This window comes from Hyperolius riggenbachi, chromosome 5 (genome assembly GCF_040937935.1).
Source record: "Hyperolius riggenbachi isolate aHypRig1 chromosome 5, aHypRig1.pri, whole genome shotgun sequence".
In the NCBI taxonomy this organism is placed as follows: Eukaryota; Metazoa; Chordata; class Amphibia; order Anura; family Hyperoliidae; genus Hyperolius; species Hyperolius riggenbachi.
In genome coordinates, this window is record NC_090650.1 from 129,541,635 (window position 1) to 129,685,813 (window position 144,179).

The 144,179-nt window shown below is 45.0% G+C and overlaps 1 protein-coding gene across 3 annotated transcripts; it reads right to left on the reverse strand.

The window, feature by feature from the left end:
* Positions 1 to 1,120: 1,120 nt before the first annotated feature.
* Positions 1,121 to 103,344, reverse strand: NOD1 (nucleotide binding oligomerization domain containing 1). 3 transcript variants are annotated; one of them, XM_068236252.1, is made up of 12 exons: positions 103,155 to 103,344; positions 76,715 to 76,942; positions 60,297 to 60,471; positions 53,133 to 54,918; positions 47,854 to 47,937; positions 41,138 to 41,221; positions 22,110 to 22,193; positions 18,140 to 18,223; positions 17,103 to 17,186; positions 13,424 to 13,507; positions 12,484 to 12,567; positions 1,121 to 1,520 (listed from the first exon to the last, which is right to left on the reverse strand). In XM_068236252.1, exons 2-12 carry the CDS (start codon positions 76,889 to 76,891, stop codon positions 1,451 to 1,453), a joined length of 2,796 nt encoding a protein of 931 aa, XP_068092353.1. In that variant the 5' UTR covers positions 76,892 to 76,942; positions 103,155 to 103,344; the 3' UTR covers positions 1,121 to 1,450. The 3 variants fall into 3 exon arrangements, with proteins under 3 accessions (XP_068092353.1, XP_068092355.1, XP_068092356.1); XM_068236254.1 differs by lacking the exon at positions 41,138 to 41,221; XM_068236255.1 differs by lacking the exon at positions 13,424 to 13,507.
* Positions 103,345 to 144,179: the final 40,835 nt, after the last annotated feature.

A 144,179-nucleotide genomic window follows, 5' to 3' on the forward strand; every position in this document is an offset into this window, starting at 1 on the left:
GCCCACACTTTCAACTACACACCTCCATGTAATATGAGGGTGTACATGTACTGATACAATCTGCTCAATAGTGTTCAATATCTGTTGGCCCTCATACTATATGGAGGTGATGAAATTGGTCAGCGATTGGCCAATCAAGAAAGTGTAGACCAGGCTTAGTGCTATGTTGTAGAGCGTTATTTTTAGTCCATTCTATTGGCTTCTGTCAACATTGCTATGGCCAAGACAAATAGGAGGGGAAAAAGAGGGAACCCCATATTGCCCCTGTGGAGTTTTAGATAATAGCGGAAATATATCCTACAGCTAAAAAATTGGTAATTTACCGAACAAACATGCCTCAATTCACTAATGGCTCAGCCACACTATAAGCACTTTTCTGAGCGCTTGTGATTGATTAGCGCTTTTTAAAAATTGCTCCCATTCACTTTAATTAAAATCACAATAAAAATTGCTGCGATTTTTACAAGATTTTTACCGCGATTTCAATGAAAGTGAATGGGAGGGATCAATCACAAGCGCTCAGAAAATCCCTTTAGATGTGCTGCAGCCACCAGGGGGAGCTCTTCTGTATGCTACAATACAAATATGCACATCTAAAGGGATGCAGGGATGCCCACAGAGTTGTCAGTTTCCTCTGATTTGATACAGTGAAAGACCCACCTGATACCCCATTGCATCAAATCAGCTGAGCAGCAGGGCTGTGTGGCTCTCCCTATTGGCTGCCTGGCTCTCCCCAAAGGCTGTCTGTCAAATCTACCGCACAGAGACAGCAGGGGGAGAGCCAGTTATCGGCTGCTGTGATCTGGAGATAAAAATCGAACACTTTTGTTGGTCGGTAAATTAAATGCGGAAATCTTTGTGAATTGACATTTCTTGACATTTCACAAGGTAATTACCGCACAAGTCGGTAAGTTAACTCACTAGTCGGGAACTGTGATTTTCTGTGCGGAGATAGGTTTAGTGAATTGCAACTTGGGAAGGTGATCGGTAAAATCAGCTGTTTTCAGCATTACCGAATGCAGTAATGCTTTGTAAATAGAGCCCTGAGAAGTTTTCAGTGTGAAAGAAATGTACAGAGGTGCAACGTGTGATAAGCAAAGACAAACCACGTAATGGCTGAGAACTTTTTTATTCCAGTATCTAGTGGAAAGCAATGGTGTTGTACTGGTCAAAACGTAATGCAAACAAAGATACAGTTTATGCAAATATGTCATGGAACAGGGGTTGTAACATCGAAGAAAACACTGCAGCTCTGTTATTCCTTGGTTTGTCACTCTCCACCTAAATCTGTATCCCTTTTCCACAAAGCAGACACTATGGCTGCATTCATGACATGCCAATTATCCTCTGTATGTAAAGTGATGAACATGTAACAGACAGTCCTGTGGTCAGAGGCTCTCATCTCCCTGCACTCGAGGCTTATATTCCTGACTTCTTCCCAGGGAGCTGGTCAGGTGTGTATCCTTCCATTTCTTACAAAAGGTTCATCCTCTCCAGGTGTCACTGGGTTGCCTTGTAAACTGAAACAACACCAAAAAAGAAAACATTAAGGGCTTGTTTCCACTGTTGCGACGCGATTTCGGCCGCATTCCGACGCTTGTAAAAACGCATGCGGATGCGTTTCCACATGCGTTTTTACCCGCGATTTCGCCTGCGATTTCGCATGGCAGGGTGCCATGCGAAATTAACCATGACACTGCCAGGGCTAAATAAAATTGAAAAAGGTGCGAAATTGCACGCGAAATCGCGGGTAAAAACGCATGTAACAAACGCATGCGTTTTTACTATTAAATACATTAGCGGCGATTCGCACGGATTCCCGACGCAGGCGAAATCGTTGGCTCTTTTGTGCGTTTTTTTCACGCTGAAAAAAACGCACCTCAACAACGCTACAGTGGAAACAGGCCCATCCACTTGTATTACATGTGCGGATCTGCATGCGTTGGACGCATGCAGATTCGCGATAGTGGGAACGAGCCCTAAAAGCCAAAAAATAAAGTTTTGTTCTTCAGGTAACTGGATATTTCATCTGAAAACACTGGCCATGATTCAGTAAAGATTTCTCCTTAGTTTTCACACAAGAGACCAGGCCAAATGCAATTCAGTTTTTCTCCTGAACTTTCTCCTAGGTGATATTTTCAAACTTGTCAATAAATTGCCTTTTAAATCACCAGCAAGCAAACACATACTCAAAATAATTTTGACAGTACTTTTTCACCTATTTGTTGGTACTTTTTTCCATTGCAAAGTGCTAAAAAGTTATTTTGAATAGAAGATGAAAAATTATCTCCTAAGAGAAAATTTAGAAGAGGCTCATATGTAATTCATTTTTTTTCCTAGGTGATATTTCCAAACTTGTCAATAAAATGCATTTTAACCACTTTACCCCCGCGCGTACGCATTTCTCCGTCCCTTTTTCCATCCTTTAACCCCCAGGGACGGAGAAATACGTACTTTCCGCGCTCCCGCCGCTGCCCGCGCTCCCGCTCGTAAACACGCCGCCCGCCGCTAGTAAACACGCCGCCGCCCGCTCGCCCGGAGATCAATGAACGGGAAAATCCATTCCCGTTCGTTGATCTAAGCCCCGCAATGATCCGCTGCCGCTCGGCTGAGCAGCGCGACCATTGTGGGAAAAAAAAAAAGTTCTTTCTACTTCCTGCAAGCGTCCGGAAGGCAGGTCGCATAAACAAAATGTTACTGTGGCCATCTTGTGGCCAAATAGCAAAACTACATCCAAAGCATTTTTCACATAGAAATAAATTAGTTTAACACACAAAATTAACCCTTTTACCTCCCACACTCCCCAATTTTTTTTTTCTTGTAATTTAAAAAAAAAAAATTACAATTAAAAAAAAAATACATAAATAGTTACCTTAGGGACTGAACTTTTTAAATATTTATGTCAAGAGGGTATAACACTGTTACTTTATAAACTATGGGCTTGTAATTAGGGATGGACGCAAAACTGAAAAAAATGCATCTTTATTTCCAATTAAAATATTGGCGCCAAACATTGTGATAGGGACATAATTTAAATGGTTTTATAACCGGGACAAAAGGGCAAATACGTTTCATGGGTTTTAAATACAGTAGCATGCATTATTTAAAAACTATAAAGGCCAAAAACTGAAAAACAATTTTTTTCCCACGTTTTTCCTATTTTCCCATTAAAACACATTTAGAATAAAATAATTCTTGGCATAATGTCCCACCTAAAGAAAGCCTAATTGGTGGCGAAAAAAACAAGATATAGTTCATTTCATTGCGATAAGTAATGATAAAGTTATAGACGAATGAATGGAAGGAGCGCTGAAAGGTGAAAATTGCTCTGGTGGTCAGGGGGTAAAACCCCTCAGTTGGGAAGTGGTTAAACCATCAGCAAGCAAGAAAATACTAAACATAATATTGATATTACTGTTTCATCTACTTTTTGGTACTTTTTAAATTGCAAAGTGCTGAAAAGTTATTTTAAATAGAAGATGAAACATTGGGCTCAATTCTGGTAGTGTTTAGTAAATAATTACCTCATGGAATTGGGTTTACCTCATGTGAGAATCTGCTCAGCTGCCTGTGCAGACAGGCAGCGTTTTGATCACTGTTCACGTCTGCATTCTGCAGGTCTCTTTAAGAGAGACATTTTGTTAGTTCTGCACCTTGCTGCTGAGGAATTTGCATACATTCGTTATGCAAATCCCCTACCTGCCTCCTGTGATGACTGGCAGTATAAAGGTCGGGATTACCCACAGTACTTTGCTGGTCATTCCTTCAGGGTTTGTAGTACACACTCCTAGAGAGTGTCAGCCATGCTCTTGGTTTGAAGATCAGCTTAGAGTAATTCCTGGAAACTGTGCTAGGCAGATTCCCTAAGTGCAGTTAGGATTGTTTATCTGTTTGTTTGTTTGTTCTGTTGCTGTTGTCCTGTCCCAGCGGTGGTCGACAGGAAATGGTTCTGATCTCTGTTCTTGGAGTATAGCTGGTGCAGCGGTTGCTACCAGCTATCTCTTCTGTTCTGTCTCCTGGGATCGCGCTAGCCACTTTTCGCTAGCGCTGTGGATCCTTCTGTTCTGTCTCCTGGGATCACGCTAGCCACTTTTCGCTAGCGCTGTGGATCCTTCTGTTCTGTCTCCTGGGATCACGCTAGCCACTTTTCACTAGCGCTGTGGATCCTTCTGTTCTGTCTCCTGGGATCGCGCTAGCCACTTTTCGCTAGCGCTGTGGATCCTTCTGTTCTGTCTCCTGGGATCGCGCTAGCCACTTTTCGCTAGCGCTGTGGATCCTTCTGTTTTGTCTCCTGGGATCGCGCTAGCCACTTTTCGCTAGCGCTGTGGATCCTTCTGTTCTGTCTCCTGGGATCGCGCTAGACACTTTTCGCTGGCGCTGTGGATCCTTCTGTTCTGTCTCCTGGGATCGCGCTGGCCACTTTTCGCTAGTGCTGTGGATCCTTCTGTTCTGCTACTCTGTACCTGAATCGCACTCGCTTCTCGCTAGTGCTGTGGATCCTATCTCTCGCTTGTCCCTGTTTTCGTGTGTCTGTCTTATCTGCTACGACCGCTTGCTGGAGGCTCGGTGAGGTAACCGTTAAGCAAGCGTTCGCGTCCTCTGTTTCATGTTTGTCTGTCGATGGTTAGTTAGGCGTGCTTGTCTCTATTGTGCTTATCACGTGGAGACCGCGCATAACCGCGTGCACTGTTGCGAATGAGTGCGGTGTTCGCGGTTAGCTAGCGTTTGTTGTTTTCCGTATCTCCTCATTGTATTATTTGCTGTGCCTTTGCTACTCTCGTGCTCCGCCTTGCGTCACGTCTGGCGATCGCACCTCTCGCGATCGCGTTCCTGCTTCGTATCTGCTGTGGTGTGTGCACAGTCGCGGGTTGGCGACTAGTTTTATGCACACACACACAATCTGTCTCTGTGCTCACTCTCAATCGCTTCTCTTGCGATTACAGTTCTTCCCTTTGTACAATTCCTGTCTGGCGTGTGTGGTAGAGCAGAGGAACTGTTCCTCTGCACTCCACAGCTCCACCTGCCGTCAGGAATTTCCCTCTGCAGGTGCATTGCACCTACTGCTGGGTTCCTGCAAATGTATACGTTTGTGGAGGAAATCCGCCGTGTCAGCGCACGTCTGGTGCGCTGACCACGGAGACTATTCCACATTCGTTACACCTCATGAGGGAAATCAACTTTTGAATTCTGGTAGTTTAAGTAAAGTTTTACCTCATGTAATTTCATGAGGTAATTCATGTGGTAATGTTCTACTATAAATGTGTGGTATTTAGTAGTGAAATACCTCACACTTGAATTCTGAAGTAAAATAAGGTGCGTGTTTGCATGTCTTGTACCTCACATAATTAGACCTACCTCTACCACACGATAAATGCAGTGCTGTGACAGAATTGTGATATCTGTCACATAACATGGAGCCTTTTCAGCTTGTTCTGTGTTCAGGGCCCCCATATTTTGCTGAAATAAGTAAAAGTGATCTGACCACCAAATCCCCCCCCCCCCCCCAGCTTCCATTTTGTTTTAAAAAAGAAAAAGTGCTCCAAACCCTGTACAATCCTTCATCTGCCGCCCCCCCTTAACATTGCCATTCCCCATTCCATTCCTTGGGGGAAAAAGTAAAAATGCTCCAACCCACAGCCTCTATTTTTAAAAAAATCAAGTAAAACTGCGTCAAACACCGATTTCCCCCCCACCTCCTCTGGTTAAAAGTGCTCCGAGCCCCCCCCCCCCCCTCCAGCAGCCTCTAAAAGTAAAAGTGCTGTAACCCCCCCCCCCTCCAGACCCCCAGCCTCTAAAAGTAAAAGTGCTCACACCCCCAGTCTCTAAAAGTGCTGACCCCTCCCGCAGCCTCATAAAAGTTCTCCGACTCCCAGCCTCTAAAAGTGCTCCTACCCCCCTCCCTTCCTTCCCCCAGCCTCTAAAGGTAAATGAGCTGGATTTTTTTTTTATAATGGATGCCTATAAAGTTACTTTTCATAGGTTGCTACATAATCAAATACACCTTCCCTCCTCAAAAAAAAAAAAACATCTTCCAAAGACTATCCTAACTTATGGAAGACAATTAAAGACTATGGCCTCGATTCATAAATCATTCCCGCATTCGGAAATGCTGAAAACTGCTCACTTTACCGACCACACAGCAAAATCTGTATTCATAAAGGCTTTTTCCGCATGAAAAGCCGACATTCGCGAGCAGAGTGATCAATCACCGCCTTGCGCGGTGATTATCATAGCAAAAGTAACAAATGTCAATTCATAAAGATTAGAGGTAGCGGTATGCGGACGGGTATTACCGCTACCTCTGATGTGGCGAGAAGCGTGCGGAATACATTGCAGTGAATGGGACAGACCTCCCAAGCAGCTGCAGAGAGAACACCGCACAGAGGGATTCCGCCTGCTTCTCCTGTTTCCGCATGTCTCCCGACAGCCTAACGCCTGCCTACAGCGGAATATCTCCGCACGTCTGTCACAACTAGCAAAATTTTTATGAATTACCACCCTGAAGGCGGAAATACCGACAGCGGTGTTTCCCCGCTCGACGTTACCTTCCCGACAGCACTTTTATGAATAGAGGCCTATTACTTATTTGCTGCAGGCTTACCACTGAAATACCTCATGTTTTACCTCACTCTATGCATTTACCTCATGTTTTACCTCATGTTTTACCTCATGTTCGGAAATGGAGAAAAATCTTTCAGAATTGATAAAAGAAGAGGAAAATACCTCATGAGGAATTTTACCTACAAAACAATATTTACCTCACATAGCTACCAGAATTGAGCCCATTATCTCCTAGGAGAAAACTCAGGTGAAAAAAGTGAATTGCATATGGGCCCTGGGCGTTTTCTCCTAGGAGATAATGTTTCAACTTCTTTTTAAAATAACTTTTCAGCATTCAGTAATCAAAAACGTTAAGTAAAAAAGATTAACCTCCCTGGCGTTCTGATTCCCGCAGGAGGGTTGTTTTGACCCAATTTTTTTCCCATGTAGCTAGCCTATCGCTAGCTACATGCTTCCCCCTCCCTGCTCCATCCCTCCCACCCTTCCGATCACCCCCGGCGTGAAGACCCGTCCGGAAATCCCGTTCTGAACAGGATTTCCTTTAGGACTTCCCCCATCGCCAAGGCGACGATCGGACTGACGTCATTGACGTCGTGACGTCAGACAAAGTCCCGATCCTCCCCTCAGCGCTGCCTGGCACTGATTGGCCAGGCTGCGCACGAGTCTGTGGGAGGGGCCCTCTTTCGTGTCGGGTAGCGGCGGATCGGGGGCGAGCAGAGAAACACGCAGCTAGCAAAGTGCTAGCTGCGTGTTTCAAAAAAAAATTATTCAAATCGCCCCACCAGGGCCTGAGCGGTGACATCCAGTGTCTCTGGACGAGCTCAACTCGTCCAGAACGCTAGGGAGGTTAGGTAAAAAAAGTACTATCAAAATTATATTGTGTATTTTCTTGCTTGATGGTGGCTTGAAAGGAATTTTATGACAAAGTGTAAAAAATATTACCTAGGAGAAAACTCAGGAGGACAGTGATATTTTTAAACGTGGCAATAAAATGCCTTTTAATCCACCAGCCAGCAAGAAAATACTCATAATACTTTTGATAGTACTTTTTAACCTACTTTTTTATACTTTTTTAGTTGAAAAGTGCTGAAAAGTTATTTTAACCTCCTTAGCGGTATGCCTGACACTGTGTCAGGCATACCGCTATCTGTCCTCCTGAGTACCGCCCGCTGAATAAATGTGCTGTACCTGCAAAACCTTCTGCTAGCACTAGTCTAGCTAGTAAATGTGTCCTGCACCCTCCACTCCCCTGCGATCCCCCCGTTTATACATTACCCCCCTGGATCCAGCGATCGCGCAGCCTCCCGGCAAAGCTCCGGTCTCTCTATGGGGAGGATCGGATTTGCGCATGACGTCATGACGTTGGCGATGTCATGTGAGATCCTCCCCATAGTAAAGACCAGAGCTGTCCGGGGAGGCTACGCCGATCGCTGGATCCAGGCGGGGTAATGTATAAATGGGGGAGCGGCGGGGATCAGAGGGTGCAGGACTCATTTACTAGCTAGCCTAGTGCTAGCAGAAGGTTTTGCAGGTATTACAGCACATTTATTCAGCGGGGGCACAAAGTTGCATCACCTCCTGAGCGGCGTAACGCTCAGGAGGTTAAATTGAAGATGAAAACTTATCTTCTGGGAGAACACTCAGGTAAAAAAGTGAATTGCATAGATATGGCCCCTGGTCTCTGATTTGAGTTGCACTTTAACAGATAAGGGTGAGAAAATAATCAAAACACACAATAAATAAATTAAGAATGACTATTGAATGACACACAAGTGTGTCAGCAATTCAGAATGAGTATTTCAGGCAGGGCAATGCATGCACACTCAAATTCCATAGCACTCCCACCTGTACTTGGGCAGAAGCACTTGCACAGGTATGAGTGTAAGAGTGTATGCATGGGAATTTACCTGTGAGCAGCCATTGCCAGCAGCAGGAGGGGTAACATTGCCCTCTCTTTAGGGGCAGCCTTTTGATATCCCTTGAAACTGCTTTCTCTGGATGATACCAGGGAAATGCCCTGACCAAATTAAGAGTGTTAACATTAGAGGAAAGCTCATAGGAATTATTTTCAGGTTCATATCCTTTGCACGTTTAAAGGAAGAAACATGATGAGGACCTTTAGAGAGCTAGGTAACCTGAGGTGTTTATTTCAGTTTTTTAGTAAGGCAAAATAGCTTGAGGTTGTTAATGAACAGCCACGTAAGAGCTCCTGTTTTAAAGTTTGTGGTTTTTCTTCTAAGTTTGTCAGTGGATATTTTGACTCATTGCTGGCCTTGGGAAAATAACACCTTTAACTGCTTGGTGAGAATGAAGTTGTAAATCTGGGACATGTAAATCCAGAAATATGTTGGGTAAACATACAGGGTTATACCAATAGTTAACAAAAAAGGAGTCTGTTTGGCCCAATGGTAGAAGTTTCTTTAAGAAATTTCCATTGTAAGGAAATTGATAGGTTATGCACTCTCATGATGTCTGCAAATAAATGCTTCTGCAGTGGTCACATCAAGGGTAAGGCCTGGTGCACACCAGAGGAGTTTTTCTGAGCGTTTTGAGTTTTTAAATCTGCTGCTAATGTTATCCTATGTGTCTGTGCACACTGGAGCAATGAGGTTTTGTAAAAAAAACCCATAGCATTACATTGGGAAGAGCTTTTGAAACCTCTAAAAGCTCTTCCCAATGTAATGCTATGGGGTTATTTACAAAACCTCATTGCTCCAGTGTGCACAGACACATAGGATAACATTAGCAGCAGATTTAAAAACTCAAAATGCTCAGAAAAACTCCTCTGGTGTGCACCTGGCCTAAGTGTCCATCTTAGGGCTGGTGCACACCAGAGCGGTTTTGGAGCGTTTTTAAACAGCTTACATGGGGAAAACTGCTTGGCCAATGAAAGTGAATGGGCTGGTGCATACCAAAGCGGTTTGTTTTTTCCACAAACGCAAACTCGGGAGCATTTTTTAGATTTCTGAGGCGTTTCTGCCTCAATGTTAAAGTATAGGAAAGTGGAAAACAGCTCTGAAAAACGCTAGATCAGAGCGGTTTTCCAGGCGTTTTTGTTACAGAAGCTGTTCAGTAACAGCTTTACTGTTACAATATTTGAAATCTGTTACACAAAAACGCTCCAAAAAATGCTAGGCATGTCTGAAAACCTCTCTAAACATGCCTAGAATTGCTCTGAAATCTGCTTCAAAAATTTCTAGCGTTAGCAGATCTGCTAAAGGTTTTTGGTGTGCACTGGGCCTATGACAGTCAAGTGACATCCACCACAATGAATTCCCTGAATTGGACTAGCCCACAATGAATGGTATTTTCAGCAGGGGACAGGGCTACATGCCGAAAGCCGACAGACACGGAGCCCCTGGACTCATTAACAAGAAGTCAGATAACTATAACTTTACAAGAGCAAAGGACTTACTGAATATGTAATGTACACTGGAGATCGTCTTTAATTTTTTCGCACAAGATTATATAGAAGTCAAACCCAGAGATGGACAACATCCATCTGGTGGACCAAAGTCCGGGAAACCAGGTTCAGTTCATTTGCACCCTGACAAATAACTTTATTCCTCTCAGGCTAACGTCATGGAAAGACGTTTTATATCTCTGATATGATTGTTCTGGAAAAAAGTTTACAGGGGGCAGATACTTAGGACAAACTAAGGATTTTGAGCCAGATTCATAGGACTGAACTGCCCCACTAGCCTTTTCAGAGGCATCCCCCACAAGTGCAAATAGTAATGTAGAGTCTGGATACGTCAGAACAGTGGCAGATAAGAAAAGAGATTTCAATGTTTCCAATTGATTTCAGTACTATTTTCCAACCTACTGGAGGGAATGTGGACTCTTGTGAGCAAAGTGGTAGGAGGAATCATACCCACTTGAAGTGCAATTAACAATGTAGGGTCTGGATTAGTTAAAACAGTGGCAGATTGAGTTTTTGAATTGATTTCTGGGCTTTTTTCAAACCAACTGAAAGGATTGTGGACTCTTGAGCAAGGTGGTAGGAGCAATGATGAAATTCTTAAAAAAAACTAAAAAACTGTAAAACCAATTAAACTTTGCAGCTTTATTCAATTGGTACACAGCAGCTGGTTCAGGATTGTGGTTACCATTTTGAAGTTCATGGCTATACCTTTTGCAGAAATGATTAGATGTAGAAATTACACAGGAAAATTATTAAAATCACATTTTTCATGATTAACTCATAGACCACTAGTAGCTCTAAGCCCGTTTAAAGAGGGCTCTAGGTCTGTCATCGCCACCACATACCAGCACGCATGCGCCCGCACACCCACCCACCTGGCCGGCCCCCTGGCCTGTCCTGCTCCTGTCCCAATGGCTGTCCGTGCAGGACATGCCCAGTAGCGCAAATGCACTGACACACACACACACACACACACACACACACACACACACACACACAGGGACAGGACGCAGAGACAATTAGGTATTATTGTATTGGATGGACCACACTTATAGATCACGCTTATTGAAGCACACATTCAAAGTCAAGTTGGTGTTTTCCTGTGTGTTTGAAAGAATTAAGTTGTTGTCTAGATATACCAGATCAAAACAGGTCGGTGAAATGTTGAAAGATGTCATTAATAAGTGCTGAAAAATAACTAGTGCTTTAAGTAAGATGCAGAGCCCGAGTCCTCATCAGTGTCCCCGCTGGCCACCTGTCGGCGGGGCTGGCTCTTCTGCGCCTGTGCCTGCGTGCCCACATTATCTGGCGCATACCGCGCCTGACCAGTAGTTGTGTGCAGGTGCAGTATGCGCCAAATTATGTCGATGCGTGGACACGATGCAAGTGCAGAAGAGCCGACCCTGCCGGCAGGTCGCCATCATTGTGAGCGGCCAGCGGGGACACCAAAGAAGACGGCGCTGCGGCGAGGGACTGAGACTGCTGCTCAGGGCTGGAAGAAGCCCCAGGTGAGTAAAAAATAGATTTTTTTTGAAGTTCGTCTTGGAAGTCCTCTAAAATTTAGCCATAAGTTTAGATCCTGTACAGTGCATAACATGTTGGCTTCCTCATTGTGGCCTTTAAATGAGATGCATGCTGTGGAACTCACTATGTAATGCTTCGGTTACATGGATGATTTCTCACTTAGCTACAGATGGACAACAAGGAATAGTCCCTAATGAACTTACATTTGTTAGCTCGTTATTACTAGTAAAGGAGTCTTGTGCTGCTCTGCGGCTAGCCAAAAACGGTTAACTAATAGAGCAGCACATAACTCAGCTGCTACCAAAGATATACTAACAAATGGAGGTTAATTCAGACTGAGCATAGTGTCATCCTTGTGACACCGACTCAAAATAAACAGAGCTCATGTGAATAGGATGCAGGTGTCTAGATGGGCCTATACTTCCTTTTATGCAGTTATGGCATGACCTCTGTTCACGCACTGTATGTGGAAATGTACTGCTATCACGGCAATTACCGTACTACAATTTGTTTGTCCAGCATTAAAGATGCAATACCCATCATTGTTATCTTATTACTTTCTGCTTAGTACCCAGAACAAAAAAAATATTTTACTGTTATTAAGTAGGGATGTTCAATGGGATGCAAATAACTTCAAGATTCCAAGTTGATGTAGAATTATACAAAGTTTGTACCCAAATTTGTGCAGCTGGAAAATGTACCACCTTGGCAAGATTCGATTAGTCCATGTTCAAGCTGCCTATATTTGCATAATCCTGCAGCAGCTCAGAGATATTTGCATGTTATTGACCATCCCTATTACTAAGTACAGTAGGAGCTCCTGGAGGTACTACCTGTTACTATTTAATGGGATTAATCATGTAAGATGTCAACACCTACAATATATGGCTACCTGTCAATGATGATGTTATGTCATATCAAACACAAGTATTAGTACACTATCTCCATTACACATGCAGTGGCCTCAGGCTTACCAAATCTCCTGTAAAATGGTATTCTCTTCCAGAGCTTCAGCTAACACATTGGCTCCATGATTTGTGATATTGTTGTTTAGCAGCCTGCACAAAGTGGAAATGCAGAAAATGTGTCATTTAAATAATATAAAAATAGCACCTAGAACCCTCTTTTATAAAGAACAGCAAAGTATAGTGGATATTTGGCTTATTCTGTCCTAAGCAATAGTAGCAGTTAGGGACCCAAAACAACAAATCAGACATTTATTTCAGCAGATAGTGCTACAACTACAGTAAATCAGCTGTGGGGTTGCTGCATGTTAAGGAGGTGGAAACTGGCACTCAATGCTAGTTACCACTCCAGAGTCTCCAGGGCCCATAAGCAATTACAATTTTCCCTTGAGTTTTCCCTAAGGATATAATTTTTCATCTTCGATTTAGAATAACTTTTCAGACATTTGCAATCAACAAAGTACCAGAAGTAGGTGGCAAGGTACTATCAAAACTATTTTAAGGTTTTCTTGCTTGCTGGTGATTTAAAAGGCATTTTATTGACAAGTATGAAAATACCACTTAGGAGAAAACTCAGGAGAAAAAGTGAATTGCATAAGGGTCCAAAGGTCTTTAAAAAACAACAACCTTCAGACACCAACTATTTGCAATGAGTTTCACATTCACGAAGGGAAATATGCTTCTTTTTCACCATAAGGACCCATATGTAATTCACTTTTTCTCCTGAGTTGTCTCCTAGGAGATAATTTTTCATCTCCTATTTAGAATAACTTTTCAGTACTTTGCAATTGAAAAAATACCAAAAAGTGATTTGCATATGGGCCCAGCTGTGCAAATTCCTGTTTCAAACAGTAAACCTATCTTGACATCTGTAGTAAAACAATGAAATGCCCCTTATTTTATATGCTTTTTTCTTTCACAATTACGCTATCGGTTCCTGGTGTCTTACCACAAATGTCGAAGGGTCTGATTAACTTTCAGCATTTCAGCAAAGCTTTCCGCTACCACATCTGTGAATGTGTTCTGTTGTAACCTAAAAGGAAGGCGATATTTTAAGCACAACCTAGAAATGTAATAGAAAGTACAACATCTCTGCATGATATATAGACACACAGAGTTCACACTGAATCAGACACTATGCCAGTTCAGAGTGACTGTGTTGTGTCCATTGCTATAATGCATGACATTGTCCTGCTTCCTTCCGGTGTGCACCCTGCGTATGATGGCATAGTAGCAGCTAATGGCTGCTGTTGGCATAGTGGCAGCTGCTAATGAGTGGCTGCTGCTGCATAATGTCACATGCTTACAATACACAGGATTTTTGTATTGCTGCACCGATGCACCACCATGGTTCTACAGATTTAAAAATGTAATTTTTCACTTCTTTAAACACATGTGAGTGATTGTTTACATTTTTCCTGGTTTGGTGTGGCCTGATAATCTCTACAAGTAGAGTGACCTATCATTTTTAGGGGGTGTGGTTGAGAAATATGTCTATGACAGTGGCACACTGTTCCCTATCAGGTCCGGGGACCTGTAAGTATGTATGCAACACAACATGCCGCACTTCCAGGTTTCACTCCTCGACTTGGATTGGTTGACATTTTGTGATTGTTCCCCTCATGATTGGTTGGCGTTTTTCTTAAACACAAGATTGCTGTGGTTATGAGGCCTGCAGTTCCCTATCAGGTACACACTATGCTGTGAGTGAACTCTGCACACACATTGTGGCTCTGTTCACCATTGGTCTGTTGTCTGTGAGACTTGATTCAAAGGCAGAACAGGCTTGATAAAGAGAGGATGCACCCCTCATATCCTTGCATTGTTGTTTAGCCAATATGTATATCAGCAACTAAACTATGAATGTTTGGAATGACAGTTGAAAACTGACTTCAAGATGGTGATGGGTCTCTTCTGTGGTGCTGATACTTCATTCTGCTTTTGGGAAAGAGGTTTATGACCAAAAGCACGTTGACCTTTGACTGATGGGTGCTGCCCTGTCTATTGCTGTTGCTGAGTGGCTGCTGCTGGGATAGTCGTAACTGCTAATGAGTGGCTGCTACTGCTGCTGTCTTATCCTCCTCGATCAGTTTGTAGCTGCTGCTGGCACAGTGGTGGATATTCCCTACCTGCCCACACTTCACTAACTAAGTCCATGTTTTGTTCTGTCTCTCCCTCTGCTCCTCCTCCTCCACGATAGGAACATCTGTGGCCATTTACCATAGTCCCATTACTATAGGACTACAAAGGAATGGTCGCATTTGCAAATGTGTTTACCAGTCCCAAAATCTTCTTCAAAATAATAAGTAAAAAATTACATATATATACAATGGGATGAGAAAGTTTGGGCCACCTTGTTAATCATCATGATTTTCCTGTATAAATCGTTGGTTATTACGATAAAAAATGTCAGTTAAATATATCATATAGGAGACACACACAGTGATATTTGAGAAGTGAAATTAAGTTTATTGGATTTACAGAAAGTGTGCAATAACTGTTTAAACAAAATTAGGCAGGTGGATAAATTTGGGCACCACAAAAAAGAAATGAAATCAATATTTAGTTCATCCTCCTTTTTGCAGAAATTACAGCCTCTAAATGTTTCCTGTAGGTTTCAATGAGAGTCTGGATTCTGGTTGAAGGTATTTTGGACCATTCCTCTTTGTTAGAATGTAAGTATACGGTACTTGAATTCTAGGCCTCAGGTACTAAAATCTAGTAAAGACTTGAGATGCAGGGTCACTTTAAGCATAGTTTCTCGGAGAGAAATTATACAGTCATTTACAAGAACATGGTCCTCTAGAAGGACACATAATGGGTTATCAGGTCTAACTGTACCGACAGTTAGACTAAAAAACGGTAAACAAAGCCGATATTTGGAAAACATTGCATTCCTTGCAATAGGTTATAAAGCACTGGTGTGATGATGATGTGGGTCACATGCATATGCCCGCCAATTGTAGGCTTGGGGGTATGGCTCGGGTGGTGTCAGAATTTAACTCTTTGATGTTCATATAAAGAGGGAGACAGGATGGCAGAACTTTACTTTACTTCATCTTCTGCATGCTATCCTGCTCTCTACGCTTCCTAGTTAGAACACTAGCTTCATGTCTGTATGCTGTAAATATATGTGATGTGCATAGGACATTGGAAAGACTGTTTATACTCTGAAGAAATCAACATGTAACAAAAGATGCCTGATTGCTGAATAAACCCTTTAAAGGTGAAGGTGGCTGTCTCCGCTCTATCTCCTGTATGCTGTGGCTGTGAGTTGCAGCTCTAATGAGTTGCTGGTCCCGGAGTAAAAGGAGTGTTGTGCTGTTGCCAATGCCAATAGCAACCAATGTATAGATTCTTACACTCTTTACAAAACATCTCTAGTTAATTCAGGTTTGATGGCTTCTGAGCATGTACAGCTCTCTTTAACTCACACCACAGATTTTCAATTATATTCTGCTCTGGGGACTGAGGTGGCCATTCCAGAACGCTGTACTTGTTTCTCTGCATGAATGCCTTAGTGGATTTTGAGCAGTGTTTAGGGTCGTTGTCTTGTTGAAAGATCCAGCCCCGGCGTATCTTCAGCTTTGTCACTGATTCCCGGACATTGGTCTCCAGAATCTGCTGCGTTCCTCAACTTTGACAAGATCCCCAGTCCCTGCACTGGCTACACAGCCCCACAGCATGATGGAACCACCACCATATTTTACTGTAGGTAGCAGCTGTTTTTTTTTTAAATGCTGTGTTCTTTTTCCTCCATGCATAACGCCCCTTGTTAAGCCCAAGCAACTCAATTTTAGTTTCATCAATCCACAGCATCTTATTCCAAAATGAAGCCAGCTTGTCCAAATGTGCTTTAGCATACCTTAAGCGGCATCACTCTCGCATACAGCATCTCCTTGTGTAAAGTTTGCTGAATGGTTGAACGATGCACAGTGACTCCATCTGCAGCAAGATGATGTTGTAGGTCTTTGGTGCTGGTCTGTGGGTTGACTGTTCTCACCATTCGTTGCTTCTGTTTATCCGAGATTTTTCTTGGTTTGCCACTTCGAGCCTTAACTTGAACTGAGCCTGTGGTCTTCCATTTCCTCAATATGTTCCTAACTATGGAAACAGACAGCTGAAATCTCTGAGATGGCTTTTAGTATCCTTCCCCTAAACCATGATGGTAAACAATCTTTGTCTTCAGGTCATTTGAGAGATGTTTTGAGACCTCCATGTTGCTACTTTTCAGAGAAAGTTAAAAGAGGAGGGAAACTTACAAATGACCCCCTTAAATACTCTTTCTCATTATTGTATTCACCTGTGTATGTAGGTCAGTGGTCACTGAGCTTACCAAGCCAATTTGAGTTCCAATAATTAGTTCTAAAGGTTTAAGAGTCAATAAAATGACAACAGTGCCTAAATTTATGCACCTGCCTAATTGTATTTAAACAATTATTGCACACTTTCTGTAAATCCAATAAACTTCATTTCACTTCTCAAATATCACTGTGTGTGTCTCCTTTATGATATATTTAACTGACATTTTTTGTCGTAACAACCAACGATTTATACAAGAAAATCATGACGATTAACAAGGTTGCCCAAACTTTTGCATCCCACTGTAAATAACATTCTATAGTTACCAGAATACTTTAACAGATTTGTTTTCTTGTAAAGCGTCAGCAATGCTTTTCCCTCCAGCAACAGAGATTTCGTTAAAAGCCAGACTGCAAATAACAAGTAAAAAAAAGTACATTAATGAGGATAGATAATGTTTAAGTACATAGAGTTTCTGCAATCAAGTTCTGGCAAGTCTTAAAACATATCCCAAAGATCACTGCTTTGAAAATTAAGACTCCAGGGAAGAAAGATAAAGCTTTGAGGGTCCCCAGCTGAATATAACCTAGAGCATACATGTCAAACTCCGGCCCATGAGCCAAATTTGGCCGCCAGAGCCATTAAATTTGGCCCTCAAGTGGTTTCCCCATTTTGCATTATGTTTGGCCCACTCTAGACCGCCAGGGAAGCTATATTGGAGGTGAAGCTCTAGAACACCAGGGAAGAGATATGGGGAGGTAGGGGGAAAGCACTTAACACTAGGGAACTGTATAGGGGAGGGTGGGGGGGTCTCTAGACACCAGGGAACAGTATAGGGGAGGAAGGACCACTAGACACCAGAGAACTTTATAAGGGAGGAAGGTGGTCAGTAGACATTGAGGTTGGCCCTCGATTTGGTCCCAGTGTACAATTTCGGCCCACTTTGTATTTGAGTTTGACACCCCTGAAAACCTAGAGTATCACTAGCAAGAAACATAAGAAGAAAGGGACCTAACCAATCACCTGGTCTCTTCTTGCTGGCTTTCAGACACTATGCCTGGATTTGGGAGTCAGTAGAGATCAGGAGGGTGATCAGACACAATCAAAAATTTTGAAGAAATAAATTGCTTTCCTGAATGCCAAACTCACAATGACCACTACACAACATATTTGACTCCTTGGAAACCTCCTACTTTCACGTTTACATTGAAAGAACTGTGTTTTATGTAAACAACTCTAAATTCATTTTCATGCCCTCTCCCCCCCCCCAAAAAAAAAGTGTATAGATACATCTAGGCACAGAAGGATGCAAAGGAGATTGAACAATACCCAAAATTCAATAACTAAAGAGACATAAATAAACCTTATATCTGTCAGACCGGTATGATTCCGTATAGCGTCTGCAAATGCTTGTGCCCCTTCATCTCCAATACGATTCCCCCACATTCTGCAAAGAGAGCAATCAGTACTGTTTAAGAAAATAAAATAAGAGCCACTATCTTAATTTTACTCTTTTTGTCATTAAATGTTTGCTTCCATTTCCTGAAAGAGAAATCTTAACTGTTGTGGAAACAAATCCTCTCCAGGACAACTGCAATAACTTCAATTATCATCACTCTCTTCCTTGTTTTATGGAGGAGAAAGAATTGCCTAAGCACTGATGAGAGACTCAAGTGATGTGACTGAACACCTGAAGAGTGGTAACTTGGTGTGTCTACAGATTTATTGCATAGATTATTTGTATAGAAGAGGTTGGGTGTGATGTTCGGCACAGGCTAGTACACTCCTGTCATGCATGGGTGGTGCTACACTGGGGCACTGGCCCCCTCTAAGAATCACTGTTCCCCCTCTGCTCAGTAACATACAGTTAACGGTTTCCAGGCTCCAGCAGCATACAGTGAACAGGATAGGGTCTGTAAAAAAAAAACTCTCCATGTCAGCCTGAGTCTATGTAGGTGTTAAGTAAATTAAGGATCTTATCTATTTGCCATAAATACTTCACAATCCTTGCAAGATCCCTTGTAATTGATATATCTAGATGACACTTACATTTGCAAAATAATCTCTCTACCTCCTTCTGATTGTATGTTCTAACATTGTCAGTCAACAGGAATAGAGTCTGAAGAAGACTCACTAGCTGAAAGCTTACAGTTTTTCTTTTAAATTAGCCAATAAACTAGAGCTTGTATTTTAAAGACAGGAAGTTTTGAATCAGGATAATAATCCTCATTCTCCAGCAATGCTTAACTACTAAGATAAGGAAATACACACACAGTGTTTCTCTCCTTCCAGCAAAAAAGTCTAAATTTAAAGTATCGCGAGTTATTCCAGATGCAGAAATCATGTATTTAGACACCTTGTAAGCATTTTGAAGAGCTTCACATTTTCTACCTAATATTCATCTGGTGTGTACAGAAGAAGCTATTCTACTGCAGTGTGCATAGACTTCCCTCAGACTTAATCTGTGGGCAAGTTCCTATCAGGAAGGAGTCTTCAGCTCCAGATAGAAAAAATCATCAACCCTACCAGGATCTACAAAAGGAATCAAGGGGTGAATTAGTCTTGCAAGTAAAAGCAAGAAGTTTTAAATCAGGATGATACCATTTATTGGCTAACCTAAAAGAATAAGAGTAAGCTTTCTGCTGTGCTTCCTTCTACAGACTGTAATCCTGTTTGCTTACAAGATGTTGGAACAGACAGCTATTTACTTGCAACATCAAAAGGGGATACAACGTTTTTTGGAAGCATAAATACATGCTATTAAGATGCCTTAAATGAAGCAGAACATTTAAATGGGGTGAGAGGATGCTGGCTAATTTATGACTAATAGATAAGACCCCTTGTTTACTCAGACCTCATACAATTAGGATTCAGACGATCACAGAGGCATTGTAAATTTCGAGTTCACAAGTTTTAGCTACAGGCAGAATGGAAGCAATATTTGTCTAGGCTGAGAAAGAGTTATGGCAATAAACATTATCAACATCATACCAATATACATTTTGTGTCTTTATTCAAGCCTTTGTCCACAGCTTTGAATTAATGTATAATAATAATAATAAATGTTGTCTCTGCTATTAATCAATCTTCTAGCAATTTCAAATAGTTGGCTGTCCATCCTCAGCCCTCGTGGGCCATATCCATGCCAGTGTTTAGGATGGACAGAGAAATAGAGAAATATGTTCTACTTGATGAATCTCACCTTTCCTGATTTAGGGCTGGTGCACACCGAGCGGCTTTTTCAGCGTTTCTGCAGCTGCTTGCGGCTGCGGATCCGCTTGGTCAATGTATCTCAATGGGGTGGTGCACACCAGAGCGGGAGGTGTTTTGCAGAAACGAAAAATGCCGGGGTGAGGCATTTTTTGGATTTCGGATGCGTTTCTGCCTCAATGTTAAGTATAGGAAAAACGCAAACCGCTCTGAAAAACGCCTGTTCAGAGCGGTTTTGCCGGCGTTTTTGTTACAGAAGCTGTTGAGTAACAGCTTTACTGTAACAATATATGAAATGTACTATACTGAAATCCGCTGCAGCAATCGCAAAACGCTAGCAAAACGCCATAGAAAAATAAGAAAAAGCGTTTCAAAATCTGCTAGCATTTTGCGGATCTGCTAGCGGGTCTTGGTGTGCACCAGGCCAGAGTCCCTTCAATTAATTTGAGCTGTGCTGAGGTTATACAGTCCTGGTCTAGATGGTATTTCCCTATATTAATTTGCTCATTTTTTTGTTTTTGAAGAAGGCGAAAGGACTTGAATGACCTATGATATCCTGGGAAATGTATTCATCTTTATGGATTTCACACGACCAAACAAGGAAATTTGTGGTTTCTGACACCAATGTTCTAAGTCTTTGTTTATTATGTCACTGAACTAGAGGACATTTTCTTCACCTATATCTTCTAATATGAGTTTAGTCCCAGGAATTTAATGGAAATCCATACCCAGTGAAGGAAAACATCTCCCTTACATTGTACATTTTTATATCTACAATAAGTGACAAAATATGACAATTTTGTACACTGTTTGGTCTTGGGGAATAATCCTTGTATGAGCTTCCATTAGCTATGGGAAAGGAGTTGCTCCTTGGCAATTCTTTAGAAAAATAAAAGACGAGTATGTCTTCAAACATACTGTATGCTAATATTGTGAAGTCAAGTTGCCAGGCCCAGGACTTTTTCATGATTTCACATTTTCACTAAGACTCCTATATTGTGACCTTTTCTTCTAGTTTTTCTTTTCCTACTCTTCTAATCTAGGGAGGCCACTGGAAAGTCTCAATCTGGCGTTGTCTATTGCTCACTGTTGTAGGAGGTTTGCTATTACCAATACCAGTTACATTGTATAGGCTATTGTAGAATTTATGGAACATAGCAGCTATATCTGCCATTACTAATATTTTAGTGACATCTGGTTTCACCAATTCCTTCACTCTTGTTTCTGCTCTTTTTGCTCTTTGTGACCTGTTTCCTGCTTTTATCCCACATTTCCTGATTTTATCATTATTTTTATTTATAAAGCACCAACATATTTCATATACCCTATGCAAAACATACAACAATGGGGAGCAGCGATACATAAACAGTTCAGAATAGAGATACGTACAATTGATGTGTAGTTTGGGCAGACAAATGACAGCACTCAAGGCTGCACCTGAAATGGAAACCAACAGAGGCATGCAGAGCCGCTCTGGGGCTAAATACATGCCTTGAATGCAAAACAGATGCAATTATGTACTAATTCTAATCTAAAATATGTTGAATACAGATTCAAGCAATTAATGCAGCTAGCCACAGGTATACTTACGTTCAATTTATACAGCAGGAGACATGGCAGCGCTTTCATACAGAGGCTGTACCCAAATGATTTATCTGCATGGATGTGCAGAGCTCCAGAAACTGGACAACATTACACAACTAGCACTCAAACTGGTATAACAAAGGAGGGCAGCCCCCTGCCTCCCTGCATGCTCGATGAGAGAATCAATCTCTCCTTCCAGCATCGTGACCCAGAGGTCACGAAAGTGAAAGTGGGCCAGTGCGGCCCACAGGAGCGGCGGGGAGCTGAGGTTTTTTTCGGCTACCTGCTCTGCTCAGCCCCCCGGATCAGGTAGCCTAAATTTTTTTTAAATCCATGAGCCCACCTCGGGATATTCATGATCCCTTATGCTTTTGATTCCATTTAAACCTTATTTTTGTCTGGTCCTTTGTGATGTGTTCCCGTTAGTCAGAAATGCTTCCCTTCATTCTGCTGTAAGACCTTATGCAGAGCATAAAAGGCCGAGCGCCATGTAGCAATAACCATCTGTACTATATTATATATAAGTATTGTCCACTTACCCAATTTCACAAATACTGTTGTTTCTTTGTAAGGCGCGTGCAATAAGTGTACCACCAACAGCTGTAAACTGATTGTATCCCAGTCTATAATACAAATTAAACATATATGTGAAATGTTTTAAAGCAGTAACAGTAAATTCAGACTATATTCATGCTGTTTGCTCTATCATTTTATTATCTTGCCTATGAGTTTGACAGGTATCTTCTAAGTATGCTGAGCCTGTTACAAATAGCAAATACTCATAAAGCTGTCATAGATTAAAGGTCCTCATATAAGACAGTACAGTAGTCAGTAAGGGGAGGATTCAGCCTTACTGTAAACCCATCTACCACACAGGGACTGAAGACTGAAAGTAGGGAAAATAAAAGTTTTATACATACCTGGGGCTTCCTCCAGCCCCCTCAGCGCAGATTGCTCCCTCGCCTCCTAGATCCTCCTGTAGCTTCCTAAAGCCTCCTAGATCCTCCTGTAGCAGCCCCTTTCTCCACTGCCAGTCGGGCATACTGTGCATGCACAGCTCGGCCACCCGCACCCGCCCCGCCGTGCACCCGTCACTGGGAGCGTTCTGCGCCTGTGCAGTACTACTCCGCCGACTGGCCGAGGAGAACGGGGCTCCTGCGGGCGTATCTAGGAGGCTTTAGAGGGACGTGAGGGACTGATCTGCGCTGGAGGAAGCCCCAGGTATGTATAAAACATTTATGTCCCTTCGTCTCAGGTACACTTTCAATAAAAAATACTATTAAACAGTACACACAGTTCTGGATTCCTAAAACTTACTGTCAGTTTCTGAGCGGATGTTCAATTCAAGCCAGGACCAGATTTACCATAAAGCACTGTAGGCATGTGTCTACAGGCACAACTCATCCACCTCTCCTCCTGCTTCTCCAGCGCTATCCCACTCTGTCAGTCCCTTCACTGGCTGCCAGTTACACAACAGATACAATTTAAAATCCTTACCCTCGCCTACAAAGCCCTCCACAACCTGGAACACTCTCTCTCAACACATCCACCACTCACTGTAACGATCGGTGGGCGCAGAGAGTATCTGATTACCGGTGATCTGCAGTATCACCGGAAATACAGATATATACCAGATTATAAGTGATCTGCAGTCTCACCGATAATCCGATATACAAACTAACCTCTGTTCGCCTGAGTAGAGTGTAGTGTTTTGGTGTAACAGTAACACTAGGAGGCCTAGGCCTCAGTGCAGCAAGGAGAACTGCACGGATTCCTTCCGCAGACCTGAGCTCTCCAAGACGGGAGGAGTCAGACTGACAGTAGGAAGGAAAGTCCGAGAGTGACACTCAGGAAGAAGTGTCACTAACAGGACTGGGAACCGCCTCCAATCGTGAGGTCGGTTCTCGAGGTCGGACAAGCCAGGTCGTACACACACGGACAGATAAAGTACAAATACAGTAGGCAAAGGCGGAGTCAAAGTACAGGCAGGGTTCGGCAACGGGGTATCAGATATATCGGGGTACAAAATCAGGAGGCAGAAACAGAGTCTAGGAACGAGCCGAGGTTCGGCAACAGAGTATCAGAAATATCGAGGTACAAGGTCAGAGTTCAGGAGGATAGTCGAGGCAGGCAAAAGTCATAACAGATAATCACAATCAAACTAGTACTTTAGCTATCAATAATCTAGCTAAGTGTAGGATTACAGCTCCAGCTGGTCCCGGCACACTTAAGGATCTGACTACGGATCTGGGTGCTCCCACATATGTGATCGCACGCCAGACAAAGAGCAAGTGAACAGCCAGCAGTATATATACTCTAGGACCTTTCCAGGACCTCCCTAATTGCTGGTCCAATGAGAGCAGTGGAATTTGTCAGCTGACCCAGCTGGTCAGCCGACACCCTTCTAACTGCTATTTAAACTCTGCCTCTCTGCTCGCGCGCGTGTAAGTCTGAATCTTGGTGGACTATCAGTCCCAGCCACACCAGTACTGTCATGCAATGTATCTAATGCGGGGGCCGCCTCTGATGCGGATTCCGCCGTTCCCAATGCGGATTCCGCCGCACTGCCTATGCGGCATGCAGCGTTTTTTCCGCGTTGTGACGCCATGCTGGACGCGGAAACAGCCGCCTCACCTTGAGAGACGGCGGCATTTCCGCGTTTCCTTACAGTACCCCCCCCCCCCCCCCCGAGGAGTGGACTCCGGACAACTCCTACCAGGTTTCTCGGGATGTAAGGCATGAAACTCCCTCCTTAACTCGTCTGCATGCATGCGTGAACCCGGTACCCACTGTCTCTCCTCAATGCCGTACCCTTTCCAATGTACGAGGTACTGTACCGAATTCTGTACCATGCGTGAATCCAATATCTTTTCTGCCTCGTACTCAGGTTGGTCGTCCACCACCACAGGAGGAGGAGGAGTGGGACCCACATGGACTGCTGGTTTAAGCAGGGATACGTGGAAGGACTTTACCCCACGCATGCTGGCGGGAAGATCAACGGAATACGTAACGTTGTTGATCTTCTTGGCCACTGAAAATGGACCCACAAACCTGGGGCCCAGTTTATCTGAGGGCTGTCTCAGGGTTAAGTGACGTGTGGACACCCAGACCAAGTCTCCTGGCTGGAACTTCCACTCCAATGAGCGTCTTTTGTCAGCCTGACCCTTTTGACTCTGGAATGCCCTTTCCAGATTACTCTTCACCTTCCCCCAGATGACTTTAAATGCCCTGTGCCAGGCTTCCAGGGTTGGAAATGGAGAGGAGGCAACTGGCAAGGGGGAAAACTTGGGCGATCTCCCCGTTACCACCTGAAAAGGCGAAAATCCGGAGGAGGAATTTCTCAAGTTATTTTGAGCAAATTCTGCGAAGGGCAAAAATCTGACCCAGTCGTCTTGTGCCTCCGCAACATAACATCTCAAAAATTGTTCTAGAGACTGATTTATCCTTTCAGTCTGGCCATTAGTCTGTGGGTGGTAGCCGGACGAGAAAGACAGCTTCATGCCCATTTGGTGGCAAAATGCCCTCCAGAATCTAGAAATGAATTGGACTCCCCTATCCGACACTATGTTTTCCGGAATGCCATGCAGCCGGAAAATGTGGATGATGAATAGGTCGGCCAATTCCTGAGCCGAGGGGAGTCCTTTCAAGGGCACGAAATGGGCCATCTTGCTGAAGCGGTCGACTACCACCCAAATGACCGACATGCCTTCAGACCTGGGGAGCTCACCCACGAAATCCATGGACAAGTGGGTCCATGGCTCACTCGGGGCGGGCAAAGGCTGTAAGGTACCGACAGGTGCCAGCCGGGAGGGTTTACTCTTAGCACATACTGCGCATTCCCTAACAAATTCCCTGCAATCAACAGACAGGGAAGGCCACCAGGCACACCTGGCTACAAGATCCTGTGTTCTGGCAACTCCAGGATGTCCAGCATTTTTATGTGCGTGGAACATTTCAAGGATCTGAAGACGAAAGGGCAAGGGAATAAACATGACCCCTTCAGGCTTCCCTTCCGGGATGTCCTGCTGGAAGGGGCTCAACGTCTCCTTCCAGTCTTCCCAAGTCTCAATTGCAGCCAGCACCAATTTTCGCGGAACAATTGTCTCCGGGACGGAGGCCTGTGCTGTTTCTGGCTCAAAGCACCTGGATAGCGCATCTGCCTTAGTATTCTTACTGCCCGGGGTGTACGTAATCACGAATGTGAACCTTGAAAAAAACAGGGACCATCGAGCCTGACGAGGGCTTAACCTCTTAGCCCCCTCGATGTATTCCAGATTCTTGTGGTCGGTAAAAACCGTGATAGTATGCTCCGCTCCTTCTAACCAATGACGCCATTCTTCAAAGGCTAGTTTAATGGCTAAGAGTTCCCTGTTGCCTATATCGTAGTTTCTCTCTGCTGGAGAGAATCTCCGAGAAAAATAGGCACATGGGTGCAATCTACCCTGTAAGCCTGAACGTTGAGACAGCACAGCCCCCACCCCGACTTCTGAGGCGTCTACCTCAACAATAAAAGGGAAGGAAGTGTCTACGTGTCTTAGTATGGGTGCTGTGCAGAACAGCTCCTTCAAGGTCGAAAATGCCTGTAGGGCCTCAGGTGACCAGTGAGTAGTATCCGCCCCTTTCCTAGTGAGACTGGTGAGAGGTGCAATAACGGTGGAGTACCCCTTTATGAACCTCCTATAATAGTTTGCAAAACCCAGAAAACGTTGCAACGACTTTAACCCCACCGGCTGAGGCCACTCCAGAACAGCGGATACCTTGGCAGGGTCCATAGACAGGCCCGAGGTGGAGATTATGTACCCCAGAAAGGCGACAGATGTAACTTCAAAAATACATTTTTCCAACTTGGCGTACAGCAGATTTTGTCTCAACTTGTTTAGCACAAATCTGACATGGACCCTGTGCTTGGAGAGGTTGTTGGAGTAAATTAGTATATCGTCAAGGTATACAAGCACAAACCTACCCAACACCTCCCTGAATACCTCGTTAATCAATTCCTGGAAGACGGCTGGCGCATTGCACAACCCGAAGGGCATCACTAAGTACTCGTAATGCCCATCGGGTGTGTTGAAGGCCGTCTTCCATTCATCGCCCTCTCTAATGCGGATCAGGTTGTATGCACCCCTCAGATCCAATTTTGAAAAGATCTTAGCGTCTGTGACCTGCGTGAATAAATCGTCTATTAATGGCAACGGATAACGATTCTTCACCGTGATTTTATTTAGGCCCCGATAATCGATGCAAGGTCGAAGACCTCCATCTTTTTTCTTAACAAAAAAGAAACCGGCCCCTGCAGGCGAGCGGGAGGGGCGAATGAACCCCTTGGCCAGATTGTCACGGATGTACTCCTGCATAGCCACCTTCTCTGGTCCAGACAAATTATACAGGTGACCCCTAGGGGGCATACAACCGGCACGGAGATCGATGGGGCAATCGAAAGGGCGATGAGGAGGTAACCTATCAGCAGCCTTGGGACAGAATACATCCGAGAACTCGGAGTATTGCTCGGGAACACCCTCCACATGTACCTTGGTCTGACCTAATACCACTTTTCCTAGGCACTGTTGGGAACAGAAGTCTGACCAACTGGTTAATTGTCCTGTCGCCCAATTAATCTGTGGCGAATGAAGCTGCAGCCAAGGCATACCTAGGACAATGGTGGAGGTGGTCATATGTAACACAAAAAAACGTAAACTCTCCCTATGCAGTACCCCAGTAATGACTTCCACCTCTGGTGTCTGGGACAGCGGACGGTCCCTTTGTAACGGGGAGTCGTCCACGGCAGTAACCTGGATAGGTGGTTTTACTGGGGTGAGAGGAATGTCCAACTTCTCTGCAAATTCGGAACTCATGAAGTTAGCCGCGGAGCCTGAATCAATAAAGGCCTCCGTGGCTTCAGATTTGTCCCCCCATGTAATCGTACAGGGGAGGAGCAATCGTCTTTCTTTCAGGGGTGCGAGCTGGGCGCCTAGGGTGTCACCCCTTATCACTCCTAGGCGGTAGCGTTTCCCGGCTTATCCTTATTAGGCTTAATGAGACAGTCTCGTACCCTATGCCCCCCTTCACCACAGTATAAACATAGTTGTTCCGACAATCTCCGTCTTCTCTCCACTTGGGTCAACTTAGACCGACCGATCTGCATCGGCTCAGGTGGAGGCAAGACCGGAGATGATGAGACAGAAGGAGACGGAGTTACTAGGGGTGCAGCGGGAGGCACTGTGTAAGAGGTCGGCCTAAGCCGATGACTGCCCCTAGTCTGTCTCTGATGGCGTAGCCTACGGTCGATTCGAATGGCCGATGAGATGGCCTCGTCGACTGTTTTGGGTTCGGGTTGGCTTAACATTAGGTCGGAGACCTCATCCGACAACCCAGACAGGAAGTAATCTAACAGGGCATAAGTGCCAAACCTGGCCGTAACTGACCACCTACGAAATTCGGCCGCGTAATCCTCGACTGGACCCCTGCCTTGCCGTAAAAGTTTGAGCTTCCGCTCAGAGGATGCAGCAAGGTCAGGGTCGTCGTAGATTACGGCCATGGCCTTAAAAAATTCCTCTACCGAGGTCAGAGCAGTATCGGTAGAAGGCAGGTTGTATGCCCATGACTGGGAGTCACCAGACAGCAAAGTTTTAATAAAGGTGACCCGTTGGGTCTCAGTACCCGAGGATCGGGGTCTCAACTCGAAATACGATAACACTCTACTCCTGAAATTCCGGAAGTCAGACTTGTGGCCGGAAAATTTATCAGGTACAGGCATACGTATGTCAGTACTAGGAGAGGATCGCACTGAATCAACTGACGTCTGGAGGGTTTGCACAGAGCCTGACAGGACATCAATCATAGTCTTGTGGCTACCCAGCACTTGGTTGATGTTTTCCACCGAAGTGGCAAGTGCGCCCAGACGGTCAGTATGTGCGTCCATTTGCATTTTTTGGGTCTGGCGTTCTGTAACGATCGGTGGGCGCAGAGAGTATCTGATTACCGGTGATCTGCAGTATCACCGGAAATACAGATATATACCAGATTATAAGTGATCTGCAGTCTCACCGATAATCCGATATACAAACTAACCTCTGTTCGCCTGAGTAGAGTGTAGTGTTTTGGTGTAACAGTAACACTAGGAGGCCTAGGCCTCAGTGCAGCAAGGAGAACTGCACGGATTCCTTCCGCAGACCTGAGCTCTCCAAGACGGGAGGAGTCAGACTGACAGTAGGAAGGAAAGTCCGAGAGTGACACTCAGGAAGAAGTGTCACTAACAGGACTGGGAACCGCCTCCAATCGTGAGGTCGGTTCTCGAGGTCGGACAAGCCAGGTCGTACACACACGGACAGTTAAAGTACAAATACAGTAGGCAAAGGCGGAGTCAAAGTACAGGCAGGGTTCGGCAACGGGGTATCAGATATATCGGGGTACAAAATCAGGAGGCAGAAACAGAGTCTAGGAACGAGCCGAGGTTCGGCAACAGAGTATCAGAAATATCGAGGTACAAGGTCAGAGTTCAGGAGGATAGTCGAGGCAGGCAAAAGTCATAACAGATAATCACAATCAAACTAGTACTTTAGCTATCAATAATATAGCTAAGTGTAGGATTACAGCTCCAGCTGGTCCCGGCACACTTAAGGATCTGACTACGGATCTGGGTGCTTCCACATATGTGATCGCACGCCAGACAAAGAGCAAGTGAACAGCCAGCAGTATATATACTCTAGGACCTTTCCAGGACCTCCCTAATTGCTGGTCCAATGAGAGCAGTGGAATTTGTCAGCTGACCCAGCTGGTCAGCCGACACCCTTCTAACTGCTATTTAAACTCTGCCTCTCTGCTCGCGCGCGTGTAAGTCTGAATCTTGGTGGACTATCAGTCCCAGCCACACCAGTACTGTCATGCAATGTATCTAGTGCGGGGGCCGCCTCTGATGCGGATTCCGCCGTTCCCAATGCGGATTCCGCCGCACTGCCTATGCGGCATGCAGCGTTTTTTCCGCGTTGTGACGCCATGCTGGACGCGGAAACAGCCGCCTCACCTTGAGAGACAGCGGCATTTCCGCGTTTCCTTACACTCACCCACACTTACTATTTTTAGGCATTCTGAAAACTCACCTATTCATGACAAGCATACTCTCCTACCTAGGACACTTCAGCTACTGACCCCCATTTTTACCATCTCATACACAGCTTCCCTTTACCTACTCTCTTATACCTTAAACTTAGAGACTGTAAGGCCTTTTGGCCAGTGCTCTCTTCCCCTTTTGTCTCTCAATGCTGTGTAATGTGTGTGCATACCTCCCACCCCTGTGTAAAAATCTGTAGTTTATTGTTCACAGCATCAGCAGTAATCCACCATTGTCTTGTATTAACTGTTGTATTGTTTATTTTGTATCATTCTACCCTGTATGCTTTGTACAGCGCCATGGAAGATGCTGGCGCTATATAAATCAAAAATAATAATAATAAAATGTATCTGCTTGTCTTGAAAAATCCTACAGGTATGGACCTTGCATTCTGTAAACTGCCATGTGTGAATGGATCCTATTAATAACATAAGTTTTTGTGTTGGGTCCAAAACAAACAAAAAATGTTCAATGTATGTTCTGATGTTGTGAACCAAGCCTAAAAAAACCTTGGGATTTGCAGTTGGGTATTTTTTTCCCCCAGTAAACTAAATGCCTGTGAGGAGGATAAGATGCCTTGATCCTACTGTGTTTCCTTTATCTTTATATGTGTATCAATAGTAAGTGTCTCCCTTTATATATGTATTTTTTCAATCCTGGCAATCTCCTCATGATATTTCAAAATGCTTTCCATTTTTTCTTGTCTCTTTTTGACAAAACAATTATCACTAATAACACACCAACAACTTGTCGTGACATCTCCTTTAGCATGTCCCATCGGTTGCAGCTAAACTGCAGCCAGCCTGAGTTCTCTGCATGCATTCAGTTGCATAGTTTTGCTAGCATTCACCAAAGTGTCATTTTGAGGCCTTTAACTTTAGAATTCTGGAGTTGTTTTAAGGATTGAAGAGTTAACTTAAAGACAGAAGAGTTAACTTTAGGTTTGCCTGAGGTAAAATGTTTCCTGAATACGACATGCCTCATTACCATGGTGATCACTCTAGAAATGTTATTAAAGACAGGAGATAAGCTTTGACAGGCCATTGACAGACTGTTAATTAACTGCGTGTGAAAATAACTACAGAGGAGGTAACTTAACTATAGAGGCGGTAACTTAACTACAGAGGAGGTAACTTAAAGGACAACTGAAGTGAGAGGGATATGGAGGCTGCCATATTTATTTCCATCTACAGATTAGATAGGTAGGTACTCTGCAGTATAGATTATAGGTGCCTGCACGACAGATTAGATAGGTAGGTGCCCCACAGGCCACAGTATAGATTAGATAGGTGCCTGCAGTATAGATTAGATAGGTAGGTGCCCTGCAGTATAGATTAGATAGGTGCCTGCAGTATAGTTTAGATAAGTGCATGCAGTATAGATTAAATAGGTGCCTGCAGTATAGATTAGATAAGTGCCAGCAGTATAGATTAGATAGGTAGGTGCCCTGCAGTATAGATTAGATAGATAGGTGCCTGCAGTTTAGATTAGATAGGTGCCTGCAGTATAGATTAGATAGGTGCCTGCAGTATAGATTAGATAGGTGCCTGCAGTATAGATTAGATAGATAGGTGCCCGCAGTTTAGATTAGATAGGTGCCTGCAGTATAGATTAGATAGGTGCCTGCAGTATAGGTTAGATAGGTAGGTGCCCTGCAGTATAGATTAGATAGATAGGTGCCTGCAGTTTAGATTAGATAGGTGCCTGCAGTATAGATTAGATAGGTGCCTGCAGTATAGATTAGATAGGTGCCTGCAGTATAGATTAGATAGATAGGTGCCCGCAGTTTAGATTAGATAGGTGCCTGCAGTATAGATTAGATAGGTGCCTGCAGTATAGATTAGATAGGTGCCTGCAATATATATTAGATAGGTTGGTGCCCTGTAGTACAGATTAGATAGGTGCCTGCAGTATAGATTAGATAGGTGCCTGCAGTATAGATTAGATAGATAGGTGCCCGCAGTTTAGATTAGATAGGTGCCTGCAGTATAGATTAGATAGGTGCCTGCAGTATAGATTAGATAGATAGGTGCCCGCAGTTTAGATTAGATAGGTGCCTGCAGTATAGATTAGATAGGTGCCTGCAGTATAGATTAGATAGGTGCCTGCAATATATATTAGATAGGTTGGTGCCCTGTAGTACAGATTAGATAGGTGCCTGCAGTATAGATTAGATAGGTGCCTGCAGTATAGATTAGATAGATAGGTGCCCGCAGTTTAGATTAGATAGGTGCCTGCAGTATAGATTAGATAGGTGCCTGCAGTATAGGTTAGATAGGTAGGTGCCCTGCAGTATAGATTAGATAGATAGGTGCCTGCAGTTTAGATTAGATAGGTGCCTGCAGTATAGATTAGATAGGTGCCTGCAGTATAGATTAGATAGGTGCCTGCAGTATAGATTAGATAGATAGGTGCCCGCAGTTTAGATTAGATAGGTGCCTGCAGTATAGATTAGATAGGTGCCTGCAGTATAGATTAGATAGGTGCCTGCAATATATATTAGATAGGTTGGTGCCCTGTAGAACAGATTAGATAGGTGCCTGCAGTATAGATTAGATAGGTGCCTGCAGTATAGATTAGATAGATAGGTGCCTGCAGTATAGATTAGATAGGTAGATGCCCTGCAGTACAGGTTATATAGGTGCCTGCAGTATAGATTAGATAGGTGCCTGCAGTATAGATTAGATAGGTGCCTGCAATATAGATTAGATAGGTAGATGCCCTGCAGTACAGGTTAGATAGGTATGTTCCTTGAGTAAAGGTTACATTGGTGAGTGGCTGCAGCAGTGGGGAGAGCGGGCATTGAAGTTAAAACTCACATTTCTTCTGCCGATCATCGCAGCTTCCATCTTCTTCCTGTCCCGGCATCTGTGTATTGGTAACAGCGCCCCCTGTGGTGACATGCGGTCACGTCATCACAGGGGGCGCTGTTACCATTACGTCAGATGCTGGGAGAGGAGGAGATGGAAGCTGCGATGAGCAGCAGAAGAAATGTGAGTTTTAGTAACTATGCCCGCTCTCCCCACCGCCGCAGAGGGTGCGGGGCCTCTTCAGGCGCGGGGCCTGGGGCGATTGCCCCACTTGCCACCCCCAAAGGCCGGCTCTGCATCTAAGCAATGCCAGTTGCCAGGCCCTCCTGCTGATCCTCCCGCCTCTAATACTGAAAAAGCATGCAGCAGATCAAGTGTTTCTGACATGAATGTCAGATCTGACAAGACTAGCTGCATGCTTGTTTCTGGTGTTATTCAGATACTACTGCAGAGAAATAGACCAGCAGGGCTGCCAGGCAACTGGTATTGATTAAATAGGCTGACCAGATGTCTTTTTTTTCACTGGACAGGTCCTCACAGGTTTTTGAAATTTCCCGGGTGAAGAGAGCCGAACACAGAGCGAGTCAGAAGAGCCGATTGAAGAGACAGAGAGCCGAACAGCCAAGACTCAGTCCAGTGTTTTCCCCAGAGCCTATCAGCTGGGCAGTAGTGTTGTCCGGATCATGAACGATTCGGATCTTTGATCCGGATCTTTTTTGTGAGTCGAATCATCCGGATCATTACAATGAACAAATGATCCGGATGATTTGACTCACAAAAAAGATTCGGATCCGAATTGTTCATGATCCGGACAACACTACTGCGCAGCTGATAGGCTCTGGGGAAAACACTGGACTGAGTCTTGGCTGTTCGGCTCTCTGTCTCTTCAATCGGCTCTTCTGACTTGCTCTGTGTTCGGCTCTCTTCACCAGAGACATTTCAAAAACCTGGGAGGACCTGTCCGGGGAAAAGAGGACATCTGGTCAGCCTAGATTAAAAGGAAATAAATATGGCAACCTCCATATACCTCTTACTTCATTTCCCCTTTAAGGAATGAAGAGATAAGATAACTCTCTCTCTGTGTGGTGGCAAGTTTTCTCTTGCCTTATTATCTCTAGCATGATCTTAGTGAATTGAGGCCATTGTCATCTGCATCCACTCTGCAGTTCAGAGCAGCTCAGGGTGCTGTCATGAATCCACCTATGGCTTGTTTCAGCTGAGCTGCAGCCAGACATTGCTGAATTCCCTGCATGCATGTTGCTGCAAAATGTTGCATGCATTTGTAGTGTCCTATCCATCTGCAATCAGCCTGCAGTCTTTAAAAGGAACCTTAACTGAGAGGGATATGAATGTTTCCTTTTCAACAATACCAGTTGCTTGGCAGTCCTGCGGATCTCTTTAGCTGCAGTAGTGGCTGAATCACACACCTGAAACAAGCATGCAGCTAATCCAGTCTGACTTCAGTCAGATCACCTGATCTGCATGCTTGTTGAGGGGCTGTGGCTATAAGTATTAAAGACACTGGATCAGCAGGAGAGTCAGGCAACTAGTATTATTTTAAAAGGAAAAATCCATATCCTTCTCAGTTTAGGTTCCCTTTAACCTCTTAAGGACCACGGGCTTAAACCCTCCTAAAGACCAGGCCATTTTTAACAAAAGGCCTTACTGCAGGGCCGTACAACTCGGCACACAAGTGATTCCCCCCCCCCCCCCCCCTTTTCTTCAACAGAGCTCTCTGTTGGTGGGGTCTGATCACTTCCCTTATTTGTTTTTTTATAAATATTTTCCCTTTATTTTTCTAATACATTTCTTTTTTCTTTTTTTCATTTACAAATCCCTTCCTCCCCTAGCCAGCCTATGACAGCGATCAGCTGTCATAGGCTTCAGCCAATGAGAGCTGATTGCTGTTTTGCCACCCAGGGGTACAGCCGTGTCACACGGCTGTCCCCAGTACATCGCAGCCGTAGATCGCAGCGCTGTACAGACTAAATAGATGACTAACAGTCTAACAGTCTCCTAGCAGTGATCGGCGCTGGGAGGCTGATGGCAGAGTAGAGCTCCGTCATCCAAGCATAGATGTGCACGCATCAGCGCGCATGATCGCCTGCAAATCCCTGACCAAGGACTTTACGCCGATCAGCGTTAGGGGGTCCTGGGGCTGCCGCGGCCACGCCCATCGGTGTGACGCGGTCGGCAACCAGTTAACCTTCCTGGCGGTGCATTTCTGTCTGGAATTAGGAGTAAAAAAACGGTACATTTTTTTTTCAAGAATTTTAGGCATCCAATTCTTAAGTCATAATAAAAGAATAAAAGTCTAGTAGACATTCTGCATATAAATAAAAGACTAGAACACAAATTTGTTGAATTAAATTTATGAATAAACGTAGAAAATAGTGAAACTGTACAAATAAGGCAGACAGAGAGTTGTCAAAATCCAGGGAGAGGTCGTGGCAGGCGGCAGTCAGAGAGTAGTCAAAATCCCGGCAAAAGTCGGTGCAGGCTGCACGCAGAGAGTAGTCAAAATCCAGACAGAGGTCGGTGCAGGCGGCAGGCAGAGAGTAGTCAAAATCCAGGCAGAGGTTAGTTCAGGCAGCAGGCAGAATGTAGTGAAAATCCAGGCAGAGGTCGGTGCAGGCGGCAGGCAGAGAGTAGTCAAAATCCAGGCAGAAATCGGTGCAGGCGGCACGCAGAGAGTAGTCAAAATCCAGACAGCGGCCAGGGCAGGCGGCAGGCAGAGAGTAGGGTTGCAACGGTATGAAAATTCACGGTATGATAACCGTAAAAAAAAATACCACGGTATGACGGTATTACGGTATACGGTATTACGCAATTATTCTCATTCCAATCTACCTATAAAAATGTCAAAAAAACAACAATCCCAAACAGTACCAAAAGTAAATCTCATTCTCCCCGTGTCACATGACTGCCTATGGCAGACAGGGCAGATAATAGGGCCATTTGAAAGCACAGAAGGTTAATATGTCGGCTTCCATGAATCAGGAAGTAGAAACTGTGCAGATTTATTTTAGGATTTGTATCAGCTGTAACAAAGAAAGAAATTGCTGTTGCATATCTTTTTGAGCAGAGAGGATGTTTTGAGTTCAGGTCCACTTTAAAAATGCTGGTGGTAAACTTTACTATACACCTTAGTGTACCAGAGATGAAGCATTGTGAAAGTTTTATATATACCTGCGGCTTCCTCCAGCCCCATCATGCGCACGGATCCCTCCCACGCCGCCATCCTCAGCCTTTTCTATCGCTGGTATTGAGTCCGGTAACTTGAGCCAGTTGCGGCCAGTCTGAGCATGCGCAGTGCGTTCTCTGCAGCGGAGAATAATACTACGTAGGCATAGTAATATTTTCTGCCAGAGACAGAGGGAGCGCACTGCGCATGCGTCAAACTGGCAGCGACTGGCCAAAGTTACGGGACTCAGTAACAGCGATAGAAAAGGCTGAGGATGGCGGCGTGGGAGGGATCTGTGCGCATGATCGGGCTGGAGGAAGCCGCAGTTACCTATAAAACTTTCACTATGCTGCGTCTCTGGTTTCCTTTAAAGGATACCAGAGCTGAAAAATAAAATGCAAATGGGTGGAGCGGACATGAATTAGGTGAAGTCCTGTGCTAAGCCACTGCGGACGATTTCTTTTAAAAGTAGGGGGACAGAGTAGAACAGGGGGGAGCGGTGGGCATGAGGACACATGACATCACACAAACACACGTACATCAGGCAGACGCACACACACACTCACACACTGTACACACACACACACACACACACACACACTGTACACACACACACACACACACACACACACACACACACACACACACACACACTGTACACACACACACACACACACACACACACACACACACACACACACACACACACACACACACTCACTCACACACATATACATCAGGCAGACATTCATCCATCAGGCAGACATAGCTCAGGCATCACACACACATGCCATACATTACACACTGGCTGCATTCAAACACAGCACCTCTCACACAGCAACATTGCTTATCTTGTGTCATAAGCTTCAGCTTGTCCACGTGCAGTGTGTCTCTCGCTCCTTCTCCCGGGCGGGCGGGCGGCATACTCATTTTCATGGGGGAGGAGAGCTGGACATTCCTTTGAACACTGATCTGTATCAGTGTTTATGTCAGCTCTGCAGTCGGGGGAGGCAGGGGGCTGCATACATCTAGCAGGAGGGAGAACGGGCTGTTGCTTTCTCTCATTTCCCGTATTTATTTAGGTAGGAATGACCTGGTGACTCCCCCTCTGCCTTTGTGGTACAGTCCACAATAAAAAACCACAAGCGGAAACATTGCGGGCGGGCGGGGGAAGGAAAGATCTCTGTGTGCTCTCCAGCCGTGGCCGCCCGCATCATCACAGGACGCGTATCACCACCCAGCTCCTGCACTCATGTCGGCAAGCCTCCCGCAATCAGGAACTAGCTTTGGGAGCTTGCCTTCCTAACGGAGGGAGACGGAGAGCAGGACAATGCCGGAGCGGTGGCGGGGGAAACGGAAATGCAGCCTAAACCGGTATTTCCTAAAAGTGCTTACCGTGATTACCGTACATTGTAAAACCATGGTATACCGCGATACCGGTAAATCGCGGCAACCCTAGCAGAGAGTAGTCAAAATCCAGGCAGAGGTCGGTGCAGGTGGCAGGCAGAGAGTAGTCAAAATCCAGGCAGAGGTCGGTGCAGGTGGCAGGCAGAGAATAGTCAAAATCCAGGCAGGTCGGTGTAGGCCGCGACCAAACAGGTGTACTGTTATACACCCTTTGCCTGCTGTACCAAATGTAGCAGGAATTGCATAAATTAGCATTCAGGTGGAAAGCTTCAGTTGGATGCAATCATAGATTGCATCGTTTTACAGGGACGCCCCGTGTAGGCACATCTCCCACACGGTCCCCTCCCTAACTACTCACCTGTCAACCGCATCCTGGAAGCTGCAAAAAAATAAATTTAAAATCACAAACACTGGTCCGTACGACAGCCGGGGGCCCCAGGTCTCTCTCACTGGCTGGGGCCCCCAAACCACCATGCGATACCTAGAGGGAAGTGTGGGCAAGTCCTGGACCTCTCACCTCCAAAGAGCTCATCCCCACAGCCTCTAAACTGAATGCTAACTGCAACAAACACAATTGCTAACTCCCAGCTAGAGCAATCTCCTGCCTCTATCTGGTCAGCAGACGCCAGTCAGCCAATCAGGTGTACTGTTATACACCCTTTGCCTGCTGTACCAAATCTAGCAGGAATTGCATAAATTAGCATTCAGGTGGGAGGCTTCGGTTGGATGCAATTGTAGATTGCATCGTTTTACAGGGATGCCCCGTGTAGGCACATCTCCAACACGGTCCCCTCCCTAACTACTCACCTGTCAACCACATCCTGGAAGCTGCAAAAAAGAAATGTGTGTATGTATGGTACAGCTAAGAAATAGAGCATGAGTAGCAAAGCAACAAGTTTCATATTGTTTCCAGCATAGGAAGAGTTAAAGAGAAACCGTGACCAAGAATTGAAATTCATCCCAATCAGTAGCTGATACCCCCTTTTACATGAGAAATCTATTCCTTTTCACAAATGGATCATCAGGGGGCTCTGTATGGCTGATATTGTGGTGAAGCCCCTCCCACAGGAGACTGTGAGGACCATTTTCCTGGCAGTTTCCTGTCTGTGAACCTCGTTGCATTGTGGGAAATAGCTGTTTGCAAACACTGACTAAATCATTTATACATAATTATTGTAAAAATGAAGCACTTTTTTATTACATAATTATCCCTGGAGTTCCTCTTTAAAAAACTTCCGTTATCTATCTGTTATCAGTTATTATCTGCAAAAGAGCTTCTCTGAGCTCTCTGATCCAACTTGGGTCTGAGACAGTCCTATTTTCTGAAGCACTTATACATCAATGAAACAGTCAGAGACAGATTTAGATAAGGTTTTACTGCAGAAGAGTTCAAAGGGTAATTAGTTCTGCTCTGTTTCATAGTTTTAAAATACAGAGTGCGGTTTGTAATTGCAAATATGAGAGAATCATGCAATGTTATTTTTTTTTAAAAAGCAATGCTATTTTCTGAAGTACTTATACATCAAAGAAAGGGTGAAAGACAACTTCATATACGATTTTAGTCATTAGTTCTGCTCTGTTTCATAGTTTATAAACTGCAAATATGACAGAATGATGCAGTGTTGTTATTAAAAATAAAACTATATAACTGAAAATAAAAATATGAGACTATTTTCTTTGCTACTAATGTTCTGTTACGTATCTGTACTACACATACAATTCATTATATCATATATATTTTTTCGCTTCTGTGTCACTTTAACCACTTCACCCCAAGGCGGTTTTTACCCTAACGGACAAGAGCGATTTTCACCTTTCAGTGCTCTTCCCTTTCATTTGCCAATAGCTTAATCACTACTAATCACAACAAAATGATCTATATCTTATTTTTTTCACCACTGATTAGGCTTTTTGGGGTTGATATTTGTTTTCAGTAATTACTTCATTTTCTATGCATTTTACAGGGAAAAACAAGGAAAAAATGAAATATTTCTCCAATTTCATCCCCTATTGTTTTAATATAAACACTGCTACTGTACATAACACCCACACATTTTATCTGCCTATTTGTCCTGGTTATCACAACATTTGAATTATGTCCCTAGTACAATGTATGGTGACTATATATTATTCTGAAATAAAGGTGTATTTTTTCTATGTTGTGTTTCTTGTTTTACTGATATCCGCAAGGAATGCACGTACACACGCAGGAGCACGCACGCACAGGAGCGCGCGCACGTGCACACCTACAGCGGCAGCAACGCTGTTTAACTTATAAAAACGTCCTGGAGCAGGACGGTTTAATACTCCTGTTTGTCCTTAACGAGGAAGTGTCACGAAAATCTTAAAATTTTAAACACATACAAATAAGTAGTACATTTGTCCCAGAGTAAAATGAGCCATAAATTACTTCTCTCCTATGTTGCTGTCACTTACAGTAGGTAGTAAAAATCTGACATTACCGACAGGTTTTGGGCTAGTCCAACTCTCCACAGGGGATTCTCAGCATGGCCTTTATTCTTTATAAAGACATTCCCTGAACAAGATTTACATAAAGATGCTGGCCAGCCTCCCTGCTCACTGTACAATATTTTGGCAGTTGGACGGAGCAACTGCCATTCACTAAGTGCTTTTAAAAATAAAGAAATCCCTGAGAACCCCCCTATGAGAAGATGGGCTAGTGCAAAATCTGTCGGTAATGTCAGATTTCTTCTACTTACTGTAAGTGACAGGAACATAAGAGAAAAGTAATTTATGGCTCATTTTACTCTGGAAAAACGTACTTCTTATTTGTATGTGTTTTAAATTTTAAGATTTTCGTGACACTTCCTCTTTAAGTGGTTAAGTAAACCAAGGGTCTTATCTATTTACCATAAATACCTCACAAACCTTATAAGATCCCTTGTAATTAATGTAGCTGGATTACACTTATGTTTTCAAAAAAATATTTCTACCTCCTTCCGATTGTATGCTTTAACATTGTCGGTCAACAGGAATAGGAGTATCTACTTATCTAATCTATACTGGGGGCATCTACCTATCTAACCTATACTGCGTGCACCTACCTACCTAATCTATACTGTGGGCATCTACCTATCTAATCTATACAAAGGGGTACCTACCTATCTAATTCACACTGGGGGCATCTACCTATCTAACCTATACTGTGTGCACCTATCCAACTAACCTATACTGGGGCACCTACCTATCTAGCTACCTATCTAACCTATACTTCGGGCAACTACCTATCTAACCTATACTGTGGGCACTTTCCTATCTAGCCTATACTGCGGGCACCTACCTATCTAACTTATACTGGGGGCACCTACCTATCTAGCCTATACTGCGGCACCTACCTATCTAACTTATACTGGGGGCACCTACCTATCTAGCCTATACTGCGGCACCTACCTCTCTAACCTATACTGAGGGCACCTATACCTGTCTACACGTGGGGGGAGGGGGCGTATTTTACGCCCTCGTCCTGGGTGCAGTTTAGCCTAGAAACTGCTAGTATTTGGCTCCTCCCACATCACATTTTGACCACGTCCATCTCTCACTTTGTTATGAGGTGGGGCTGCCCATTTTTTTGCCTTGTTTCATGGATGGGGGCCTCAAGTTATGGGCTGCTTGGGGCCACCAAAACCTTAGCTGCACCCCTGAATAGATTTTATGCAGAAATCTATTGGAAACCTGTGTGCGGTTTGTAACAAGTAGATAGATCCCCCTCTGATCAGATGGTTGATTCTGCTGCCCATTTGCTAAGGAATGGGTACCTTGAGCCAACTGCATGCAGGATTGACTATGAAGCTCCTTGTAAAGTAATTTGTTTATCTTTTAATCCTTGTTCATTTATCTCTTTCTCCTTGTATATCTACATAAAATACTGAATTGTAATTGGATTAGTGGGGTTTTCAGGAAGAATATGGTCAGGATTATGAAAAGTGTGATTTGTAATACTGAATAACACAACAATGAAATCAAGGAAACATTTATTAGGATCAAAACAATTCTGTGCTTCACAAAAGATATTTTTGTTTTTTCTTATTGTGTACCTACTTGACATATTCTAAACTGGGGCATTCTTCCATAATTTTTGCCACATATCGAGCTCCAAAATCGGTGATGAGATTTTTGTATAAACTGCACAAAAACAAAGAAAGGTGTTACTCAGCATTTCTCTGCTAGTTTTCAATGTCTACAGCTGGAGACATGGCAGCGCTTTCAAACAGAAGCTATACCTGAATGATCTATCTGCAGGGATGTGCAGAGCTCCAGGAACTGGACAATATTACACACCTAGCACTCAAAACAGGCAAAGGAGGGTGTTAGCTTCAGTATCGGACAGGTTGAATATTATCAATCGAGCCATCAGCGGCTCGATTGATAGTATAAAACTTACCGTGTATGCCCAGCATAACACTAGTCTAGCAATAAAAACATAATATTCCTTGTGCTGCTAATCATAAATGGTATACACATTTCATCGAGCAGGCAGACAGACAAATGACAGCGCCCAAGGCTGCATCTGAAATGAAAACTAACAGAGGCATGCAGAGACACACTGGGGCTAAATACATGCCTTGAATGCAAAACATTCAAGGCATGTCTGTTCAAACATTCAACTGGCATGTCTGTCTGCAAGTTTTTAATGTCTACTGTATAGTGTAATAAGAGGTTAATTTGGAAAGTTACAATTATTTTTAATTAATCAATTAAGAAAACATTTTATTTATTTTATTTTGGATTAGGAAAACATTTTATTTATTTATTTTGGACACACTGGGCCTAATGCAATTTGAGGTGATGAGAAACTCACCTGAGTGATGCCCCTGTCACCTGAGCGATGGGGAGCGAGGTATTTGTAGTGTGGACAGGGCCGGATTTGTACTCTTTACCGCCCAAGGCCACTGTCACCAACCGTCCCCCTCCAGTATAGGTAGTGAGAAGACCCGCCCCCATTCCCTCCAGTATAGGTAGCCAGATGACCCCTCCCTCCAGTATAGGTAGCCAGATGACCCCTCCCTCCAGTATAGGTACCCAGATGACCGCTCCATCCTTTCCCTCAAGTATAGGTAGCCAGATCACTCCTTCAATCCCTCCTTTTCCCACCCCCCTTTCAGTATAGGTAGCCAGCTCACCTTCCCACTACAGCAGCCATCAGTTTCACTCATTGCTCGTCTCCGGTGCAGAAGCTTTCTCTTCCTTTCCGTCTCCAATGCTGCCCAAGTCCATAGCCGCCGGCCACAATACAAACGTGCACAGAGAGCAAGGTGGCTACTGCACAGGCGGCTAACAGTGCTAGCTTGATCTCCCTGCATTGCAGCATTTGCAAGCTTGCAATTGCTGCACCAGTTTAGCCTGCTGCTTTGGTTCCCTTGCTCTTGTGGTGCCCTAGGCCATGGCCTAGGTGGCCTTGGCCTAAATCCGGCCCTGAGTGTGGAGCTGTACCACTACACTTCTGCCTCACTCCCCTAGGAAATGTGCTCACACCTGTTGCTGTTACCCACCGCATGTCACTAGGGGCAGCAGGCTCTAAGTACTTACCCAGCATCCATGCTGTATGCCAGTCACTGCTGTCATGTGGTCCACAATCTCTTTGCACCACCCAGGTTACACACAATGATTGCTGCCATTCTCTTCTTCGTCTTCCCAGAGCCCTTGCAGAAGCATCTTTGAAAGCTTCCACTGGTGCTCCCTAATCGTCCACTAAGTAGACCAATGAGAATAATCCTGATTTTCTCTGGACCAATGAGATTTAGGATGATTCACATCGATCCACCTAGTACCAGCAGTGCCTGTCATACAGCGCAGACGTAGGGTGAGCAGTGAGCGATAAGGACCGATGGTCAGAGGACCCTTCAATCAAGATTTAAAAGGAGAAGAAGGAAGAAAGAAGTAAAAGAATAAAGAAGTGACAGATAAAATACAGAAAAAGAGTCCCCCCATGGACTTTATTACTCTATTGATTTACATTAAATAGGTATAGGGTCTAAAGTGACCCTCTATACCTATTTACCTGGAAAACATCTAGGGGTCCCCTGATTAAAGGGGGCTCCTAGAATATACCATAAGCCCCCCAGGACATGCACCCCACCTCCTCCTAGGCACTGGAGAGGGGGAAGAGATGTCACCCCTCTTGTACAGTACAGTCTCTTGATCAATTTAGAGGACTCAGGGAGGACTGTCATTGGTTAAACATTAAGACCAATGGGGACCCTCAGCAGGAGGCTCAAAGATGCTTTTTAAGATGCTTTTCCCGGGAGTTAACAAACAGTGTAACCAGAGAGCCAGTAGACGGGCAAACGAAGGAGCCAGACGAGTGGTCCCATTGGCCAGTGACAGAAAGTCATGGCAAGCGATGTTGAGAATTTTTTTAAACAGATGATAGTAATCAAATATGACTCCCTTCACCTATTTAAAATACTCAATGGTAAAGAAGGCTCCAAGATCCTAGTGAAGCCGGTGGGAAATAGGCAAAAGAGGCTTTTCACCTTCTCTGAGCAGGTGAAAATCTCTTTTCAATCGCTGATTGGTTGATTTTGACAACTAAATAGGTGAAAAATAACTTGTGGGGCTTTACAGTATATCGTCCAAGTGAGTTCCTGTCTGGGAGGAGTGCTACATTGGATTATGGTCCCGCGTCTAATTTTAGAACCCACCAGTACTTGTTGCTGGAGGGTTTGTAAATTGCATAGGGTCCACTGTACCTTCTGATTATTTTTTCACATAGCCACATCCTTTATTTAAGCACTTATATATTTTTTACAAGCTTTTCAATTCCTTTATTGTGGTAGCATCCCACTTCTCATCTATGGGTTGGAGGAATTGGGTGGGTGGGGGGGGGGGGGGGGGGGGGTTAGCACGTTTTAAATGTATGTACAAAATAAGGGAAGAAAATCTACCTCTCAAACAGGTAATAACAGCTATAAACACCGTTTACACGTGTCTAAATGGTAGCTAAGCATAACGTCAGGATATCATGAAGAAACAGCGCCAATTATGCTGTTTGTGACGTCATTTTGTTTTGGCATCCACAGTGTTACACCTTAATCAAATTTAAAAGAAAGACCATGAAGTAACAGAGAAACTAGCACCACATGGTGCTGTATGTGACATCATTACACCGTGATACATACAGAGTCCTGTCTTAGATAGGAATAAGGCATCAAAGAGAAATGCATAGTAATACTAGCAGCTGTGCTCTAGTAGTAGCTATTGCAGTGGCCATGTTCTTGGGGCTCAAGTCATTCTGGCAAACATACATTCAATGGTGGTTATTTTATGAAGTAGCAAGCCCTTCCTCATTCATTTATTTATTTTGATCACGCTGTAACACTGTAAAAGCCACAACAAAATGACATCACAAACAGTGTTCCTTAACTATTATCGATGTCCACAATTTATGGTAGTTACTGTTACCTGTCTTTTTACAATTATTGTCTGTGTGTATATGAATAGCAGAGATAATGTCATTAGCTAGTACTAAAATATTGGGGATCATTATACCCACATATTATGTTCATGTATTTTTAGATATTTATATTTCATGAGCTATGAATAATCTTATTTAATTTTAAGCCACATATAATTGACGTGAAGAATCGGTGATCATACCATTAAACGCATCGTCTATCTTGTGCATTCTGAAATAAAACTTTGAACCTAAAAACCTGGTACGATAAACACTAACCTTCCTTTTAAACTTTTTTTTTCTTTTCTTTTTTCTTTTCTTTTTGGTGGTGGTGGTGGTGTGGGGTATCACCTCTAACTGCTGTTGTTCAGTTCTTCACCTCGGTTGTGAGGTTTATATTGTATGGTGATTTGATCATAAAGTATCTGTTTTTGGAACACCCATCACCTGAATCTAAGCCTGAGTGGGTACGGTACTTTCCCACATGCCTTTACAATGGTTGCTTTGATTGTGCAATCCTGTTTTGTGAGTATCCATTTATTTGCGTATTGCTCTCCCACCTTTGAATATCGATCTATGACACCAAATTGGGCCCCCATTGTTCCTATTCTTTTTTCCCTCCTTTTTGTCCAAAGTCTAGGCTGTCGGTTGTTCTTTTATCACTGAATGCAGAAAAGACTTAGAGAGACTCAGAGACGAGTCAAGTGGCCGTTTTTTTTACTTACCCAGGGCTTCCACCAGCCCCATAAGCATGGACGTGTTCCTCGCCGTTCTCCCGAGTGCCTCCGCTAAGCCACAGTCTTCTCCGATATTCGGTTCAGTGACTTCAGCTGGTGGGGCCTCCTGCGCATGTGCGGACTTTCTACGCAAGCACAGAAGACCCCGGCTGACGTCACTCAGTCAGGCTGAGCCCGACTGAGTCGAGTACTGGTGGTTGATTGCGACTGAACCGAGGATTCCGTGAGGACTGCTGTTACTGTAATTGTTACTGTAGGCTGTTGCAAGACTTCTTGCTGTTAAGCCTCATACTCACGAGGCACAAATATAGCTAGTCGCCCCCCCCCCCCCCCAAAAAAAAAAGCAGCCAGGTCCCTCTTTGCAACTGCCGTACACACGGCGCACAGAGGGACAGAGATTCGGCGGAAGCTGTCGCCGAACGTTCCTCCCCCCGCCGGAAGCTCCGCTCACTGCGTGTGTGTTGCTGTCGCTAGTCCGCATACACACGGCGGACTAGTGACAGTTGCGGCGAAGTTGCGGCGACTGCTGTTGCCGGCGATTGACTATGTCAATCGCCTGGCGACAGCTCTTAGTAGCGACAGTTCGGGGCGCGCGCCTAATACACACGGGCGACATGTCGCCGCAACACGGCCACGTGGTTGCGGCGACAATTGTGGCCCGTGTGTATGAGGCTTTACTGTAATTGTTGCTGTAGGTTGTTGCAAGACTTATTGTTGTTACTATAGCTCTTGCTGTAGGCTGTTGCATGACTTCTTGTTGTTAGTATAGTTCTTGCTGTAGACTGTTGCAAGACTTATTGTTGTTACTATAGTTGTTGCTGTAGGCTGTTGCACGACTTCTTGCTGTTACTGTATGTGTTGCTTAAGGCAGTTGGAAGCCTTATTGTTGTTACTCTGTTTGTTGCTGTAGGCTGTTGCAAGCCTTCTTGTTGTTACTGTATTTGATGCAACAAGTGCTTGCAATCCTCCACATTGCTATTTGCTATTGCTAGCAGCATTTTGTAAAATCTATAGAATCCTATAGCTCAACAATAATTAAGAATTCATTAAATTAAAGTACTTCTGAACTGATATTAAAATTGTACAATAAAACCCACGTTGGGCTAGATGACTTGTTAGTGAATGTGCTGTCACTGCTCGTTGTCGTCGGGCCCCCCTCTTCCCACCCGATCCCCAGTCCTCTTCTTCTTTGACAGGATCCTCAGTCGAAGAACCATCTTCCGTTCAGCCCTGCATGCTAGGGAACTGTGCAGGCGCAGATCCGAATCGCTCCAGCACAGTGAAAGCAAAGTGCTTGTGTACAAGCAATTTCTTTCATTGTGCAGGCGCAGTTCCGAACTCGCACCTGCGCAGGTCACTCATTCATCTGCACCACTCGGAGGAACTTCCGAGAGGCTGCAGAGGATTGGGGATAGGGCACAGCAGCGGCAGTATGTTCACTATCAGGCAATCTAGACCACCATGGGATTTATTGCACAGTTTGTAAGCCAGTTCAGGAGAACTTTAAAGACTGCCATTTTTATGCAACTGCTTTATGCTTTATTAGACTTAATGATATATATATATATATATATATATATATATATATATATATATATATATAGCGTGAAATAAAAACTACAAGAAGAAAGCACATCATGCAGCATTTGTTGCTGCTTTTGATTATAGTGAAGACAATTTTTACTGAATCCTGTATATGTATGAGGGCATGTATAACTTAAAGAGAAACTCCAACCTAGAATTGAACTTTATCCCAATCAGTAGCTGATACCCCCTTTTACATGAGAAATAGATTGATTTTCACAAACAGACCATCAGGGGCGCTGTATGACTGATTTTGTGCTGAAACCCCTCCCACAAGAAGCTCTGAGTACCGCGGTACTCTGGGCAAACTGCCACAATGTAACAATGTTCACAGACAGGAATTAGCTGTTTACAGCTGTCTCTAACAGCCAAAACAGCTAGGAGCAGCTACATAACCTGCCCACAGTAAAAATGTCACCATGTAATAAATGTCAGAATGTAAATCGGGGAGAGGAAAGATTTTACAATGAGCAAACACTGACTAAATCATTTATACATAATTATGGTAAAAAATTGAGCACTTTTTTTACTACATTATTTTCACTGGAGTTCCTCTTTAAAGGAAACCATAGACGAAGACTAGTGTAATGTATAAGTTTTATACATACCTGGGGCTTCCTCCAGCCTCATGCGCACAGATCGCTCCCACGCCGCCATCCTCAGCCTTTTCTATTGCCGGCAACTTCAGCCAGTCGCTACCAGTTTTAGGCATGTGCAGTGCGCTCCCTCCGTTTCTCCGGAAGAGAATAGTACTGCGCCTACGCAGTACTATTTTCTGCCGGATAGAGACGGAGGGAGCGCACTGCGCTTGCTCAGACTGGCTGTGACTGGCCGAAGTTATGGGACCCGGTACCGGCAATAGAGAAGGCTAAGGACAGCGGCATGGGAGCCATCCGTGTGGATGGGGCTGGAGGAAGCCCCAGGTATGTATACAACTTTCACTAGTCTTCATCTCTGGTACACACTTAAAGACTTTGCCAGATTGTACAAAATGTTGGTGCTATATGCGCATAAAAAAATTAAAATAAGATATTACTCACCCAAGAAACGTGATGATCTTATACTTGGTTAACTCTTCAGCCAACACTTTCACGCCCTCATCACCAATCTGATTGACACTCAACCTGAGACAGAAAGAAACATTAATGTATCTTAGTATTCCTTGATGATTTTTTAAATGTTACAAATTAGCTCACAGTAACCAGAAATTAAAATGATGGTGAAGAGAGTATCCAAAGAGAGGCCAGATCATAATGCCTCCCCTTTTAAAGTGAAGCCGAGGTGAAAATAAACTGATGAGATTTTTTTCCTCCTACTACGAAAAATGACTTTTTTTTAGATATCCCATGGTTTTATTTTATACGTCTATTGTCTTTTATTGTCTTTGCCGTTTTATTGTCGTTGCCATTATTAAGTGTCCCTAAATACATAAACTATTGACCTTTTTCTATCTCTCCCCTGCCCTCAGAAGTTCTATTCTACCAGGAAACATTTTATGGCTGTAATTTCCTTATCAGTGAGATTTACTATATTCCCGTCAAGGTACCGACAAGACAGAAGCGATGACTTGCATGCCTGAAAATTAACTTTTTCAGGCAGCAAAATAAAACATGTAAAACAGCCTGTTTATTTATGTTTGACACTGTACATGCACATGTTTATACGTTTCTTCCAGATTAAAATGAGCCATACATTACTTTTCTCCTATGTTACTGTCACTTACAGTAAGTAATAGAAATCTAACATTACTGACAAATTTTGGACTAGCCATCTTCTCATGGGGGGGGTTCTCAGGGTTTTCTTTATTTTTAAAAGCACTCAATGAATGGCAGTTGCTCCGTCCTACTGCCAAAAAAGTGTACGTTGAGCAGGGAGGCTGGCCAGCATCTTTGTATAAATATTATTCAAGGAATATTTTTATAAAGAATAAAGGCCATGCTGAGAATCCCCCGTGTAGAGATGGACTAGCCCAAAACCTGTTGCTTCTGTCAGATTTCTACTACCTACTGTAAGTGATAGCAACATAGGAGAAAAGTAATTCATGACTCATTACTCTGGAAGAAATGTACTTCTTATGTATGTATTTTAAATTGTAAGGTTTTTGCAACAGTTCCTCTTTAAGCAAAGCTCCTCTGTGAATGAAGTCTACCTCTAGCATGGCAACTCTGGTAACATACCCTCTTGTGGCAAGATACAGGGGTTGGACAAAATAATGGAAACACCTAACATTTTGGCATCATAATCTTTAAACATGTTTTAAGCAATCAAAACTTGACATATGTCAATTTTGTTTATTACTTTTGTTATTTATTTATTTTTTATTTATTCAAGTATTTATATAGCGCCAACATATTACGCAGCACTTTACAGAGTTTATTGTCTTGTCACTAACTGTCCCTCAGAGGGGCTCACAATCTAGTCCCTACCATAGTCATATGTCTAAATCCTGTAGTGTATGTATCATAGTCTAGGGCCAATTTAGGGGGAAGCCAATTAACTTATCTGTATGTTTTTTTGGGGTGTGGGAGGAAACCAGAGTGCCCGGAGGAAACCCATGCAGACACGGGGAGAACATACAAACTCCTTACAGATAATGACCTGCCTGGGATTCGAACCGGGGACCCAGCGCTGCAAGGCAAGAGCGCTAACCACTATGCCACCGTGCTGCCCTTGTTATTTGATATGTTTAATTAAAATAATCGTTTTTTACAGATATTTAAACAAAAGTTGGTTATAATTTATAAAAATGGCAGATCTCTAAGACTTTCAAAGAGGCCAAATTGTTGGTGCTCGTATGGCAGGCACTACTGTAACAGAAACTGCCCGAATGCTTGGCATTTCAAGAGGTACGGGGCCATATGCAATTCTTTTTTTCACCTGAGTTTTCACCTGGGAGATAATTTTTCATCTTTGATTTTAAATAACTTTCCAGTACTTTTCAACTAAAAAAGTACCAAAAAGTTGTTGAAAAAGTACTATCAAAATTATTTTATTAATTTTCTTGCCTTCTGGGGGCTTAAAAGGCATTTTATTGACACGTTTAAAAATATCACCTAGGAGAAAACACAGGTGAAAAAGTGAATTGCATATGGCCCACTGTCTCAAAAGTAATGACTGCCTTTGAAAGAGAAGGAAAAACGTCCTCAGCAGAGCACAGTTGTGGCCGAAAGTCAAAGTTGTCTGAGAGAGACCGTCGGACTCAAAATCGAATTGTTAGAAAAGCTCGCAAGACCACGGCTCCTAAAATCACAGCAGAGCTGAATAAACACCAACAGAACCCAGTTTCCACAAAAACGGTTCGTCGGAAGCTGCACAAATCTGGATTCCACAGAAGAACTGCAATTAGAAAATCTCTGCTCTCAAAGACAAATGTTTCAAAGCTTTTATAGTGTAGAAACCACCAGAATTGGTCCCTCCAGCAGTGGAAAAATTTGATTTTCTCTGACAAATCATCGTTTACCTTATTTCTGACCTCCGGGTGAGTATACGTTTGGAGACAGCCGAAAGAAGCATTTCATTCAGACTGCCTTCTCCCAACTGTAAAACATGGTGGGGGTTCTGTGATGATCTGGGGTGCTATTTCTTGGGAATCCGCCAGGCCAATGATTTCCCTTCATGGAAGAATTAACAGCCGAGACTATTTAGGAATTTTGGGCGACCAAGTTCATCCGATGGTTCAAGAACTGCTTCCGGAGGGGAATGCCATCTTTCAAGATGATAATGCCCCAATCCATACAGCTAGAATTGTTAAAGAATGGCATGAGGAACATTCAAATGAAGTTGAGCATCTCATCTGGCCACCACAATCCCCAGACATCAACATTATTGAGCATTTATGGTCGTTATTAGAGATTCAAGTAAGAAGTCGATTTCCGCCGCCATCATCTCTAAAAGAACTGGAGGGCGTTTTAGCTGAAGAATGGGCTAAAATTCCTTTAGAAACAATTCACAATTTGTATGAATCAATACCTCGGAGAAATGAGGCTTTAATTGCTGCAAAAGGTGGACCTACACCATATTAAAATATATTTTGTTGATTTTCAAAGTGTTTCCATTATTTTGTCCAACCCCTGTACATCCACTAGCATCTTTTAGTGACACCAGTGCCGGCGGCGGGGAACAGCGCATCGGAAGAGGATGGTGCGGGACATTCCAGCTGCAGGGGGCTGAGAGAAGCCCCATGTAAGTGGCAGTTTTTGTTTTTTAAAAGGACAACAGAACCCCTTTAATGTTAAATATTAACATTACTGTATCAGACAAACTTAAAGAAGAGCTGAATAAAATTGCTTATTTTTTACAATATCCATTTATAGATTATTTAGTCAGAGTTTGACCTTTGTAAAATCTTTCCTCTCTCTGATTTACATCCTGATATTTATCACAGGTGGTGACATCTTTAATTCTGCCAGGCGATTTGAAGGAATTTACATTACTGAGAGTACTGTGCACAGAGGGGGATATTGCTTGCTTAGCAGTTGGAAAAAGCCGTTATTTGCCACAATGCAACAAGGTTCATAGACATCAAGGACCCTGGTGCTGATATCACACTGTGGTAGAGGTTTCACTACAATAACAGCCATACAGACCCCATGATGATCTATTTTAGAACAGGTAAAGATTTTTTGTGGGAAAGGGAGTATCAGCTACTGATTGGAATGAAGTTCAATCCTTGGTTGCAGTTATCTTTAAAATCACATTTATTACAAATACCCTACTAAAGAAACGTTAATTACTCATAAAATAACACATCAGGAGGCCTGCAAAATCAATTTATACTGTCTACTTTTATTATCTCTCTATAATGAGGGAAGCCATATTGGCTTGGAAAAACATATTGCACCTGGTTATACCTGCAATGTTGCTATGCCTCCTGACTCCACCTGAATTGCTTACACACTGACACCAATTAACCACAATGCCCCTGTAAGCCATACCTTGAATCTTCTTTCAAAAGGAAAAGTCCGTAATGAAATCTCTAAAAAATGTTGCTAATAAAAAAAAATGTTGTGGCAAAGAGATGTAGTTAATAAATACTGTGATATGAAAATACATTTTATAAGGAGGAAAATAGTTGATAGGTTTGCTTTAAAGGTTGTTGGGCCAGAAGTATTTTTCAGTATTCTGTACAAATAGCCCCATTTCACCAGGGCCAGTTCTAGTAACAACGGGGCCCCTGAGCAAAATTAACCCGGGGCCCCCCAACAGACCCCCTCCGACCAAAAAGCTGCTTTACTGCTGTTAAATTCCCCCCCAGAGCCTCTAAGCAGGCTGCTGACCCCCCATCACCCCCTCTGCCAGTACATGACTCCATGCACTCCCCAACTTCATCCACGCAAGTGCGTCTCTCCTTCGTGACCCAGCGCATGTTATTATGTAATATCATGCCAAGGGCCACAGAGAAGATGCGGCAGCGGTGGAAGATGGGAATGCATGGAGTCACAGCAGAGTGCACCCGCTGGGACAGGTGAGAAGCTGCTTTGCTAAAGACTCTGCAGAGGCCCCCAGGGAGCAACAGTGAAGTTGGGGTGGGAGACCCCTCGGGGGCCCCTACAGGCTCTGGGGCAATTGCCCCTTTTGCCTCTATAGTAGTGCCGGCCCTGCATTTTACACAAGACAGTTTTTGTTTTTGAACAAATCTCAGCTCATTAACCCCTTCTGAACCGGCTGCCTACCCCACCTTAAGGACCAGGTATTTTACATGCGGGGGGGAGCGCATTTGAGGGGGTCAAGCAGCCGGATCCCTACTGTGGGCACTTTGGTATGGTCCCCCCTGAGTTGCCAGGTGTCCTCCATATTTATGGCAGCCTTAACTCACCTCCCAGGCTCCAGCGATGAGCAGCTGTGGACACCTCCGCTCTCGCTGGCTTCCCGGCTCGTACTGACGCTAAGTCCCGGGTCGCGGCTTGACGACGTCATCAAGCCGGAACCCGACACTTAGTGTCAATATAGCAGGAATGCCGGCCAGAGCGGAGGTTAGCACCGATCGTTGAGGGAACGGCAGGAAGGTGAGTGGATCCTCTTCGTCGTCCCCCCCCCCCCCCCCCGTGCAGCTCTGTAAGTGATCGCTATGATCCGCCGGCAATCATAGTGATCACGTGATCAGCAGCCATACGCGATGGCTGCTGATCACTGAGGGGAGATGTCAGCAGTCATATGACAGCTTAATCTCCCCTCTCCGGTGCACACAATCGCGTCGGGATGGTTCTTTAGCACGGACGCTGAATCAACGTCCAGTCAGGGCGGCAGCACCACCTGCTGGACGTAGCTTCAACTTATGTCGGTCCCCAAAAGGTTAATATATGATAATAAGGCTGCTCACCTAACAACAAGAAGTTTACTAAAGCATGGCATAAGTTCTTTCACTCCATAGTCATTTATATTGTTATTGTCCAGATCCAAACCAAACTGTTTCCTGTAATGATTCAGCACAAAGGCAATGGCTCCACAATCAGATGAACAAGCATCACAAAAACTGAGTTTAATGTAATCTGCACATATTCCTTTGGCTGCAAGTTTCCCCACTTTCTCATTCTGGGTTTCACTTATGAACCGCACCATCCAGATGAAGTCTGTCAGTGCATGAACTTGATTAAACTCCAAAAATGGCGATCTGGGCAGCTTTTTTAGGTGCAATTTGACACTTTTGAAAAGATGCTGTTTCAAAGCTTTTCTCTTCAGTTTTAAGGTAGAAGCTGGTGTTAAGTTTTTTAGTAGACCCTGTTTTGGTTTTGAAAGCAGTCCACACAGAAAAAGATTCACAAACTGTAAATGATCCCTATTTTTAAATGGATCAGACCAGCTTTGCCTCCTGGCACAAACACAAGCCAACAGAGAAGGGATTTGTTCTTCATATTGCGCATGGTTACACTGACTAAAATATTTCAGAAGCTCTTCAGTACTAGCGTGATTATAAATAACAAGATACAAGGCAGTAAAAAATGACTGTAGGGTTGTATGAAAAAATTCAAAGGAATTGGGTCCACATCCACTGTGGTTTGTAAAAGGTCTGAGGAAGCCCACTTGTAGATCCTTGTCAGGAATGTGATGGGATGAGATGCAATGTTCATCAAAAACAAAAAGTGAATTCTCCATTCCATAGTAAGCAAGACTCCCTATAGACAATAAAGTGTCGCTTCCATTTCTAAAGGCTTCACATTGGCTTCTTGCATTACCTCTGCTAGATATATTCAGATAAACTTCAGTTATCAGCAGGAAAATGTCTGTAAGAGTTACAGAACTCCTTGAAAACTCATGATCCTCATTCATGGAATGAAAATGTTCATAAGACTTAAATATTATCCAGCAAAATAAGGGTATTGAACATAAGCTACTGAAGTTATGGTTGGCCTCGAGATGCCTTAGTACATTCTGCTGAACACTGACTTCTTTAAAGAATAATTTAGTGTACTCCACTAGATTATTTGGGGAAAAGCCACGCAACATGATTTTCTTACGGATGAAGTTTGCAGAGACCTCACATCCAGTTCTTGCTGTTAGGACCTTCTTAGATCCTTTTAACAACTTTCCACTTAGTAAGTGCAAGAGCAATGCTGCAGGATGGGTAGCATCAGTAGGTGAGGAAACCTCGGGAACCTTGTTCACATCAAAACTGGAATGTATCTCATCATAGCCATCAAAAGTGAACAGGACAGTCTCTGGAAATGCAAGAATATATTGATACACCTCTTCTGGGTCATGTTCTGGCCTGCAACAATACTGGAAGATCAAGTTCTTCAGACAGAGTTCAGTGTTGGGGTTAAAAAATACAAAGGTCCGACATCGAAACCTAAAAAAAAATTTTATGTCACAAAAAGATTGTCCCTTGGCCCACATATTTTGCATTTTTTCAATCAACAGGGTCTTTCCCATGCCAGCATCACCAAAGATAAAAACTGTTTCGCCAAGTTCATTGATCACCCCAGTGTCATCAAACAAAGAATCCAGACCTCCTGCATGGCCGATGGTTTCATTATTTGCATTGATCAGCTCCATGACTGCATTAACGTAAGTCTCCTGAAGCTTCATCTCTTCTTTCTGAGTGTAGGATTTTATGAAGTTAGAATCACAGCATAATTCTTGTTTAAGTTTCCTGCTATACAAAGACACTGTAAGAAAACCAAAACAATCATAATTAGGTCTATAAAATATATATTTTATATAAAATAGTATACACACATTTCAGTTAAGATAATTTCAGTAATTAAATCAATTAGGAAGGAGTGACAGAGAATCTCATTCACTGTATGATCTCCACTGCCAAGCCAAATTTAAACTTTAAGTTGAGCTATTTTTTTCAACAATCTAAGTTAATTTACTGTGTCTTCATAAATAATTAAAACCTATTTTAGTATGTCACGCCCTTATGCCAAATACTAATTATTTTCTCATTATCAGGCAGCTCATTATCAGGCATCAAGCACATCCTATAATAAAATGTGAAGTCTGAATTTTAGAACTTTTGGATTAAAAGAAAAAAAAATATATTATCTTAACACTTGTGATATTTACCTGATCTGTACCTCTGTCACAGAGGCGCTTAGTGTTAAGCTCAACACACACCATACAATCTTGGTTGTACAGATTTACCAAATCTATGTAGAATAAGGGCCAACAGATTGAAAATACCTTGAATGATTAATTGGATAAGCTCTTATACTACATGAAAGTGGTGAGATTGAACAACCAAGATTGTATGGTGTGTGTTGAGCCTTACACTGATCTGCAGCTGTTGTATACTCCGTTTATTACTGCCTGATGAAGCAGGGCTACACCTGTGAAACGCATTGTACAATCTCTTGGAGTGTATAAATAAAACTTGTCACTGTTGAAATCGAGAGTTTGTTTGTCTGCTTGAGGAGGTCAAGTCCACCACTACCTCCTCTTTATTTATGTTTTTAAAACATTTGTAGTGAATTTTATTCATTTGGCGCCTCTGTTCCCTTTATACAATATCTGAGTCTACCCTTGGTGGAGGGGTGTTACCTCTTTCTTTCCTGATCTACTTAGAGCAACTTCTTAATCCTGAGTGGGGACAGGTTTAATCTCCCCACCTGCTGTTACAGTGGTTACCTTTGTGGTGACCCTGCTTTGTGAGTATACTGCACTTACTCTAAACATTTATAATTTGTTAAGAACTATATTTGGCTCTTGGTGTCCTGTTTTTTACATACTGATCTGTACACTGCATCGGGTCTCCTCTCCCTCCCAAGAGCTGTGCTATATGATGACATCATCCTCCGACTCCCAATCACGTCATGTCTTGTGATCAGGGCCGGCCCTAGGTTTCACGACGCCCTGAGCGAAAACTGATTTTGGTGCTCCCCCCTACACCCTCTTCGCACATGCACAGGCCCATATGCAATTCACCTTTTCTCCTGCGTTACCTCCTAGGACAGTGGTTTCCAACCTTTTTGAAGTCGTGCATCACACCAAACGCTCAGATCTCCATGACACATCACATATGTATAATAGAAAAATACTAATAACCCCAAAATGGATGGAAAGAGTGCATGATTCTGAATACACTTAAAAATCAAGGCTAGAAATTTTCAGGAATATTCACAAAATCAGTGGGTCAGTCAGGCACCAACCCCCCCCCCCCCCCCACAATTTGGAATGACAGCACAGCGCCACCAATTTTCAACCACGTGTTATAGCGGCAGTGCATTTCCCCCCCAAAAAGCGCCCTCAGGCTCCGTATAGGTAGGTAGCCAGGTATAGGTGCCCCCAGTATAGGATCTCATGTGTAGGTGCCCTAAATTTAGGTAGCCAAGTATAGGTGTAGGTCTCCCCCCATAGGTAGCCAGGTGTCAGTGCCTCCAGTATAGGTAGCCAGGTTTTGGTGCCCTCAGAATAGGTAGCCATGAGTAGGTGTCCTCCCTCCATTAGAAAGCCAGCTCTAGGTGCCCCCTTGGAAGCCGGCACCCTGAGCGACCGCTCGGGTCGCTCAGGTCAAAGGCCGGCTATGCTTGTGATTGGAAGTCAGAGTATGAGATCACCATACAGTGCAGCTCCCGGGAGGAAGAGGAGACCAGATGCAGTGTACAGATCAGGTTAATATAACATTCCCTGCGCTATTCTGCACATATGGGGGCAGGACAAGTAGAGCCTATTGCGGCGCCGCTGCGCTGAGTTATCTCAGATAAGATAAATTGTGCACAGCGGCTAAAAATGTTAAATAATGTCAGGGACAGCTTTACATATGCTAGATTCTCATTCCAAGTTACGAAGACTATTTGAACAATCACCTGCTAAGAGTAAGTGATAATTAAATCCATAGGAAATGTGTAATATTTAACACCAACAAGTAGTTGCAGGGATGCGTACCAGATGTTGGAGCTATATTTACCAATTCTGGCCACGGTTGCATGCTGTAGTACACGTGCAGCCCACATCATTGAGGGCGCACTGATGCCCGACCAAGCCAACCGGAACACTGGGCCTGAGAACAATTACAGGTACCAGAGGGGACAGAAAGCAGAACGGGGGGAGCGGTGGGCATCAGGGCAGCTCACCATACATGTCTGCTCCCCCATTTCTCATCTTCATTTGGGCTCTGGTGTCCTTTACCTCCCTAGCATTTCATTTCTGCAGGATTTATATCTTTATATCATAAGAATTTTTGCGAGCTGTCTGCAAGCATGCATGCATTGCAATATAAAAAAAATCACTTAAATATATATATATATATATATATATATATATATATATACTTACTGTAATAATTACTGCTACATGCAGTATTGCTGCCCATAGCATTTTTTCTTTTTCACTTAGATTTTTTATATTGGATCCAATACAGATGTTGTATTGAATCCACTACAAAAACTTGATCTTATTGCCAGATGTGATGACTCTGCGTGTTTCTGACACCAGGGGGCGCATGCATCATCATCACGTGGGCTTGCCAGGGGACATGTCATTGCCGAGGGACAATAGTGGAAGAAGGGAGATTGCCGCAGGAGGACAAGCAGAAGATGCCAGGGAAGAAGTCGGGAGGTCCGCAACTGAGATCATTCACGCCAGTGATACCGCTGGTATGTATAGGGAATTACTGGAGGAGCCTGACTCATCCATACCGATAGCAGCATGTATTTTTATGGCCAAGTTAGGCTCATCCATACTGCCCAGGGAGTTAAAATTATGTACATAAAAAGAGAGGCATACGTATACACTATGTTCAAAAACCAGGAGTTGTGCACCATAAGAGCATTGAGATGTTATATGCATTACCGGTCATCTTTATTGTTGGACAATTTAATTGCATCTGCCTTGTTGTATGATAATTGAATATTGTTGTTATGTTATTAGGCTTATTGATGCAACATGGAAAAATATACATTTCCCCCCAAAAAAATGTATATAGAATTACATCATGGGAATAAAAACATGGTATAACTTGCTAGGTCAGAGCAACGCATGATGTTTCGAACCAAGTCCTTTTGAACTTACCCGGGGCTTCTAATGGTCCCCCGCAGGCATCCTGTGCCCGCGCAGCCACTCACCGTTGCTCCAGCCCCGCCTCCAGTTCACTTCTGGAATTTAAGACTTTAAAGTCTGAAAACCACTGCGCCTGCGTTGCCATGTCCTCGATCCCGCTGATGGTATGGTCTGTGTCTGCGCAGTATGCTCCTGGTGACATCAGCGGGATCGAGGACATGGCAACGCAGGCGCAGTGGTTTTCAGACTTTAAAGTCTTAAATTCCAGAAGTGAACTGGAGGCGGGGCTGGAGCAACGGTGAGTGGCTCCCCGGGCATAGGATGTCTGCGGGGGACCGTTAGAAGCCCCGGGTAAGTTCAACTCATTTTCCCCTGACCCCCTACAGCATCCCTTTAAGCTCTGGACATTCTGCATACTGTCTTTAGTCCTATAAGGTCTATCTTTTTACCTGGTTTTAAAGTGATCCCGAGCCCAATCTCGGGATTAATATCAGATACATTGCTGAGGCTTCCCGCGCTGATCTGAAACCTCTCGGTAACTGAGCGCTACCCCCCTCCACATCGAGGCCGCGCAGCTCTTCTGGCTAGGTCGTCTATTGCGCAGCCACACTGGAGGAAGAAGAGCTGTGTGGCCCCAATATGATTAGCGACAATGCATTGTCACTAATCTTCTGGGGGGGCACACTCAGCGACAGGGGACATCAGAGCAGGGAGGGAAGCCTCAATAGGATCCTGAAGCTTCTCTTTAGGTAAGTATCTAATATTGTACCCAAGCTTCAGCTCAGGTACTCTTTAACCACTTGAGGACCCACCCTTTACCCCCCCTTAAGGACCAGCATTGAATTATGTGATCTGTGCTGGGTGGGCTCTACAGCCCCTAGCACAGATCAGGGTGCAGGCAGAGAGATCAGATCACCCCCCTTTTTTCCCCACTAGGGGGATGATGTGCTGGGGGGGTCCGATCTCTCCTGCCTGCATGTGGCTGGCGGGGGGGGCACCTCAAAGCCCCCCTCCGCGGCGACATTCACCCCCCTCCCTCTCCTACCTGTCCCACCGGTGATCGGGGCTGCACAGGACGCTATCCGTCCTGTGCAGCCTGTGACAGGACGTCCCCTGTCACATGGCGGCGATCCCCGGCCGCTGATTGGCCGGGGATCGCCGATCTGCCTTACGGCGCTGCTGCGCAGCAGCGCCGTACAATGTAAACAAAGCGGATTAATTCCGCTTGTGTTTACATTTAGCCTGCAAGCCGCCATCGGCGGCCCACAGGCTATTCACGGAGCCCCCCGCCGTGATTTGACAGGAAGCAGCCGCTCGCGCGAGCGGCTGCTTCCTGATTAATCAGCCTGCAGCTGGTCCTGCAGCTGCCACTTTGCCGACGCACGGTATAAGCGTGCGGTCGGCAAGTGGTTAAGAAGACTAGTTGGATAGTGCACTGGTTAAGGGCTCTGCCACAGGAGACCAGGGTTTGAATCTCGGCTCTTCCTGTTCAGTAGGCCAGCACCTTTTCAGTAAGGAGTCCTTGGGCAAGACTCCCTAATACTACTACTGTCTACTGAGCACACGCTAGTGGCTGCAGTTCTGGCACTTTGAGTCTGCCAGGATAAAAGCATGTTATAAATGTTCTGTGTGTTTAATAAAGTATTTAATTTTATGATGGTGCGGGTCTCTGCTACTACTTGAATGTGACTAGTCCCTGTGACTCCAGGGGTTGATTTGGCCCGTCGTGCACACCATTGATGCTGATCCAATACAATTTCAGTAATGTTTAATACCATACATTACATGCAGTTAGCAGTTATGCAGTGTTCTCCCCAGAATTTTTTCCAGCCGTGTGGCATGAAATAGTAGCCGGGTGGCATGAAAAAGTAGAAGGTTGGGGCAAGATGAGAGAATGCAGGGCCGGTGCTTCTGTGAGCAACTATGCTGAAGACAGCCGGGTGCTCACCAAAACTAGCCGGGTGGAGCACCCGGCTAAAAAAGCCTGAGGAGAACACTGAGTTATGTCATATATACATTACATGCACAGGGAAAAAATGAATACCGGGGTCATTGTTTGTAATGCATAAAATCTTAGTGTCATCCGAAGTCTGAAAATCAATTTCTTTTAACCAAGGACTTAGGTGATAGTAAGCCTCTGGGACTTTCTGTAGGATGTATATGAAACACTCTGCTGTTTCCTCTCCTTTTTCTTCCACCAGATCAAGAATCTGTCGCGTCTGTAGAAATGAGAAAGCTTGTTATTACAAAAGCCTTTCTGAGGTATGTTCTGCATGTACAAAAGTCCTCAACCTGCAGTTTGTAAGCCACACAATGGCTTTAATTTCAGCTTGCTGTAGTGTGTGGCAACCACTCTGCAATTGCAATCGCTTGGTACTTGTGTGACAAGTATTTCCTTTATCACTGGCTTCCCACATACATATAAAGAGCAGTGGCGTAGCAATAGGGGGTGCAGAAGTAGCAACCGCATCGGGGTCCATCTTATTAGCTTTTGATTGGGGCTATGCTGGTAATGAACATTTTTATATGTGCACTGCATAGTGGTAATCCTTAAACTGTTTCCCCACTCTAAATACACCTCTCTGACACTGCAGTTTTCCTCCGTGTCAGTTAAAAATGGCGCACAGCGCCAGGGGAATAAGAAGGGCGCCCCATAGACTTACATTATATAACGCTATTTAGCGTTATAAGTGTTAAAAAATGGCGCAGGCAGTGTGCCTTACACTTATAACGCTAAATAGCGTTATAAGTGTTTGAAAATGCAGCGGGGTCAGGGGAGGAGAGAGGCAGCGGGACACTGGAGGGCATAGGCGTCGGGGGAGGAAGCATACGTTACCTTGTCCTGGGCCGCCGATCGCTCCTTCCCTCCGCTCCTTCACTTCTTCCATTCGTTTACTGTAGTCCTGCAGCCGGCCAATCACCATGTGGCTTCAGTCTCCACATGGTGATTGGCCGGCTGCAGGATTACAGCAAACTAATAGAAGGAGCGGAGGGAAGGAGCGATCGCCGGCCCAGGACAAGGTAATGTATGCATACATCCGCTGCCTATGCCCACTAGTGTCCCGCAGCCTCTCTCCCCCAGCCCCCGCTGCCTATGCCCGCTAGTGTCCCGCAGCCTTTCTCCCCAGCCCCCGCTGCCTATGCCCGCTAGTGTCCCGCAGCCTCTCTCCCCAGCCCCCGCTGCCTATGCCCGCTAGTGTCCCGCTGCATCTCTCCCACAGCCCCCGCTGCCTACACTAGCAGCCCCCTGCATGTTTATCATGGCGCACCGCTCCGCAATCAATGTAGCATAAAACGAAATTTACCATTTTATTGCATTTACATTAAAACAGTAAATAGCGTTTTATGCTACATTTATCGACAGAGCGGTGCGCCATTTTTCTCCCTGCGCCTTTTTCAGATGGACCCGTTTTCCTTGGAGTGTGTTGGTGCTCCATATCAATAGTATGCTTGGGTCTCCATGTAAAACTCGCATCGGGACCCCAAGCTCCCTAGTTAGGCCACTGATAAAGAGCGTCTGTGTGTAAGCTTGTGCACAGTGTGCAGTATGTGTGTGTGTAAGCTTGTGTACAGTGTGTGTATGAGCCGTGTGTGTGTGTGTGTGTGTGTACACATACAGCAAGTGTGTGTAGAGGATAAGGACAATGACAAAGATCAAGCAGAGTATGATATGGTGGCTTTTTATGTAGACTTGTGCATATGTTGGCTGTAATATTGTTTGTGGATAGGGATGAGCAGGAACTTTGGATGGAACAGCAATTTTTCGGCAAAACAGTTTTGCAAATTGCATTGAAGTCAATGGCGCCGAGTTTAAAGGACTACTTTTGCAAAAAATGTAAAATTTAAAATACATGAAAACACAAACAAATAAGAAGTATGTTTCTTCCAGAGTAAAAGGAACTATAAATTACTTTTCTCCTATGTTGCATGTCACTTGCAGTTGTTAGTAGAAATTTTATGAAACCGACAGGTTTTTGACTAGTCCATCTCCTAATGGGGGTTTCTCTGTATGTAATTTATTCTTTACAAAAGCAGTCCCTGAAAAGGACATAAACAAAAATGCCAGCTGCCCCACTACATGTTTTTACACTAGTCTGGCAGTGCTATTGAAAAGAAAGGAAACCCTGAGAATCTCCCATGAGGAGATGGGCTGGTCAAACCTGTCAGTTTTGTCAGATTTGTACTACCAACTGTAGGTGACAGTAACATAGGAGAAAAAGAACCACTTCAGGGTCCCTAGTACGCATATCTACGCCCTTGTATACTTCACGTGCGGATCAGGGGCGTAGATATACGTACTGTTACCTTACCGCCGCGTTCACGATCCCCATGCCATTTTCATTCACTTCACCGTCGCAGCCCCGTCCATCTGTGATCGGGATATGAGAATCATCTATTCTCAATCCAGATCACTGTGCCTGTGTCTTCCAAGAGCTTGGTAATGTGACGCAAGCTCTCGGACGCAACACTTCCGTGTTCTGTTAATAGAAACACTGTCTCAGTAGCACCGTCTTGTGGTCAAAAAGAAAAGATACACCTAATTATACCATTATATTATTTTACATAGAAAATGTATTATTGCTTTTTTTTTTTAATTATTATTTTTAACCCCTTCCATCCCTGCCCCACTGTTACAGAAATAAAACACTAGTTAAAAAATGAAAAAAATTACATCACTTAACCTCTTGAGGACTGCAGGGCTACCCCCCCCCCCCCCCCTAGTGACCAGGCCATTTTTAGTCAAATTGGCCACTGCAGCTTTAAGGCCAAGCTGCAGGGCCGCACAACATAGCACACAAGTGATTCCCCCCCCCCTTTTCTCCCCACCAACAGAGCTCTCTGTTGGTGGGGTCTGATCGCTCCCCCCATGTTTATTTTATTTTTTATATAAATATTAGTGTTGCCTTTTTTTTAAAAAAAACAAACCGTGTTTCTTTAAATCGCCTCCCTCCCTGCCCCCAGCCAGCCAATCATAGCGTTCAGCTCTCATAGGCTTCACCCTATGAGAGCCGATCGCTCTCTTGTCCCCCAGGGGGACAGCCGTGTCACACGGCTGTCCCTATTGCAGCGCTGATGCTGATCGCAGCGCTGCACCATGTAAATAGACGGCGATCACGCCATCTAACAGTCTCCTGAGCGGAAATAGCCGCTCGGAGACTGAAGGCGGGGCGGAGCTCCGCCCCCCAAGCAGGAGATGCGTGCGCAGCCTGAGCGCGATCTCCTGCAAAACAGAGCCCCAGGACTTTACGCCAATCGGCGTTAGGCGGTCCTGGGGCTGTCGCCGCGGCCACGCCCATCGGCGTGACGCGGTCGGCAAGAGGTTAAATTTTTTTTTACATAAATAGTTACCTTAGGGACTTTTCTAATATGTATGTCAAGAGAGTATATTACTGTTACTTTTGCAAAAAAAGGTCTTGTAATAAGTGAAATAATAATTAAAAAAACCCTAAACGGAAAAAATGCTCTTTTATTTCCAGATAAAATATTATCATCATACATTGTACTAGGGACACAATTTAAACGTTGTAATATCTGGGACAGATGGGCAAATAAAACGTGTAGGTTTTATGTATTGAAGAACATTTTATTTTAAAACTATGATGGATGAAAACTGAGAAATAATGATTTTTTTCTTTTTTTTCTTATTATTCCCTTTACAATGCATATACAATAAACAAATTCATAGCAAAAACTACTACCCAAAGAAAACCTAATTTCTGGGGGAAAAAACCAAAACAATATATAGATAATTTCAGTGTGATAAGTAACAATAAATGTATCGCTGAAGTTATAGGAGGAGCTCTGAAATGTGAAAATTGTTTTGGTTTTTAAGGGAAAAAAACTGTGATCCTGAAGTGGTTAATTTATGGCACATTTTACAGTCGGAGAAATTTACTTTTTATTTATGCATTTTCATGTATTTTACATTTTACAATTTTTCATGATAGTGGTTCTTTATAGCAAAACCTCCATACAGGCTAAAATCACCACATTTACAAGGTATGTTAAAGGGAAAAAAGTTTCAAAAAGAACTTGTAGTTTTTTTTTTTTTTTTTAATTCTTTATTTTTGAGATATAGAGTTATAAAACAGAGCATACAGTAACATAACTATTAGGTACATTCTTGTGTGGGCACGTATATAACAATAAACACATGAAGTTACAGCAAGCCAGCGCTGTTTGAGATTAGGGTATATATGGCCATCTTGTATGAATGGAGGAGCTGGAGTCGGTCATGGACTGTCTATTGCCCAAACGGACTGTGGGTTGTCGGGTAGAGAGGAACAAACTCCTCGCTCTCGACAAAAGGTATATAATGTGAGTGAGAGTTGCCGCCAGGTCCATAAGGGGAATTTAGGGGCTGTGGTGACCCAGGAGCCCAGTGGGATCATACATCCCAGGACACCATATATGAAAGACCAACATTTGGACCAAGGGGGCTACAGTCCGGCAACCTGGAGAGGTGAGTATATATATATTGAGCGGCAGAAACCGTGACCGACCCAGTGCACCATAACAAATCAACTGATTACCTAGATCAAAAGGTTATAGAAGAGAATATATAGAAAAGGTAGCAGGAAAGAAGAAAAAGAAAATGGAGAGGAATTAGGACACACTAACCCTTGCGCTGTGAAACCATTGTGCCTTATCCAGAATTAGAAAGGTTGTCATGCCAGGAGATATAGGATTATATTTATGTTTAGTTACGAGTCAGCTCCAGCCAGCAGAGATCTGAAGCTATTTGATTCAAGGAATTCATGCCAGGGCATCCAGGTGCGAGAGTGTTGCTCATCAGTTCGATGAATTGCTGCAGTAAGAGATTCCATCTCGCATATGAATTTGAGTTCAGAAATCCACTCAAAGATGGAAGGTGGTTTAGTATCCTTCCAATGTCTGGCGATCAAAACTCTCGCAGCCTGTAGAAGATGTTTCATCAGAGACTTTTTTATTTTTTTGAGCGGTTTGTCAGTGTGGTATAAAAGATAGAAGGCAGGATCTGGTACTGGGTCTGCACCCGTAAGTTCTTTTATACAGATTTGGACTTCCGACCAGAAGCTCCTAATTAGTGGGCAGTGCCAGAAGATGTGTAGCAGGGTACCATTATGTTGCTGACATCTCCAACATTTCTGATCAGCAGTGGGATAAATTTTGTGTAGTCTGGTGGGCGTCAAATACCACCGAGTCAGGATTTTGTAATTTGATTCTTGAATTCTCGAGGATATAGCAGATGTGTGGTTGATTAAGATTATTTTATCCCACTGCTTATCTGTGAAAGACCTCTGGAGATCTGATTCCCATTTCTCTTTCAAAGATTTGGACCAGGCCCCATCTGAGGACAAAAGTTGGTAAATTGCAGATAGAGTTTTTCTAATTGGGCCTGAGCCCATGCAGAGAGACTCAAAGGGGGTGAGGGATCTGGAAAAGGCTTCCCGGGATCCAGTCGAGCTTAAGAAGTGAGTGAACTGGAGTAAGCTCCAGGGGTCTAAGAAGGGACAGCTACGAGATTCTTGGATCTGCTGTAACGTGTACCAAGTCTGTTCCCCGATGAGGTCTCTGGCCCTGAGGTGAGAGCCCATTCTCCACTCAATATATGCATTACTGTGGCAGCCTGGTTTGAATAACTGATTGTCTAGAATTGGCATTAGAGGAGATGGCCAAGGGGAAAGGTCTGCGCTAGAGCGAAATTTGACCAGGGCACTGAGAGACGCCTTAACCGCTACTGAGGATGAAGGAGGGACTTGAGTAAACCAGGGCAGTAAGCTAAGGTCATTTGATGTCAGGGCTGATTCCACCTGAACCCATCTCTTCTGAGCAGAATGCCTGTGCCAGTCTACAACACGCGTTAGAGCAGCTGCTGCATGGTATTTTCTTGCATCTGGAACTGCAAGGCCTCCTTGCTCTTTTGATAAGGTAATAGCAGCGTATTTAATCCTAGAGGGTTTCTTGCGCCAAATGAAATTCAGGAATAGCCTTTTAATTTGTTTGAAGTGTTCAGGGGGAGGCGTGATAGGAAGAGCCTGATATAAATATAAAAGTCGGGGCATTATGTTCATTTTAATGATGTTTATTCGGCCAAACCAGGTAAAATGAGGCCTGTTCCAGTCCTGGAGATCGAGTGAGAGTTTACGTAAGAGTGGAGGGAAGTTCAACTGATATGTGTAACTAAGGTCAGAAGGTATTTGAACACCTAGATAGGCAAGTGCCGAGGATGCCCATTTAAATGGAAAATTAGACCGTAATTGGTTGGCAAGAGATGAAGGTAGGGAAATTCCCATGGCCTGACACTTGTCAAGGTTGATTTTATAATTAGAAAGCATTTTGTAATTTTTTAGTTCGCCTAGTAAATTAGGTAGTGAGATGATCGGGCTTGTGAGATAGAATAAAAGGTCATCAGCATAGGCCGCCACCTTGTGCTCATCCCTAGAGATTGTAACCCCCCTAACGTCTCCGTTCTTGCGAATAGAGCATAAAAAGGGCTCAATGGTGAGGGCAAAAATTAAGGGAGAGAAGGGACAGCCCTGCCTGGTACCATTAGATATCGAGAAAGGGCCCGAGACAACACCATTTGCCTTCACGTGAGCGGATGGGCCTCTATAAAGGGCTAGGATACGGGCCAGCATATTATGTCTTAAACCAATGTGTTTAAGTGTTTCTTCCAGGAATCCCCAGTCCACCCGGTCAAAAGCTTTTTCAGCATCTGTAGACAGGAGTAGAGCTGGGGATCCCTTGCGTTGAAGCCACTCAATGGTATCTAGAGTGCGTATGGTGTTGTCTCGTGCCTCTCGCCCAGCAATGAAACCTACCTGATCAAAGTGAATCAGGGATGGCATATAAGGGGACAGGCGATTGGCTAAAACTTTTGCCATGATTTTTAGATCTACATTTAAGAGCGAGATTGGGCGATAGCTAGAGCACAAGGTGGCGTCCTTTCCTGCTTTTGGGATGACTGTAATATGGGCTGATAACATGTCTCTGGGAAGACTGGATGGTTCTCCTTCTTCAGGTGTAATACTATTGAAAACCTTGACAAGGTAAGGGCAGAGGATTTGTTTAAATGACTTATAATAGTCTACAGGAAGGCCATCAGGGCCGGGGGCTTTACCCGTTGGGGTCTCTTTAATAGCCTGTCTGATCTCATCTTCAGTAATAGGGTTTTCTAATTCAGAGGTTATATCTTCTGAGAGAGAGGGCATTCCTGATTTGAGTAGATATTGGATAATATCGTTTTTATGGGAGGGAGCTATATTGGTGGAGAGGTTGTCCTTTAAGTTATATAAAGTATGGTAAAAAGTGCAGAAGGCCTCAGCAATCTCTTCATTTTTGACACATTTACGACCCTTAGAATCAGTAATGCTGGAAATATTGGAATAAGAGTATTGCGTTTTGAGAGCTTTAGCCAAGTATCTGCCACACTTGTTACCACACTCGTAGAACACCCGTCTACATTTGGTAGCAATCAGTTTTTCCTTAAAGAGGAGCAGGCCCTTAAGTTTGTCTCTTTCTGACTCTAAAGTAGCTAGTTCGGTCCCTGATAGGGAGTTTTTATGTTTCGTCTCCAGATCTCTAATCAGGTTTAAACTTTTGGCAATTGCTTCATCCCTTTCCCTCTTCAGACGACTGGCTTCCTGAATAAAATGACCCCTAATTACGCATTTGTGGGCTTCCCACAATGTGGGGAGAGACACCTCTTCATTGTCATTAATAGAAAAGTATCTCTCTAATGCGGAAGAAATCCTTTGTTTGATTTCAGGTTGTTGTAATAAGGAGATATTAAGGCGCCAGGTATGTGGTAGGTGTGTTTTGGGCCTAATTCCTATGGAAAGCGTAACTGGGGCATGGTCCGAGAGAACCGATTGCCCTATATCGGTCGACATCTGCTCAGAGAGAAGGCTCTGGGAAATTAATATAAAATCAATTCTAGTGTAAACATTGTGCAATTTAGAAAAAAATGAATAATCTCTCGAGGTGGGATGCTGGGTCCGCCATACATCAATTAGCTGTCTTTTAGACAATTGGGTCTTGCATTGCCTAAGGGCCTTGATTGAGAGAGAGCTCCGACCTGCAGAATTATCCAAAGTGGGATCCAGCACAATGTTGAAGTCTCCCCCCAGGATAACGCTGCCCTCCGAGAAAGAGTCTAGTGCCTCCAGTGCCCTGGTCAAAAAGGCCGGTTGACCGCTATTGGGGGCATATAAAGTCCCAAAGGTAAATCTACGTTGTAGAAGAGTACCCTTGATGAATAAGAATCTTCCAGCTGAGTCGTGGCACTCCTGCAGTTGAGACAATTCAATGGTTTTAGCTAAAAGGATAGCAACCCCTTTGGTTTTAGAGTCAGGGGAAGAACTAAAATATGCTTTTGTGAAATACTTATCTGTTAGTTTAGGAGGGGTTGGGCCCTTGAAATGCGTCTCCTGCAGGAATGCCACTTGAACTCGCTGTTTATGTAAAGAGCGTAACAGTGCTCTGCGCTTCTCTGGGATATTTAAACCCCTGGCATTGACAGATTGTACCTTAATGAACATCAAAACATAGGATGCAATTTAACTCCAAGGGAAGTGTGTCTTTTGAAGGAGAGAAAAAGACAAAAGAGAGAGAGAGTAAAGACGATGAAGAAAGAGAGGAGGTATATAAGATGAAGATGTTGGCAATCATTGCCAACCACTGTATGAGCCCTATATAGGCTAAATAACACATATTTTTAGCAGTAGGTGTTTTAGTCGCCCTAAGGGCGTCCATGTGAGGGTAACGGGGTGAACACAACGGGTTAGCCAGAGACTCCGGGCACTCAGAATGCAAAATAACATGAGGGCCCCAAGAGAATCCAGCCAGCCAACACCATATCATGAGAGCACATTAATACAGCAGTGCAAAATGCATTATAACATCAGGCAAAAATGTAAAAAAGTGGCAAAGCATTTCAACGAAATGAGTATAAACAAGCTACGAAACAGAAACTTGAGACTGCAGCAGGGTTAACATACGTCACAAATAATGAGCTCCTTATCCAAGATACGTATATATCCAGAACTTCAAAAAGATAAGCACAATTAAAGGGAGACCACAAAACAAAAATCTGGAAAACTGCTCCCAGTAAGTTCCGAGATCTGGGAAATATGAGATGGGGAACAACCGATTGCCGATGTCCCATGATAAGTTCTGTGGTTGCAGGAGCAATTTGAGTTTGTGCGATAGTTCACAGTTAAGTCTTTTGAACTGAGACCTAAAGTAGACCATGTCATCTCGGAGGGCCCCTATGCTGTGAGGCCTAAGTGAAGCATGTCCTCCTTAAAGGGCCTACACCTGTATTAAGACTTTTTATAGAATAGATGGCCATCGCCAGATAGCATATCCTTAAAGAGCAACATATCTTATGGCAAGTGGGAGCACAGCATGTTCAGCAGAGATCATGGGGCAATGAAGGTGACAATACTTAACATGTGTACGGGTTGCATTAGAAGCTTCTTATTCCATTCTCTCAGGGGAAGGAGCCAGGTTGTAGACTCTAGCTCATGGGGAGAGCAGATATGGGTACTGACATTACAAGGAAAAATCTTGTATAAGTCAGAGCAAAAACAGCAACAACAAAAAAAAAACCCCTCAGCAGTCAATGAGAGAGACAGTGACAACTTTACATTGATAGTGAGTGCAACACATACTCACGACATCGGGTTGTTTCTCCTTGCAGACTTAGCTGGTTTCGGGGGGCCACTTAAAAGCAAAGTGTCTGGGTCCCAAAGCGGGAGGGCTACCTCAGGGATCCCCAGCGTTTTGCAGAAATCTGCCAGCTCAGAAGGTGCTCGTAGGGTTGCGAAACAGGAGTCCTTTTTTGCAAACAAGTGGAACGGAAAGCCCCAGCTATATGTGAATTCATGCTCTTTCAGGGCTTGCAGAAGGGGGTGCATTGCTCTTCTCTGCGCCAGTGTAAAGGGTGCCAGGTCCTGATATAGAGTAATAGATGCTCCGTCAAAATCGACCGGCCCATGTTTGCGGGCAGCCGCCATTATTTCATTCTTTACATCGAAGTAGTGTATTCTGCAGATTACATCGCGTGGTGGTGCCGAGCCTTGTGGTGTCGGGCGGAGGGCTCTGTGGACTCTATCCACCCTAATCGGAGTAGGCTGAGGGCGTTCCAGCAAGCACTCAAAGATCGCTCTAACCGTATGGATCAGGTCTTCGGATCTAGTGGCTTCCGGTAGGCCTCTCAAGCGGATATTATTCCGTCTGCTACGGTTTTGTAAATCCTCTATTTGGGATCTAAAGAGAGTCTGTAGGCTTGTCTGCTTTTCCTGGGCTTCTTTCAGCTTGCGGAGCTCCGACTGAAGGTCTGTGATGTCTTTTTCAGTGCCTGTCACTCTGTCAGATATGGCGGCGAGGTCAGTGCGCAGATTCGCTATTTCAGACTTGGTCGTATGTTGGAGCTGTTCCGTTTGTCTTTCCATGTCTTGTTTTGTAGGGAGGCTTCTGAGGAATTCCCAAATCTCCTCTAGATTTTTAGAGCTACCAGCTTCTGTCTGTTTGGGAGTCTGTTTCAATAAGGAAGAGGCCTCCGCCATCTTGTCCGTCATGTGTCTCGTGGTTGGACCTGTGAAGTACTTTGCCACTGAAGTAGTGGGATTTGCCGGGGTTGCCGAGGCTTGTTTGTTTGCTCGTCTGTTCCCCTTCGTATTAGGTGTTTCAGTGTTGGCCAGCTGGTCGGCAGGAGCCTCCATACCAGGTTAAAAGGAGCGATTTGCCCGGAGCTCTGTGCAGAGACGTCTTCACCGCGCCATGTCCGGCTCCGCCCCCTTTATGTCATATTTATATTAATTTACAAATATTCATCTGTTCCTCCAATGTCTCCCAAATGCTGCTGCAGATTTATTGAAGTTGAATGTTTAGGGAGACTGGGAAGGTGTTTGGAAGATTTCAGGCTTCCAAGGAGGCTTGAATGCAGTTTTTTATTGAGTGAGGCCTGGAGTAGTAGGTACAACTAGAGCTTCAGATAGTTAGTACTTCCCTCTACTCTAATAACGTTTCTAAGTCCTTGGGGAGAGAATAAAGGCTGCTGGTATGTCAGGGACACTCCAAAGACTCTATCTGCAAGTTTTTGGATTTTGAGGCCTAGTCTGCCTGTTGAAGCCTGGGCCTCAATTTGTGAGTGTGGCCGACCGGAAGTGCAGGTCTGGCGCGGTAGTCCGGCGCTGGGCTCCCCTGGGAGTTTTAAAGCCCTGTTGTGGAAGGGGGGTGTGTTGGGCACCCTTTGGGCTATGATTCAAGAGAGGATGGAGCCCAGGGAGAGCGGTATTGAGCCTGATTCGTGGCCGATCTGGCCTACCTTGTTGCAGGGCTGCTTGATGGAGCTGCTGTTTTTGGTGCCCAGATCTGGCTGGAAGAGATATCCGAAGCCTCAGGGGAAGCAGAAGGGGATCTAGGCCGGTGTTTGCCCAATTAGGAGCCTGGGTAAGGGAAGATTTCCTGCCTGATGAGTGGAGCTCTCAGCAAACACGTCCTGCCACCATGCCTCCAAGAACTTGTAGTTTTTGAGAAAATCTATCCATTAGTAGTGAAAATTTACATATATCAAGAGAAAGAGCAGTGAATTTCCTGACAATATTACATGATGGTGGTCAGTATGCAACGCATAATTACCACTTAGAAACCCTGGAGCAAGTTGCACTGCTTTTGCCAGGGATCGCTGTACAGCCACAATACTGCTGTAAAATGCAGGCATATGGCACATGTACTTATTGTTTGCACTAATAAAACCGCATTGGGTTCAACACTCTGAGCTACCAGCTCACAAGGTCCATGATATGGGGGGCTCTGCCTGCGACGTGTGCGGCATTGTTTGTCGGAGATCTTCAATCAGGATAACAACAGGACACAGAAGAGGAGAAAGAGATTGATATGCAGACTACGAAGGAGGTAAGTATGACAATGTGTATGTTTATTTTGACTTAATTTTTTATTTCAGGTTTGCTTTAATGCTTCTTGTTTCTGTGGTGTTTATTTAACCAAATAAATAGGTACAGTGCTGCCCATAATTATTCAGACCCCTGGAAAATATTGACTTAAAGTTACTTTTATTCAACCAGCAAGTCATTTTTGGATGGGAAATGCCATAGGTGTCTCCCAAAAGATCATAAGACGATGCACAAGAGGCATTATTGTGGAAAAAAAGTGTCCAGTCCAAAATTATTCATACTCTTCACAAACTGTCACAGTCTTTGGGAAAATCCAAAGTTATTTACCATAACAGTCCAAGCTGTTCTAAAGCATCCTAATTACCCTGATTAATTGGGGACAGCTATTTTAATCAACTCAACAGGTGAAAAACAGAAGCTCTCTGCAGTTCCTTTGTGGACAGTCATGGCTAATGGCCCATACTCACGAGGGACTTTTGTCGCCTCAACACGTGGCGCGCGCGTGTTGCGGCGACAGGTCGCCCGTGAGTATGGGCCGTCGCACACGCGCGCACCCCGAACTGTCGCCCGCCGCTCATGTCGCCATGCGATTGAAACTTTCAATCGCATGGCGACAGTCGCCGCTGCCCCCCCGCCGCAACTGTCGCTAGTCCGCGTGAGTACGCGGACTAGCGACAGCAACCTCCATGTAGGTACATGGAGCTTCCGGCGGGGGGAGGAGGAACGTCAGCGACAGCTTCCGCCTTGCCGCTGGTCCCTCTTCCGCGTGTGTACGCGGAGGGACCTGGCGAGAAGCTGTCGCCGGCCTGTCGCCCACACGCTCACGTGTGCTGGCGACAGGCCACATTTCTCGCCCGTGAGTATGGGCCATAAGACAAAGGAGCTCAGTGAGGACCTGCGGCTAAACAATGTGGCTGCTCGCAAGTCAGGAAAGGGATACAAGGCCATTTCTAAATGTTTTCAAGTTCCAGTGGCTACAGTGCAAAGTATTATTAAAAAATACAAGATGTTCCGCACTGTGCAAATTCTCAGAGGACGTGTTCGGAAGCCAAAAGTGACACCTATGCTGGCCAGGAAGATAATGAGAGAGGTGACAAAGAATCCAAGTATCACCACCAAGGCCATCCTAGTGAATCTGGGCTCTGCTGGTGACAATCTCTCAAGGCAGACAATCCAACGGACACTGCACACTGCTGGGCTCCATGGATGCAGACCAAGGAGGACACCACTTCTCCAGATAAGGCACACAAAAGCTCGCTTGGCCTTTGCAAATGCTCATCTGGACAAAAGAAGAAGACTTCTAATCTTCTGTGTTATGATCACATGAAACAAAAATTGAATTGTTTGGACACAATGATGTTTCCTTCATTTGGCATAAAAAAGGAGAAGCTTTAACCCAAAGAACACCATCTCCTCTGTCAAACATGGTGGTAGGAACCTAATGCTTTGGGGGTGTTTTTCAGCCAATGGACCAGGGAACCTTATTACAGTAAACGGCACCATGAAAAAAGAACAATACATGAGGATTCTCGACGACAACATTAGGTAGTCTGCAGAGAAACTTGGCCTCGGACACCAGTAGACATTTCAGCATGACAATGACCCAAAACACACAGCAAAAGTGGTGAAGAAATGATTGGCAGAAAACAACATTAACGTTTTGGAGTGGCCTAGCCAGTGTCCTGATTTGAATCCAATTGAGAATCTGTGAAGGGAGCTAAAGATCAGGCTAATAGCAAGAAGACCTTCCAACCTGAAAAATTTAGAACTCATTGCTAAAGATAAATGGGCAAAAATACCTGTGGAGACATGCAAAAAGCTGGTCTGCAAATATAGGAAGCGTTTGATTGTTGTAATAGCTAATGAAGGCTTTTCTATTGATTATTGAGAAGGGTATGGATAATTTTGGACTGGGCACTTTTTGCTCAAATGTAAATAAAAGCTGAGAAATGTTTTGTTTTGTTTTCACAATAATGCCTCTTGTACATCGGCTTATCTTTTGGGAGATCCCTATGACATTTCCCATCAAAAAATAACTTTACTAATAATCCGAACATTTGTATAGCGCTTTTCTCCTTTCGGACTCAAAGCGTTCAAGAACTGCAGCCACTGGGACGCGCTCAGGAGGCCACCCTGCAGTGTTAGGGAGTCTTGCATTGAACTCTTTACTGATAGGTACTTGACCTAGCCAGGATTTGAACCCTGGTCTCTCATGTCACAGGCAGAGCCCTTAACCAGTACACTATCAGCCACTTTAAGGCAAAATTTTCCAGGGGTATGAATAATTATAGGCAGCACTGTACCTGTATTGTTGGATTTTGTCATATCATGCATAAAATATGTAACTATTCCATTCCTGTGTAGCTGGATGTTCCAATTGCATTGTGTGTGAACTATTTATGTATTTATAGTCCCCACTACTTTCTAGATTGCACTCTGTACTCTGTTCTATTAGACACTTGGGAATATAAGACACAGTAGGTTTAGAAGGCAAAAACCAGGGAAACAAAAAAAAACAAACAAACCTGGTGTGTCCATGTTGCGTCATGTACATGTTCTCTCCCAAATGGTATCCTCTTGTGTCCCCATGTCTCCCCATGTGTCCTCTTGTGTCTCCTTTTGTCCCAGTCTGTGTCCCTTTCTGTCCGCGTTGTGCCCGCTCCCCCGCGTGCCTCCGCTTTCTCCCCCATGTCTCCCACGTGCGTGCAGCAACAGCTGGCTTACCTTACCTAATCCATGACGCCCGCAGGGATTGCAAACCTCCTTCTCCTTTGCGTGGCTCCCCCTAGTGAATAGCTTGTGCTGATCGTGCCATCAGCACAAGCCATTACTAGAGTGAGCCGCGTGGAGAAGGAGGTCTGCAATCACTGTGGGCGCCGTGGATTAGGTAAGCCAGCTGCCACTATACACACGGGGGAGCAGTAGACATGGGGAGGGAGCGGAGGTACGCGGACAGAGTGGGGACACACATGTAGGGAATCCCCGATGTGGCGACGGGTCAGCAGTTCGTATTGGCGGACGTTCGTAAGTCGGGGATTCCCTGCATTCACCGTATAAGACGCAGGGACTTTTTCTGCCCACTTAGTGGGAAGAAAAAGTGTGTCTTATAGAGTGAAAAATACCGTTATGACAGTGCTGGCTATGTATGTGTGGTGGTACCATTTAACATGACTGTTAATTTCTGTAGAATACCCCATGGGGATTATTCCTAATACACTACAGTATGTTTCTTTGTTGTGTTTTTTCCCAATAAAAATCTTTCAAACTATATATGTGTGGTGGTGTCTGTTGGGTGCACCCAGCATAATGTCTCCCACCCATAAATGTTCAGCATAATTTCTCCCACCCAGAAGCACCTAGCATAATTTTTCCCAACCACAAGTACCCAGCATAATTTCTCCCACCCATAAATGTTCAGCATAATTTCTCCCACTCAGAAGCACCTAGCATAATTTTTCCCACTCAGAAGTACCCAGCATAATTTCTCCCACCCAGAAGTACCCAGCATAATTTCTCCCACACAGAAGCACCCAGCATAATTTCTCCCACCCAGAAGCACCCAGCATATTTTTTCCCACCCAGAAGTACCCAGCATAATTTCTCCCACCCAGAAGCACCCAGCATAATTTCTCCCACCCATTTGGTATGTTTGTATTATGTTACTACTTTTTTGATTACTCAATAAAAGATTTAATTGAGAAAAAAAAAATTCTCCCACCCAGAAGCACCCAGCATAATTTTTACCACCCAGAAGTACCTAGCATAATTTCTCCCACCTAGAAGTACCCAGCATAATTTCTTCCAGCATAATTTCTCCCACCCAGAAGCACTCAGCATAGTTTCTCCCACCCAGAAGCACTCAGCATAATTTTTCCCACCCAGAAGCACTCAGCATGATTTCTCTTACCCAGAAGCACCCAGCATAATTTCTCCCACCCAGAAGTACCCAGCATAATTTCTCCCACCCAGAAGCACCCAGCATAATTTCTCCCACCCAGAAACACCTCCCAATCGGCAGGGCACGCATACTCTGCATGGGTCCTGGGTAGCACTATCAATGGGGGGGTGGGAGCCCGTCTGGGGCTCTAGGCACCTGCCCAATTTGCTCTTATGGAATTGCCAACCATGTATTTCTCTCTCACGCCCCACTTGGCTACTTTTTCATGCCCCCTGGCTGAAAAAGATTTCTGAAGAGAACACGGCACTATCCATTGGGCACTACATATCACAGATAATATATGGGCCCATATGCAATTCACTTTTTCACCTGCGTTTTCTCCTTGGTGATATTTTTTCATCTTTTTTTTTTAAATAACTTTTCAGCATTTTACAATTGAAATAGTACCAAAAGTAGTAGTAAAAGTACTATCAAAATGATTTTGTGTATTTTTTTGCTTGCTGGGTTGTTAAAAAGGCATTTTATTGACAAAGTGTGAAAATATCAACTTAGGGAAAACTAAGGAGGAAAAGTGAACTGCATATGGGTCCATTGTCTTTTATGTGAGGTTTACTAGCAAGAAAGTTTAATTAATTGTTACTTTTTTCCCTGGAAACTTACCTTATCTGCCCGTGTTTTACACTGTAAGACAATGTCAGCATCTTCTTCTGAAAAGTAGCCATTGTTTTTTAAATTTTCAAGCAGGCACTTGATGTTTCCAATTTGAGTAACCAATGTTTCCCGACCCTGTCTAATTAACTGCACATAAGACATGCACTGGCACTCTCCGCTTTCCATAATATGATGTAACTTCACAATAACTGCATGATAAAATCTGATGAAGTATCTCTGAAAAGAAACATAAAACAAGGAACTGTATCAATACAACAAGTAGACAGAAAACCATCAAGGCATAATACAGTAGAATTTTTTTAATGTCGTGATAGGACTGCTCACTCTTTATTGTTAGAGACCTGATGACTGTGCTTCGGGTATGTAAGAAAATCAGCACAGAGAGGAATCCCACATAACACAGGGATACCATACAAACTCCATTCAGATAATGTCATGCCAGGGATTTGAGCCTAAATCTATGCACATGGAATATTGTAGCTCGTATGGGCAAACTCTAGTTTCGCTACAGGTATCCCATGAGGTCACGCAGTGATCCATTTAATTACCAATACAAAAAACAAAACAAAACACTAGTTTAACATGTTCCAGTCATCCACCTCCCTCACCACAGAACAGAACTAGCTACCTGACTGGAGCTGAACAGCGTGTTGGTACAGCAATCATTCCAGGTACCAGTAATTGAATGTCTGTACAGGCCTTTATCGTTTAGTCCTGCAAAGCTTGCGTGCTAAGCAATTGTGATTATTATCACACTTTTATTTCTCACATATTCAACACTACTAGCCATCCAAACACTACTACATCACTGTTTGCTCTTATTACCAACCATTATAAACTGGCAAAGGTCTACTGTAATTGTTATGTAGGGGAGAAAATGCTCAAATAGTTCCCATTCACACCAGGGAATAGCTTTCTGTCTAAACAGGAAACCTGCTTCAATGCAGAGCTCTTCCGGTAAATGAAAATATCTGATACATAAGCCAAAATTCCTCTAATTCTTTGCAGCATAATGAAGGGTGTGGCCCTGCGGAGAACTGGTTTGTTCTAAAATCTGGCCAACAATTTAACAGAAAAAGTATGGTTTACTCTATAGACACGAAGTAACTCACTAGTCTTCTCTTGTTGTTGTATGGTGTATACTGACACAGACCAGTTGTTGTTGTATGGTGTATACTGACACAGATCAGTTCCATTTCTGTGAGAGCTGCACAAGTAGAAATAAAGCTGTCATAGAACCTGTTACACAAGTGCCTTACAAGATGTGTCATGCTATAGTGTTTCGTGGCTAAAACATTTCTGAAAAGCTTTCAGCATGTACTACATGTATAGAGAAGAAAGAAAGAGGAAGTAAATATTCAATGTGACTGCTGTTACAGTAAGCTACTGTAAATATACAGCTTTTAATGGCTGCTGCCTACCTCTAATATCAGGGACCAGCAAGCAATAACCAATAAATGTGTTGTGCAAATATTTTGTGGGTACTTAGGGAGGGAGGGAGGTCAGTTTCCAATATAATAACGATGGCTATCCTAAGGAAAAAGAGCGTTTGTCAAACACTGAAGTCCTGATCATCAACTACCTGGCCAAGGGTCATAGCATTACTCAGCCCACACTGTCCCAGCTGTCCCTTTTTTGGAGGGACAGTCTCTCTTTGGGAACCAAATCCCTTTTTTATTTGTCCTTATGTACAGATCTATGTAAAATATATGTATTTTTCTACTGAAAAATGTATTCAACTGTACACTTTGTTCCCATCCTAAATTGATACATTTCTTTTTTTTTTCAAAATTAAAATGAATATGAAGGAAAAGGAATGCTGTTAGAAAGGGAATCGGGAAATCTGGGTGCCTTCCTATGGCTGGAAGTTTGGGCACCACATGGACCGCAATTTCTCCACTATGAGTGAGCGACAAGTAGTGGCATACATAGCGGTGGGGAGTGCAAACAGAATTAAAGGAGGCTTAAATAGTGCCAGTTTCCACAGGTTTGTCTATCAGATGGCAGCAGAACCCCGGATATTGGTCTATGGATTGAGAAAGCGGTGCATGGACTTTAGCTTCTATGTAGCCGTATATATATACAAGGAGGTAAGTGATAGGGCGCCCAGAGTTCAGCTATTATGTTGCCAAACCTTGCTTCCATTAGCTATTATTGTTGGGGGGTTGGGGATTAGGGTTAGGAGTCAGTAGGGGGGAGGGTTAGTGTGAGAGGTAGGTTAGGGAAAGCAATTCGAAGTTTGGTTATAATACCGATATGCTTCTATCAATAAAATCAATGAAGACTTCAGGCACAGTGTTCCTTTACCACTATGTTTCTGGATACAGACAAGTTATCCTGTCACCACAGACCAATACCACTTCTTACCCTAAAGGTGCCCATACATGGTAAAAAAAAACATCCGATTTTCCCGTTCATTTGATCTAAACAATCGAATCAAATGAGAGTCGAAAATAATCTTTTTTTTTTTATCAATAAATTTGAATGATTATCCCGTTTTGTCGAGAAAAATCTGATCGGACATGTTGGAAACATTTTGATGATTGTGTGTTGTATTTGTATCATGTATGTTAAATTGTATGAAAAAATCTTTTAGATCCTAATTGTAAGAATATTTCAAAGACTGTAATCTTTATTTGTATTGTCTTCATAACAAGATTAAATATTGAAGTATGTGTAGGATTATTATCATTTTATTATAGTTATATTTTTTTTTAACTAAAGTAAAGTAAGTTTGTCCTCATCAAGGAGAGTCCACAGGTACAATGCAAATGCAATTTTGGCCTTCTTCCTGTTAGTTAATAGAGACATTTGTAATCGCTCAGTGGTAAAAATTCCCTCAGCACGAAAAAACCCCCAACACTGTGAGGTAAAACACACCTATATAGTTGCTCTGAGGTAATAAATAAACAATAAATAAATTGAACCACTCAAGAGGAAAAATACAGCTCAATAGATGCTTTGAGCTACAACTGCCGTCTGTGTTAACTATCTGAGGTAAAATACAGCTCGAGCTGAAAAAAAAAAGATTCCAGTTGAAAAAAAGGTCACTTCCGATCGAATAAACCATTAAAACGAATACCAAAAATGTGTCTACACGCGCTTAAAGTTCAAATCTAATTTTTCTTTTTATTGGATAAAACTCCTCAATATAAGCCTCAATTACTTATACCAAATATTGCACTTTAAATAGTCACTCATTCAACCTGCACCACTCTTTCATGCACATACTAGAAGGGCCCTTCTAAAAAAAGTCCGATGAACTCTTTAAAAATCAAAGTCAAATTGGTCAAAAAAATTAAAAGTGAAAAAAGATCAAAGAGATATCAGATAATGTATGGAGAACAAAAATGTTGCTTTCTCATGTAAAAGATATTGCTCAGTGTTGTCCTAGAGTAGTTCCCCTATGAAGTGTCCTATGTACATCAGGTTTCCATCACTGCATAGGTTTGTTCTTCATTCAATATGGGTTACTCGTCCTAGTTCAATCTGTAAAAACAGAGGTGCCACACTCACAGTTTGGTCCGCTGATGTCCTCAGGTATTTGCAAGGTACCCTCAATGGCTCTCTCCGCCGTTGCAAGACCGAGACCGTCTGTTGTCAGACTACTCACGTTAGTGCTGGTCTCCAAGTGCCCGCCTACGTCACTTCCGTGTGGTAGACACAGTTGTCCGCTCGCCGCACTTCCAGCCGCTTCTCACTCGTATTGGATATGTTCGGGTGACGTCACCACCATAGAGTCCGCTGGAGCTTAATGCACAGGATACCGCTGCGCGCTTCTGCGGATAATCCAAGTTCCAGCAAGCTCCTTAATCTTAGAGAGTGTATATATTTTTAAAAGTCTAAAACCTCAATGCATTTCAGCCACTTAGTGGTGGCCTTCCTCAGGAGGATTTTGTGAGTCTAAGGTCCCGATTCTCCCTGCTTCTTAAATATCAACTCGCAGATAGTCCAACCCCCTTATTTATGGGGTCATAGGTCACAGTGGGCTGAGCAATTTTCTCCGATATTATCCCTATTATAAAAAATAAAATAAAAATGAAAATAAAATAAAAACAAGCTAAAAACTCCGCTAGAGAGTGATCTGTATATAGACAAATTGCGTGCAAATACGTCATACAAAATTAGGCAAAAAGTACCAGATCATCAATTAGGCAAAAAGTACCAGATCATCATTCCACTCACATACCCGTAAGCTTACATCCATCTACCCCAACCTCAGACATTAGTCTCCCAGTTCCCAACACCTTCCCCTCTATTTATATCGACAGGGTGTGTTCTATATTAGTCACTACCACCCTGAGTTTGCTGTTCCTACTCAAAAAAAAGCAAAGAATTCCATTTCGCTATTCAGACCCTTGGGAATGATGGTGTAAAAATTCTTCAATAAAAAACTATTGAAACCGGGAATGATGGTGTCTAGCTGAAAGATCCACCTGGATTCATATTTATGGGCCACAGGGCCCCGGTGCGGACCTGGTCCTTTGGCGCCGTTTCATCGACGACGTGTTGATGATATGGAGGGGGGATCTCCCAACGTTGCACAGATTTATTGGAGATATTAATAGCAATGATCGGATGATACGATTTACTGCAGACATTAGTGCACAGACTGTAAATTTTCTGGATTTGGAACTGTGTGTAGAAGGAAATCTTTTGAAAACCAAAACATTCCATAAACCTGTGGATGTTAACAGCTATATATTATACACTAGCTGCCATCTACCACGATGGTTAAATAATATCCCCACGGGACAGTTCACAAGACTCCGCAGGAATTGTATAAACATTACAGATTATGATCAGGAGGCGGAGGAACTACAGAACTGTCTCTTGGAAAGTATTGAGAGTATTGAAAAGGCTAAGATAGCCATCAGAGAAAGGGATCGAGAAGATCTGTTGGGTCCCAGATTGGAGCAGAATTGGGAACATAATGACTTTAGTATAGTCCTGCAATATACATCGCAGTCAAATAAAATCACGAACCTAATCCGCAAACATTGGGATGTGTTGAGGGAGGACAAGGTTATTGGTGACCGATTACCACCTGTTCCCGAGGTGGTATTCAAAAGGGCTCCCAATTTGGGATTATCTATTGCAACTGCAGCCAATGAAAACAAGGGGAGGGAGGATAGTGGGAGGGGGAGGGGTAGAGCAGGGTTCATGAGATGTGGGTTGTGCCTAAATTGCAAGAGGACCAACAATCCGGGTAGAATAGTGGAGGTAGAAACTATGGACTCAGTAAAATATAAGATTAGGGATCCCATTACCTGCACTACTTGTGGGGTGATTTATTGTATCCAATGTCCCTGCAATAAAAGATATATTGGGAGAACTAAGAGGTCATTGCAGAGTAGGGTAGGGGAACATTTTAACAATATTCTTAAAAGGAGTGAGGGACACCCGCTCTCTAAACATTATAAGGAACAACATGGGGGTATCTTAAGGGGTACCATATTTTTCGGCCTTGAGATTGTAGAACGCAGTGGGAGGGGAGGGGACTATATAAAGAAAATGTCACGGAATGAATCCAGGTGGATCTTTCAGCTAGACACCATCATTCCCAAGGGTCTGAATAGCGAAATGGAATTCTTTGTTTTTTTTTGAGTAGGAACAGCAAACTCAGGTTGGTAGTGACTAATATAGAACACACCCTGTGGATATAAATAGAGGGGAAGGTGTTGGGAACTGGGAGACTAATGTCTGAGGTTGGGGTAGATATGTGTGTATATGGATGTAAGCTTAAGGGTATGTGAGTGGAATGATGATCTGGTACTTTTTGCCTAATTGATGATCTGGTTCCTTTTTGCCTAATTTTGTATGACGTATTTGCACGCAATTTGTCTATATACAGATCGCTCTCTAGCGGAGTTTTTAGCTTGTTTTTATTTTATTTTCATATTCATTTTCATTTTTATTTTATTTTTTATAATAGGGATAATATCAGAGAAAATTGCTCAGCCCACTGTGACCTATGACCCCATGAATAAGGGGGTTGGACGATCTGCGAGTTGATATTTAAGAACCACGAGAATCGGGACCTTAGACTCACAAAATCCTCCTGAGGAAGGCCACCGCTAAGTGGCTGAAATGCATTGAGGTTTTAGACTCTTAAAAATATATACACTCTCTAAGCTTAAGGAGCTTGCTGGAACTTGGATTATCCGCAGAAGCGCGCAGCGGTATCCTGTGCATTAAGCTCCAGCGGACTCTATGGTGGTGACGTCACCCGAACATATCCAATACGAGTGAGAAGCGGCTGGAAGTGCGGCGAGCGGACAACTGTGTCTACCACACGGAAGTGACGTAGGCGGGCACTTGGAGACCAGCGCTAACGTGAGTAGTCTGACAACAGACGGTCTCGGTCTTGCAACGGCGGAGAGAGCCATTGAGGGTACCTTGCAAATACCTGAGGACATCAGCGGACCAAACTGTGAGTGTGGCACCTCTGTTTTTACAGATTGAACTAGGACGAGTAACCCATATTGAATGAAGAACAAACCTATGCGGTGATGGAAACCTGATGTACAATAGGACACTTCATAGGGGAACTACTCTAGGACAACACTGAGCAATATCTTTTACATGAGAAAGCAACATTTTTGTCCTCCATACATTATCTGATATCTCTTTGATCTTTTTTCACTTTTAATTTTTTTGACCAATTTGACTTTGATTTTTAAAGAGTTCATCGGACTTTTTTTTAGAAGGGCCCTTCTAGTATGTGCATGAAAGAGTGGTGCAGGTTGAATGAGTGACTATTTAAAGTGCAATATTTGGTATAAGTAATTGAGGTTTTTATTGAGGAGTTTTATCCAATAAAAAGAAAAATTAGATTTGAACTTTAAGCGCGTGTAGACACGTTTTTTGTATTCTCTGGCTGTTTATGAGGTTTTAAGGGACCCCTCAGTACTACACGCTGCTCGTAGTAATAGCTGATCCCCTCCAAGCGCCTGGTAAAACTTTATTCTAATTCATTAAAACGAATACTTTATTTTTTATCTCGATCTTTTTTCTCAATTTGATTTTTCTGCATATTCGATCATTTTCCCTGGATTTTCAACCTAATCAAATGTTCGTGTATGGTACCTCGAAAACAACCATGCAATTTTTTTTTTATCTAACGGGATAATAGAACAAATTTATCTAATCGAAATAAAAATGAAATTTTTTTTTACCATGCATGGCACCATAAGTGTTGTGACCCAAACATTTGGTCAATCACCCATCATGGGTGATGTCACAATAGTCTTCTCCTTTCTGATACACAGCTGTTCCAGGAATTCAGTGGCACATAAAGTTAAAAAATATTCTAAGTGCTCTCTGTATTTATAAAAATGCAATTTGAAAGTATTGTATTACACTGACACACTAACATTGCACTCTCACCAGCTGACAGAGGGAAGCCTTATTTGATTAGACACATTTTCCACTCAGTTGAACCTACAGCACCTACTGTTGGAGATACACAAGCTGGTGATAGCACTGTTATGGTCTATGGTCTAGGGAATCTTTTCTTTGTATGGTCTTAGTCTCTTGATACCTCTGGAAGCACTATCTGATGTGTATTTAGAAGGGTCCAAGCATGGCTTGTACAATGGGTGCAATGGGTGCTGTGCTCCCGTGCCTGCCCCTGTGGAATATGGCTACTTAACTACTGTATGGCTACTATGTGTAGGGTGCATTTGGCTTAGTCAGGGCTGTATTTTTCATAAGGCACTGTAGGCATGTGCCTACGGGTGCTTGATAATGAAAAGGCGGCTCACTCTCCTCCCCAAGTGCCTCTCTCCATCTTTCCCTATGCAGTAGAGGGTAAATGAGAGGTTACTCACTCAGCTCTCGGCATTCCACTGATGAGAGCTCCCTTCAGTCTGGGGCATCACTAGCTACCTAACACTTGGGGGCACATCTAGCTACTTAGTACTAGGTTGGCAGAAGTACCCTCAGTATTAAGGGGCACATGTGCCTAACTACCTAACTAACTACGCTGGGCAGGGGAAGTAGAGAGGTGACACCTGGGCCAAACAGCATACTTTTGTCCCGTTTTCAGTGGAGGGCTGTGGGTTCATGGAGGGCAGAGTCTAGGGTGCCAGAACATTTGTGCCTATAGGCTCCTGTGATGTAAATTCGGGCCTGGACTTAGTGTAGGAAAATAGGACAGAGAGGGAATAGGAATTTCAAAATAGTAACACCAGCAATGTCCCAAGCAACCATTGTCACGGATGGTTTCGCTGCCACAGACGGCATCCTTGAACCGTGAAAGAATGCGATCGCAATCGATTTTCTGCCTGATTGCAATTAACGATAGAATCTGGATTTAATCTCAAGGGGCTGCCTGCAGCCCAGCCTGGGGTCTCTCCCTCTCTCAGCAGAGAAATAGCTCATTAACCTAAGTGCAGGGTGACTCTGTTGATTTGGTAATTAACTAGGAACAAACTCTTATGCCCAAGAGGTTAGTGTTTATTTTTAATCACCTGGGAACAAAGGTTCTGCTCTCTGGCAGACCCTCAGATATGTGTCAATTGCTTCTGCCATATGGTTGCCCTGCCATGAAAGGGTAGCAAGGAAGCTAGCTCCACAGGGGGCTGCTGGAACACTGGTATCCAGTAGCCAGTGCAGCACCACTGGAGAGCAGATTTAAATGCATGTGTTTTATGATTTCTGTCTGTTAAATGAAACCGTGTATAGCACAGCTATGAAATTAATATTGTCTTATTCTTTAAAATCTGCCCAATGTGCTGATATAAAATTCATAACAATACCCCATCCGGTTATTGGTGTATGACCGTTCTTGGGCAGGGCCGGATTTGTACTTTTCACCACCCAAGGCGCGCTGTCACTGACCGCCCCCTCAGCGCTGCATACACAGGAATCATCTCCCTCGTGTGCCATTCATCATCTGCCCGCATTCCTCCATAGAAACAGAATGCATTGGTTGCCTGAAGGCTAGTGAACCCTCTGTATCGCATTAGTCTCTGAATTGTTACCTCAGAGATCATTTTACAATCCCCGACAGGCGACGATTATTGCATGTTACGGGAAACTTCAGGATTATCCAGAGACGTTGCACTACGGGATTATCTATATACAAATACTATCTAAGGTTAAATTTATTTAAGAACTAAAACCAAAAGGGATACTATGCTAGTAAAGTGCCCAGCATGGCTAGGCTAGTATAGTTACCCCAGTATAGCTAGTATAGTGCCCCAGTATGGCTAGTAAAGTGCCCAGCATGGCTAGTATGGTACCCCCGTATGGCTAGTATAGTGCCCCAGCATGGCTAGTATAGTGCCCCAGCATGGCTAGTACAGTGCCCAGCTATAGCTAGTATAGTGCCCAGCATGGCTAGTATAGTGCCCCAGCATGGCTAGTATAGTGCCCCAGCATGGCTAGTATAGTGCCCCAGCATGGCTAGTATAGTGCCCAGCATGGCTAGTATAGTGCCCAGCTATAGCTAGTATAGTGTCCCAGCATGGCTAGTATAGTGTCCCAGCATGGCTAGTAATGCTAGTATAGTGTCCCAGCATGGCTAGTATAGTGCTCAGCATGGCTAGTATAGTGCCCAGCATGGCTAGTATAGTGCCCCAGCATGGCTAGTATAGTGCCCAGTATGCGTAGGTGGTGCCCCGCGGCCGCCGCTTCTGTTACCTTAAGAGCGGGCGGGCGGCCGCTTCTGTTACCTTAAGAGCGGGCGGGCGGCCGCTTCCGGATTCCCCCATGCGCCGCTCTCCTTCATGAAGTACTATCTCCTCCTATAACAGCAGCGCGTCTTACGTCTGCTGTAAGGAGGGAAGGAGACGGGGCAGCGGCTTCCTGTAGCGGCGATATGCATCGCCGCTACCATGGGAACCCCTGCCCCGCCTCCTTCCCTCCTTACAGCAGACGCAAGACGCGCTGCTGTTATAGGAGGATATAGTACTTCATGAAGGAGCGCGGCGCATGGAGGAATCCGGAAGCGGCCGCCGGCTCATAAAGTAACAGAAGCGGCGGCCGCGGGGGGGAGGGGCAAGATGACAGACCCGCCGCGGCCCAGCTGGAAACTGCCAACGGACCGGCAGTGGGCCGCGGCCCGGTGGTTGGGGATGAGATGAGACAAAACAACCACAAGGATTTATACTTACCTGGGGCTTCTTTTAGCCCCCTGTAGTCTGTTAGCCCACTTGCTGTCCTCCTGACCCCCTCTGTGTTGCCTCTGTCAGGCCAGTAAATTTGGCGACTTAACTGTGTCACGAGCCACAGCGCATTCACATTCTCGGCTGTGTGCACCATCTGATCGTGTCTGTTGCCGGGAGCATTCTGTGCATGGGAAGTTCACAAAGATGGTCATTGCATTTGCGCAGAACACTCCCAGTTATTTAATCGTGATAGGGGGGAAGGCACGGCTGGGATCGCACATGTGCCATTGCCTGCAACCTGGCTGTATTGCGGACTCCACCACAGGAGAATGGAAGGGACCTAATGGAGGGAAAAAATGGACTAAAGGGGGCTGGAAGATGCCCCAGGTAGGCATTAACATTTGTCTCCCTTCTGCTAAGAGTTAATTAGCAGAAGGGAGACAGATATAGGGGACGGAGGTGACAGAATACCTTACTGTGAATTGCACAGGAGAGAATGCAGGAGAACGGTTGAGTTGCCATACGATATGCTGCGCTCTGTCTCTCTCTGCTCCATCTCTATTCTGGTTCCTAAGTCACAAGACTTCCTGTATTTAAACAGCCCGCTGCCCTGCCTGCACAAACGCACAGGTTTCAATGTACACAGCACAGCAGAGAGCTGTTAATCGAAGGGGGACAATTGTCATGTGTGATTGTGTAGACAGCTCTCCTCCCGCAGCGCCCTTTGCATATCCCCGTCCTAGTCCCCAGCCTTGGGGGCCTGCCCAGAAATCCGGTACTGTTCTTGGGTACAGGACAGCCTAACACACTCATGCAAGATGTCATATTACTCTGTATTTTCTGAGGAATATGAATCTGTGACTGTTATGTGTGTGCAGGAAGCGTAACCCAAGATATGAAAACTGTCATATTTGGTGGGCACTAGGAACCCACCCAGGAGGTTAACCGCATCCTGTCCAGCCCCTGGGCTGAACCTGAGACTCCACCCAAAATTGTGGTTTATTTAAAAGTGTTTGCCAGGGCCTCCTCCTTCATTTCTCCAATTCCATCTCCATGTGAGCCTGCTGCTGCCGTGAGGACGAGCAGCAGCCATCTTGTCTGAACTTTGGCTCCTGAACTGAAACAAAGAGCTGCACGTGTTTTCCCAGAAAGGACATATTTCCACATGAACTTAAGTATTTTCTTCCATTTTTATTTTCATACTGGCTACTTATGTCTCTATAATTGTTGATTTTAATGATTTTCTGTATATAATAATTATTTATATTGCATGCATTAATAATAAACAACTAAAAAGTTGTTTTCTATTTCAAACTTTTTATTGAGTTTTAACAAAGAAAAACAGAATACGGTATACAGCACTAGGCAAGGCATTCATCTAGACAATTTCTCATGACTCACAGGTAAAAAAATTTGTCTGTTGCAACATCATCTTAGATAAAGAAGACATGAGAGGTCATCACATATTATGAGAACTAAGTTTCCTTTCATAGCGGAGAAAGGGAGGTTAGGGCTCCAGGACGAGCTCCGCTCCTTGCCTCTGAGGGCCCTGTCTAGCAAAAGTCTATGACCCCCACTAACCCGCCAGGCTGTGGGGATTGACTGGAGAGATCTCCCCTGCATTGGGGGGCAGAAAAGGAGGAGGAAGATAAAAGGAAGGAAAAGAAGAAAGAAAATAGAAGAAGAGACGAGAAGAAGGAGAGATGAGCCCCTCCTGTGCAGATGCTTGTAGAATAAGCCTGCTTAGCTTAAGATTTTTACTGTTCAGTTACTTCCAGTTATAGAAAGGTATGCCCTCCAAGGGCCCCATATTGCGTCCACTCTAAAAAGTTGTTTTATTTGTTCAGCTAAACCTGCTATTCAACCACACTGAAAGAATTCTAGCTTCTGAAGAGTTGCTACTATTGTTGATAGCTAGACAAAATAGAGTGTGTTTAACCATTTTTATTTGCAGGTATTAGTCTCAGTATAGTTAGGACTCCTACCCTTCTGTAGGATGGTGGCAGTTATACCCTGAAATAGTGTGTAAATTGTATTACCGTAACTCACAAGCTCCCTTCTATTCGATCTGCTGCCAAAATCACAATCAGTTTCTGCACACCGATTGCAACCACAGATTGCATGGTCTGTGTGCTGAAACCGATTGGAAGGCATTGTGCGGTCCGGCCACTAGGGGGCTTGTGATAACAATAACAAATGTATGTGAGAAAGGGGGAAGGCGGCTCTGACCTGGTCTTCCTGTATGTCAGATGAACTCACGTGACATGAAGAACTGGGACGCAGACAGAGGCAGCAGAGCTAGAGGATCTGAGGGCTATGGGTGCAGACAAGAGAGGACTCCATGCTGGGATCAGTGAGTACGGTCTGATCTGCTTGGCTGCAGTTGTAGTGATGAGGAGTGGTGTGTGTGCGGCAGTGCGCTTCAGGGGGCAGAAAAAGGACAGAACATTTGAGTTGTCACAGCTTGGGCCTATGTGGCTCAGCCTGGACCCCAGGGTCTGCACAGGCCCCATACAGTGATACTGGGTATACCTCCTTGATGGCGGCCTTGCCTCAATCAATGTGTGTGATGACTGGCTAAACCATCAATCCAGTGAGAAACTGCTAGATGCACTACAGTGTGCATGGCTCCAAATACCTCAAGAAATCATCCAGCATTTTATTGAGTTACTCCCACGGCATCTGGCTGTTGTTTGTGCTGCCAGACATGTTACTCCGGATATTGCCAAAAGGTCATAATAATATGACTTGACTGTGTATTTTAAAGGATACCCGAAGTGACATGTGACATGATGAGATAGACATGTGTATGTACAGTTCCTAGCACACAAATAACTATGCTGTGTTCCATTTTTTCTTTCTCTGCCTGAAAGAGTTAAATATCAGGTATGTAAGTGGCTGACTCAGTCCTACCTCAGACAGGAAGTGACTACAGTGTGACCCTCACTGATAAGAAATTCCTTTTTTTATCTCTTTCTTGCTCTCAGAAGCCATTTTCTGCTAGGAAAGTGTTTTATAGATGGAATTTTTTATCAGTGAGGGTCACACTCTAGTCACTTCCTGTCTGAGTCAGGACTGAGTAAGCCACTTACATACCTGATATTTAACTCTTTCAGACAGAGAAAGAAAAAAAGGAACGCAGCATAGTTATTTGTGTGCTAGGCACTGTACATACACATGTCTATCTCATCATGTAACTTCAGGTATCCTTTAATACGATAGCAAACAGAGAACAGAAAATAAGCAATGCAACTGTTCAATTGGCTTTAATGCAACTTTTTAATTCAAGTTTTTATAAAGAATGGCTTTTTCAGTCTACTTTTTCAAAATTGTTATACTTTATACATCCCCACTTCTCTGCCCAATTGTTTTATGGTGTATCCTGCAGGGCTGTGGAGTCGGAGTCGGAGTCGTGGAGTCAGAGTCGTGGAGTCGGGCAATTTTGGGTGCCTGGAGTCGGAGTCGGAGTCGGGGAAAAATGCACCGACTCCGACTCCAACTCCTAATGAATTTGTAACTGTAATTAAAATAGAAAATATGACAAAATGTTCTATTTCTCAGATAATAGTCATTAAAAATAATGTATATATACAGTATATATACAGTAATAGCTGTGCTTAGTCCACAAAAATGAAATAAACCAATCAAAATTAGTTACTTGTGCTGCTTCAATAAAGCAGTCCCCGTATTTTTAAGGTCAGATATACATATCTGATTGTGACTGTATATATGATGTGTACACAGGAATCTCTTATATATGTTATGGCCAGAACCCAAGGTCTGGCCACTTCGGGTTCTGGCCGGTCAAAACGAGAAGTGGCCGGCTGATGCGGCCAATGTGAGAAATGTCCCCTCATTTCGGACTTTGGCCGGCCAGAACTCGTTGTGGCTGTATGTGGCCGGCCAAGTCCCGAGGTCCTGCTCCCTCGGCTCTCCCCCGCTGCCTGCACTAATCAAACCTCAGATCAGGGCGACCGGACCGAAGAGGCGGAGAGAGGCAAAGCAGACAAGTTACCCGCAGGACGTGAACTCTTCAGTGCGGAAGCGCCAGTCATTTGGCACTTCCGCATGTGAAGTGTATAGGTCCGGGCAGGTAGCGTGCGCGCTGCTCTGCCTCTCTCCCTCTCTCCGCTTCTCCCCGCCTCTTCGGTCGCCGTGATCTGAGGTCTGTGAGTAGTGCAGGCAACTCTCCCGGCGCACACGAAAGCCCCCCCCCCCTCTCAGCCAAAAAGCGCCCCCCACTCCAGCCATGCAAAGCACCCCCAGCCATGCAAAGTGCGCAGCCCCCCCCCATACAAAGCACCCGCAGCCATGCAAAGTGCGCAGTGAAGCCCCCCCCCAGCCATGCAAAGCACCTAGTAAAGCACCCCAGCCATGCAAAGTGCGCAGCCCCCCCTACATGCAAATCACCCCCAGCAATGCAGCAGCAAAGTGCTCAGTGAAGCACCCCAGCCATGCAAAGTGTGCATTGAAGCCCCCCCAGCCATGCAAAGCACCCCCAGCAATGCAAAGTGCCCAGTGAAGCCCCCCCCCCCCGCCATGCAACACACCCAGCGAAGCCCCCCCAGCCATGCAAAGCACCCCCAGCAATGCAAAGTGCCCAGTGAAGCCCCCGCCATGCAACGCGCCCAGCGAAGTCCCCCCCCCCTCCCCAGCCATGCAAAGCACCCAGAAAAGCCCCCAGCCATGCAAAGCGCCCAGAGAAGCACACCCAGCCATCACTAATCACCACTGTAATTTGATCTCTCCCCTGTGTCACTCGACTGCCGCGGCAGAGCAGCTAATTTTAAAGCGCAGGATGATAAATTTGTCTGCTTTCGTCAAGAAGTAGACACGCTGCTGATTTGTTGCAGGATTGTGTATTCGCTGTGACAAAGAACGTTTTTTTTTCCTGTGAAGGGTATTATGCTGTTGTGTATCTTTCAGAGCAGAGAGGAGGTTCCGAGTGCCATTCATGGTGCTGGACAGGACCCAGGATGTTCTGGGATCTGTGCGTTTTGGACTTTGGCCAACTGACTTTGGCCGCTTCTAGAACTGGCCGGCCAATGTCAGAAATTCCCAGCATTTTGGACTTTGGCCGACGTCAAATCGGCCAGTTCTAGAAACGGCCGGCCAATTCTAGAATTGGCCGATTTCTGGTGTTGGCCGTAACATATATACGAAATAACATCTATGCTGTAAGAATAAAGCCTGATGTGTAGCTGTGTCACTAATAGAGATGGTCAATGAGATGAAAATAATTCTGCATTGATGCTGATTTACGCAAATGTATGCACTCCCTTTGCTGATGAAATTAAATAATTTGATATGTTGTTAAAATTTGGTTTAATGACTGCAAATTAAAGGGTACCTGAGACGGATGAAAAGTAAAGTTTTATACATACCTGGGGCTTCCTCCAGCCCCCTTCAGGCTAATCAGTCCCTCGCTGTCATCCACCACCTGGATCTTCTGCTATGAGTCCTGGTAATTCAGCCAGTCAGCGCTGTCCGGCCGCATGCTGCTCCCACAGCCAGGAACATTCTGCACCTGCGCAATAGTGCTGCACAGGTGTAGTATGCTCCTGGCGGTGGAGTGTGTGCATGCGCACTACGCCGACTGGCTGAAGTACCTGGACTCATAGCAGAAGATCCAGGTGGTGGAGGAGGACAACGAGGGACGGATTATCCTGAAGGCGGCTGGAGGAAGCCCCAGGTATGTAGAAAACTTTAATTTCATCTGTCTAGGGTTTACTTTGTTACACAGTAGTGCTATACTCTACATATGCACTCCCCACAGAGCTGCAGGGAATCCACTGAGAATGCTGTGCACATTGAACACAGAGGTGCTGTCTGTTTACAATCTCCTTATTCCCCTGCAGAGTACCTGCACATCACTCTTACATGTACCCACACTTACATTGCCTAGGGCCTGATAGATGTTCTTTGTTCCGGTTTGTACCTTTTACAAGTATTCTTACCAAGGACTAGTTTTAGTTTAAAGGGAATAAATATAGTAGTCTACATATCCTTCTCACTTCAGTTGTCTTGTAAAATTCCTAAGTGTTGGCAGTTAAGAGACGAATTTCACGTTACATACTTTTAATCAACAAAATTGTAATATGCAAATTAGAGGAGTCGGAGTCGAGGAGTCGGAGTCGGTGGAATCCTAAACTGAGGAGTCGGAGTCGGTGGATTTTTGGACCGACTCCACAGCCCTGGTATCCTGAGACAGATCAGTCCCTTTTGTACACATGTGGAAATAAAGCTGTCATAACTATAATGCAAAACCTGTTACACAAGTGACTTTCAAGATTTATCATATTACAGTGCTTGGCTAAAACATTTCTGAAATGCTTTCAGCATGTACTACATGAGAACAGCAGAACCAAAGTGGAAAAACATATTAAACCGGACTGCAGTTATAATAAACTAAAAAAGGGTCAGATTTTAAAGTTTATTGTTCATCTCTGATATTAGCGATGCAAAACCAGTGATGATCTGCATGTGTCATGCACATTGTTGGTTGGTTATTAATCCAATCCAAATGGGCAGCAGGTCTGTTTATTTGACTCACTTACAAGATGCCTAAAGAAGTGCAAAAAAATAAACAGATCACATCAGAAAAAAATGCATTTCACTTATCATCTCTAAGGACCTGTGTGTTGTATAGCTGATTTTTGCAACTCACGTATGATATACAGGGACATCAGAAAGGGCATAGAAAGCATTTAAAACATGCATTCCAATGCACACGCTTTTTATGATGCATTTCTGTGCATTTTTTTTATGTAACACAGTGTGTTTAGACCCTAAGGCTTGGGATAAACTTTTTAAAATATGTACTTACAGAATGTAAGACCATAAAGTCATGTCAGTTCTCTCACACTGAGACCTACTCGGTTCCTGTAAACCAGTGTGGCCACTAACATCCAGCGTACTTGCACGCCTAAAAGGGAAAATATATAGGACCTGATGAAGACATGGGGTGTATCAGCACACTGTGTTAGTTACTCATGACCCTCCATAACTCTCTTATTAATGTGCGGTCAGGGCTGGATTTCTGGGAAGGCCACAAAGGCCACAAAGGCCATGGCGATGAAAATCAGCAGGGTGCAGGACTTGGAGAGATAAGAGGTCACATATCAAAGTAAATCACTTTTCCTGCTTTGCTCTGGTCTGCCTGAATTCCAGAGATCCCTGCATCTCTCTCACTTGTGCAAAGTGTGTGTGATGACAGACAGCATATGCTGTCATCTGATGATCCTGTCCTCTGTTTGATGAGAGGGGACAAATAATATGCTGTGAGAAGAAAAATATATGGGCTCAAGTAGCAGAACTCTTGAGTTCGGATTAGTTTTTTCATGCAGCACGCATTCAGGGGCAGGAATTTGCAGCTCTCCCTGACTGATGTTAGTTTATGAGTAGTAGGTCAGTGCTGTTAAAGACCTCAGAACTGTTAAATGTATGGCTTATTTTTTTTCTCATAGAGAATGACAGCAACATTCTTTGTGCTACAGTTTAACTCTTTCCTAACTTTTTTTTTTGCCAGCAAAGCATTGTACTGTGTTAGCCATCAGTGAAAGCAGGATGTTTTGAAACAGAATGACAACTGTGTTATATTTATTTATATTTACAAAACAATCAATGCATCTCCTGCTGACCGTATATATTGCCGTGTGCATCTTGTATACAGGAATAAAGTCTGCAGACGGTTCATTAGCCAAAGGCTCACTGTTTTTCTTTTGGTTAGCCAATAAAAAGTGTTATTCTGTTACAAAACTTCCTGCTGACTGATTTTAAGATCTGACTTAAGTGCTAAATTGTCACTGTGTAAAGTACACCTGAGCTTACGCTAGGTACACACGATGCAATTTTCTGACAGATTTACTGTCAGATCTACTATTTCCAACATGTCCGATCTGCTTTACAATCAATTTTCTGATTGATTTTTCATAGAAGTGAACAGCAAATTGATCTAAAAATGGATTGGAAATAATCAATCTGACAGTGTGAAGGATTGCGGAATGGCCGCCGCATGCTTGGATGGCATGGCGGCTAGTTCCGCGTCCAGCCCGGCGGTTTACGTGCGGCAACATGTGTCTGATGTGATACAGCCTTCCTGTGCACATAGGCTGAGGAATACGCGCGCACGCACGGAGAGACAGAAGCTTTACGGGAAACAGAGAGGGATCAGCTGACTCCCTTGGTCAGCTGATCCCAGGATGCATGCGGATTGGCTGGAGGGGCTGGGGCGGCGCTGATCAGCGCTGCACTATTTAACCACTCGCCTCTCAGTCTCATGTTGTCTGCCGTTGCAAATGCTTTACGTGTTAGCACACAGACCTCAGTCAGATCCTACAGTGTGTTAGAGCCAGGAGAACCTGGGAATTCACACTGAGCTAGATTACTCTCGCATACTGTGTCAATGCTATGTTATGCTATAGACTAGTTCCAGGGTGTTGTGACTACGGACCTCACACCCAAGCCTAGGAAACTGTGTCAATGCTATGTTATGCTATAGACTAGTTCCAGGGTGTTGTGACTACGGACCTCACACCCAAGCCTAGGATACTGTGTCAATACTATGTTATGCTACAGGCTAGTTCCAGGGCGTGGTGACTTCGTACTGCACACCCAAGACTAGCATTGTGTACTTGTATTTCATTAGCCCGGTTCCAGGGTGTAGAGAGCTAGGATCTCACACCCAGTTAGGGCAAGACTGTTCTCCTTAGCAGCAGGGCATCCTGCAACCTAACCTAGGTCCCTCTCCTAGGGAGCCTTGGCTACAGGGGTTCACCCACAGTCTGGGGTGAATTCCCTTCATTACTACCTCTAGCCCCTCTGGTGGTTCTTACTCAAAGTGGTACTGTTACATCATACACTCATATCTCAGGTGTCCAGAGGTTAGACATACCTGGATTATTGGTGATGCTGCAGATCATCCATAATCCGGTGCATATCTGTATTACTGGTGATTCTGCAGATCGCCAATAATCGGATTCTCTCTGCGTGTTGACACCAATCGTTACAGATAGTAAATCTGTCAGAAAATTGCATCATGTGTACCTAGCATTACACTACGTCTATGCCAGTGTGTTTAGTGTTGGATCCTTCTACTTACCTGTTCTCTGTTTTGAATGGGCTTCTCTCCATTACGCTACACTGTCCCCCATTTGTGACTGTGACAGCAGCAATCCGCACAGAGGTCAAAGAAGCAGCGCTGTCCACTGGGGCTCATTGTAATTTTAGGAGCTGAGGGAATGTTATGGGTATGCGTACTTGACAAGTGCCCGCTCATACATGAGCACCATTTCTGAAGTACGCATGCCCAAAACGCTACCAGCTGCTATGCATCCAAGCAGGAGTGCAAAATTACAGGGAGTGGACAGAGCATGCACTGCTTCTTTGTTGAACAGGGGGCAGAGCAGCAAAACAGAGGGGATCCCGTCAAACTGGTCAGAGTTGGACAGAATGGGGGGGGGGGGGGCGGTTGGTGACAGCCAGCCTAGTTCGCTGGAAAGTACAAATACGGCCCTGTGTGCGGTGGCTATGACGATTCAGAGGAATGGAAAAGGTCATGGTCTAACACTAAAAGTTTCAATCACTAAATGCGATTGCTAACCATTTTCACAGAGATTTCACTTTTCTATATGACACAATTGCTGAGAAAACATGCAGTGCTTTTGCGATTTTGATTAAAATGGTTATCTCTGGTGTGAAGCAGTCCATAAACTTTTGTTGTCAAAGCACTTTTCAAAATGCTTGCAATCAGAATAGCACTTAAAAGCCCTTAATCTTTTTTCACCTACAAAAGGTTTGCTTGAAGTTATACCTTCTTTTTCTCATGGATTGGCTAGAGACATCGTTACAAAAGGATGTACATACCAAGAGATTATTTAAGAGTCTAAGAATGGCTGCAGTTTACATTTCCCATTTAACTGCCTTATGCCAATTATAATGGATGCCGTGGCAGCCCCAGGACCACTCAACGGCAATTGGCGTGAAGTCCTGGAGTGGGGGTTTGCAGGAGATCGCGTGCGCTAATGCGCGCGTGTCTGCTTGAACGAGCTCCGCTCCGTCATGAGTCTCTCAGCGGCCCCTAGGAGACTGTTAGACGGCAAAATGCCATCTATTTACAATGTACAGCACTGCGATCTAAGGCAGCGCTGTACTGGAGACAGCCGTGTGACACGGCTGTACCCCTGGGAGGCACAGAGAGCGATCGGCTCTCATAGGCTGATGTCTATTAGAGCCGATCGCTGGGATTGGCTGTTAGGGGGAGGGAGAGTGTGAAATAAAATAACAAAAAAAATGCACAAATATATAAAAAAAACAACAACAAATAAATAAATTAAAATAAACAAGCACCCCAGCAGCGATTAGAGCAAAAATCTCTGTTGGTGGGCATAAAAAGGGGGGAATCACTTGTGTGCTGAGTTGTACGGCCCTGCAGCGAGAATTTAAAGCTGCAGTGGCATAAATTGCAAAAAATAGCCTGGTCACTAGGGGGGTGTAAGCCTATGGTCCTTAAGTGGTTAATAATAATAATGGCAGTATTTGTATAGTGCCTTTCTCCTGTCGGACTCAAAGCGCTTGCGAGGCAGCCACTAGAGCGCACTCAGTAGGCAGTAGCGGTGTTAAAGAGACACTGAAGCGGAAAAAAATATATGATATTGTGATTTGTATGTGTAGTACAGCTAATAAATAAAACATTAAGATCAGATACATCAGTCTAATTGTTTCCAGTACAGGAAGAGTTAAGAAACTCCAGTTGTTATCTCTATACAAAAAAGCCATTTTCTCTACGACTTTCAAAGTCGTGGAGAGGGATGTTTTCTGACTTTTATTATCTCAACTGTTAGTTAACTATTTACTTTTCCTCTGGCAGAGGAGAGGTCATTAGTTCACAGACTGCTCTGAAAGAATCATTTTGAATGCAGAGTGTTGTGTAATCTGCACATATTAGAGAATGATGCAATGTTAGAAAAAACACTATATACCTGAAAATAAAAATATGAGAATATTTTCTTTGCTGCTAATCTTCTAGTAATTATTCATAGTACACAACCAATTCATTATATCATATTTTTTTTTTCGCTTCAGTGTCTCTTTAAGGAGACTTGCCCAAGAAACTCCTTACTGAATAGGTGCTGGCTTACTGAAATGGCTGAAATTTGATTGGCTGTTTATGCTCCACCCAGCTGTTTATGCTCCCTGAGTTTTTAACCAGAGTCACCAAGTGACCAACTGTGCCAAGTTTAGGGACTCTGAATTTATTAGTGTGAGAATGGCAGCCTTTAAAATTTTCCCATTGATGTAAATGGGTGAAATCTGATTGGCTGTTTGTGGTTCCGCCCAGGAGTGCAGGGGAGGCATGAGACCCCCAGAACATATCTTCCCAGGTAGTAAGAGGCCTGTATACCAAGTTTTATTGAGGTCAAGACGTTTTCGAGTGATGGCGGCACACACACACACACACACACACACACACACACACACACACACACACACACACACACACACACACACACACACACACACACACACACACACTTTTGATTTTATATATAAAGATCAAGTTAATTACAAAGATCATTTATGAATTATTTAGTCAATAGTGCACATGCATATCGCCAGCAAGATTGCTGCCTGTCCTGGGAGCTCCACATCACGACTCTGCTTAAAACCCCACCACTGGTTTCCTTTTTGTAAAGTCCAGTTTCCTGTGTGCTCTAGTTGTCGGGAATCTCCCCTGATCCCATATGAGCACAAGACAAGCTCCGCTCAGCGGATCGTTCAGAAACAGCCTTATCAGTCTGCCTGACAGGCTGTACACACGCACTACTTTCAATTTAACTATTTTAAACATTGCTTATCTTGCAAAAATCATTTATGACAGTAACTGAAAAACACTTATTTCGCAATAGTGCCCCTATAATTTAAAATGAACTATGTTCTCCTTTATGTGGTTTCAACATTGCCTCTATATGTCTCTCCTAGTTTATTACAGGGACTGCAAAAGAAGCTCTTTGCTTTTGTCTGGGCTGGAAATTGGCCCATATAGAATTTGATACTGTAAACAGAAGTCTATGGGCTTGGTTCACAAAGCTTTTCTGTTAAATTATCTCACCTTACTTATTAACTCACAATGTATCTCTCCATAAATGACTTAACTTATTGTTTAGATCTCCTTATCTAACTTAACTCACAGTTTAGCTCTCCTTAATGGACTTAACTGATCCCACTACAGCAGAGTCCCAGTTATTTAGAGCTCAACTAACCAGAAGTCTCAACCAACAAGAACAAATCTTCAGCAGCACTCACAGTGGTGAAGGCCAACTTCTTAGGCTTTTTGTAAACTCTGCTGTGCTTAAAGACTGGATTCCATGGCCCTCACAATATTAATATACTTTTAATTACTGTATTTTAACATTTAATTCAGAGTTCATGGTATGTATACAGAGTCGGTGATTGTACTGTATTAACTAGGCCTATTTTGAACATTGAGTCTCTGTTTCAATATTTTTATTGAAATTTTCAAGAATAATTTCACACAACAATGGTCATAGACCAATATATCATAAAGACATTACACAAGCGTATTATAGTCTTTCAGGTAAGAATTAAAGGCCTCGTTAGGTCTGCCTTAGGCATCTCATCTTACAATTACGTAGCAGAAAAAAGCAAGGCTCAGCATTTGTCCTTTTGTACAAGGTATAGAGCCTTGGCCCAGAGAAGTGGGATAGAGAAAGAGATAGAGAAAAAGTGAGAGTGGAAAGAGATAGAAAGAAGGGTGGGGGGAGATTGGGGGACTGGGAATGGGCCCGAAAAATAGGAGGGGGGGGGGGGGGCGGTGTTGAAGGACCACAAATCCTACCCTGATAAGTAGCAGGAGCTCATAACTCAGGAAGTAAGTACAAGATCGTGCCTGGGTTCCCAAATTTTGTTGAATTTATCAACCTTATCCTCAAGGGTCGCAGCCATACTTTCTTGGGTCATGTAGGACGTCACCCTAGTTTTAACTTCTTCAAAGGAAACAAATTGAGATCTCCAGGCCATAGCTATACTTTGTTTAGCAGCAATTAGTACAAAGTGGGCCAGTACTTGCTGGAATCTATTCAAGGAGACTATCTCAAAATGTAGAAGGGCTGTCCAGGGGTCCCTTGGGACAGTAACCTTGAATAGCTGACCTAACAGTCTGAAGACTTTAGTCCAGAATCTCCCTAACATGGAGCAGAAAGTATGTAACATATCCCCAGAAGTGCCACAGCTTCGGAAACAGAGACCAGACTCATTACCCGCAACATGTTTTAATCTAGAGGGAACCTGTAAAGGATAGCAGAGATACCGCCGCAGAGGCTAGCGGCATGGCGTCTATCTCCGCGTATCAGCCGGCGGCCTCTGCCGCACAGTTACATGCTGCTGATTTGCCTGGTCCTTCTATTGCACATAGATTGAGGGTTACGCGCGTGCGCCAGGCAACAGGACCTTTATGCAAATAGGAGGGGAGTCAGCTGATCTGCCTAGTCAGCTGACTCCAACAGTACTTTGGATTGGCTAAGTGATAGGGGTGGCGCTGCGGGGCTTCCAGGTATATATAGTACTAGTCTGTCAGTTGCCCCGTGTCTGCTGTTGCAAATGCTAACGTGTTAGCGCTCAGACCCTAGTCAGATCCCACAGTGTGCTAGAACCAGCTGGAGCTGGGGATCCACACTTAGCCAGATTCTGTTGATAGCTTAAAGTACTAATTGCATTGTGTTATCTGTGTATTAGACCTTAGACTAGATCCCAGGTGTTGAAACCAAGGACTTCACACCTAGACTAGGATATAGCTATATTGTTATTGTTTATCTGTTATGACCTTCTGCTTCCTTGACCACTCTCCTGTTTGCTGATTCGGTACCTCTGCCTATCTGATTACTGTTGCCGACTCTGCCTGAACCTAACATTGAATCAGCCTTCTGTCTTTGTACTTTATCTGTCCGTACATTGCCTACTCTGCTTGTCTGACCTTCCTGTCCTCACTAGTGGGACTTGCCATTGGTGAGGAATCTCTAGTAGCTGTCACCTACTCCTTAGGTGATCAGCCCTTGCAGCACTGTCTGTAACACTTGCTTCACAAGAGTCCGCCAGCTGCAGTATAGTCTTAATCACCTGCTCCTCAGGTGATCGTCCTTCGCAGCACAGTCAGTGGTCCCTGCTCCTCAGGTGTCCACTGGCTGCAGTACAGTCTGAATCCCCTGCTCCTCAGGGGATCCTTGGCTGCAGTGTAGTCTTAATCACCTGCTCTTCAGGTGATCGTCCTTTGCAGCACAGTCAGTGGTCCCTGCTCCTCAGGTGTCCACTGGCTGCAGTGCAGTCTGAATCCCCTGCTCCTCAGGGGATCCTTGGCAGCAGTATTGTCTGAATCTCCCGCTCCTCGGGAGATCCTCTCTTCTCATTACTGTTGCACCAAAACACAATCCCACATTGGTTGTCCTGTGTCTGGCTATACTAGCATTATTGGTGGTTCTGCAGATTACCACATAATCAGGTATAGTATCTGTATTATTGGTGATACTGCAGATCACCAATAATCAGAAAATCTGTGTTGCTGACACCAATCGTTACAGAACTCAATACCATCTGAGGGCTACCTTGTATACCGACTCAACGATCGCCAGATTTATAGACAGTCTCGGGTAGGTTTTCCAGGCCTTCTACCAGTCGTCTACAGATTTTGCTTTTCCCAAGTCAGACTCCCATCTGGACACAAACGGATGTGTAAATGTCGCCGGGGGTTTATTAAGAGTATTATAAAGGATAGAAATTGCCCTTTTTCCAAAACAGTTGAAAAGTTTGTTTGTGGTGGAATGAGGCTCTGGAGCCAATGTCTTATTTGCATGTAGCGCAGATGTTCAGATAGAGGGATTTGGTATTTATCAAGTCATTTTTCCCAAGTGAGGATGCCCAATCCATCAATTAGGTTAATTATGCATTCAAGGTCCTGGTCTCTCCACCACTTAAAACTTAATGGATTGTCCCTTCCAGGTGCAAACATTGGGTTATTATTGGGTTATGTCGTCCCATACCCTTAAACAGTAAATAAGAACCTTACTCAGGTGTTGGGGACGGTAAGAGCTTGAGGTCTAAATGGGAGTCTGAACTGATTGTGGAGCTGAGTAGGAAATATCAAAGTAGGTCCAAAGAGGCATCCTGTCCCCCTTGTAGAGGTCCACCAGGTGTATCAATTGTGCAGCTTGATAATAGTGTGATAAGTTGGGAACACTCAAGCCTCCACTATCCTTCCTCGTATACAGGGTGTACTTGGGGATTCTGGAGCGCGCATTGGCCCATATGAATTTGAACAGTTTACTCTGCAGCATTCTGAGAAAGTGAGGGGGGACCTTGATTGGAAGAAGTCTAAAATAATATAGAATCTTTGGCAGTAGGGGTATTTTTATAGCATTAATCCTTCCTAGCCAGGAAAGCTTATGAAGAACAGACCATTGTGACAATTGCTGGGAAACCATAACATTGAGTCTCAAGCAACTAGAAAGCACTTATCCAGCATCAGCCAATCCCTGTGGGTGCTGGAAAATGGAAACTTTGCTGTATTTGCACGCATGCATTCTGAAAAATGCACAGAGGAGCATGCAGTGCAAAAGATACATATTACACATGGGGGGGAGACCGGCCGGTGGAATGTCGGTCATCGGGAAATTGAACTCCACTTCCGCCGAGCACCTAACAGAGCCTTTTTTGAGTGAGATCCTCAAAAAAGTGGCACAGCGTGGTGCCAACATCAGGAGGTGGGGAGAACACTCCATTACTTGACCAAGCCCGTCAATAATCCCTCAAAAATATCATGTACTAAGATGTTTTTTGAAAAAGCCAGTAAAAAAATTGTCGGTAAAAAAATGATTTGTCAGTAAATTTGTATATCTTTGTTAGTAAAACAGTTGGCACCAACGCTTTGAAGTTACTAGTGGGAAGAAAGATTTCTAATGCATACACCGTGTTCTAATTCTCTCTCCAATAGAGTGGCCTCACTGCTGTTTGCTAAAAGCTAAATTCCTGGAATCTTACAATTCAGCCTCAAGGCAGCATGTGATAAATGGTCACACAATTCAGAGGGGTCAGCAGCTGAGGAAAGCTACCTACTTTTTAGAAGCTTGTCAATATCTTACTAGCTTAACAAAATGTGAAAGTGGCATTCTCTAAGAAGCTACAATAACTCACAGATATTCTCTAGAAGCTACAATAACTCACAGATACAGACACCTAAAACAGCGACCCTGCCTATGTGCCCTTCCCACTCAGGAGAGTTCATGCACTGCAACAAAAGTACTTACTTTATGTCTGCTCGTTCTGCTGCTGGTTTCAACATGTTGCACCCAGAGGAAAAACAAAGTGGTTTGCAGACACAGTCAAGCAGCTTCAGTATCCATACAGCAGCTCAGCATGTTCCAGCCATAATGCTATCATCACAAAATGTGTGGTATGTGGCCACCTAACCTGTCACAGAACCTGTTCTGTCCCCACAGGACTGACCCAGACCCCACCCCTCTCTCCCCCTCCAGTCACACTGGTAACACAGGAACACTGGGCTGAGAAAGTGGTAGCATGGAGCATGTGCACAAGGCGCCCTCTGCCAGTTCCTCTTTTATTTTGTTTTCTTATCTTGAAAAGGAAATAATGATGTGAAGCTAATAACTACTATAGAAATGTGCTGCTGACGTGGTGAAGATTCCAGATGGTAGTAAATTACATTGACAATTAGATAATGCCTATTTTATTTTAACTAGTTCATTATACTTATTAGTTATAAGGTAAATTTCGCACAGTGCTGTAGTAATTTTGCAGCAACATTTACAGTTGTGAAGTTAAATCATAATGCAAAATTTCAAACTATTGCAAAATCAATTTTATGTGTAATTGTAATTAAAATGTGTCATTTTGCATTGACTGTAATTTCCCCAAATGGTTATCTGTGTGAAAATGCCAACTGACTTCAATGCATTTGGCGATTTTCGCATGCATGTCCATACATTTTCTCACATAACTTAATTTATGCAAAAAATATTCAAACCACATTGGTGAAATCTGTAAAGATAATTTCGTGTAATTTGCAAAAACTCCACAAAATTAAGATAATGTGAAAGTATGATCAATAAAGATGGCCCGAACTGTTTGCCGGCGAACGGTTCCTGGCAAACTTCCGTGGTTCGCGATCGCGGAGAACCGCAAACTTTTGCGGAAGTTCAATTCGCCCCCATAGTGCATCATAAGGGTCAACTTTGACCCTCTATATCACAGTCAGCCAATTGTAGCCAATCAGGCTACACTCCCTCCTGGAGCTCCCCCCCCCCTTATAAAAGGCAGGCAGCGCCAGGCATTGGACTCACTCGTGTGCCTGCAGTAATTAGAAAAGGGAAAGCTGCAGAGTGAGCTATAGGGAAAGCTTAGTTAGGCTCTTGTAGGCTTGTTAGCTTGCTCCTTGCTGATTCTTATTGCTAAAAAAAGCACCCCTCAACAGCTCTTTTGAAATCTAATGTTGTTCTTGTGATCTGTTTTTTTTTTTTTTTTGTGGCCCACTTGCATTATATACAGCCCTGTCAGTCAGTCGCAGCTAGCCTTTGGAACCTTAATTCCTACTGTGCCACTGCCAGGCCCAGCACATTCAGTGACTACCTGTGTGTGTGACAGGCAGCTGCATATTTATAATCCCAATCACTGCACTTGTTCACTGTTCAGTGCACCTACCTACCTATACCTACGTGAGCTCACGCGTTGTTAATACCACCAGTCATTGCACCTGTCATTGCAGTCCGTCTGTGTGTGTGACAGGCAGCTGCACATTTGAAATCCCAATCACTGCACCTGTTCACTGTTCAGTGCACCTACCTACCTATACCTACGTGAGCGCACGCATTGTTAATACCACCACTCATTGCACCTGTTCAGGGTACCTGTGTGTGTGTGTGGCAGCTGCACATTTGTAATACCAGTCACTGCAACCTGTTCACCGCACCTGTGAAACTGCACATTGTTGTATCAGCAGTCACTGCATACCTGTTCACTGCACCTGTGTAACCGTACATTGTATTAGTCAAGTCAGTGCATACCTTTCACTTCATTCCCCCCAATATGGACAAAACAAAAGGCAGAGCCAGAGGCAGGCTACCTGGCAGGTCTGTTCGAAGTCGCGCAGTCATGATTTCATGTGGCCCTCGACCAAAGTACAGTGTTCACAAGAAGGCACGTGCCATCAACCCCCAATATTGTCAGGACGTAGTTGACTATTTAACACAGAAGACCTCATCTTTCTCAGCTTCCGCACGGAAGCGTAAATACATTCCGCCTCCTGCTCTGATTCTGGCACCCCACTTAACACTCAGTTGACCACCACCAAAGTGCCATCACCCCAGGGCTCAGCGGTGTGGAATTTTTTGTGTGTGTCTGCCTCAGATGAGAGCAATGCCATCTGTACTCTCTGCCACCGAAAATTGAGCCTTGGAAAGACTAAGACCCACTGAGGGACAACTACCTTACGAAGGCACATGATTACAAAGCACAAACTGCAATGGGATGAGGAAAAGCAGCACACAAAAGCAAAGCCACACACCGCAGTGGAAGATACCAGGCCGCAATTTTTTCTCAAAAGAGGCGATACCTAAACTGTACCGTGATGTTGAAAGGCAAGTGGTGACATCTCTGGCACACAGCGTTAGGTCAAGGGTCCATGACCACAGATGACTGGTCTGTAAAGCCCGCTCAGGCCTGCCCGAAGACTTAGTCAGTCCCCACACACAGCATCTCTGCTTGCATGCCGTGTGACTGCCTGCCCCAAGACTAAGTCGGTCCCCACACAGCATCTCTGCCTGCAGGCCGATTGACTGCCTTCTCCGCCACCACCAACAGGGTCCACCAGCACTCCAGGCGGATTCATGAATTTTTAAGGCCGCTGCCAGCAGCGTCCGCTATAATTTTTGTGGTGCGTATACATGCCTGCCTAATTTTTCTGGCTGCACTGCGGCTGCAACAACAAAACAAAAGGCATGTACATGTGTCAATTTCCCTTTGTGATCTTTACCTTGCCGCGGTGAAGGGGCTTGCGTATCACAATGAAGCAATGATCGCCGGCTATATGAGTGTCTCGGGGGGTGGCACACCAAAGATAACAAGGTCGTTGCTTCATTGTGGACAGACCAAATTCGATCAGCTGGACAATCACCGTTGTTCTGTCATTGAGCTACCTCAGCCTGGCGACCATATGAGCTTGAAAACAGCTATCGCCTGCACTCTCGCCATGGTGCGCACCAGTCCAGCACGGCCGTCACTACACAAATAGCTGTTTGTGATGCGTTACACAGTAAGTTTGGTGCATCAGTGTGAAGCAGTACTCTAATTACACTCCCTGATTGATGTATACACATGCAAGATGTTTTAAAGCACTTTAGGCCTCCAATTTAGCATGCAATGTGATTTCTGCCCTTAAAACGCTGCTTTGCGTCAAATCCAGATTTTCCCCCGGTAATTTTGGCATCTATCCCACTCATCCATGCAAAAACTCAGATGTTAGACCCCTTAAAACATCTTTTCCATCACTTTTGTGGCCAGCATAAATGTTTCTAGTTTTCAAAGTTCGCCTCCACATTGAAGTCTGTTGCGGTTCGCGAAAGTTTGCAAGTTCACGAACGTTTGCGGAGGTTCGCGAACCTAAAATCGGAAGTTCGAGCCATCTCTAATGATCAAAAGCTAATGTGAGTCCTGGTGGTCGTCAAGGCCTCCAAGTATCTAAGTGAGAGAGACCAGGAGCCCAATAGTGCAGTATTGTTTGTACAAATTGGTATAATAAGATGTAGGTATTATACTCACAAGGATTAGTTAGTTGCAAAGATCCGCAAACATCGTTAGAGCCTATGAGAAAATAATCATTCCCGCTCGGTATTCCAGGTCCGCTTAGCAGGTTCTAGTTTGTAGCACTCCTTGGATATACTAGAAACACTAGGATTTGCAATATGCGATGCCTTGGGGTTATGGCTACTCTAAAAACACTATTGGAGGCACCCTATATATCTTATGCTGGGCATACACAGGTCGATACTTGTTATCAATCGAGCCGCTGATGCCTCGATTGATAATTTCCAACAGTTCCGATTGCCAGCCGGATCGATTCCGCACTTGATACCGGCGGGCAGGACAAAAGAAAAAACGAAGCGCTGATAAGGAAGTGCCCGCGGGGACGAGCGGGAATCGATCCGGGCGGCCACGGGGACGAGCGGGGACGCGCCAGCATCAAGCCGCTGGCTCGATTCTGGCGCATAATATACCCGTGTATTCCCAGCATAATACCAATAGATATATGTTAGGAGTAAATAGATCTTACCTCCTTAGACGACAAACCACAAAGGTAAGTATAAGATTTATTCATGCACATAAGACAACATGTTTCACAGGTGCTGCCCGCTTCCTCGGGTCAATACAAAAGTGCCTTTAGCAGCAGTGTACCACAGAGGCCCTCATGCCAGTGTATCTCTCATTTGGCTGGTTCTTAGATTGCTGTCCAGAATGCTGACAAGTCAATGCAATGTAAGCACTTACATTTTTTAATAAATCTTTTTATAACATTTTCCAATTTTTTTTAACAGTCAAAAAAAATAAAACACAGACCTATAATTTACATCCAACCATACCATAAGCAGGAAATATATTGAAAGACTATTATTCTAATTTCAGTAAAGGTCTAAGGTCGTGCCTCCCTTCAAACCCTTAAGAAAATGTTTGCACCTGCAACTTAATCAGCCCATTGATCTTATCCTTTTAATCTCCAGGTGAGATGTCAACGATGATGGTCTGGGAGACCCATAAGTGCTGTATTAGAAGGTTGCTGAACAAAGAGGGCTCCAGACAAAAGAGGAAGAGGGAAAGAGAAATACAGGATACTCAGCTTGGCTAATACTGAAAAACTGGAACTAATAAGGCCATAGACACTCATGTAGCACTGATTAAGGGGAAGGAACATAAAGGATACATGTAACCCCCAGTGGAAAAACAAATTATTACATACCTAAAAGGAGGAATGCTCTGGTTCCCTTAGAGCAAGGGTGTCAAACTAAATCCCATACGAGGCCAAAATCTAAAACATAGCCTAAGCCACGGGCCTAAAGGTTTATTAAGATATAACATTTATTGAACAGCTGCTCCTCCCTTCTGCAGAGTATCACAGTGGAGCAGCTTAAAGAGAATCTGTACTCTAAAATTCTTACAATAAAAAGCATACCATTCTATTCATTATGTTCTCCTGGGCCCCTCTGTGCTGTTTCTGCCACTCCCTGCTGTGATCCTGGCTTGTAATTGCCAGTTTTAGGCAGTATCTACAAACAAAAGACATGGCTACTTACCAGCTTGTGATAGGCTGAGAGTAGCTCAGTCTGTAACTCACACAGAGCCTGCAGGGGGCGTGGAAAGGGTGTGTATAGCTTCTATCCTATCACAAGCAGAGCAGCACATTCCTGCCTGAGCCCAACAAAGCCGTCAGAGGAAAGAAGATTAGATTATATAACAGAGATAATACAGCCACTGTGCAACTAGGAAAGGCTGCAGTAAGACAGACCACATTAGAACAGGTATAGGAACTTATTGGATAGAAGAAAAAAGGCTGAAAATTTTGTTACAGAGTCTCTTTAACATTTACCTGCACCAGCGTTGTTTTGGCAGAAAATTACCAAGATGAAATGTGGAGCAAAGCAAGGCACTAGCCTTTACTGCCCCATAGTCTTTTTGGTAAGCTGAGGTGGAGGGATTCACAAGCTACACAAGGGTGTTTGTTCCCAAGAGGGGACGACATGGCAATTTTGCTGAGGGGTCCCATGGGTTGTTGCTGCACTCCACCTCAAATGTTCAACATTTCAACCAGAAACTCTGTAACCAGTGTGCTCCACTGTATGGGAAGGCAGTGTGTAGCCATTTCTTTATTGCTTACAATGATGCACAATTAAAGCTCTCAAGGGCCACATAAAACGGCTTGCAGGCCTTGTGTTTGACATCTGTGCCTTGGACCCTTCTTGGTCCTCTCTGCATCACATGATTCCACCGCTGGGCCCGCTTTCACTGCTTGTCTTTGCCCTCTCATTGAAGCCCTTCTTATGCAGGGTCTCAAGCATACGGGGCATCCCCTAGTTTACGCAACACAAAAGGTAGCCTCATACTCGGATGATATGTTATTTTATCTCACAACCCTGCCCGTTTCTTAACCAAATCTTATGCATGAATTTCACATGCTACTTACTTTTCTGTTTGGAAGAACAGCCATTATCAAAAGGACCGCAATGTCACAATTATATTTGTTCCAGGTTCTTCCCATATCAGTTTATTTTTTTTACTATTTTTAACTCTTAACTACCAGCCACCAATTATAAACGGCACACGGTTATCAGTTTTCAGCCACAGCACCATTTATAAATGGGGGCTGGTTTCTTACTTTGCCCGCCCCTGCATCATGTGACTACTGCAATCATATCAGTGGGGGAAAGCTGCACAAACAGTGCATCTGTGTGCCTCTCCTCCCGATGCCGTACTATGGGACACGGCTTTGTACTGTAGCCGGGTCCTGTAGCTAGTAGCAGAGTGGCCAATTGTTGCATTGCAAGTCATATGTGCACAGATCACAGTAATCATAAACAAAGAGGAGAGCTGCAGGTTGGTCGTTTCTAGTTAGTAAAAAAAAAAACCTAACTGTAATGAATAGCGGAGATGCCGCCGCGCGGTCTGGTGGCTGTCTCCCTGTTCAGACCGGCAGTTTCCGCACAGCAGCATGCGTCTGGTTTGCCTGGGCCTTCTAGCGCACACAGATGGAGAGCTACGCACGCACACGCGCACTAGAAGAAAGGGCCTTTATGCAAGCAGGAGAGGTATCAGCTGATCAAGACGATCAGCTGATTCCAGTGGAACTCCTGATTGGCTGATTGGCTGAGTGGCTGGGGGCGGCGCTGAGGAGCGCTGTAGTATGTATAGATCTTGCTGGTCAGTTGCTGGTTGTCTGCTGTTGCGAATACTTACGTGTGAGCACTCAGACCTCAGTCAGATCCTACAGTGTGTTAGAACCAGGTGGACCTGGGAATTCACACTTAGCCAGATTACACTCTTGTTATTACTGTGTTATACCTTAGACCAGTTCCGGGGCTTTGAGACCAAGGACCTCACACCCAAGCTTAGGATTACTGTGTCATTGCTGTGTTATACTTTAGACCAGTTCCGGGGTGTTGAGACCAAGGACCTCACACCCAAGCTTAGGATTACTGTGTCATTGCTGTGTTATACTTTAGACCAGTTCCAGGGTGTTGAGACCAAGGACCTCACACCCAAGCATAGGATACTGTGTTATTCCTCAGACTAATTCCTGGGTGTCGAGACCAAGGACCTCACACCCCAGACTAGGATTGTGCTTTATATCTGTTATGACCATTTGCTCTGTCGACCTCTCTCTTGCTTTCTGATTCGGTACCTCTGCCTATCTGCCTACCAGTTGCCAACCTTGCCTGTACCCGGTTACCGAATCAGCCTTCTGTCTTTGTATCTTATCTGCTCGTGTGTTGCCGACCTGGCCTGCCCGACCCTCCTGGCTGTCACTCATCCTCCAAGTGTTCAGTCTGTCTGTACTACCCGTGACACTATTCCACCAAGTGTAAGTTAGCTGCAAGGAATCTTGCTCCTTAGAGAGTCCTACCTGCAGTGCAACCAGTGGCCTCTACCCCATAGGAGTCCTCTGGCTGCAGTACAGTCTGATTAGCAGTTTAAACACTAAGTCCAAGAAGGACAGGCCCTATAGGTACTAGAAAGCACAGGTAAGTCGCTTTATATCTAAAAGAGCTATTTGCTCAAAAGGAGGGAACAGGCGTATCAGGTTACTCCTCAGTAGGTTAGAACACTTCTCATAATCAGAATCAGAATGACTTTATTCGCCAAGTGCGACAGGCGCCGCCCTCGGAATTATTTGTGGACACAAGGCATATTGACAATGACAACGGTGCGAATAACACTACACATAGTACAATTTATAACGAAACATTACAACATATTGGCAAGTGACAACAGTGCGAGTAGCACTACACATAGTACAATTTATAGGAAACATTACAACATATTGGCAAGTGATGACAGTGCAAGTAACCCTACACATGGTACAGTTTATAAAGAAAACATTGCACCATAGCAGTGACACATCGAACGGTTGTCACCATATAATGCAATGGTGTATACAGTGTTATGCAAAGATGACCATGTCATCCTATGGGCGCTCGTTTGTGCCCCTAGGTGCTGAAGGGGCTTAGGAGATGAAATTTGGGAGAGGGTCTGAGTTAAGGAGAGTGATCGCTTGAGGGAAGTGCAGAGACCAATATATAATGTGGAGGTCTTTGCTGATCCCCCACAAAAAGGATTGTGGTGTAGCTATTCCACATAGAGGTCGCATGTAAACCTACTACACTATACAGAATATACAACAGGTAAGCTCAGATGCAGGCTTGATAACCTGCATAGGGAGCCCCTTAGTAGTATAGTATATGCTGCAAAGTGAAAATACTGGAGAGATTGCAGAGTGGATATGAGGTGCTATTTACAAAAGTGCTGCAATATGGAACTCTAACATGTTTCACCCTACGGCTTTTTCAAAGAGTGCTATACATATATACAGTAATTATTTACAAAGTGCAAGCCCCCCACCAGTAGCAATTCCCCCAGCAAACGCCCAAGTCAGAGCTCTGACTTGGGCGTTTGCTGGGGGAATTGCTACTGGTGGGGGGCTTGCACTTTGTAAATAATTACTGTATATATGTATAGCACTCTTTGAAAAAGCCGTAGGGTGAAACATGTTAGAGTTCCATATTGCAGCACTTTTGTAAATAGCACCTCATATCCACTCTGCAATCTCTCCAGTATTTTCACTTTGCAGCATATACTATACTACTAAGGGGCTCCCTATGCAGGTTATCAAGCCTGCATCTGAGTTTACCTGTTGTATATTCTGTATAGTGTAGTAGGTTTACATGCAACCTCTATGTGGAATAGCTACACCACAATCCTTTTTGTGGGGGATCAGCAAAGACCTTCACATTATATATTGGCCTCTGCACTTATGAGAAGTGTTCTAACCTACTGAGGAGTAACCTGATACGCCTGTTCCCTCCTTTTGAGCAAATAGCTCTATTAGATATAAAGCGACTTACCTGTGCTTTCTAGTACCTATAGGGCCTGTCCTCCTTGGACTTAGTGTTTGTTCTATATTTCCAGGTACAAAACTTTCTCGGTTTGTGTTTGTTTGATTAGCAGTTTACCAAGGAATCACTGGCTGCCAGATTATCTCTATCCCCTCTCTTAGGAGATAGTCCCTGCACAGCCGAGGGCCACCTGCTCCTCAGGTGGTCTCTGGCCAAAGTTATCTGTGTCTCCCGTCCCACGGGAGATAGCCTACAGTTGCACCAAACACTTACACTTCATTAGGTGTCCAGAGCTTAGTCATACTTGTATTATTGGTGATTCTGTAGATCATCCATAATCAGGTATACATCTGTATTGTTGATGATTCTGCAGATCATCAATAATCAGATTCTCTCTGTGTGCTGACACCAATCGTTACACTAACATAATTGAGTGTAAAAAGTCAAACTACAGTATAATGAATTGCAGTCTCCCATTACCTGTTTGGCTGAGATTAGGGGAGCACACATTTAGCCATTAAACTTAAGGGCTGGGACGGGGGGCCCAAAATCATCCTTCTGCCTGGGGCTCTACTTGGTCCTCATCTGGCTCTGGCCTTGTCCCACAGGCAGTAAAGAGATAAATAGTGCTACTGTGCTGCTGCTTCCTAACTCGTCAGTTACATTCTGGCTTCTCTCTCCCACTTTGCTGCACTGGCAAACTGCGGTTGTAACCCCCAAGAGAAGGTTACAAAATAGCATTACAAATTTGCCTTCTGTAAAATGGCCACAAGATGGCAGTACTGAGTATCTCAGCCTATGGAACTAAATAGGCGCATGGGAGAGAGAGTAAGCATCAGAAAGGTCGCACAAACTGTTGCCAAGCGATCCATTATGCAAATTAGGGGAATTTGCTGGAACTTTCCAGAAACCCCGCGTGGCCAGTCAGAGAGTTGCTGCGCAGGCTCAAGGGGCAGAGAGACCAGGGTGTAGCCGGAGGGAACAGGATGAGACCAGAGAGAGCGCGCCAGAGAGAGGAAGGAGAAGGAATTACGCAAGGAGCTGGTGGTGCGGAGCAGACAGGAGGTATCACAGAGAGGCCGTAGCAGTCGCCCGAACAGTGAGAGGGGACCCGGCGGCCATATGAGAGACCAGCGCAGAGCAGTTAGGACAGAGGCAGCAGGCTGGACAGTGGCCGGAGGAGGCAGACCCTGCCCAGACCCGAGCCATACCAGAGGCCACAGACAGATGAGTACAGGCCTGCGGGCCAACTTCAAGCCACAGAGTGTGTTTTAAAGTGGTATTGCTAGAGACTGTTAGTGTGAGAAAGCCTTCCACACACAGCCACATTGTGCTAAGAGAAGCTACTGTTGATGATAAGAAGTACATTGCATGTTCAGGCCTAGCTGCTGCTGATAGACAGTCGTAAGCCTCCCTAAAGTACCCGCATAGCTGATACAGCCCCCGCCAGCATTAAGTTCTGGTTGCTAAAGAGAAATTGTCCCTGTCAAGTCCGTTTCGAGTCAGGAGTTGAGTTGCAAGTTACAAGTTCTTCAGTTGATGTGTTCTGCAGCGTTAACAGGAGTGAGATATTTAAAGTGAACCTCTCAGCATTAGAGTGGAAGAGGAGTCACATTGCATCTTACGATATTAAAGTGTGCTGCAGGAGCAACCAGGTGATACCTGAGCAAAATACAGAGTTAACAGATTTGGATTACAAGTTTTGCATCAACTCTAATACAGAGTTCATTCAGCTTTAACAACAAAATGCACTTAAGCAGAGTCCTATTGTAGTGGGAAGGTGTTAATGGTATAGAGGGGTGCATCGGTCACTTTACATTTTATTTTGTTTACCTTTATCTTACTTTTGCCCTTTTTAATTATTTGCTTTATCTTTTATTTTGTTTATTTTGGGAAGCCCAATCCAGAGGGGAGGTGTCTTGACTAGAGTGTATTGAGTGCTACAAATATTACCTAAAAAGTCTACAAAATCTTGGAGCAAGGTGGGTGTCCTGATTGGACCAACCAATGAACTGTAATGCTAGGCATACACGGCTCGTTTCCCCCTTATCAATCGAGCCGCTGATGGCTCGATTGATAATTTCCGACAGGTCCGATCAGCGAGGTGCTCGATTCCTCGCTCGATACCCACGGGCGGACAATGGAAAAATAACGAGCGGAAGATAAGGAGCGCTCGCGGGGATGAGCGGGGATTGATCCAGGCGCCGGCGGGGACGAGCGGGGATGCACTGGGATCAGCGGCTCGATCCGGCGCAACTATCTAACCGTGCATTCCCAGCATTAACCATATTGCAAACTGCCACGAGTGTCCCCCAAGGTTTTGCTGAGCAATATGGGTTGGACTTGGTGGCAAGGGTCTAAGAACTGATTAGGTATTGGACTGATTTGCTCAGTAGACCAGCCCTTTCCCCAGCCCACGCCCAACATCGGTACTGTGCGTTTGTTGTATATGCTGTAAAGTGGTTGAGTGTTGTACAAGAAGACCTATTGTAGCTCTCTATAATTTCTGTGTAACTAACCATTTCCTTCCGCAGCTTTTACCGGTGCACCGGCAGTGAAGACCAGAAGATTGTATTATTTGACCTTTGATGTGCAAGGAAAGTGTACGTTGATAACTGATTGATTCCTTTCTACAGTGACCATTGTTAGGTCACGAATAAATATTTGATCATTTTGTCTGAGTCAGTGTCTGGTAGATTCCACTGATGCTAGCAGATAAAGCGGGTTACACATTCACTGTAACTCTACTGTTTTGCTGTGTAAAAGTGCATTTCGCAAGCCTCCTATGCAGTCAGGAGGGGATACTGAGAGGACTGTGGGCACACTGGTGTGCAGAGCAGGTAAGCTGCTCTTATTGTACAGCTGAGTACACATGTCCAACAAGTACACAGCCACCATGACAAACTGACCAACCGCAGAACAACACTTCTTTGACACTACCTTTATATCCACACTACCAAAACAACTAAATAACCAACTCAATTACATTGTAGGCACACAAGCGGAATGACGGCCTGCACAATATGGCCGCATTCAAAACAAGTACAAGTTGTTCAAAGGACTTGTACACATGCGACCAACTGTTGTGTGAGTAGATCAGATGGTTGGATTGGGCGCGTGTTAAGCTATGTACCCACCTGCCAATTTTTACAACGATTTTCACACGGTTTCGCGAGGTGAGTACAGGCGCACATTTGTATATAGCTGTAAATGATTTCCCTCAGGGTATACTAAGTGTCAGGAGCTTTGCTATGATCCTGGAAGATCCAGGGCAGCAGGTTTGCATTAACTTAAATGAGTGTGGTTATGTAGCAACAAAGTCGTCGTGGACAGGTCCAAATATACATGAACATAGCAGGGTGTAACTCAAAGACAGTAGGCTTGTTCAGCAAAACGTTGATGAAACCCCATTCCTTCAAACAAAAATAATGCCCCAGTTACCATGCAGACATGTAAGATGTAATAAAATTGATATGCCTATTACCCTAAAATAGGCATATCCAAAAATACAGTGTCAGCTTCAATCAGCAAAAGGGCCCGGGCACACTATTGCATTGCTGGGCGCCCACGTGCTCTCTGTCGCAGACCTGTCCCCATTTAACTATGCTGAATGGAACAGTTCTGCGTTACGCTCAAAATGCATGCAGCAGTGCATTACTGTGCAGCGCATAAATATGCCCATCAGACAGTGCTGTCTATGTATTGTCTGATGTCCCTGCATATCACACACCAATACATTGCTGAAACAAACGGTGTCTCTTACTCCAAAAAAAAAAAAAAGGACACAGGCAGTGTTTCCTCCCCACAAAACCCATAATTAGGCAGCATGCCACCCACAATAAAGAAATATATATTTAGGCGGAATTTCACATAAATAGGCAGAATGGTCTCTAAACATACTGCTGTGCTGTCCACTGTGACTGGCCTGGTGATGCTGTGTGCTGTCTGGCCATCCTGTTGATGCTGTGCTGTGCTGGCTGGCCACACTGGTTATGCTCTCCTGTGGTGGCTGACCAAGCTGGTGATGCTGTGCTGGGCTGGCTCACAATGATGGCAACCTTCTGGTGCCTCTCGAACATTCTGGACACAGTCGTTGATTGGGGCTTAATCCAAAAGATTCAGGGCATAAGCCCTAAATGTAATCTCATAGCAACACGCTTGCTGAGTGGTGAACAGATTACCATGTCTTATAGCAGATATTTTTTTATGTTTGGTGGGATGTTGTGTGTGGTAGGATGTTGTGTGTGGTGTTTATGGGGCTTTGAGGGTATCTAATGAGAACTGTATGTTTGGAAAGAGAGGGGTGACAAGGAATGGTATAGGCAAATGTTTGTGCTTGTGAAAGGGAGCACATGATAAAATGTGGGAGAGGTGGTCATAGCTAAATGTGTCGGTAATGCCATGCCTGGCTACTCTTAACAAACAGGTGGATCAGTGGCTGACCCTGCACCAGCTGGAGATTGGCAACGTGGTGTGTGACAACGGCAGCAATCTTATTTCCGCTTTGAATTTGAAAAAGCTGACACATGTACCCTGCATGGCACATGTGCTGAATCTAGTCATTCAAAGATTTGTGTCAAAGTACCTAGGCTTAGAAGACATCCTGAAGCAGGCCAGGAAGGTGTGTGGGCATTTCTTACAAGGCCATGGCACACTTTGCCGATATTGAGCGGAGAAACAAGTTGCTGGTGATACGCCTGATTTGCGGTAGCCTGACTCGCTGGAATTCGACCCTCCTTATGTTCTCCTGCCTGCTAGAACAGGAGAAAGCCGTCACCCAGTACCTCTACAACTACAGTAGAAGGACACACTCTGGGGAGATGCGGATGTTTTGGCCCAACAACTGGACACTCATGCGAAATGCATGCAGGCTCATGCGGCCGTTTGAGGAGGTGACTAACCTGGTGAGTCGCAGTAAAGGCACCATCAGCGACTTGATCCCGTATGCTTACTTCCTGGAGCGTGCCGTGCGCAGGTGGTGGATCAAGCTGTGGAGGAGCATGAACAGGAACAGTTACAGGAGGAAGCATTGTGGGATCAATTCTCATCAGAACCAGATGTTTCCTCAACACCTGCGGCAGCACAGAGGGGGGAGGAGGAGGAGGAGGAAGAGTCGTGTGGGGAAGAGGAGTCAGACTCGGATGCTGAGGAAGCTGTTTCTTTGGAGGAGGAGGCGGCGGCAGAAGAACAACCGCAGCAGGCGTCACAGGGGGCTTGTGCTGCTCAACATTCCAGTGGTATTGTTGGTGGCTGGGGGGAGGAGGAGGACTTACCTGACGTCATTGAGGAAGAGCAAGAGGAGATGGATAGTACGTCTGGATCCAACTTTGTGCAGATGGCATCTTTCATGCTGATCAGCCTGTTGAGGGACCCCCATATAAAAAAACTGTATGAGCTGTACTGGGTGGCCACGCTACTAGACCCTCGGTATAGGCACAAAGTAGTGGAGATGTGTAACGATCGGTGAAGCACAGAGAGGATCTGATTACCGGTGATCTGCAGGATCACTGGAAATACAGATGTATACCAGATTATAAGTGATCTGCAGTATCACAGATAATCCGATATACCAACTAACCTCTGTTCACCTGAGTAGAGTGTAGTGTTTTGGTGCAACAGTAACAATTTGAGGACAAGGCCTCAGTGCAGTCAGGAGTACTGCACGGATTCCTTCCGCAGACCTGAACTCTCCGAGACGGGAGGAGTCAGGCAGACAGTAGGAAGGAAGGTCTGAAAGTAATCCTTAGGAGGAAGTGTCACTAACAGAACGGGGAACCGCCTCTAACAGGAAGGTCGGTTCTCGAGGTCGGACAAGCCAGGTCGTACACACACGGACAGATAAAGTACAAGATCAGGAGGCAAAGGCGGAGTCTAAGTACAGGCAGGGTTCGGCAACAGAGTATCAGATATATCGAGGTACAAGATCACGAGGCAGAGGCGGAGTCTAAGTACAGGCAGGGTTCGGCAACAGAGTATCAGATATATCGAGGTACAAGATCATGAGGCAGAGGCGCAGGGACGGATCTAGACCAAGTTGCCCCAAGTTGCGCCTGGGGCAAGGTCAGGTTTTGGCGCCTAAACTGCCATTCCCCATCCAAATTTTGCCGCCTTTTTAAGTATTCAACAAACTGCGCCTGGGGCAAGAGACCCGCTTGCCCCCCCCTAGATCCGTCCCTGCAGAGGCGGAGTCTAAGTACAGGCAGGGTTCGGCAACAGAGTATCAGATATATCGAGGTACAAGATCAGAGTTCTGGAGGATAGTCAGGCAGGCAAAGAGTCATAACAGATAAACACAATCAAACTAGTACTTTGAGCTATCAACAGAATCTAGCTAAGTGTAGGATTACAGCTCCAGCTGGTCCCGGCACACTTGCGGATCTGACTACGGATCTGGGTGCTTCCACATATGTGATCGCAACGCCAGACACCAGGGAAATGACCAGCCAGCAGTATATATACCCAGGCATCTCTCCAGCAACACCCTAAGTGCTGGACCAATAAGGAGTGGAGCCAGAGTCAGCTGACCAGCCTGGTCAGCTGACTCACTTCTGCCTGCCATATATCTCCTGCCTGAGTGCGCGCGCGTCACTCTAAAACTAGAGGGACTACGAGTCCCAGCCACAGCAGCCCCGCTCTGCGGAGTCTCCGCAGCGGGGACATGCGCGCTAACCGCCGCGTCCAACGCAGCGGTTTCTCCGCGCACCGCTGAACCCTGCACAGAGACAGCCGCCTCACACTGAGAGGAGGCGGCTGCCTCTCCGTGTGCAGCCACACTATGCGCGGAAAGAGCCGCCTGCCGCTGACTCATGGCGGCGGCTCTTTCGTGCTTCTTCACAGTACCCCCCCCCCCCGAGGAGTGGACTCCGGACAACTCCTACCAGGTTTCTCGGGATGTAAGGCGTGAAACTCCTTCCTTAACTCATCAGCATGCATGCGAGTCCCTGGTACCCATTGTCTCTCCTCAATGCCGTACCCTTTCCAATGCACTAAATATTGTACCTGTTCTGTACAACGCATGAGTCCAGTATCTTCTCTACCTCATACTCAGGTTGGTCCTCCACCATCACAGGAGGAGGAGGAGTAGGACCAGAGGCGTAGCTAGGGCTTTCAGCGCCCGGGGACAAATATTATTAATGCGCCCCCTAAGGTGAAGGCTGCAGCGCGTGCAGCGCCCAAAAAGGGGCATGGCCACATAAAATGTGAGTGTGGTTATGGGTGGAGCCAAATGTACAGGAAGTTAGCAGGTTCACGGTCACCCACCCTCCCTTAGTATGTACCTTCCAGCATGTTCCAAGACAAATTCAGCAATCATGAGGCCCCCAAAATGACCAATTCAGCAATCATGAGGCCCCCAACAGGACAAATTTTGCTATCATGAGGCCCCCAACAAGACAAATTCAGCAATCATGAGGCCCCCAACAAGACAAATTCAGCAATCATGAGGCCCCCAGCAAGACAAATTCAGCAGTCATTGGGTACATAAATAGACAGCATTTCACATAAATAGGCAGAATGCCCCCCTAATATGGTAGACACCTCTCACCTGGCAGCAGTTGCCCAAAATACACTCAATCCGACAGCGGTGGTTCCCCAAAAATAGGTAGCCCCAGGTCTATAGGTGTCCCCAGAATAGGTGGCCAGAAGTATAGATGTCCCCAGAATAGGTGGCCAGCAGTATAGATGTCCCCAGAATTGGTGGCCAGCGGTATAGATTTCCCCAGAACAGGTAGGCAGGGGTAGAGATGTCCACAGAACAGGTAGCCAGGGGTATATGTGCCCAGTATATGTAGCCAGGTGTATATGTGCCCAGTATATGTAGCCAGGGGTATATGTGCCCAGTATGTGTAGTCAGGGTTATATGTGCCCAGTATATGTAGCCAGGGGTCTATGTGCCCAGTATATGTAGCCAGGGGTATAATATGTGCCCAGTATATATAGTCAGGGGTATATGTGCCCAGTATATATAGCCAGGGGTATATATGCCTAGTATATGTAGCCAGGGGTATATGTGCCCAGTATATGTAGCCAGGGGTATATGTGCCCAGTATATGTAGGCAGGGGTAAATGTCCCAGTATATATAGGCAGAGGTATATGTCCCAGTATATGTAGGCAGGGGTATATGTCCCAGTATATGTAGGCAGGTGTATATGTCCCAGTATATGTGGCAGGGGTATATGTCCCAGTATATGTAGGCAGGGGTATATGTCCCAGTATATGTAGGCAGGTGTATATGTGCCCAGTAGATGTAGTCAGTGGGTATATGTCCCAGTATATGTAGGCAGGTGTATATGTGCCCAGTATATGTAGTCAGGGGTATATGTGGCCAGTATATGTAGGCAGGTGTATATGTCCCAGTATATGTATGCAGGGGTATATGTCCCCAGAGTAGGTAGCCAGGTGTCTGCCCAGCAGGAGGGGAGTAGCGCAGTGGAGGGAGAGCTATGGGGACAGTGGGGAAGGGCGGACGTCTCCCCCCCTTCCCTCACCTTAGGGGGATCTCCCTCCCTCGCTGTCCCCTCCACAACTAATGTCCGGGTGGCTGGCAGGGCGGAACTTACCTGCGTCTTATCGCAGCGCGAGATGGATTTGCCGCTACTCTGGTCTGGTCCAGACCAGAGCAGCGGCTGCAGGACCCAAACTTACGGCGCTGGAGCGAGACGGAGGTAAGTTCCGCCAGCTGCACCAGCCGCCCGGACATTAGTTGTGGAGGGTAGAGAGAGGGAGGGAGAGCACTAAGGTGAGGGAAAGTGGGGGGGGGGCCCCCTTCTCCACCGCTGCTCACAGCAGTCCCTCTACTCTGCGCTGCTCCCCTCCCAAAAAAACCCCCCCTGCAACTCAGCTGGGCGCCCTTGGGGACCAAGCGCCCGGGGGCACGTGTCCTACCCCGACCCCCCCTAGCTACGCCATATTAGTGCAGAGATTAACTGCCAGAGCATGCGACCTAACTGCCAGAGCATGCGACCTGTCATTATGACATACCAGAGCATGCGACCTGGCATTATTTATACCAGAGCATGCGATCTGACTGGCATGTGTGACAGATGGCACATGCCAGGTCGCATGCTCTGGTATGTCATAATGCCAGGTCGCATGCTCTGGCAGTTAGGTCGCATGCTTTGGCAGTCTCTGCACTAACATGGCCAGGGCAGATTTAACCACTTGACCACCAAAGCAATTTTCATCTTTCAGCGCTCCTTCCATTCATTCGTCTATAACTTTATCATTACTTATCACAATGAACTGATCTATATCTTATTTTTTCCGCCACCAATTAGGCTTTCTTTGGGTGGTCGTTTTGCTAAGAACTACTTTACTGTAAATGAATTTTAACAGGATGAATAAGAAAAAAACGGAAAAAATTCATTATTTCTCAGTTTTCGGCCATTATAGTTTTAAAACAATACATGCCTCCATAATTAAAACTCACGTATTGTATTTGTCCCGTTTTTTACACCGTTTAAATTATGTCCCTATCACAATGATTGGCGCCAATATTTTAATTGGACATAAAGGTGCATTTTTTTCAGTTTTGCGTCCATACCTAATTACATGCCCATAGTTTATAAAGTAACCCTCTTGACATAAAAATGTAAAGAGTTCAGTCCCTAAGGTAACTATTTATGTTTTTTTATTTTTTTTTATTGTACTTTTTTCTTTTTATTACAAAAAAAAAAAAAAAATTGGGGCGTGTGGGAGGTAATGAGTTAATTTATAATGTAAAACTAGGTATTTATTTTCTGAAAAATGTTTTTGGATGTAGTTTTACTATTTGGCCACAAGATGGCCACAGTAATTTTTTGTTCATGCGACCTGTAAGCGTCCAGAAGTACGCTTACAGGAAGCACAATGAGGCTGTGAAAATCACAATGATCGCGCTGCTTCTCATAGAAGCAGCCGATCATTGCTGGGGGGCTGAGATCAACGAACGGGAACGGTTTTTCCCGTTCATTGATCTCCGGGCGAGCGGGCGGCGGCGTGCACAATTATGTCCCTATCACAATGATTGGCGCCAATATTTTAATTGGACATAAAGGTGCATTTTTTTCAGCGCGGACAGTGGCGGCACCACCAGGGGCGGTACGTGTTTCTACGCCCCTGGTGGTAATGGTAAAGTGGTTAATTATTAAGGCAAGAAATATTGTTATTATGTTGTGCAGAATAAAGCCAATAAATGATTTTTTAGCTTATCGTTATTCCACCCTGTTTTTCTATTCGCTTTTCCTCCTACAGTTTTCAGATAAAGCTACGTACACACATCATATAAAAATTGGTCGTAAGCCTAATAAAACGAGGTTTTGACCGATTTATGGGCAGCAACCAACAGCGACTGACCATCAACAACCCAATGAAATGACCGATATTGGGAGTCGGCCATGATCGAACCTGTTGTAATCGTTTGACCAATGGTCTGCTATCGTTGTATGTGTGTACAAATAATTAACTGATGTACAACGATCATTTGTATTAAAGCACATGCGTGAAAGTATTGCCTGCGTAGTAGTGCGACCAAAGAACACAGGTGCGGGATTTTCCGCACATTTCTACTAAGAACGGTCATTCCTTAATGTTATTTTTGAAAAGGGTTTATTATTAATCGTTTAGAATACCTCTCACGCTATTGCGCGGTGTTCCCTGTCTGCCCACCGGCCAAGCAGGAAGTGACACGTGCTTGCCGTCACTTCCTGCTTTGGGTTTGCGGAAGCGAAAGGAAGCATATTGTTAAAATACGCTTCCGCGCATGCGCGCCGCAACGTCATGTTGCTGAATTTTTACAAATCCACCCGCACATTTATTACGTTTCTTCAATCGTCTTGGGGCATTTTTCAACATCACTTCCTGACAGTTGGTTGTAGCTGAAGACGTTTGTATGCAGAGCGATCGTTTAACCAATTAGCTCATTTGTGTAATTTATCACATTTTCATCTTTCTTGTGTCGTACAGTGGCTTGCAAAAGTATTCGGGCCCCTTAAAGTTTTTCACATTTTGTCACATTACTGCCACAAACATGAATCAATTTTAGTAGAATTCCACATGAAAGACCAATACAAAGTGGTGTACACGTGAGAAGTGGAACGAATATCATACATGATTCCAAACATTTTTTTAAAATAAATAACTGCAAAGTGGGGAGTGCGTAATTATTCAGCCCCCTTTGGTCTGAGTGCAGTCAGTTGCCCATAGACATTGCCTGATGGGTGCTAATGACTAAATAGAGTGCACCTGTGTGTAATCTAATGCCAGTACAAATACAGCTTCTCTGTGATGGCTTCAGAGGTTGTCTAAGAGAATATTGGGAGCAACAACACCATGAAGTCCAAAGAACACACCAGACAGGTCAGGGATAAAGTTATTGAGAAATTTAAAGCAGACTGAAGGGGCCCATACACCTAACGATTTTCCTGCCGATATACGGCCGATTCGACCACAGTGATCGAATCGGCTGTGAAATCACAGCGTACACCGCTGTCAGAACGATCGATTTCCGTCCAAAATCGATCGTTCCCGTCGATCCGTCCATGCGGAAGATTTTTCTCGATCGCCGGTGGGTCCGGGTCGGGAGTGCATCGATGGCGGCGTTCTAATGTCCGACGACCGACGCAATACAGCGGGTATACATTACCTGTTCTGGCCGGCGCGAGTCCCATGGTTCCCGCTGTCTTCTTTCCGCGCTGGGTTTCGGACCGGCTGCAGCTACACAGAACTTCCTGTCCCAGCAGGAAGTTTAAACTGTAGAGCGCCCTCTACTGTTTAAACTTCCCCTGGACAGAAAGTTCAGTAGCTGCAGGAATAGTCTGGAGCCTGGAGCGGAGAATAAGATAGCGGGGACCAGGGGACTCGCGCCGGCCTGAACAGGTAATGTATGCGGGGGGGGGGGGGGGGGGGGGCGGCAGCTCCACAGATTGTGATCGGTTTCAGGCTGAAATCGATTCACAATCTGTTTGCAGTAAAGGTGGCCAAACGATCCCTCTCTGATCAGATTCGAGAGAGGGATCTATCTGTTGGTCGAATCTAATGGCAAATCGACCAGTGTATGGCCAACTTTAGGCTACAAAAAGATTTCCAAAGCCTTGAACATCCCACGGGTTACTGTTCAAGCGATCATTCAGAAATGGAAGGAGTATGGCACAACTGTAAACCTCCCATGGCAAGGCCGTCCACCTAAACGTACAGGCTGAACAAGGAGAGCGCTGATTAGAAATGCAGTCAAGAGGCCCATGGTGACTCTGGACAAGCTGCAGAGATCTACAGCTCAGATGGGGGAATCTATCCATAGGACAACTATTAGTCATGCACTGCACAAAGTTGGTCTTTATGAAAGAGTGGCAAGAAGAAAGCCATTGTTAACAGAAAAGCAAAAGAAGCCCTGTTTGCAGTTTGCCACAAGCCACGTGGGGGACACAGAAAACATATGGAAGAAGGTGCTCTGGTCAGATGAGACCAAAATGGAACTTTTTGGCCAAAATGCAAAACACGATGTGTGGCGGAAAACTAACACTGCACATCACTCTGAACACACCATCCCCACTGTCAAATATGGTGGTGGCAGCATTATGCTCTGGGGGTGCTTCTCTGCAGCAGGGACAGGGAAGCTGGTCAGAGTTGATGGGAAGATTGATGGAGCTAAATACAGGGCAATCTTGGAAGAAAACCTCTTGGAGTCTGCAAAAGACTTGAGACTGGGGCGGAGGTTCACCTTCCAGCAGGAAAACGACCCTAAACATAAAGCCAGGGCAACAATGAAATGGTTTAAAACAAAACATATCCATGTGTTAGAATGGCCCAGTCAAAGTCCAGATCTAAATCCAATCGAGAATCTGTGGCAAGATGTGAAAACTGCTGTTCACAAACGCTGTCCATCTAATCTGACTGAGCTGGAGCTGTTTTGCAAAGAAGAATGGGCAAGGATTTCAGTCTCTAGATGTACAAAGCTGGTAGAGACATACCCTAAAAGACTGGCAGCTGTAATTGCAGCAAAAGGTGGTTCTACAAAGTATTGACTCAGGGGGCTGAATAATTATGCACACCCCCCTTTGCAGTTATTTATTTTTAAAAAATGTTTGGAATCATGTATGATTTTCGTTCCACTTCTCACGTGTACACCACTTTGTATTGGTCTTTCACGTGGAATTCCAACAAAAGTGATTCATGTTTGTGGCAGTAATGTGACAAAATGTGGAAAACTTCAAGGGGGCCGAATACTTTTGCAAGCCACTGTATGTGTATAACGGTGGATTGAAGTTGGTCTTTCAAGGTCACATAGTGTCGTTGAACGACTGTTGGTCTGACTATATTTCAACCAATTTTAGTATGATGTGTGTATGTATCTTAAAGAGAACCCGAGGTGGGTTCTAAGATCCTATTAGAACACAGAGGCTTGGTCTGCATATAATGCCCAGCCTCTGTTGCTCTTCAGTGCCCCCCTAGGCCCCCCCCCTGCACTCTGCTGTGCCCCCATAAATCAAAGCCGTGCAATATAATGCCCAACCTCTGTTGCTACGTAGCGTCCCCCTTCAGGCCCCCCCTGCGCTCTGCTGTCCCCATAAATCAAAGCCGTGCAATATAATGCCCAGCCTCTGTTGCTATACAGCGTCCCCCTCAGGCCCCCCCTGCGCTCTGCTGTCCCCATAAATCATACGCTGTGCTAGCGACATCGCTAGCCGGCTGTTTACATCTGGATATGTCAGTCTCATCTCTCCCCCGCCTCCTCTATGTCGCCGCTCCCCGCCTGCGTCCCTTCCCTCCCCGCTGATTGGAGGGAAGGGAAATTTCACGTACATTTTTGCTTTTACGTAATTACAATTTGTAAATTGAATTGATTTAATCATAATTTCGCCTAAAATTTTGCGTAATTTTTGCGTAATTTCGTTCTGACTTTGGCAGTGAATAGCAAAGCCCCAATACATGGTAGTGACATCAAAAATTGCTACATATGTTAAGGAGAATAGTGGGTACAAGTCAAAAAAAAAAATTCCCACCTTGTAGTTTTTGAGAAAATCGATTTTAAAAATGCAAAGCAAAAATGGTTTTTAAACTAAAAAAATGACAGACCATTCTTCTTTGCATATTTAAAAAAATTTAAAACTACAATGTTTTTTTGAAAAATAATTTTTTTAAATTGTACCCAATATTCTCCTTAAAGGAGTTATCAGGCATTTACTAGTAAAATAAGGGCTGCTTACCCGGGGCTTCGTCCAGCCCTAAGCTCCCAGCATGTCCCTCGCCGCAGCTCTCCCCACAGCCGTTTGCCGCCTCTGCCTCCCAGTCCGCAGGGATGACGTCAGGCCGACCTGGAGGTCAGCGGCGCTGTCAATTACGCAGGCTGTACAGGCGCAGTAGTTCTGCCGGGAGGCAGAGACGCGCAAACGGCTGCGGGGAGAGCTGCGGCGAGGGACATGCTGGGAGCTTGGGGCTGGGCGAAGCCCCGGGTAAGTAGCACTTATTTTACTAGTAAATGCCTGATAACTCTTTTAACATATGTAGCAATTTTTGTAGCAATAGCAAGTATGGGGGTTTTGCTATTAACCGCAAAAGTCGTGAAATTGCACGAAAATTATGCGAACAATTACGTGAAATTTTGAAATATTACTATTACATATGAAATTAATTGCTATTTTCCCTGAAATTTCGCATTACGATTACGATGCATTAATGCAAATTTCTATGCAAAATTTTGCCTTTGTGAAATTACGGCTCACCACTGTCAGTACACACACAGAAGAGAGTGCAGACAGTACACACACAGGAGAGGGGGCAGGCAGTACACATACACATGGCAGTACAACACACGCACACACACATAGGAGAGAGGGCAGTCAGTACACACACAGGAGAGATGGCAAGCAGACTCAGGGGCGCCTTAACCTACTGACCACCCAGGCAGCGGCTTGGAGCGGCTTTGATGAGGAAGGCGCAATAAATTACAGTCAGTCCAAAGGGAAATAAAAATTCCTGTCCTGAAAGACCGTTGTAAGGGACTGGAGAGAAAAAGATTTCCTTCTGCTTTAAGAAGGCAAATTACACCAAGCTTTGCTTTTTTAGTAGGAGGGCATTTGGTTCCTTTTATACCCCTGCACATTCCTAGTAGCTTGGGTCACCCTGCGCTGCTTGGTTACTCTGCTCTTTTCACAAATAGCCTTCTGCTAAGTCACTGATAAAAAATCATTTAGAGTTCAGATTTATAGATACTCCCTAAGAAGAAGGTGTCTGGTTTATAGCTGTTCTCTGCCCCTCCATGAGTCCACCCTGAGCCTGACTGACTGACTGACATTTAAGGGTATGTAGTGAAAGTTTTCTACTCTCACAAGTGTTTTTAGGAATGCATCTAATAAGGATTCATAGAAAGATTTGAGACAGTCCCTCACTATTCAGTGTACAGAGGCGACAGCGCCCTACCCCCAAATGTTACTGAGTCTGCAGAGCGAGCGAGACAAACAAACAGTAAACTTTGCAGATAGCCGTGTGCACAGTGCTCTGCTAGAATGTCTGGCATCAGGGCCGGGCCGAGGCATTGGCTGGAGAGGCTCCAGCCTCAGGGTGCAGTGTAGGAGGGGGCGCACAATTCATTCAGCTGTCATTCTTAATTGTGTTTGAAGCAGAAAGAAATCAGAAAAGGAGATACATGGAAGTAACTACAAGCCAGATAATTAGAGATTAAGGTGTTGGGGGCCTTGGGGTGCCTCTTAGTCTAAGAGCAATCAGTGTGTGACGGCTGGGGTTGAGGGGTGGAGGGGCGCACTTTGGTGTCTCAGCCTTGGGTGCTGGAGGACCTTGTCCCAGCTCTGTCTGGCATGTCTAGATGTCAGGACGATCGCCATGACTAGCTATGGAGTGGTAGGATCATCTGATCCTCTCCCCCCTCTGGGACACACAACCTGCACTTCTCCCTGAATTCACCAGGACAGTGTTTGAAGTGTGTAATGGACACAGTGGGGGTTGCAGGTTTTGTCTTTCATTGTGAGAGAGTGAATAGGAGGGCAGCATCTAAAGCTCAAACAATGATAATGGACATGTAAGCAATGTGTGTAATTACATCCATCACTACTTATAATTGAAGATGGCATAATAATGTATTTCCATTAATGCTGTCTGTTTGCCCTCTCTCTAATGCTATGTACCACCTCACGATTTTTCCAACGATTTTCCCGATGTCCATCAATTTTTTTTTTGAACGACAAGTAGTCATTTACACAATGTCGTGACATCGCTTAGCGTTGTGTGGTGAAAAGTGACCGCCACCGGCGTACCTACCGAGGATGCGACCCCCTCAGCCGCAGGGGGGCCCGGGGCTGCTCTGGGGCCCGCTCACTGTGCGTGGGGGGAGCGCTGCTCTGGACCCCCCAGCAAGGTGCTAAACTGGCCGCAGCGTCTAATAGACGCTGCGCCAGTTCATTCCCCGCAGCCCCGCTCCAGCAGTCTGCATAGTGTCCGGCAGGCAGAGCAGGGCTACGGCAAGATGGCCGCCGAAGAAGCCCTACACTCGAGACTATTTGTGTCTCCAGTACAGGGCTTCGGCAGCCATCTTGCCGTAGCCCTGCACTCTGCCTGTCAGCGCGGGAGATGTGCTGCAGGAGCACTCGGGGAGCTGCGAGCCAGATCCCGGGAGAGGAGAAGACTTCTGTCAGGTAAGTGAATTGTTTTTTTTTCACAGGTGCATTTTTTTTTTCTAGTGTCTGCTGCCCACATTACGATTTTCTGGTCACTGCTGCCCACATTGCGATTTTCAGGTGTCTGCTGCCCACATTACGATTTTCTGGTGTCTGCTGCCCACATTACGATATTCTGGTGACTGACTGCCCACATTGCGATTTTCTGGTGACTGCTGCCCACATTGCGATTTTCTGGTGACTGCTGCCCACATTGCGATTTTCTGGTGACTTCTGCCCACATTGCGATTTTCTGGTGACTGCTGCCCACATTACGATCTTCTGGTGACTGACTGCCCACATTGCGATTTTCTGATGTCTGCTGCCCACATTACGATTTTCTGGTGTCTGCTGCCCACATTACGATATTCTGGTGACTGACTGCCCACATTGCGATTTTCTGGTGACTGCTGCCCACATTGCGATTTTCTGGTGACTGCTGCCCACATTGCGATTTTCTGGTGACTGCTGCCCACATTACGATCTTCTGGTGACTGACTGACTGCCCACATTGCGATTTTCTGGTGACTGCTGCCCACATTGCGATTTTCTGGTGACTGCTGCCCACATTAGGATTTTCTGGTGTGTGCTGCCCACATTATGATATTCTGGTGACTGACTGCTGCCCACATTAGGATTTTCTGGTGACTGCTGCCCACATTACGATATTCTGGTGACTGCTGCCCACATTAGGATTTTCTGGTGACTGATGCCCACATTGCGATTTTCTGGTGACTGCTGCCCACATGGCGATTTTCTGGTGAACTCTGCCCACATTACGATTTTCTGGCCCACATTACGATTTTCTGGTGAACACTGCCCACGTTACGATTGTCTGGTGAATGCTGTCCACGTTACGATTTTCTGGTGAACTCTGTCCACATTACGATTTTCTGGCCCACATTACGATATTCTGGTGAACGCAGTGCCCACATTACGATTGTCTGGTGAATGCTGTCCACGTTACAATTTTCTGGTGACTGGTGCCCACGTTACAATATTCTGGTGACTGCTGCCCACGTTACAATTTTCTGGTGACTGCTGCCCACGTTACAATTTTCTGGTAACTGGTGCCCACATTACGATTTTCTGGTGAACTCTGCCCACATTATGATTTTCTAAAGGCCCACATTACGATTTTCTGGTGAACTCTGCCCACATTACGATTTTCTGGTGACTGCTGCCCACATTACGATCTTCTGGTGACTTGGCACCTATGGGGGGGGGGGCCCATCCAAATATTCGCAGGGGAGCCCAGTGATTTCTAATTACGCCCCTGGTGACCGCCACTGAGGATGGGATCTTTAAGATCCTTGACGACACCCCGTAAAGTACTGCGGTCGCTTGACTTCTCGTTCGCGCCCGTCCTGTAATGTCACGTGACATCTCGCATACCCGCTGGCAGGAAGATGAATCGCTGGACTCTTGTCATGAGGGACACCTCGCTGGATCCATCTTCCTGTGTTGTTGCAGTCACTGTGGTGAGTGTGGAGCTTAACTTTGCTCGCCCTCACCCTCTGCTCATGCTCCCTCTCCCACCGTCTCTCTGACCAAACAACTGCTACTTGGGGAACAATGTGCACAACTATGTACACTAGTCTGAGCACTCTTCAGGGGAGCCAGTAGCATTTGGAACTATTATTGTGTATTTATGTAGCACTGACATCTTCAGCACTTTACAGAGTACATAGTCATGTCACTGACTGCTCACTGGAGTTTACAATTTCATCCCTACCATAGTCAAACTGTAATGTCCGACCATATTATTATCATGTATTTATATAGCACTGACATCTTCTGCAGTACTTTACAGAGTACATAGTCATGTCACTGACTGTCCCCAGAGGAGCTCACAATCTAATCCAACCATAGTCATAGTCTAATGTCCTACCATATTATTATTATGCATTCATATAGCACTGACATATTCTGCAGCACTTTACAGAGTACATAGTCATGTCACTGACTGTCCTCAGAGGAGCTCACAATCTAACCCTACCGTAGTTATAGTATAATGTCCTACCATATTATTATTATGTATTTATATAGCACTGACATCTCCTGCAGCACTTTACAGGATACGTAATCATGTCACTGACTGTCCTCAGAGGAGCTCACAATCTAACCCTACCATAGTCATAGTATGTCCTACCATATTATTATTACAGTATTTATTTATATAGCACTGACATCTCCTGAAGCACTTTACAGAGTACATAGTCATGTCACTGACTGTCCTCAGAGAAGCTCACAATCTAATCCCTACCACAGTTATAGTCTAATATTTTCAATATAGGATTGTTTGGGGGTAAACCAGTTGACTTATTAGTATGTTTTTTAGGATGCAGTAAATGTCTGAAGTGTCTGAAGACAGAAACTCCATGCAGATTTTGCCCTGGCCAATGTTCAAGCCTAGGACTCAGCACTAAAATGCAGTAGTGCTACCCACTGAGCCTCTATTCTACTCATAGATATCTGCTCATCCATGTCATCAATTCTGACCCTCTACTACCCTTCCTCCCTCCATTCTACTTCTCTTCTCTTGTATCACTTACACTACAAACACACTGTGCTTATCTCCAGAATGGATTATGAATCAAACCATTAGGCCCAGTGCACACCAAAACCGCTAACAGATCCTCAAAACGCTAGCGGTTTTGGAGCAGATTTCAGAGCGATTCTAGGCATGTTTAGATAAATTTTCTAAACATGCCAAGTGTTTTTGTGAAGCAGATTACAAATACTGTTACAGTAAAAGCTGTTACTGAACAGCTTCTGTAACAAATACGCCTGGAAAACCGCTCTGATCTAGCGTTTTTCAGAGCGGTTTGCATTTTTCCTATACTTTATATTGAGGCAGAATCGCTTCTGCAAACCGCAAATGTGCAGCAGGAGGCACGTTTGCAGTTTGCTAAAAACCTCAAACCGCTGGTGTGTACCATCCCATGGAAATACATTAGCCAAGTGTTTTCACAGACAGATGCGGTTGGCGGATTGCTGCTAAAACCGCTCGGTGTGCACTGGGCCTTAAACCACCTTACCATATCAGCCCTTCAATGTCATGATATACCCACTCTAGTCCTACCCTAACAGGTGGTAACATATTTGCATATCTCATAATGTTTGTGAAAAATTATTTTGAAAGTAAGAATGTCTTGCTTGATAATCCAATCTTGCAATGTGACTGCCATTGGAACTTGCAGTGTGGATGCTGTATTTATTTGAGGTGCATACTGGCAGCATGTGCTGTATGGCATACAATGCTGATCATCCACAAGGCAAACTTAGGCAGCTGCCTAGGGTCTAGAGAGAGTTTAGGGGCCTGGTGGTTGCTAGCCCCCACCAAATCTAACTAAATAAGCCAGGTGACCATCAGTGGAGGGCAAAGTGTTATCTTGCCTAGGGCCCCATTTCATAGTTATCCCTCTCTGATAGCTTATATCATGTGTGAAGTGTTCTATAATGTATATGATTTTTGTTTTATTTTTTATGGGGGGGGGGGGGCGCCACAGGATTTCTTGCCTGGAGTGACAAGAAGGCTAGAGGCGCCCCTGCAAGCAGTACACTCACAAGCAGTACACATATGGCAGTACAACACACGCATACACAGGAGAGAGGGCAGGCAGTACACACACACAGGAGAGAGGGCAGACAGTACCTCACAAGCATTACACACACAGCAGTACAACACATGCACACACACAGGAGAGAGGGCAGTCAGCACAACACACAGGAGAGAGGGAAGGCAGTACACTCACAAGCAGTACACACATGGCAGTACAACACACACTGTTCTGTTTCGAATTCCCGCTTTATGTGTGAGGCATACTCCAGAAGACCCAGTCTGTATAGCAGTATAACTCCACACTGATTTAGAAACCTCCACAGGCAGTTTACTCGATGAAATAATGACTCCAAGTATAATCTGTAGTATCTTTACTTGCGTTGAAAGCATACAAAGATGTTTTTTAGAGCATATTCATAGGTAAAAATATGATGCGACTACAAGCACAGCAGGATCTCCTCACTAACTGAACTCAACTGTTGCAGAAACATCTAGACAAGGCTGTTGAGCAGGGAGTTACAGTTGGGAAATGCTAAATAACTAAATCTTGCAGGGGGACTGGAATATACTAATACAAAGAACAGGCCCGCCATCAGGGGGGGACAGGCATCACTTCCGTGAGGGGCCCAGGGCCCCCAGGGGGCCCGGCCTCCTCCCAACACGGATTGCTGGATTTAAGCCGGCAGGAGAGCTGGGGCAGTGTCACACACCGGCAGCAGATCAGCTCTTTATCGGCAATCGGCTGTCTGCTCTGGCTGCTGCTTTCTTCTACACTCTCTCCTGCTGCATACACGCAGTGCAGAGGAGAGCGCCCCTCCCTTCCCCTCTGACACTGAGGGGTGGGGCTGAGCCAGCGAGGGAGATTCAAGCCTGTGAGGATGGAAGATGCCTGAGCATGGCCTGCCTTGGAGAACTTTCTGCAGAGACCAGGATCACAGGGCAGCTGTTTGTTCCTTCTCCACTCCCCTCTGAGGACTCCAGCACGGGGAAGGGGAGCATGCTCAGCCGAATGGGACAGCTTGCTCACATGGGGAGATGCAGTGCAGCCTTCACTGGCTGCAACAGGAAGCTGGAGAATCCGATGTCCCTGTGTCTCTGCTGATGTGACCCTGGCCTGCATGCATGTGAGTACCTGCCCCTGAGTCCTATGTCCCATTTGTCCACTTCCTCTCTATAGAGGTACCACTGCCCCCAGCAAGCCCTTCTCCCTTTTATAGAGGTACCACTGCCCCCAGCAAGCCCCTCTCCCTTCTATAGAGGTACTACTGCCCCCAGCAAGCCCTTCTCCCTTCTATAGAGGTACCACTGCCACCAGCAAGCCCCCTCTCCCTTCTATAGAGGTACCACTGCCCCCAGTAAGCCCTTCTCCCTTTTATAGAGGTACCACAGCCCCCCGCAAGCCCTCTCTCCCTTCTATAGAGGTACCACAGCCCCCAGCAAGCCCTTCTCCCTTCTATAGAGGTACCACAGATCCCAGCAAGCCCTCTCTCCCTTCTATAGAGGTACCACAGATCCCAGCAAGCCCTCTCTCCCTTCTATAGAGGTACCACTGTCCCCAGCAAGCCCCCTCTCCCTTTTATAGAGGTACCACTGTCCCCAGCAAGCCCCCTCTCCCTTCTATAGAGGTACCACTGTCCCCAGCAAGCCCCCTCTCCCTTCTATAGAGGTACCACTGTCCCCAGCAAGCCCCCTCTCCCTTCTATAGAGGTACCACTGCCTCCAGCAAGCCCCCTCTCCCTTCTATAGAGGTACCACTGCCTCCAGCAAGCCCCCTCTTCCTTCTATAGAGGTACCACTGCCCCCAGCAAGCCCTCTTTCCCTTCTATAGAGGTACCACAGCCCCCAGCAAGCCCTCTTTCCCTTCTATATAGGTACCACTGCCCCCAGCATGTATGAATTATTTTTTGTGCTGTGGACATACCATAATCTGCATTGCTCTCTACTTGTATTCAAAGAAAGCCGTCTTCTGTGCCACCACCACTCAGCCCTCTTTCCTTGTCTCATACCCCTGTCACTCTCCATTCCTCCTACCTCTTGCTGCATCTTCACTTTACCTCTTCCTCCTCCTTCCTTCCCTTTGTGCTGGCAGTAAGGTATACCTTAGTAGAAAATAAAATGAAAAACGGGGGGGGGGGGGGGGGGAGTAGGCATGTTTAGCGGGCTCTCCTCATGCCCACCACTCCCTAGTTCTACTTTGTCCCACTCCATTAATCTATAGCAACCCCCTTCTGGGTCGGGGTGGTCGCAGCTTACTGCGCAGGCGCGGCCCAGGAAGCGTATCCTTGTAAGCATTCATGCAGCCAGTAGGGAGCGCTTTGTGCAGGCACACGACGTAGTTGTGACATCACTGCTACCTAGTGTGCCTGCGCAGAGCGCTCCTGGCCACGTGAATGCATACAAGGATTTGCTTCGCCGGGCAGCAACCACACCGACTCAGAAGTAAGCTTTGGGGGGGGGGGTCGCTTTATTATTTTTTTTTTCCACTAAGGTGTCCTTAATCCTATGCTCCCGGTATGAAGGCACTTGCTGGCGGGCACGGGATGGGGTGGCTCGGGGGGGGGGGGGGGCCCAACCTTATGGTGGGTGGGGGGCCCCAACCTTATGGTGGGTGAGGGGCCCTAAAATTTCTGATGGCAGCCCTGACAAAGAATATAAATAATGTTAAATAACATTAAAGGAGGCTGTTGTGACAGCACACACACACAGGAGAGACGGCAGACAGTACCTCACAAGCATTACACACAGAGCAGTACAACACACGCACACACACAGGAGAGAGGGCAGGCAGTACAACACACACACAGGAGGGCAGGCAGTACACTCACAAGCAGTACACACATGGCAGTACAACACACACACAGGAGAGAGGGCAGGAAGTACACTCACAAGCAGTACACACATGGCAGGACAACACACGCACACACAGGAGAGAGGGCAGGCAGTACTCACGGGAGAGAGGGCAGGCAGTACAACACACGCACACACAGGAGAGAGGGCAGGCAGTACACACACAGGAGAGAGGGCAGGCAGTACACTCACAAGCAGTACACACATGGCAGTACAACACATGCACAGACAAGAGTCAGGAGAGAGGGCAATACACACACCAACTCGTTTGCCGCTGTGGGGCTGCTGCTCATGTACCGGGCTGTGGCTGTCGGTGGGGTCACCCTGAGTTTGCTCAGACAGGTGCACTGGTGTTCCGCAGAGGATTTGGGTGGGGAAAGCTGCAGGAGGGGCAACTGTCCGGGCCAGGAGTGTTGCAGCCTCTTTCAGGCCCCTGTGAAGTGAAGCCAGCCAGTCCGGAACCCAGCGGAGAAGAGACAGCGGAGACCAGGGGACTCGCGCCGGCCAGATCAGGTAATGTATGTGGACAGGCGGCGGCTCCACGGATTGTGATCGGTTTCATAGTGAAATCGATTCACAATCTGTTTGCAGTAAAGGCAGCCATATGATCTCTCTCTGATCAGATTCGATCAGAGAGGGATCTATCTGTTGGTCGATCTGATGGCAAATCGATCAATGTATAGCCACCTTTAGATTTTTCTGTTAGATTTTCTGTTGGAATGCATAATTAGATTATTTTCTGTTGAGACTGGTCATTACCTTGTCTTCTGGTTATCTCCTGCTGAGTAGAACAATGCTTAATTGCTAGGCAGATGGAAATTATTTATCTAACCATCTAACATGTTGGAAAGTATCTATCTGGCAGGTAAATCTAATGCTGGGAATACACGGTACGTTTTTGTACCGTGTAATCGAGCCGCTGATGGCACGATTGATAATTTCCGACTTGTCCGATCACCCGCCAGATCGATTCCCCGCTCGATACCGCGGGCAGGACAATGGTAAAAAATTCAAAGAAGATAAGAAGCGCCCGCGGGGACGATCAGGAATCGATTCGGGCGCCCACGGGGACGCGCCGGAATCGAGTCGATTACACGGGCAAAAACGTACCGTGTATGCCCAGCATAGCAGAAAATCTAACAGAAAATTGTATGGTGTATTCCCAGCATAAAGGTAGCCATACATTTATCGATTTTGGCAGCCGATTTCATCATTTTGCTGGAATCGGCCTTATGACTCCAATGTCCCCCTAATGCTTTCTGTCCCCCCACCCCTGGTGCCTGTACAGTTATACTTTCCCTGCCGCCGTCTGTGCGTGTCCTCGTACTTCCGCATTTACTCCCCCACCTGGTTACTGGTGTTATGGCATGTGGAGCGTGTGTATGTTGTCACACATGCGTCCCACATGCTATGTGCCAGTGGTCATGGTGGGCCTGAATGTGGAAATAGGGCACAGACACTCAGCGTGACAGAAAAAGGATAACTGCACAAGCACCGAGGGGACATAAAACATTAGATGGGGGCAGCAGCCGGGGGTTCCATCCCGTTCAGCATTTGCGATTTATCGCACGCTGTTACTGCCAGGCACCCAATCGAGCATGTCATCCGAGATTTTCCAACATGTCTGATCGATACATGCCTTCCAATTTACGCCCGAAATTGGTTGAATTGTCAATCGGGCATGCTTTTGGCGGTACTCATTTTCATCAGATTCGATAATTATTAAATCTGTTGGCCGATTGGCCAAAAGTCTATAGATGTATACAGCGCTGCGGAAGATGTCTGTGCTTTTAAAACACAGAAGTTTTAAGCAACTAGAAAAAAAATCATCTTATTGTAATAATGACAGTTCTAGAAACTAGAGCATCTGGAGCTAAGGCTACATTGCCCCCTCCAACCAGCAGGGGTCTCCCACACTGCCCCTCTCCAGGAAGCGGATGTATGAGCGGTAGAGGAATCGGGTTGGGAGTGAGAACAGCCAAGTTATAACCAGTGATGATCTCCGGAATGCTAACGGATGAAATCCGAATGACTTCACGTGACTATAAACACTTCCTCCTTCAACCCGGAAGGAGGAAGTGTTTGTAGTCACGTGACCACGACTTGGAACACAGTGTGGGAGGCGCTGTGGGACGGATTAAAGAAGACACCTGCTCGGTAAAATAAACCCCCGCACACACGCACTCAGGTGCATTAATTAGGAGGATGAAATCCGAATCAAATTCATTCGGATTTCATCCGTTATTCATCCCTGGTCATAACTGGGGAGAGGCAGAGAACAGGAGTCGGGCTGTGTACACTCGCCAAGGTGGCATGATGCCAGGTCACATGGTCTAGCAGCAAATCTCTGCAGTAACATGGCTGAGGCAGGGTTGCCAACCTGATTTCTAATTTTTCACGGACAAAAGCCTTAAAAAATCTGGACACCCAACATTTTGGACGGACAGGGGGCGAAGTCAGGTGTGCAGTTTTAGGGGTATTGCAGGTGAAGCTTTATTTTACACATTTTAAGGCTACATAAATGGATGCAACAGGATATTTCACACCCCTCTATTAACAGATACCCAAATAGACAAATGCAGCAACCGTGTGCCCACCAATACACAGATGCAGCTACCGTATGCCTTCAATAGACAAATGCCAGCTGCTGTCTGTCCCTAATCGACAAATGTAGCCATCGTGTGCACCAATCAACAAATGCAGCAACCATTTGCCCCACACTGCCAATGCAGCAACTGTTTATTCCTAATCAGCAAATGCAAAATGGAAACATGTTTTATTAGTTCTTAAAAGGACTCAGAGCTGCAAAATTAAAAAGACTTTATACACACCTGGGGCTTCCTCCAGCTCCATCCGCTCCGATCACTCCCACACCGTCGTCTTCCGAAGCCTGCAGTGTCGGGAACCGGGTACTGTCACTGATGTCAGTCACAGCTAGCTACGCAGATGAAGTGTGCCCTCTATGTGTCTCTCCAGCGGCTGCTAGAGAGATACGTAAACAGTGCACTTCTGTTACGTTACGCTGGCTCCGACTGACGAAAGTGCGGGGACCCGGTTTTCGAAGCTGCGGGCAGTGTAAGATGGCGGCGTGGGAGTGATCGGAGCAGATGGGGCTGGACCTGCTGAACCACACCGCAAGTGTGCTGGCTGGCCCAACTGTCACTCTTCCCTTACTTCTCTTGCCCTGGCGTAGGTAGCTATGGGTGTCCCTTAGTATTAGATAGCAAGAGCTATCCTCAGTATTAAGTAGTTGGAGGTGCCCCCAAGTACTAGGTAGCTAGATGTGCTCTCGACTGGAGGGAGATCTAGTCAATGGATTGCCAAGACCTGAATGAGTAACGTCTCATTTAAACTCCACTCGGGACTCTGTATAGGTAAAGCAGGAGGCGGGCACTTGGGGAGAGGAATGAGCCACCTTACCATCATCAGGTGCCTATAGGCACATTCCTACAGTGCCTTATGGTAAATCTGGCCCTGCCTGTGTATACATTATCCACTCAGCTAGCAGGTGTTGTGTGGGTGACAGCTGAAGTTCAGAATACTGAAATTCTACATTACACTTGATCCATTTGTTTATCTTTGAGGACCATTTGACGTTGGAAGTGAGTACGAGAGGAATTACAGATTTGTAACGTGGCTTACTGAACTTAAATGCACTGGCTATGAGTCATTTACTGTGCGGCAGTATAATGGCATGCAGTGTTACCGTTAACAGTAAAAGTGAAGTATACTTTTTGACTGTATGCTTCACTGTATCTGACGCAATGTGCAGCACAGATTTGCTGTTATGTTGTGTTCCTGCTGTTACAGGGAACACAATGGCCACTGAAAATGTAGCCTTAGGCCTCGTTCATATTACCAAAGGCAGATGGCCGTGCGATCGGAAACGCAATGCATACAAATGCACGCTATCTGCGTTTGCATGCGTTGCGTGGCTGATCCCATTCACTGAAAGTGAATGGGTCAGCCACGCGTTTTGGGAAAAATGCGTGCAGCATGCGTTCACACACCGTACTGGTACGGAACGCATGCAGTGTGAACATCAGACAGTGCAGTGTATGCACTTCTGATGTTTGTGCGTGTCGGCCCTTCCGCACGCGTTGCAGAAATCCGGACGGCAACGCATGCGATGTGAACGAGGTCTTAAAGCGGAACTGTAAATTTGCTTAACCGGTTTAGCACCGCAGTGCCGAAAACCTCATGCATCCGAGCAACGTTCACCTCCTATTCATTCGCCTATAACTTTATTGCTACTTATCACAATGAATTGATCTATGTCTTGTTTTTAGGCTTTCTTTGGGTAGTACATTTTGCTAAGAATAATTTTTTTCTAAATCCATTTTAACAGGAAGATAAGGAAAGAAAGGAAAAAAATTCATTATTTCTCAGTTTTTGGCCATTTTAGTTTGAAATTAATATACGCTACCATAATTAAAACTCATGTATTTTATTTGCCCATCTGTCCCGGTTATTACACCGTTTAAATGATGTCCCTATCACAATTTATGGCGCCGATATTTTATTTAGAAATAAAGGTGCATTTTTTCAATTTGCGTCCATCACTACTTATAAGCTTATAATTTAAAATAATATACCGTATATACTCGCAAGCAAGCAGAATTTTTGACCCCCAAAGAGGGGGTCAAAAGTTGGGGGGTCGGCTTGCTTGCGAGTCACCTGTGGTCCGCGCAACCCCCGCTACCCCCCTACGGCTTCTATTATTCCCCTCTCCGCTTGTATAGTAATTGACAGCAGCGCGCCCCAAGGCGGCTGCTGTGATGACGAGGCAGGAAACCATAGAGAGAGAGTGTCTTCCTGTAGCTATGGGAACCGCTCTCTCTCTATGGTTTCCTGCCTCGTCATCACAGCAGCCGCTGTGGGGTGCGCTGCTGTGAATTACTTTACGAGTGGAGAGGGGAATAATAAAAGGTGCGGCGCCAGCTCAGGTGATAGCGGCGACCGCGGGGCGGGGGAGAGGAGGGGGCACTACCTGGACACTGTACTAGCTATACTGGGGCACTATACTGGGCACTACCTACCTATACTGGGCACTGTATTGGGCACTACCTACCTATACTGGGCACTATACTAGCTATACTGGGCGCTACCTACCTATACTGGGCACTATACTAGCTATACTGGGCGCTATACTGGGCACTACCTACCTATAGTGGACACTATACTAGCTATACTGGGCACTACCTACCCATACTGGGCACTATACTAGCTATACTGGGGCACTACCTACCCATACTGGGCACTATACTACTATACTGGGGCACACTGGGGCACTATACTAGCTATACTGGGGCACTATACTAGCTATACTGGGGCACTATACTAGCTATACTGGGCACTATACTAGCTATACTGGGGCACTATACTAGCTATACTGGGCACTTTACTAGCTATACTGGGCACTTTACTAGCTATACTGGGCACTATACTAGCTATGCTGAGCACTATACTAGCTATACTGGGGAACTACCTACCCATACTGGGCACTATACTAGCTATACTGGGCACTTTACTAGCTATACTAGGGCACTACCTACCCATACTGGGCACTATACTAGCTATACTGGGACACACTGTGGGGATCACGCTGCCAGCATTTCCTACCCCCGCCTTACATGAGGATCAATCATTTTTTCCTGTTTTTTCAGGTAAAAGTTGGGGGTGTTATATGGGGGTCGGCTTACTTGCGAGTATATACGGTAATAACATACTCTCTTGACATACATATTTAAAAAGTTCAGACCCTTGGGTAACTATTTATGTTGTTTTTTTTTTTTTATTGTATTTTTTTTTCTTAATAAAAAATGTATGTGGGTAATTTTTGGTGTGGGAGGGAAACAGCCAATTTTAAATGTAAAATAAAATAATTGTTTATTGAAAAATGTATGTGGGTGCAGTTTACTATTTGGCCACAAGATGGCCACAGTCAAAAAAGTCCTGGATGCGAACGATCTCGCATCCAGGAACTAAAAGAAGACGGAGAAGTTTCCTGGGGGCAGAAATACCGCGCTCTCTCAATAGAAAGCGTTGTTTTTTCTGCGGGGAAGTTAGATCGGTGAATGGGAATTATATTCCCATTCACTGATTGGGGGGCTAGCGGCGGGAGTGCGCGCCCAATCGAGCAGCAGAGCCTATCTAGACGAACTTACTCGTCCAGATAGGCCGAACTGGTTATAACAAACTCTTTCACTTACCTGGGGCTTCTCCAAGCCCCCAGCAGCCGTCCTGTCCAACGTCGGTCCCACACGATCCTCCGTTCTCCCGCTGTGGCTAAGTTTCATTAACGTCGACGGCAACCACGCCTGCTTTCTTTGCATTCCAGCCTGCAATAGCGTCCTGCTATTAGTGCAGAATGCTATTGCGGGCTGGAACGCAAAGAAAGCTTTGCATAGCCCGCGGTACGCAGGTGCAGTTGCCGTCGACTTACAAGTCAACCGTAACGAAACGTAGCCATGGTGGGAGACGGAGGATCGTGCGGCACATGACGGCTGCTGGGGGCTTGGGAAAGCCCTAGGTAAGTAAACCATTTGTTTTAAGCGAATTTATAGTTCCGCTTTAATGTTAGATTCCACTCAGTTCTGTTTTCTGGTCAAATATTATAGTAAGTGCAGTACACCAGAGGAGATGATCCCTAATCAAAGTATGACAGTAGAGAGAGGTTTCAGGATTGCTCTATATTGTATGTACAGCTTGTATAACCTCTGCTTTCACAGTGGGACGTTACAGGCGCACGTTAGAGCAGCCTGTAACGCAGCCCAACTCACAGTAATGAAAAATCATTGTACTGTTCACAGTGCCCACGTTGCGTTACAGTGCAATGCTGGACGTTTAAAGAAAGTGCAGCATGCTGTGCGTTATACGCGGTTTTAGCCGCGTTAGACTGTTTGCACATGCTCAGTAATGTGTGTGTTTGGTTTTTTTTTTGTGCAGGAGAGGAGGAGGGCAGAGTCCGCTATTGTGGCCAGCCACATGGCTAATTAATATGCACTGCACTGCAGTGTTTACTTCCTGGAGCGGCCGTTTATTGGCTGGCTGGACCACGTGATGCAAAGTGTTCCGATCACGTGGTCTCCACAGTCTATACAACAAAAACGGCGCACCAAGAGCCGCATAACGCGGCTCTATGTAGCGTCCTACATAAACACCACCATGCGTTGCATTAGGGGCATGTTTTGCCACCTAAACGTCCCCTCTAACGCAACGTCCTTCTGTGAAAGCAGCCTCAATTGAGTAACATCAGAGGGCTCCTAGGAAATCATATTACATTCATTTCACATACAACAAAACCTTGGAATGAGAGTAACTTCGTAATGTTCTGTCACTACAGAGCTGAGAAAAGGCTAAAATATAACAGGTAGCCTTAGCTCTGTCTAAATTTAAAAGAATCATGGTGAGCTCTGCAGCTCTACTGTGCCGTGTGCTGCTTGTTTACCTTTGCTTGTGGCAGGCAGAGCCCGTCCTTATACACTCTCACAGCCTCTGCAGCACGGTCAGGCTTGTGCTTGTGCAGTGACTTGTGCTGTGTGACTGATCTGTCACTGTCAGTGGCGTCGCTAGCCCTATTTTGGGGGGGGCCCGTGCCCCCAATCTGTCCTGGGGTGCCACAGATCTGTTCCCCAGGGGTGCCCGCTGCCCCCTCCCAGCCGCCGCTGCCTCCCCCCGCTGTCCCCACTGCCAGAGCGTCAGACCTCGATCAGCAGGCGACCAGATAGAGCGGGCGCTAGGACCTAGCGGACACCGCTGATATGCGGAAGTGACATCACTTCCGCATATTTGCTCACGGTGCCCGCTCTAACTGGTCGGGTCGCCCGCTGATCGAGGTCTGAAACGCTGCTGGCTGCGAGGGGAGGGGGGCGCCTGTCACTCACTACCTAACTGGGGGTCCCTGCTGTCACTACCTAACGGGGGTCCCTGCTGTCACTCACTACCTATTTGGGGTCCCTGCCATCACTTACTACCTAACGGGGGTCCCTGCTGTCACTCACTATCTAACTGGGGGTCCATACTGTCACTCACTATCTAACGGGGGTTCCTGCTGTCACTCATTACCTAACGGGGGTCCCTGCTGTCACTCGCTACCTAACTGGGGGTCCCTGCTGTCACTCACTATCTAACTGGGGGTCCCTGTTGTCACTCACTAACTAAGGGGGGCGCCTGTCACTACCTCTATAACGGGGGTCCCTGCTGTCACTCACTATCTAATGGGGGTCCCTGCTGTCACTCACTATCTAACGGGGGTCCCTGCTGTCACTCACTATCTAACTGGGGGTCCCTGCTGTCACTCACTACCTAACGGGGGTCCCTGCTGTCACTTACTACCTAACGGGGGTCCCTGCTGTCACTCGCTACCTAACTGGGGGTCCCTGCTGTTTCCATTTCCATCTGACGGAATAAAAATCTGAAAAAACGAATCACGGTAAGCCTTACCAGCTCCTGCAACTCAATGCCCTGCCCCAGCAACCCTTTTGCCACATTTCATAGCTGCATGGCACACATTAAATTAAATAGTGCTGTATTCATGTCCGTAAATGGTAAAGGAAGTGGGTGGATAGTGACTGTAGCAGTAATGTTTCCCTCAACCCTAATATTATGCTGCAAATGGGTGTGGCTGGTCAGAGTGCTACACCCCCAAAAGGGACTTTCAAGACCAGGCTGCTGCAATGAAATGGTGGATCTCTTTCAAATTTGTTCAGGCTTGTTTTGCCTCAAGGGAAGGGTTTTTAAACCCTCTAACTTCACTCACCACCATAGTGGGTAAAATGAATTGCAGCAAAACATGAGGAAAGGCTCAATAGTAATATTTATTGAGCTATAATCCTGTTATAATAATTATATAGGCTTGCAGAATCGTAGTTACATTGTATTTGAGTAATTAGTGAGCATCAATATTATTTCTTACCAAGTATTGCAGCGTCACCCAGAGAAGATTGGGGGACCTCAGCGACCTCGGAGGGGAAATACCTGGCGACAGCATGTCTGCTTGTTCTTCGAGAGTCCCAACTCAGAAGTATTTTCCCTCCTTTATATAGACCGAATTCAATAGCTGCACAGGCGTACAACGTGTTTTGTCAATGCGCTTGTGCAGA

Coding starts and splice junctions, on each gene's coding strand:
- NOD1 (XM_068236252.1), bottom strand. CDS start 76,891: ATGGAAAGCGGAGAGTGCCAGTGCATGTCTTATGTGCAGTTAATTAGA. Junction 47,938..53,132: donor AGTAAACTTCTTGTTGTTAG/GTGAGCAGCCTT, acceptor TTTCTGTCTCAG/GTTGAGTGTCAATCAGATTG. Junction 13,508..17,102: donor AAATCTGTTAAAGTATTCTG/GTAACTATAGAA, acceptor CCTTCCTTTTAG/GTTACAACAGAACACATTCA.